This window comes from Daktulosphaira vitifoliae, unplaced genomic scaffold (assembly GCF_025091365.1).
Source record: "Daktulosphaira vitifoliae isolate Bord-2020 unplaced genomic scaffold, ASM2509136v1 Scaffold_5, whole genome shotgun sequence".
In the NCBI taxonomy this organism is placed as follows: Eukaryota; Metazoa; Arthropoda; class Insecta; order Hemiptera; family Phylloxeridae; genus Daktulosphaira; species Daktulosphaira vitifoliae.
Genome location: NW_026099576.1, coordinates 8,907,513 through 9,051,691, shown reverse-complemented (window position 1 = coordinate 9,051,691; position 144,179 = coordinate 8,907,513). Strand labels below are relative to the sequence as shown.

The 144,179-nt window shown below is 30.5% G+C and overlaps 3 protein-coding genes and 1 long non-coding RNA gene across 7 annotated transcripts; 3 read left to right on the top strand and 1 right to left on the bottom strand.

The window, feature by feature from the left end:
* Positions 1 to 4,328: 4,328 nt before the first annotated feature.
* On the top strand, positions 4,329 to 17,641 carry LOC126906796 (uncharacterized). 3 transcript variants are annotated; one of them, XM_050687664.1, is made up of 6 exons: positions 4,329 to 4,485; positions 5,003 to 5,095; positions 5,735 to 5,797; positions 8,958 to 9,008; positions 9,959 to 10,012; positions 16,880 to 17,641. In XM_050687664.1, the coding sequence occupies exons 1-6, from the start codon at positions 4,416 to 4,418 to the stop codon at positions 16,933 to 16,935; spliced, it is 387 nt and encodes a 128-aa protein (XP_050543621.1). In that variant the 5' UTR covers positions 4,329 to 4,415; the 3' UTR covers positions 16,936 to 17,641. The 3 variants fall into 3 exon arrangements, with proteins under 3 accessions (XP_050543621.1, XP_050543619.1, XP_050543620.1); XM_050687662.1 differs by lacking the exon at positions 16,880 to 17,641 and adding an exon at positions 12,243 to 12,704 and having other exon boundaries at positions 5,003 to 5,797; XM_050687663.1 differs by lacking the exons at positions 9,959 to 10,012; positions 16,880 to 17,641 and adding an exon at positions 9,813 to 9,901 and having other exon boundaries at positions 5,003 to 5,797.
* Positions 17,642 to 25,253: 7,612 nt separating this feature from the next.
* Positions 25,254 to 139,939, bottom strand: LOC126906799 (max dimerization protein 1-like). Its single transcript, XM_050687671.1, has 6 exons — positions 139,221 to 139,939; positions 138,921 to 139,017; positions 135,498 to 135,527; positions 47,967 to 48,081; positions 29,490 to 29,706; positions 25,254 to 25,370 (listed from the first exon to the last, which is right to left on the bottom strand). Exons 1-6 carry the CDS (start codon positions 139,273 to 139,275, stop codon positions 25,255 to 25,257), a joined length of 630 nt encoding a protein of 209 aa, XP_050543628.1. The 5' UTR covers positions 139,276 to 139,939; the 3' UTR covers position 25,254.
* On the top strand, positions 93,545 to 95,908 carry LOC126906786 (uncharacterized). The gene is made up of 2 exons (XM_050687632.1): positions 93,545 to 95,055; positions 95,559 to 95,908. The coding sequence occupies exons 1-2, from the start codon at positions 93,582 to 93,584 to the stop codon at positions 95,738 to 95,740; spliced, it is 1,656 nt and encodes a 551-aa protein (XP_050543589.1). The 5' UTR covers positions 93,545 to 93,581; the 3' UTR covers positions 95,741 to 95,908.
* Positions 139,940 to 140,134: 195 nt separating the features above from the next.
* Positions 140,135 to 142,538, top strand: LOC126906800 (uncharacterized). Of its 2 annotated transcripts, none has more exons than XR_007704342.1 (3): positions 140,135 to 140,408; positions 141,827 to 142,014; positions 142,113 to 142,538. It is a non-coding gene; the product is annotated as an uncharacterized LOC126906800 (long non-coding RNA). The 2 variants fall into 2 exon arrangements; XR_007704343.1 differs by having other exon boundaries at positions 141,827 to 142,033.
* Positions 142,539 to 144,179: the final 1,641 nt, after the last annotated feature.

The window sequence follows — 144,179 nt, the reverse complement described above, 5'->3', positions numbered from 1 at the left end:
AGTGTCAGACTTTCCGGAACACTTTCAAAAGTTAAGTTGAAAAAGTTAATTTTTTGTGAAAAAGTTGTCATTTTGTAGGGGGGGACCCTGTAGGCAGGTAAAAAGTCAGATTTATAAAAAAAAATACTAAATGATAGGTAAAGACATCATGCATCTATAAAAAAAAAATTTTATTGATATGATTATTTTTGAAAAAGTTTCGGCAGTTTTTAGTAAAAAAAATTGAAAAAATTTCGAAAATTAGCGATTTTTAAATTTGTAAATTTTCTGGAGGTTTCCCCTATTTACGGGGAACGAGGGAAATTTTTTCAATTTTTGAGGGTAGTGTCTTAGACTAGATACGACTTGTGATCTTTTGACATATCGTTGAAAGAAATCCATTTCGGTGAGAGCTGAAAAAAAGTGGTAACAGACACAAAAAAAAAAAACAAACTCATCATAGTAAAACCAATACCTTCTCAGCTTCGCATCGAAGCTAAAAAATATGTTGAACTATTTAAATGTTTTCATGGTGAAAATTGCTACTGTAGCCATATACTGTATTAAAAAATATGCTATATTTGTGTTAGAATTCATGCTTTTATATTTTATTTTATTTTAAAATGCCTTACAAAGGGAGTAAACTGATTTTCGTAAATATTATATAAATATAATTGACATAGTATAGAAAGTTAAACTTATTTAAAGTTTTTTGCTTCTTTTAAGTCGAGAAAAATAAATTTAAAATTTGAACTAGCTTAAATTGCCATTGCCAAGTCGGTAACACTTGTATATTTAATGCTCGTGGTAAGAAGTTCAAACCCCAACTAGGATTATAGTTTTTTAATTTTTTCTAAATTTTTTGATGAATGTGTTAAATTTAAGCTTTCATGGATTGTCTTATTGCTTGAAGTGCTTGAGGATATCCATGTTTGCAGTGGAGTTTTTTTTTTAAAGTGTAAAACACAAAAAAAATATATGTGTAATTTACAATAAGGAATTAAATTTTATGATCCTTGTGTTCAAGTACTAATAAATAGAAATGAACGTATGCATTACACTATTATGTTGCGGCTGTAATTAACGTACTATCAAAGAATAAATTATTTTAAATTTGATTCTAATTCATTTCATATTTATCAATTAAGTATTGCGTCGCTTGAAGATATATCCATGTTTGCAGTTGAGTTCTGACGTTTCATACTCATTGCAGAGTCTATCTCCAAAGTGATGGTTGCTAGTCAGTGGCTGCAACTATACTGGCGGCTTATCTTGATAACAGTCTACTTTTATAAAATTGATAACATCTGGTTTTTGACTAACGTTGTTTGCCGAATCAGGGCTTTTAACTAACGTTGTTTACCGTATCTGGGTTTTTGACTAATGTTGTTGATAACATTTCGATTTTTGACTAACGTTTTTTACGATATTCTTGACATTTCGGTCTTCTTTTCCTACATCGGCAATTATTTGTTATGTTGATTGTAGCCTCTTCGTATATTGAATTATTTTCGGTGTTGTTAGTTGATTTCCTTTATGTCTGGTGTATGATAGGTAACCAAGTTTTGCTGATTTTCCATCTATCTTCTCTGTTGAAATTTTCCGGACATTTTTGGTTTTCTATTGCTTTCTTGTACATCCGTTTGCCAAAATGAGTTTCATTGTTTAGTATTTTTACTTTATCGAATTGTATGTCATGTCCTCTGTTTTTGGTATTTTCAGCTACTGCAGATTTTTCTGTTCTTTGGTACTCCATGTCTTTTTCATGTTCTTTTATTCTTGTCGCAATAGCTCTTCCTGTTTGTCCAATGTAAGATTTACCACATGAACACGGTATTTCATATACTCCTGGTGTTTGCATCTCTGGCAGTATATCTTTCGAGTTTCGGAGTAGTGATCCTGCAACTGTGTTTGGTTTGAAAACGGTTCTTAATTTGAATTTTTGTGCGATCCTTGATATGCGGTATTGTTTTCAACTGTAAATATTTTAAGTTTGAATAAATAAAAATCATTTGATTTTTGTCTCATTTATATTTAATAATTTTAAAGATTATCAAGGATCCCATCACTGTAGTCCCTCTCGTGAGGTGAAAATTCTTATTCATATTAAAATAATTTTATTATGTGATTTATTTTATGGTTGTCATTTACTTTCTTAGCTTTCACTTGACTAATTTTTTTTAACGATATGTCAAATAGAACTAGTTGTGATCAACTAGTATATAGTTAAACATATTACACTCAAAAATTAAAAAAAACTTACTTTATCAGTCATAAAATTTTATAAATATAACATCTTTAAAACTTAAGTTGAAAAGTTGAGTTTTGTAAAAAAAGTTGTTATCTTGAATCCCCCCTTTGTGGCAAGGCAAAGGGTATATTATCATAAAATTGATTTAAAATAAAAAGAAAATACGTAAGGTGTTTAAATAAAAAAAATTATTTTGGTTAGTTCATCCTTCAATAAGTTATGGCAATTTTTTAAAAAAAAGCGAAAAAAATATCGACATTTACCCATTTTAATAAACGTAATTTTTTAGAAGATTTTAACCATTTATGGGGAACTAGGGAAAATTGTTCAATTTTTGAGGGTAATATCTTCAACTAAATACGATTTGTAATCTTTTAACATATTGTTCATCAAAATCGGTCCAGTGAGAGCTGAGAAAAAGTAATGATAGATACAAAAGAGAAAAATTAAACATATCATGGTAAAATTAATACCTTCTCAGATTCGTATCGAAGCTAAAACTGTTACGAACATCAATATTAATATCTTGCGTCCAGTACGAATATAGTTCAGTATGATATATTCATTGTTTACTCAATTAATTGTTACTAGAATATTTGTTTATTGAACCATGATAATACAATTTTTTTAAATTTGAATAGATGTATAAAAAATTGGTGCATTATTAATGCAGGCCAATCGGGACTGTTTTTAAAGTAAGGGGTGTGGTTGTACACCTTGACTCTCCCCAAATGATGCTCCTGATGAGAGTACAGTGAAAATTGCTGGAGATAAAAATAGCAACAGTCACTCCCTACCTACATTCTTTAAATTAAATTTTTAATAACTTTTGAACTATTAGTCAAAAAGTTGTTATCGGCCATTCTCATCTTCTTAATTAGATTATTTCCTACTTTATAATTAGTTAAACATGTATGATGTTATTTAATAAATACAGTTGACACCCCTATAAGTAATTATTAAAAAAGTAATTAATAGATGATAAATCAAGAATTATGTCACTAAATGACATCAAACATTTTTTTTCCAATATTTTCTTTATTTCATTAATAACAAATGGTGTATGATAAACCGACTATGACACGTCACCCAATTGTTTAGAATATGATACATAGATATTATACTATTCGATGTCTAATAACCACTAGCCTAGAATTAAACTCCCTAAACACAAAAAGTTTCCCATTTTTAACACTTGTTTAAAAACTTTTCGAATCTGTCCAAAATATTGGAATATAAAATGTCTACGTATTGTGTTACTTGATTTTTATTCATAAGTATGGGACTATATTGTATTAATTTGAATGTAATTATGCGATTCGTACATTTAATCAATTACATTATGTATAAGTGTATGTATTTTCTACGTAATAGGCATATTAATGAATTGTTATGTACTATACTAATACATCTATAAAACACGGTCGCCAAGGAATGACAGCTGGTTATAGAAAGTGTACCGGAAATTTATGAAAAAAAAAGAGCGGTACGGGATTAAAACCTATAACCTAAAGCGTCCTAGAACCAAACCTTATGATGCAGATCCTGATAATAGTGTAATATAGTATAGGTTGATAACATGATGCGCAACTGAGAAAAAAACGGTACCGTATCATAAATCTAAGAGATTTGTAGTAAAAAAATTTCTCAAGTAAGAAAGAAGTAACTTAAGTTTGGAGTAAAATTTATGATTTTTATTACTATAAAGAGTAAAATTCTACTTATTATTATACAGTTTTATAAAAAAATAAAGAAATTTTTTACAACAAAATAAAATATGTTAAATAATAAGTGAATAACACATTATAAAAAATGTTAGTTCTGTTAAATATAGTATTATACATTACAAATTGATTTTATTTAAATGACATTTAATTTTATCCATATACAGAGTGATTCGTATATCAATTATACGTAAAATAACAATAATTTTGAGATATTTTTCTCATTTTTTTAAGTTACATAAAATTTTGATTTATCCTATAATTTTTTTATTTTTTTTATAATTTTTATATTTTTTTATTCATTTTTATGCATTATAAAGGTATCAACAGTTTTCTAATGGAGCCATTTATATTTAACTAGTTTATAAAATATAAAGTGATGTAATGTAGAACATTACTTGTCTATAACAACATTTGGTCTAGTATTTCAGCAGTTTATAACATTTGTATATCTAGACAAGATGAGTAATGAAATAACCAATGATAAAAATATCAACATTCACTCTTTATCAAAAGTTATTACATCAAATGGTTAGTAACTTCTGAATTGTTCTGAATAAAAGTTCTTATCAGTCATTTTTTATTAGTTAATAGTTTTAATTAGTTATAGTTTTATTAGCTATAATTTTCTGTTTTAAAAGTTAATTAAATATGTATCTAAAAATTTCCATGTTAAAAAAAAGGTTTTAGCAAAAAAATATATAATCTGTCAGATTAGCATAGAATTTTAAATTATATAATAGAATTCTTGCTAACATAAAAAATTTGATTTAGTTAATTAAGCACATTTTTTCAGATTTATATTTTTTTGAATAACAACTAAATTGTCTTATAACACTATTTTTAATATTCAAAATACCACCTAAATAAATATAAATGTAAAAAGACAATATTGAGGATTTCTTGAACTTTGAAGATTTATCTACAGCACATTTATATAATTTGAATCTTGACTATAGTTTTATACGATTATACTTAAAAATGTTTTCTATTAAATTTCTTGAAATTTGTATTTTATTACTTTATGCAATTGTGTCTATTGAAACAGATACTAGTTCGTTTAGAAAAGCAGCTATAATTAATAGCATTTGCAAATACGATGGATGGAAACATTTAACTGACATAGATATTGTGAAATATGGTAATATAATATACAAATTAGATAATATTAATATAATTGCTAATCGAGATACAAGCAATAAAAAAGTACGTGCCGCTGCTTTAATACTTGGTTGTACATACGCTAATGATTTAAAAAAAATATTCGATATGGTAATTCTTTATTGTAACATATGTCGAGATGCATTTAATGATAAGGATAATATCTATAAGTATACCATATATATATTGAGTATAACTAAGAAAATAACTTTATTGGCAACAGTCATGAAAGAATCATTGATTTTATTGGATTCGTTATATAGTATCCCATTAGATGGCACAACAAATGATTATATATTATATGGTTATTTGTCACTTTTACAAAAAGTGGATATCAGTAGTGTTCCATTAAAAAATAGTCCATCTTCATGCTTAGGAATCTTATCAGAAATTATATGGATTTTTGATATATGCAATAGTAACATTAATAATGAAATGGAGAATAAATTAAAACGTTGTATAATATTTGAAGAAAATAGATCTAATGCAATACTGCAAAAATTGATGATATTTATTAACCTGAACTCACAAAATGATAAAAACACTTTAATGGAATCTTTGAATAAAAAATTAAATAATGAAATTAAAAAGATTATTATAGAAAAATTTTACAATTTAGGTTTCTATTTTAACACAGACATTAAGATGATCGATGTACTAGTACCAGACGAAGTTATAAATAGTAAGATTTTTTAATTATAAATAACATACATACAAATGTAGTAGAAAGCTAAATTTGGAAATTAAGCACGCACATATTATTGTTTTGAAATTAATATTTCCCTTCTAATTTTTTTTTAATTGTTTAAATTAACTTAATTGGTAAATTATATTTTGTAAATTCGATTAGTGTCTAATTGTTTCAAATATTGTGATTTATATGCAATAGATGGATGTAGCTATTTACAATTAAATTTAAGAGAGATTTTCCTCTTTTTTTTAGTTGAGTCAAAACTGAACAAATGAACACTCTTGTTAAATTTTATTATTTATTAGTGGATAAAGTACATTAAATGATATTTTGTATGAGTTTAAATGAAAATTATCTATTCCAAATTTAAATCGTTTGTGTGTATCAATGACAATAAAAAAATTATATTTTGAGGCAATATTAATAGATTCTCTTCTCTTCTCTTCTTCTCTACTAAAGGCCTTGCCTTGTCGTTGCAAACCTGGTTCTCCATTCTTTTCTGTTAAAAGCCAATCTTTTGATGTCTATGTATCGACTACAGTCAGCTTGTCTTATCATTTCTTCTATATATGCTTTCCTCGGTCTACCTCTACCTTTGTGTCCATTTATTCATCCTTCAAATATATTTGTTATAAATGAATTGTGCCTTAATAGGTGACCGAAAATTTTTCCACTTCTTTCTTTTATGGCGTTTAACAGAATTCTTTTTTCCCCTACTTGGTTTAATACATCTACGTTACTTTTCATTTCTGTCCAGCTGACTTTCAGCAACCATCTCCATGTCCACATTTCCATGGCTTCCAACTTCTTCTCGTCTTGTCCATTGATGGTCTATGTTTCACAGCCATATAGTAGTTCGCTCCATACATAGCATTTGACAAAATTTTTTTCATCTTTATTTTAAGTTTTTTGTTTGTAAGTAACTGCAGTTTTTGCATAAATGCTCTCTTTACCATAGCTATTCTTTGTCTAATTTCTATTGAGCATTTACCATCGCTAGTAATCGTACTTCCTAGATACTTAAATTGTTGAACCTGTTTAATTAAGTTATTATCTATTTCCAACCTCACTAATGGAATTTCTTTTGCTTTAGTTACCACCATTGCCTTTGTTTTATTTTCATTTGATACTCCTGCAATATTTTAGTGACGGTAGTTAGAGATTTTTGCATGTCTTTCCGATTCAGACACTAAAGCAATATCATCTGCAAATCGTATACAGTGTATCTTTTCTCCATTTATGCTTATTCCTTTAGAGTTTCTCTTATACTTGTCTATGATTTCTTCTACAAATAAATTGAACAGATAAGGTGATAAGGAACAACCTTGTCTTACCCCTCTTCTAATTTTTGCTGTTGCACTATGTTTTCCTACCTCTATTAAGGTCTCTTGTTTCTTGTATAGTAACATTATTACTCTTTTGTCCCTCCAATCTATTCAAGTTCTTTTCATAGAGTTCATCAATAAAGCCCAGTTAACTGTGTCAAAGGCTTTTTCTAGATCTATAAAAGTTATAAATGTATTTCTAATTACATTTAGCCTCCTTTCGGTGAGTACCCTTAGAGCTAAAATTGCTTCTCTTGTACCAACTCCCTGTCTAAACCCGAATTGGTCTTCATCAAGCTCCTCTTCGGTTTTTGTACTTATCCTATTTTTTATGATGATAAGAAGTATTTTGGACGCATGTGTTAAGAGATTTATTGTTCTGGAATTCTTGCATTCTGTGAAATTCCCTTTTTTAGGGATAAGTACAATTTTGCTTTTGGCAAAGTCCTCAGGAATGTTGCCATTCCTATACATTTTCTCAATCATTTCAAATGGCTTATTCTCGGTATCTTTTCCGACGTTTTTTAATAGTTTTGCCGGGATGTCATCTACTCCTGCCGCTTTACCTTGTTTCAATTCACTTAGTGTTTTAATAAATTCGCTTTTTGATATATTTGGCCCTATGTCTTCTCTGTTTGACTCACTTATATTTTCAATATTTTTGTCGTTTTCTCCTACACAATCTTCATATAAATATTCTATGTACTCTTTCCATCTCGTCGCTATGCCATCTTCATCTAGAATCAGTTGTCCATTCATATCCTTAACAATTTTGCTTCTTGGCTTCGGTAATCTTGACAATCGTTTAATCATTCCATATGCTTTGTCCATTCTATTTGCAGTCATATTTGCTTTAATGTTTTCGCATGTTACATCCCTCCATATCTCCTTTTCATCTCTGCACTTTTGGGTAATACGGTTCTTTATTATTCTATACATCGAATCATCAGTCTTCCTTAATTTGTTGCGGTATTTTATTAAGTCCATTATCTCATTCGTTATCCATGGTTTCCTTGGATTTAGTTTTCTAAATCCAATTGATTTTTCAGCAGATTGCCGAATATTGTTAACCACTTTTTCCCATGGTAGGTTGATACCATCAGCTATCACTCTGTTATGAACCTTGTTTTGGAACTCTTGTATTATTTCTTCATTTTTAGGTTTTTCTATGTCCCATATTTTACATTTGGGTCGCTTTGTAATTTTCTTGTGTATTATTTTGTACTTCATCACTACTAGGTTATGATCGCTATCGATTTCCGCACCAGGAAAACTGTGACTTGTTATTATTTGGTTCTTGAAACGGCTTTTTGCTAACACATAGTCAATTTGGTAACGATTAGTATCCCCTGGTGCTACCCATGTATAGCGTCTTCTTTTTGGTACTTCAAACATTGTGTTAGTAACTAGAAAAGTGTTCTGCTTACAAAAATTGACTAATCTTTCACCTCGGATGTTTCTTGTTCCTAAGCCATGTTTGCCTACTATTTGATTGTCTTGTCCTTCTCCTACTACCGCATTGAAATCGCCCATAATAATTACATTATCGTTATCTCGAGTTATTCCTNGTTATATACTAGTTACATTTTTATTCGGATAATAAATAAGTATAATTTAAGATTAAATCACTCAAAAGAACGATTACCTATCTGAATTTAATTTTTAATGTAATAAGTCTGATGGGGGTGAAATTGGTAGTTTTTTTTTACTACACTATTCATGCCACATAGAAATTTGACTTGGAAACTGTGTAGTTTAATATTTATAGGTGATATATACAAAGGCACTAAATGAATTAATTAATTAAATTCCCTTTTTATATTTAGATAAGCAAATGATACCAAAATATTCAAATTTGCCGTACTATATCAATATAGGTAATTATTTTATACAAATTATTTAATATCTTTTTTTTTTCTAAATATAAATATAAATTAATATCATAATTATGAATTTATACAATGCAAAGAGTAGGAAAGAGGAATTTAAACCTCCCTTAAGAATTGCTTTAAACATAATTAAATAAGTTTTTATAACATAAGTGTTTCGTACGAGGCAGCTAGACCATAAGCCGGCTAGTTGTGAACCGTACTAGAATGCCGTCTTACCTTAAACCTGTCTAAATCGCTTTAATTGAAGCGGGAGAGGGCTCACCTGGGAGGATGACAGTTAACTGCACATCCAATATGTAACGAGAGTAGACAATAATTAAATAACAAATATATTAGAAGTGCTTCAAAGAGAATCTTAAATAAAAAATTTTTTTTTAGTTACAAATATTTTTTGATTTATTTGTTATTAATTACTTTTTAGGATTATCCCTAATAACATATGGAGGTTTCGACTTAATTTTTTTAATTGGTCACATACATATAGAATGAACTTATAAAATAGGAAATTATCTAATATAAAATGACTGTGAATATCAAATTCTGGACTAGTTCTTTCAAAGTAATTCTAAATCTTATACTTAGGCGGGACGAAAAATATGGTCGGTAATTGACAAGTGATAAAAATAGCAAAATTCTCTACTCGCCTCCAACCGTCAAATTACATTTTTATAACTTTTAAAGCATTAGTCAAAAAGCTTTTATCGACCAGTTATTATAATAAATTAAATTATTAAGTTATAAGATATGAATCTAAAATTTTTTTTTCCAATATATTCTTTATTTCTTAAGTAAATGAGTGGTGATGTAATAATTATTCCAAAAAATAAATGTGATCTGAAGTTAGATACGGAATCAGCGTCGAAATTCCTTTTGAATTAATATAAAATTGTAAACAAGAAAATGGCTGCCTTGTAAAATTCTTTATTTTATAATAGAAAAAAACAAAGTTAAAAACGGAAACGCTGAACTAATGAACTTCCTTATACAAGGTAAAATTTTTTATTGAAATTTATTTTTTAATAAGTTTAAAGGTTAACAAATGTATATATAATAAATTGACAGATTTTTTAAGTGTTTATGAATTAATATATCTCTAGTACTTTGTGAGATAATTGAGTATAAAAAAATCTTGATTCCATTGTTAACTAACAAAAAACTGATTTTTCTTTCTTTTCGAGTTTTGTCAAGCATGCGATATTATGTACAATATAAATTTATTTGTGTAATTACACTATGAAATTTGTTCGACTTAATTTGGTGTTATTGCGTCTAATTTCTAAAAATAATTTTTCATTGTAAATTTCCATTAAAAAGTGGATTCATCTGGTTGTTGACACAAGCCCTTCAGTTTATAAAAATATAGTTATGCAACTTTGCCTAACATGCGAAAATATATTCATAATTTGATATATTTTATGATATTACGTTAACTGAATATAAAAGAAGTACTAAATTTTTGTTTTCTCGCAAAAAACTAGCACTAGTAATCAGAAATCCTTTTATTTATCAAAAAAAATCCTTCTTCTTCTTCTTCCTCGCCTTAATTCCAACCCTTATCCTAAACTTCCACGATCTGCCACATCCTCTACGCTCACATCAGATGTCCTCAAATCGCCTTCAATAACATCTCTCCATCTCTCTTTTGGTCTTCCTCTACCTCTTCTTCCTTCAACATTCATTTCTACAACTGTTCTTACGGCTTCCGATTCTTCTCTTCTCATAACATGACCAAACCATCTAAGTCTATTTTCTCTCATCTTATACACGATAATATGCTCATTTCTTATCTTATCTTCTCTAGTCACTTCACTCATACATCTAAGTATTCTCATCTCTGCTACACTCATTCTCTGCTCTACTTTCTTATCAACCATCCAACACTCTGAATCATACATCATAGCTGGTCTCACTACAGTCTTGTAAAATTAACCTTTCAGCCTCATTGGAATTCTTTAATCGCATAAGATACCAGACACTTCTCTCCACTTCAATAACACGCACTTAATCTGTATCTTACATCCTCGTCAATACCACCGCTCTTTTGCACAATTGATCCTAAATACTTAAAACTTTTCACCTCTCCAATCACGTCCTCACACAAAATAATGGCTCCATTGTTGACTTACCAAGCATAAATCCAAACTGGAATTTAGATACCGATGTCTCAATTCTTATTCTCTTATCTATTACCTTTTCTCAAATTTTCATACTATGACTCATTAGCATTATGTCTCTATAATTTCCACACTCCTATATGTCACCTTTACCTTTAAATATCGGCACCACAATACTATTCCTCCATTAATTTGGAATTTTCCCTTCTAATAAGATTTTATTTAAAAGTTCCTTAGATGACCTTATGACAACACCGTCTAATATTTTCCATACTTCTACTGCCACTTCATCTGGTCCCACTAATTCATTCTTTTTCATTGATGCCACAGCCTCCGATACTTCTTTCTCACTAATTGAATCTATCAGTCCCTCATTCTACGAGATATCCTCTAACGTCTCTTTTGGATACTCCTCATTTCAGTAATTTTTCAAAATGCTCTTTCCACCTTTTTTTCACATCATCACTTGAGAGTACCCTATTATTAGCACTTTTTATACACCTTATATAATGATAATCTTGAGACCTTTTCTCTCTTATCTTTGCAAGTCTATAGATTTCTTTCTCGCCTTCCTTTGTTCCTAGCCTATCATACAACTCATCATACCTCTTAAACTTCGCCTTACTTACTGCACAAGCGTTTATACTCCATCCAGTCTTCTCTCCTTTTGCTCTTTACTTTGAATTGCTTTTTCTTACTTTCTATGATTTTTTGAACGTCCTCATCTCACCACCAGGTTTCCTTGTTTCCTGGCATTCTACTCCTACTCTCGCCAACAATCTCCTTTGCAGTATTCTTTACACAACTAGCAAATCTATTCCACACATCATTTATGTCTCCCTCAAAATTCCACACCGTCCTCTCTTTTACCGTCTTTACAAACTCTTTTTCATTTTCCCCTTTCAATTTCCACCGCCGGATCTTCAATTTTTTCCATTTGTTTCTTCTATTTTTGTTTATTCTCTTTCCCGTACACCTAACTCCATTACCATCAATCTATGTTGTGTAGTTACACTCTCACCTGGATTTATCAAAAATAAAAATTATTTTTAAAAATAGTCTGAATTTTGTTCAATTATTTATCTAAATATTTTTACTCGGCCAGTATTAAAGTCACAAATAAATATACAAGATCAGAAATTAATTGACGACAACTAAAGAAAACTTTGAAGGTGAAAACTAATCTGAGTCCCGCAATAAAAAATTGAAGATATAGTAAGAGAGTATTTTTATACAATATATTAAATCAAGTTTCCATCACAAAAAAAAACATGTCTATTGATAATAATTTGCAAGGAAACTTAGAAAAATTTATAATTTTTATTTTTAACTTTTTACAAACACTAATAAAAAATATACATTCAAGACATATAAATCTATTTACTGAAACTTTATTTTTAAGCGTTGAATATAATGATATTTATACTATAGCTATAACAAGAAAACAATATGTAATAATATATTTTTAAATAATGTACTTGTGTTGAATTCCTCTTTTATTGTCATTTATTTCTTAATTTTGTGTGATTGTTTAAGTATTTTAACATTAAATTGGTATAAAAATATACCGATAATATTATTTATAATTTTAAGTACTATTATTGATAAAAACTAAATTATTCTTTAAAAACTTTTCGAATAACACAAAAGTTATGTTAGATGAATATTAAGAAAATTTATATTTATTAAGTTATAATTAAGCAGAAGTTTTTATATATATGAAGTAAATTGTAAAATAAAAATAAAGTGTCTACTGAAATATATATTTTGAATTATTTTAAATTGTAACTTGAATTGAGGTTAGTCAAATATATTTATGACCAATAATTTCTATTGAAAAATACTGTACTTAACTTTAATCCCCAGTTAAGTTCTATCCGCCGACAAGTACGGACGTCTTATCGCACATCGAGCCTTTAACTACACCGTTACTCAGTAGTTTTTTATAATTGGTTATATATCCACAAACACTATAGTTTGACTATTTTATATATTTTACTTTGGTTATGTCTAATCAGGCCCTGATAGGGAGGGTCGTTCTACCCCTCAAAATCGGCCTCAATCGCTCGCGATATATAGACAATTATCATCGTTTGAATATCATTTAGCTCCTGGTCAGAAATGTTCAATTCATAATAAAGCGAAGTCTCCATGTGGTCCTCTAACAAAAAAATCCATTACCTCACCGTTCCTCCACAGGATGACTACATGCTATTGTTGTCTCTAATAAGCTATTGGCCTCAAATCATAACAAATATAACAACGGTATTATTTACTTTCCAGATAACTATACCGGACCTTTATATGTGTTACTTTCTACAGGCGTCAATAACATTATGGGTAATTTACATCCAGTGAAACTTGGTTCCTCATTTCCAGTTCTTTTTTTTCTTTGCATAGCGATGGTCTAATTTTCTCTGTTGTATTACCAAGATATCTTGGAATCTCACCCCTCTTCCTTTTTTTTCATTTTTAACTCTATTATTCGCGCTAAGATTGACTACAGTTCCTTTCTCTTCTCTTCTGCATCCTTATGTCACCGTAATAAGCTTAATTTGGTAATGGCTTCTTACTTACGGTCAATTTTAGGCGCCTTACCTTTTACTTCTGTTCCCAGCCTTGAAATTGAATGCTGTTGTCCTTATCGTGTATCCAATATACTGTTGAAGAATTAAGGTGTATCTAATAGTACGGAGTGAGTACGACACGTGCGGTATAACTTTGTCCCCAGTAAAAACACCAGAAAGAAATGTTTTAATGGTACTTTATTATTATAATAGTAACAACACCAACAGTATATGTATCGATTTATGTATTTATATATATATATATGTGTGTGTGTCAATATATCAATGTAGAAAACTACACTTCGGTAGTCGTTATACCTAAATGGAAAAACACTTTTCGCAAAAGAAACACTAAAACAACACAGAGCGGTAAACCAGCTAAGGTGTTCGTCGGAAACGAAACAGGACGCAATATCCGTAATCCATACTCGGCGGCGGCCTTATCTCGGTGTCGGGGAAACAACTGATTGTCATATTAATAGCTGGACGGCTGATATCGAGAGAGACATGGGTGAGCGCCAGCCTAGAGCGTAGGGCGGTGTCGTGTCATCTTCTTATCGAAAATAGAAGCCGTCGCCTTATGGGCAAATTTCTCCTAAAGTCTATTTCCTGTCCTAAACCCTCAATATTTAATCTTTTTAAAACTGTTCACTAACTTTGCCGTTATGTCCCCAAATCTCTTCCTATCTTTGCTTCTATATGTTCTTCACTTTCTCCTCTCACTAATCATATCCAGAAGTCCTATAGTCGTCTCCCTATTTATAACTGTCCTTATGAGGCCTTAATCATCACCCATTCTGTTCATGTTCTAACTAATTTTATAGGCTTCGCGCCTTATAACCTTTAATCCCTTCCTTTGACCATTATTAATAATTTATTCTCTCACTATATTTCTACAAACTTTTCAAATTCTCGTCTAATTTTTACTGATGGGTCTGCCTCAGTGTCCTTACTTACATACCAAGTCTTGATATCTCCTTTTCTACCAATCTGCATCTCCTTTCTTCCTCCTTACTACCGAATGCATTGCAATTTTCAATACACTACTCTACATTTCTGTTTCTTTAGATACCTCTTTTCTCATGTGCTCAGATACACAGGCTTGTTATCTGGCAATTAATTCTAATCCTTTTAATTCTTAAACTTCCCTTATAATCCTTTCAATTAGAGCAGTCCTCCACAAAATTTTAACCTCTGGTAAAGAAGTTCAGTTCCATTGGGTCACTAGCCATGTTGAGATCCAAGGTAAAGAGTTCGCTGATTCTTGCACATCATCATTCATATGTTATCCTTCCTTTCTTCTTCCTTATTCTGATGCTCTGCATTACTTTAGATCTACCCTGATGATGATCAACCCATTTTTTACATGTGGTAAAATACATGGTATGTCGTTAGCGATACTATTATTTCTGAAAATTTGTACATGTTGTACATTTGTACATTTTGAAGAACAGTCTAAAAGTAAATTTTCTGGCTATTATCCAGAATGGTTAAAATTTCATGATCTATTTACTTCATTATTTCAAAAAAAATTATTGTTCAAATGAAGTACAAAATCTTTGTTATCTAAGTAATGCGCAAACTGGTGAAGCTGTTAAAGTATTTTTATGTTTTCTAACAATGCAGATAATTATAAAATTTGTACTCCATAAACATTAAAAAAAATCGGAGTGGTTATTTTACTACAATAGAAAATAATTAAGATTAATAAAAAAATAGTATATATTACTATTTATTTGTATATTATTTGTACCTATAGATACAAATAAACCTCATAATATAGCAGTAAATATCAATTATTTTACTTCTTGAGTGATGATATAGTTAACTTTGATGAATATACTTTCACTCAAGAAATAAAGTTTACTAGTTCAGTAGGTACTGTTTTGCTACATCTTATTTTTATGACTGATAACGTCTCTCGCACTATCACCACCGGTTGTGTGAGAAACTCATTACGTTGGATGTTAGTGTACATGATTTTTGTGTCTCGCCGAGTTATTATCGGTCCTTGTGTGACATTTTTTGCGTTTTTCGCTGCCATCCTAGCTCGTTTTGTTGTATGGCTCTATGGTGCTTGCGAGCACGTAATTGTTAAAGACGTTTATATATGCGATACGCGCATTGAAAATTAAATTCGTACACCTTGAAGTACTATTCGCGCTAAAGTACGTTCTGCCTGGTACAATTGTCATGCCAACAACTTCATTCGCATTTCATTCACATCAAACCAGTCATCATTAATAGTATCGTATAAGTAGTTTGTAATCATATTGTTTTATCTAATTTTTATTCTTATTATTTGTTTTTATTTTACGCATTGTAACATTAGCATTAATAGTTCCCCCTATCTACATTTATGTATATGGTATTTGATTTAAACTTTTAATACAGATAATTGTTATATATTCCTAAATTCATTTTATTCATTTATAAAGTCCACTCCCTACTTCTTTCTCCTGCATGATATAGATACTCCAGAAACGAATAGTAACTAACCCGCACATCATTACCGGGCGTTCCGTTCAAACAGGTACTGGTGGGTGACAATGGCCAAAATCATATTACTGATAGTTTTGCATTTTGGTGTTATATTTAGGTACATCATATCCAGGCCCGTGCGCAAGATTTGACAATGGGGGGGTTTTTTTTAAAAAAGATTTATATTTAATAGATAAATCAATAACTACCTAATATTATATACTATATATTTATAATATAAATAAATCATGATAAAATTATAAAATTAAAAATTATTTTTTTAATAAATTTAATCTACGATGAGTAGAAAAGAATTTGTTTAATACTTCGTTGATATCCACGTTTATGTCACGATGGATATCCAACGAAGCTAGTCCGTTTAAACGATCTTTACCCATAGATGACCTTAAATAGGTTTTAAGCCGACGTAATGTTGAAAATGACCTTTCATTAGTCACTGTAGTCACCGGCAAAACTGACATTACACATAACATTTTATGAACATTTGGAAACGAATCTGAATTACAAATATCGAGGGCATCGAGGGCGTTTCGAATATTTTTACCAGCTTGTCGTCGTCGCCAAATTTCTATCTCATTTATCCAAATTTCTGGGGAATCGTCGTGTAAAATTGAACAATAAGTTTCAAATAACTTTTTACATGAATCTTTGTCTAAAGATTTTGTTTCAATAGGAAAAAGACATGAGAAGTTTGACAAAATATTACGATGCTTGAGGAAGCGATCTTGAAGATGAGTAATAAATAAATCAAGGTATGGTATGTAAATAATAATTTTGTAATAATCTTTTACAGAGTCGGTTATAATGTTAGAACGGTTAATTTGACGTGAGGCAAGTCTAGGTTTAGTCACAGGTATATTGTACTTATTGCAAATATCTTCTACAGTTATAAAAATTGTGTTGAAGTTATCTGTAGAATATTGTCTTCTTTCCTCAAGTTCGTGTTTTGCTGCATCTGCCAACTTCATGGCCTCGACTAAATCTTGATTTTCCGCTTGTAAAACTCTACTCAATGATAAAGACAATGCATGTACTGAATTTAAAACGTGAATTGAAATTTGAAATTCTAATGTTTTTATTGCTGATAGTAATTGAAAAGGAAACGGAAACCGATAAACACCAAACACGAGAGTAACACAATAATAGTGGTGTGCTATTATGTTATGCATTATTATTTTATAACTAGAGCACAAGACTTCTGTCCCCTAAAAAAACTGATTATGCGTGCACTTATGCACTTAAAAATCCTGAAATAAGCTCTTATAAATACATTTTTTAACGGTTTATTAATAAAATAAATAATTAATTAAAACGTGTAAACCAAAAAGAATATGCAATGCTAACAGTCCTCTGCAATTTTTATAACAAATAAGATAATCAAATATCTAATATAATCAATTAAAAATGAAAAACATGATATATATTTTTTCGTCAATGGGGGGGTTAACCCCCAAACCCCCCCCCCTTGCGACCGGGCCTGCCTTACCCCCATCCTCATAAATCCAATCCTCCATTACCCCTACCATCGTGAGACCACGCTCACTATATGACCTTGACATTACACTATATGATTCATATCAAAATATATATTTCAATACTCATATTTATTATCGAATCGAACACTTAAATCGATACCTATCAATTATAGAAACAAAATATCGAATGACATAGAAACATCTTATTGCGGTATTTAATTACTGGCGTAATTACGGATATATAAGGATTTCATCAATCATGATAATTTATTCTTACAAGGTAAAAATAATGTTTAGAAGAAGATATAATTTTTTTTTTATTTTGTAGAACAAAAAAGTTTTTATTATTATTATTTTCCCAGGTTCTGATCCCTATTATATAAGTTAAAGTTGATAATAGTTTATTTAACTGAATAAGGTACAGACTAAAATAATATAATTAAATATCACAAAATCCATTAGAGTGGGGACGTGGCATAGTTTGTCCAGTATAGATGATATCTGACAGTGATTAAAATCAATATCATAAAAACGCTTCGATGCAAATCTGTAGATAATGTTTAATTTTAAAAAATTAATGGATTATTCTAAAAGCTACATGGTATCCTATTACCTTATTTATATTCGGATTACAAGTTTTATGATTTATAATTGTAATATATTAATAAATATATATATATTTATAAATAAAAATGGTCCGATTAAAAAAAAAAGTATGTTCAATGAATATAAATATTTTTTCTCGTGAAAAAATTGTATTGATCCATATATCTTTCAAAAAGTCATATAAATATAAAGTTCAAAATGTAAAATATAAAATCGATAATTTTCACACAAATTTTCATTCGTGGCCATTTTCACCATGAAGACAAAATAAAGTCCGAATTTTTCTTTCCGTAATTAAGTATATTACATTAGCTTTAATTTAAGATATATATTAAAGTGTCAGTATTTCCGGAAAACTTTCAAAAGTTAAGTAGAAAAAGTTGTCATTTTGAATCCCTCCTTATGGACAGGTAAAGCGTCAAATTTATAAAAAAAATATACAAAATGATTGGTAAGAACCTCACATATCTATATAAAAAAATGTTAGTTGATTTGATCATTTTTAAAAAAGTTATGGCAATTTAAAGTAAAAAAAATATCGAAAATAAGCGATTTGTAAATTTTTAATTGTTTTGGAGATTTCTTTCATTTATGGGGAACGAGGGAAATTTTTTCAATTTTTATGGGTAATGTCTTCGACTAGATACGATTTGTGATCTTTTGACGTATCGTTGAAAGAAATCGGTTCGGTGAGAGCTGAGAAAAAGTGGTAACAGACACAAAAAAAAAAACGCCTAGTAAAATTAATACTTTCTCAACTTTCTCATACTTAATACATTCTGTATGATTTGGTATAGATTTACCAAACCATCTAAGTCTATTTTCTTTCATGTATTCCACGATACACCTATACTCTCCTTTATATGTTCCTTCTTTAGTCACTCCACTCATCCATCTAAGCACTCTCACTACAGCCTTATAGAACTTAGATTTCATTTTTGATGAGGTTCTTACAAAATTAGGGCGCTAAACCCCTTCTGGACTATTTATAGGTAAGAACTGCCCAAATCTCTACTATAATTGAGATCGAAATGAATTTAGTTAAATTGGAATTATATAATCATCATTATTAAAATTAAACCCTAATACACTTCTAGAAATATTTGTTAAAATAATTTGTATAGATAAACTTTAAATTTTCTTACTAAAAAGTTTTTACCGTTAATACGTATAGAACATGATAATTGTTATAAAATAATCTTTCATTTTTTAAATTTATATTCCTATAAATAAATCACTACAAGTCTACGATCGACTGCAAATTAATCAAATTGTGTTCAGAAGTGGTATTTTAATTTAATTTAAAAAGTCTATTCGAGTAAAAGTAAATTAATAAAATTGAAAATGCCATTCGTTATTACTTTTGAGTATATTCTAAAGATTTCTGTGAACTAATTAATCACGGGAAAGAGAGATTAATTCAGTTAAATTGAAATTTGCACACAATGATTTTAATATTAATTTTTTAACACTAGTAAGTACAGCATGAAAACTAAAAAATTCAATTATCTTTGTACACTTGGTGAATGACATTCCTACATCGAGTGAATACGGTTTTTGGCAAAAACTTGGTCGCTGTGAATTCTCTCGTCATTTTTGTTGGATGGCTATATATACATTATTTAATTAACAGATTGTCTCGACTCAGATCTGTAGTTTGTCATTTTAATCACGAAAAAGCGGCCGCTTTCGGACAAGCAGTCCATACAACGCACTCTTTCTTCGAGTGTACAGTCAACACGACCACAGTGAATGAATGACTCGACAAACGAATGATGAGGATCAAAGAGATAAAATTTTCTTTTACTTGCTCTCTTCGGGCAGCACTTGAATAGTACAAGAACGGAAATGGTAATTTTCAATTTATTATTAATACAGTATCAAGTAAATGCAATTTTAGATTGTAAACGCTACCGAGACACAAATTTAGGGATATTGTAACAGCCTACAATATTCTCCATTGATTTTATCAATTCATAGTACACCATTTTATACGATGAGAGAAGACATTGAATTCGAATTAGAGTATTAAATTCAAGTGTGTTCCAAAATAAATGACAAGGAGCAAAGGTGTTCTAAATAAAAAAAAAACAATTATTTTAAATTTATATCTTTTTTTTTATATTTATTATTATATCAATTTTTTTTGTTATATTTTTGTATGATTTTCAATTTTGTAAATTGTACAGCCACATAATATTTTATATTATATAATATTATTATTATTAATCTGTAAAATTGGAAAGTTGACATATCTAAATAAAGAAGTATAACACGTACATATACTAGTATTAAAAATTATTAGATTTATAATATAGGCCTAGGAAACTATACAATAATCATATTATATTATTGGTTTTATCATGCGAAAGACAATAACATATAATTTATAATATTATTATATTTCCAAATGGGTATTGTCTATATCTAATGAAAAAAATTAAAATAAAACACAGAAAAAGATAAAAATATACAGGAGTTTCCGTAAATATGAATTACTAATATTTTATATACGTGTGTGATTTTTTTTTTTGTGTGTAATAATATGTGAATTTTTATTTTTAGGGTGGCATTTTAATATTTTTACGAGACGGAAAATTATAACAATAAAAATTTTCCATCATATTGAAAATAAATAATTTTAACATACACAACATTGAAGTGTGTGTGGATGTAATATAATATTAAACAATATAGCCTTAAATTAATATTATTATTATGCCATAATAAAATGCATTAAAATATTTCAAGGCGTTTGTACATTTCATATTAATGTTAGGTCAACGAAAAAGACAATAAACTGATGGGAACGACAATAATAATAAACAACTTATCATTACAATAAATCACTAAATATTAATTTCACTTCAATTTATTCTTCTTCTCATTAACACGTATTATATATAATTAAATTAAACATTTATATTGTTTTTTTTTTTGTAATTTATTAAATTTGAACAATATAATGGATTTGAAAAAAAAAATTGAAAACCGATAATGGCTACTTGTTCCATACATTTTATACATATAATAAATAGTTATTTAAATACCAATTTGACGTATTGACCCCCCTCCCCTAAGCAATTTATAAATAAAATATTTTATTACACTTGCAACCTTTTTCTTTGTATATATATTTTATCATAACATAATGGTTTATACACATTACATTTTGCCCCGATGGCGAGACAGCCCTACGCAATTAACATAATAAATATTTATACCCTTTTGAAGCTCTGGAAGGTAAATGGAAAAGACCGAAATTTACTAGTATTGCCAAACACTGCTGCCCATGATATTTTCAAGCAGCCAGTCGTTTTTCATATTAAAAAAACAAAAAAGTTTCACCTCATGTATAATATTAATTAGTTAGAATTTTTGGGAGCGTCTAATTAATATTGAGGAATTCCCAGTGCATCTGAAACGACTTTGATCCCACTAAATAATTTTACAGAAAACTCGACTTGACATGCCTTCAAACTCAAAGTACAATGTAAGATTTTTCTTTGGGAAAAAACGATAAATTTGGATTTTTAAAGATGTTTTAATAGTACAATACGTTTCTCTAAGATTTCGGACATATAAGCGCGCACACTTATTTTACATTAATCGCCGGGGAATCAAAAACGATTTGCACCAGGTGAGATCTTGAAGCTCGCGTTTGTCAAAAAGATACATAATTAATATAGTATTTACATTTACCGCGTTTACCTCTTTTTCCGCTTATTCGACCTCATACTCCAAACTCTCATTCTACTATTTTAACAAAGAAAAAAAAAATTAAAATCAATCATAATAGAATAAAATAAATATAATACAAAACAACAAATTAATTTACACGAAAAATAGTATGATAAATAATTATTAATGTAAATATAAACTCTCAGTCGAAGGATTTGTTTGTTATTTTCATTCGTTCAAGTCACAAAAAATACAATAATATAATACAGGATCCGTTAGCCCAATAAAAAATTTAAGCACAAAATTGTTTTCTTCGCTATTGTTCATTCGACAAAATGTATAAAAAATGAAATAATAACAATTTGCATCATTCGGAATTGGAATAGACAGATGAATACAAATAACTATGTATAAATGAGTAGTCATAAACTTGGTTCAATTAAAAATGTAAGAAATTCATGTTTCTCAGGATGAGATCCTTAATAACTTTATAGTAGGTTGTTTTTAAGGATAATAACACGTTTATCATTAAATTCATTTTTCTACAAGCAATCCTAATGGCATTGTAATACTATCACAATATATTAAGAAATAATTCTTCAAGAACATATAAATACATATACAATATGTATGACATATTTATAAATATCATTATTATTATCAGGTACACGAGTCACGCGACACTCCACCGAGGAGTCTTTCATACGATGCATCACAATGATACAACATATGCACATTGTTAACATAACATTTTATGTACATTATTATCAGCATTTTTTTTTATCATAATAACACACACACGAACACGTACATCGCCAAGTGTAATACGATTAATCAAACTCGTCGAACATTGTCATTCGCTTAACCTTAAGTCGTTCAATTGAGCAAACACGCTGTATGCCACACACATTTCATATACACGCGACCACAGTATTACTTTACATGTCATGTATCTGCAACATACATATGCGTGTTAAGTACATCATGAGAACGGAAAAATTTCTGACCCTGTATCTTTTTAAGTTTCCTTATTCAAACCTTTACCTACCCAAGAATCTTATGACGATAACTTTTTTTTTAATACTTAAAAAGCGAGCGGATACATATTACACGATTACATCTACTAATAACAAATTATCAGTAGCCAATCCAAAAAGAAAATATATTCCTATAATATGTATATTAATATGACGGAGTTGCCATTCTTCATTAAAACTGATGCATTGAATATTATTTATCGTATTCTGATTAAAAGTCAATAAGTTATTATATACGTGGAAATTTGTTACCTACAAGTTATATTATTGTTTATTAATAAAAGCTTATCCTGAGTTTAAAAAAATGGTCTGATATTTACACCAAACAATATATTACCCCTCTCTTCCCTTTTTCTAGTAATAAATTATATGCATTCTTTCCTGAGATAAGCATAGTTCTTAACGATACACATTAAATTAATAAAATTGATTAAATGTCAATTTGCCCCCTTCCCCGAAACCTGGAAGCTGAACTCGGTGAAGATTCCATAAAAACGACTTTTATTTTTATCATTATCAATTTAAATTCGTAAAAAATCGTGTGACAGCAAAGGCGATGGACCTTAGGGAAGTTTCATTTTACAGGAAAATGTACGTGAATGTCAAAAAGGGACAATTGAGATCAAAAAACATCGGACAAAGAAAAAAAAAATCAAAGAGCGCGCACTACAAATCAGCGTCCCGTAGGGTTTTCATTGCCTTGGCTATACGTCTTTTGTTTAGAATATATCTTCACACGTCTCGTATATAAATATATTTTGAGTTATGGTCAGGTAATAGAAAATAAATAGAGATCTATCAGAACTTTTTGAGGTCTTCTTCAAACGTATAATACACACGCTCAAATTATTTTACTCTCTTGGCTTCTTTTTCTCAACAGTGTTTCAAAGAAATCAAATTATTAAAGTTTTAAGAATGTTATAATTAATCCGACGTATATTTATTACACAGTTGTGAACACAGTAGGGAACTCATAAATTATATTATGTTTTAATGCCCAACTCTACAATTAATTACTATAGGTATTCTTTATACAATTTTTGTCCCCGTATTATAAAACGGTCTACTCACAAAATGTTCATGTTTAATTTGTACAATTATAATATAATTATACATGTTTTAATATATAATATTTACCGTACATCATTATATAACTCAATAATAATTTATTAACAGAACAAAATAAAAATAGGTCTTGTGATTCATACACATTTAAGTATGTATATAATTATAAATAAAAATTTTAAACTAATAGTCAAAAGAAAATTATGAATAATGAGATACTGATAAATTTTGTGTTAAGATTTAAATATTAATATGTTGGTTTTTTTAATATTAATGTTAAGGTTATTAACTAATATACATAATAATTTAATAGTACTTGTTTGACATTTTTTTTTAAATTTTAATTTTAAAATTCTCCTCCACGAGTATGGCCAATCACCAACGTATATATTTATATAAATAATAATAATAAATTTAAAATATAATATATAATATATTTTATACAATATAATTTATTTTTAAATGTTTTTTTTTTTTATTTGGTGACTAGAGCTGAGTTTTTGGTGGACGTCGCTGGTTCAATTGTTAGTATGCATGAAAAGGATTCTGAAAGAATGGTATATATATTTTGCAGTGTGTGCTTAGCAAGTGTTTGTGTGAGTGTATGTGTGTTTTATGTTCATAATATGATAATGGATAATATATTTCAACCATGCAATTTAACACGGGGAAAGGTAATAGGCATAGGCGCAGCGTAAAATAGAATAGCACTAAAGTGTATAGGGAACGCAGACGTGTCTCCGGGTTTGTAGTAGAAGTATAGACGTGAGCAAACTGTGTCCGATGATCTCTTGATAACGCAGTTTTTGCACATGGCTCTGAAAAGAAGCTTCATTTTTTGATAGTAGTGTTGTAAGCGTGGGCTGTTTTATCACCGTGATGACAGTCGCTTTCATGAACATAATACATAAATATAGATTTATACTGATTTATATAATTTCAAAGTGTTTATGAATAAATAAAAAATAATAATATACAATCGATTTTTTTTTTTTTGTTAAACTGTACTTAAACAAAAAATTATCGTTTTTTTTTTTTTAAATAAATTTATGTTTTTATCGTCTTAGTCGTTTTTTTGCCATCTCTTTTTTGTTTTTTTTTTCGATTCTGAAATACAACGTCAAACGTTAAAATATTTTCATAACAAAATAAGGACGATAATTATTTTCAAAATAATATTTACCTTAAAATACCATTTCGGAAAGAGTGATACGGCAAGTAGAGAGTGCTACACCACTGTCGCTGGATCCGGATTGCACACTGCCCGTGTCACTGACCCATCCAGTTACGTCTACTTCGTCTGGAAAAAAAGAAAAAAAAATGAACACTAAGGAACAAATAGCTGGACAAATAGGAATTTTTAGCCATTGTGTCGTTTTGTGAAAGAAATTAGTCATTTGGCAATCCATTAATCTTTCACCGAAGCAAACACAAAGATGAAGACGCGCGGGCAAGTGGATACAATAATATTGAAGACCAGCAGTGAAAAATAAACCTTGGCGCTGGTGACATTTTCCTAAAGCAATTTATCGGCTCAAACGAAGGAAGCGGTGGTGGTGAAAGACTGCGGCGTTGGCAATTTATTACCGATGCAATGTGTCCTCCCGCTACCTGAATAAATCTTTTTCGTTGGTTAATTGCGTTCGCATTATTTCTACCAACGTCGCCGACACCCCCCTCCCCAACGTAGACGACGACATTTCGTCGTTTACCGTCACAAACAGAGTACACAATTTCTACTCGTATATATATATATATATATATGAAATGATAAGATAATAAAATATTATGACGTCATCACAACGGAGGTGAATTAATGATAACATAGGTATTATAATAACAGGCAGAGTGTTCTCTTAGATTGGAACGTCACCGTTATAAATCACTTACGATGATGTGAAATGATGCTAGATGATAACGTTATAATGAGCAACGTGTTAGTTTTGATTTTTCGCGGAGGGACGAAAAATAACAACAACAATAATGATGACAACGAAATATGTACATCTATATAAAGCGATATGATAACAATGTCACATGCCGTTCGGTATACATTATACATTATGTGTCTACAGCTGTATGGACAGCGGAATTCACGTTTACAGGGAAGGGTTTTCTCGTTTGCTAAATAATGCGCATAGTTTTTATACGCTATAAATTATCCGACCACCAAACGACCGTCATGGATGCAGCAGTGTTGTTAGAGCCCGGTTTGATTTCCGGCGAGTTGCTTCCGTGTCCTTTCAATCCCACTCCTCTCACGTCCAACTCTGTTCTCTGTGTACGCCCTCAAAAAGGTTTTTGATTTATCTCGTTCTGTGTTTTATTTTCACCATTTTCCTTTTTGTCCCCACCATCGTACCATACGACATAACCCGCCTTTCCACACTCGTTATACCGGTGTGACGCATGCTCATTGTGTTGTGTCACACACGAGGTTATACTTTCTTGAAGCATTTTAACATTATATATAACAACCACTGCAAAAAGAAATTCATAGAATTGTCTAAAATGGAAATTGAATGTGAATATTTTTGGTGGTTATTATAATAATTGTTCTAGGGAAATAACATATTTGTGACGTGCATACTTCAATAACGAGATTGCGTAAAGTTATTCATATACGTGAGCTTCTGCAACTGATATTTGTAGTAGTGATATTTTGCCAGGATTTGAGATGGCTTCCGGGTAAACAGTCTAACTGTATCAGCCAAAAATGTCAAAGGCTTATTCAATATAAAAATAACATAAAGAAAAAGTAACAAATTTTGCTGCCGTAGATATTTGGTAAGAATATCGTTTAAAAGTGTCGCACTGCTTAACAGCCACTATTCTCCTACAAACACACTCTTTGAAAAACTTCTATGATCGTACACAAAGGAATCCATACATAAGTTTTCAATTTCGGTAATAGATAACGCTCTGGTAAAAAGTGATACCCACAGCATAAAGAAGGGTAAAGATAGCACACGACCTGAAAATGACGACGGAGGAAGAAACCCGAGACCTTACTAACGATTTTTATACAATTAAAGTTAACACAGAGGAAAAAAATACTAAAATACCAAAGCCTAGACGTACAGACTACAAAACACTTGAAGTTTTCTTTTGTTTTTCTATCCAAAGGGTATTTATACTTTTCTTGTTTGTATTCAGGTAGATATTTTATGTGTGATGTATACGGTTTACGGTTAAAAATGTGTGCCGAATTACTTGGCGGTTATTTTCACCAGCCGCCCAGTATAACGTTTGCCAGTGCCGTATATCTGTCTGCAAAGTCATTCGACCGGTTAATGGAACAGAAAATTGAGCGCTTTTGAAAACGAAAGAGGAAAAACCGCTATCAACTTTCACTATAACGCACAAGGACGAGGATCGAAAACCAGACGTTTCGTTTCAGTCACCACCCGTTTCTCCTGTTTTTATTCTTTTTTTCCTGTGTGTATTTTTTCCTCGTATTTCCTCTGTATTCGCTGACCCCCTATCTCCACAGTCAGTTGGGACCACAGAGCTAATAACACTAAACCACATGTACCTCACCACAGCACTTTTCAAGATACATCATTATCCGTTCAAACAGCTCCCACCAACTTTAACCATACAGTCGTAAAATGTCAAAAACGTTTCTTACAAATTACTTCACTTCTGTCGGTTGGCAGAAATTCAACGAATTTAACCTTTTACAAACGCTTGAAAATATATAATCATCTACTTACAGCATATGCTTCGACTAACACTTGGTTAACACTCCTTGATATGTGCTTTTTAGAAAAATTAAATTAATAAAAACAATTATTTTACTAGATAAACATTAAATAAAGTAAAAAAAAAAAAAAAATGTTTATGAAACATTTTATCATAAAGGTAATAATAAACAATAATTTAATCATTCGAGAGGTAAATATTTGCAAGATTCACAAAGAACTTTTTAACGAATTGTAATAAATTATTTATAATATTCATTGAAAAACATTTTTATATTGAATTATCGTTTCCGAGTTGTTTAAGACTTTAATGAATGACTAATTACGCAAAACTGTTCTTTTTTAGCTTTGTGTGAATATTTTAAAAATCTAAATGATCGACTTTACTCAACCCTCAGCCTCTGACTTTTAACTATGAAAAATTAAAATGACGAAGAAGGAAAACACAATTGGGTACTTTATCAGTGCTCTGGTATTTTAATTTTGTACTCGCCGTTGGCGCCAGCTGCTGCGGTTTCGCCTAAAATCGACGCAGTTGGGTACATTTATGGAACTAACCAGAGTAAATTAAAAACAAAATGACGTGACCCTATTATAGTGGTGATCTTTGAATGCCCCGAAGACTCAAAACAAACTCCCATTGGAAACAATAGTTGAGAAATAAGTTAATTTAAATGAGTTAAAATTGCAAGTCAATGAAAATAAAGGAAAGATAGAAAGAATTACGCGGAAGTTGGTTTTATTAAAGCGCAGGGTCAAGAATTAAATTCTTAGAAGTTAACACTAACGAGGTATAAAAGTATCTCCTTTTGTTTCTTTCAGTTGGGTTTAACTATTAAAAAAATGTATAAACAGATGTATCCGTATTTATAATTTCGCATAAGTATATTCGATAAAATTTTTCCTAAATGAATTTAACAACTTGTCGATGTATATGAATCTTTTAGCAAGTTATTTAAAACTTACGTAAAAATATTACATTTAATCATAATTAAATATACTGAAGGGTCTAATAAATTTAATAGTAATCTAATGTTTCTCTTGGTACCATAGACATTTGGGATTAAACAGAACTACCACTGTTGCACCGAAGGTGTAAATACTAAGAGTAAAACCTCTAATGTGTGTTTTAAATTGAAAATCGTTAGCGCGAAATGTGCAATATAACGCAGCAGCTGCCATACTACATGGTAGCCCATGGGTTTCATTTAATTTCATTTTACATATTGCATCAGTGTATGTTTGTAACTTTTTGGTATTATAACAACAATAAAGTAACTTTTGAATATTAGGTGCTCGTTAGGGAGCAAGCGAGCATTGAGCATATAGTTTTGCGTCACGACCATGAGATGTGACATAATTAGTATAAAGCTGTATTTTAATTACTCGAGACTAATTTGAAAATCAGTTTACCAGCGCCGCTATCGTCATCTATTTCTTCCCATTTGAAAATGACTTTAAAACAATTGAAGAATGTGTATTGTTCAGACACTGGCAGTTTTCACGTTAAAAAAAAATCGATTTCTATGCTGACACACGGTAGTGAAGTAAATACTCAGAATAAAACAAAAAAGCCATGGCGGCGTCTATGATACAAACGATGCAAAATAGTTTTGCTAGAGTAATATTAAAATACGCCATTGATGATATAAATTAAAACGCAATTATTTGTCAACGAAACGACACAATCATTAAATAATAGAAATATAACTTACCTGATTCAGATATGGACGGCGACGAAGACGTGCTGCAAGCAGAAGAGGACGTTGATGCGCCGGAAGCAGTCGTATAGTTGCTGGACTCGGACACGGACCGGCGTTTGTTCACATTCAGCGTGGTAGTCAATTGGTCCAACCTCCGCCTAAGGTATCTGTGTTCTCGGCTTAATGTGTCTTTGTGCAGCATATGTTTTTTCTCTTGCGATTCAAGATTCTAAAAAAAAAAAATTAGGCTTAGTAAAAGAACAAAAATGATTTTATTTAATGACAGAAATAAATAATAATTGTTTGATTGCTCTGTGTTTTTAATAGCTTAATAATTAAATATGAATTTTAATTGTAAATAAATTTCATAATAGGAATAAAATTTTAATATTGTTAACAATTGTAATGGGGTCGCAATATCAGAGAACGGGTTTAGAAAGTGTAAGGGTTAGGGAAATATTTTACGGTCACACGACTTAGTCGATTTTTTTTTCCATTCGTTAATAATTTATCAGATCTACGTGAAAAACAATTGCGAATGATGCATACAAAGTAGTCATTTAAGACCTGGGTAAAAGTCTTCTAATAGTAGTTTGTTGTTTCACTTATACGGTTTTTATTAAGTATATTACATTACACCTTATATTATATAATATTAGGATGTAAATTTATTTTTTTACCGTTTATATCGTGTCACCGATACAGTAAAGCGATAGAAATAATTTTAACTGGAAATATCATAGTTTGACACTGAGGTGTCAAACTATTTATATTTATATTTGTGGAGGTAAAGATATACCAAATAAAGTTTTTCGAAGAGTCTTAAGCGAAGTTTCTAGCACTTGGAAGCCATTCATAATTTATTTTACAAGCTGACAAGAGTTATAAGGGCACCGCGTGAGTTATCATGTATTCTCTGTAGCCTTTCTGTTGTCTGAGTTCTATTCGTACTCTTCTTGTATGAAATTAAACTATTAATAACGAATGTCTTTCGAAAACGCATCTGTTGGATAGACAAGGATAGCAGAATTAATAATTTGACAAGAGCAACTGCCTCAGGTAAAATAACAACAATATACACAGTCTTCAGACTAAAATGCGGCTGTTCCTATCAGGCGTTGTTCAACCCAATCCACAGTACGCCCTCCAGAAAATACACACAAAATACCGAGTGAGTGAAATTAAAGTCTATTGTCTCTCTTAGCTAAAGTGTGACGAGAAAACTGAACTACACACGCCTTAGTTCCATATAATAATTTCCTGACTACTGTAATGGTCCTGAGAAATGTATGCAGTGTTTGAACAAGTGATGCTTTCCCGTATCAATTTTCATGCTATCAGCACAGGTAAGAGTAGCGAAAAACAGAAGCGTGTTCATAAAATTTTAGATTTCGTTTTGAAATATAATTTGGCTAACAAGAACAATATTTAACCACAACAACCAATGTCTACCTTTTTATAAAGAAATTTATGAATTAATTAAAACGTAACTGCGTCTATAATTAATGGAAACAGAGTTATAAATATTAGTAGAAGAAATATATTCATCAAAGTTCATTTGATACTCTTCTTTTTTTTCCTCGCCTTAATCCCAACTACTTGTAGTCGGCCAAAGTTTAAAATGAATGTTTATTTTATACTATGTTAATAAATTAAACATGTTAAAAAACATTTAACAAAAATGATAATTCCATTTTATTTTTAGTATACAAGCATACATGTACTTTCGATGATCACAACTTAATAATAAAACAAGTGTTACGTATAAATATTAGCTCTTTTATAAGTATAAAATCGAGCTTATAGTTTTTGTTACCAAACATAGTATAATTGATATTCGAATTAAAATTAGTCAACCAATAGCTCAAATAACAATAATATTATCATAGTTATAAGAAAAAACCAAAACAAAATGAAGAATGAATATCGATTGCCGAATTTTATACCTCAGCTGGAGTTATTTATTATACGGCGTTCTGAGTAGGCAATATAATGGCTTGACTGTGTTGTGAGTACAGATGTTGTAACGAAATCATAATAACGGTGTACGTTATATGATGAGACTTTATTATTATAATAATATTATGTTAGCAGTAAGACATCAGCGTCGTTCGTGAAATAACATTCCTCAGAGAGAATAGGATTCCATAGAAGACTGCGAAAGTTTATAAGTGACAAGATGACGCTTTGACTTTAATTAATTTATAAGTATATCGAAAGATTGTGATGCAGAATATAACATGAAAGTGATACGTAATTTAAGATGGAAAAAAATCTGTTTAAGAAATTTAAATGGAATAGGCTAAGAAGAGAGTTCGATGCTTAGATAACGAGGAAGTAAAACAGAACAGAAACGGTTGACAGGAATATCGATGGGATAATTTTTTCATAGCAGCCTTTATCGACTTCAAAGGTTTAACGTCAGCGCAATTTTAATAACTTTCATGTCAGATATCGATTGTGTGACCCATAATAACGAAAAAGGAAACATTTTACTAAGCATGCATAGATACATAACATGATGTATGTGAGGGTGAAATATTATTATTGTTTCCACTTAAAAACCATCTCGTAGAAAACTTCGGTTCAGTTCGGATGATAAAGTGGGTTTAAAGAGTACAGGCATGATGGAAACTCCGATATAAATGATGAGCATAGGCTGTTTGAAATTCTATTGGTGGGGAATGGTTGTGGACGGAGGGCGAGCGAGGACCTCCATCCATTGTTAACACTATATTAGATAAAAATTAATAGCCTACAATCACTGTGGCTTTACATGTTTCCTTTGAAAGCAGATAGGTTGATAGCACGACAACCCGTAGATATTTACACTGAACAAGGACCTCGCACACACATTTACAAGCTTACTCTTCTTTTATGTCATACCAACATGTTTTTATGCAGAATAGACAAGTTTCCTTTAAAGAATAAACCTACTACGAAAAAACTCAAATGGAACTACTTTATTAGTAAATAAACATTTTATTTACATGAAAATGCAAGTTTTTTATTTTAAAAACTAATACTTCTTTTTTTTTTGTATTTCTTTGGGGACTAATTTTCTGAGCATCAGATGTTCGTTGGGTTTGCGTATATTATCCACTATTTTTTCGAAGACAGGTAATCGATTAAAGTTATTCTGGTTGATGATATATGATTTTAATATAATAAATGTTATGCAAAAAACAACAAAAATGTTTTTTCATTCGCTGCGAATTTCACTAAATTCTTAGAGAAAATACAAACCCTATTTATTTTTCATAATACTCAAAAGTACATCCATTGTAGAGAGGGCATTCATTTTAATAATAATTTTTCAAATCCGGTAATCGAACTCAAGTTTATTATAAAGAAATTTCAACTCATTCATTCCATTAAACTTTTCTTGCAAATATTTCGACGAATTTTCTTAAACACAATGTCAAAGATTTTTCTATTGTACCTGCCGATTCTATTCAAGCTTTCCCCAAAAAAATAATGTGCATTTGAGTCTGACAATAACCATGCTGGAACATTTATAGTATTATCATAGCACTAAACTTTAATCAAACTTAAATAATGCAATGAATATACACAATACTAAAAGCCATATAAAGCTGCAGATCGAACAATAGATTTATTGTCACCCACACAACCACCACACACACCTAGTGGTTTGATTAGAACCATTGTGCAAATACGTCTTTTACTCAATACACGTATATAATTATAACCAAAACGGATTGTACAGTGTTTTATTCGAGGTGTTTAGTCAAAACAGAATGAGAAATGATAATAATTATTGTACAGAGAAGAACAGAGTAAACTAGAAGCGTTGAACGATGTAATCCTTTGTGTAAGTAGTATACAAACGCAATTTATTAGTATACATACGTCATAGTCATACTATCACTTGTTAATTGCATCGTTCCAATTGGGGAATTGGTGTAATTCAATTAACTGTGAATTAAATAGAGTGAATAAATAACTTTGTCTATTATAATTTTTTTTGCGTATGTTTTAATGTTTAGATTATAATAATAAATGTCATAAATATTATTGTATAACAATAGTTTGAAAAGAGATCTAGATAATTAGCAATTAGAGCGTATACTTTTTGAGAAAATGGCTCAAGGACAAAATGGAAGTTATTGTTCATTATAAGTTATAAGTTCACTGTTCGTTTCATAGTATAGCCAGGGGACAGCTAATATTTGATGTGTTTTAATAGTAGTATACCGGAAGAGCCGCAGTGACATACTCTCTTAATAAAGCTCCTCGACGGTAGTTATTTGAATCAAAGTCGGTTGTTATGATGTCTACGACTAAGCAAAATTGTTAATAAAGAATAATTAAAGCCAAAAGTTGGCTCTCTTCGAAAAATCTGTTCTGTCGATGAACGTTAAAATTATATAAAACAGTAATAAGTGCTATACTTGGTAAGTGCATATTATTAAAACAAATAATAATACATTGTTCAATAGTAAAAATTGAAAACTTGTGGCCAATATTAAAATTTTAAATATAAAAGTATTAATACAAAATTAAAAAATGAATAGTTAATGTTTTAAAAGCAATTTTTAAATATGTGTACAATACTCAGTGAAATTAGTTTACAAGAAAATTATTTTAACATTGAGTTAATTAGTGAAATAATAATATTGATGAATTCATTTACGATTACTATAGAGATATAAAAAAAATCTTTTTGACGTCGAAAATAATATTTATTTGAATTAATTTATACTATATTATTTGTTTTAAACTGAAATAAATTGAACGAAATCGAAATTTACATATGTTTACATTCAATTTTAAATAAATATATTCAATTAGTTTTTTTTTTCATCCCTTAGTAACAGCTGTATGCATATAGAGTTTACGAAGAAAATTACTTCGGAGTTAAACTTTTAAATAATATTAAAAATTATTTAAATCATATTATGACTGAAATTGACGAATACTATAATAAACATACGTCAATATTGGATTGACATCACTAATTCGTCGGCCTAATACCAATCAAGTAATGTTAACCGTTAATATTGTAAATTCCATAAGTCGGTAAATTTCATTGGGTCTCCAATACATATAAATAGGTTACGGATTCCACGGAAAGAGCTGAACGTATTAACGAATCAAAGGGATATATATAACACTAGCATCGCATCACATACAAGTATATAATTTGTCCGGATTCATTAATTTTAAACGGATTACAGCCATGATACCGAGTATCTGTTATTAACCTATAGAAAATGTCTGTTTTAGATAAATACAAAGCATGACGACTTTAGCCAATATCAAGATTTTACCTACATTAAATTTTACTGTAGGATATAATATTATATAAGTATAAACCATAAGTTTGTTTTACAAAAAAAATAAAATAAATAAATAAAATAATAAAGGTAATGGTTAAACATCAGAGAAATGACCCTCGGCAAGGTTTCTTCATAGTCGTCGTACGATCATTACTAAGGACGTGAAAGAAAAGAACATAATCGCCGTGGGCTGGGTTCTTTTGACCGTTATCGGTAGTGACCGTCATTTTCTACAACGTTATCTGTTCACCACAACGACATTTTGTTAGGGTACCGACACTGATAAGTTATTTGAAAGCGCCCGAAAAGAATATAAAGGGACATTTGTAAACCAGCGACAGCAAAATGGAGACTAAAAATAAAATGTCCAGCAAAGAAAAAAAAAATAAGCATAAAATATATATTCGATTGAAGAACAGATATAACATTCAGAAGCGAATTGTGTTTTATTCCATTTCTCTTGTGCTCATTTTGCTTATAAAAAAATTCAACCGCACGCAAAATTACTAACAATAAGACAAAGTTCGTCATTTGTTATTATTTCACCCTTTGCCAACCCGATTTATATTTCCTCAACTATAGTCCATGCATATAAACAAAAGCCTCGAGCCACTAAGCTGTATCATTTTTCTTTCTTTTTCTCCATACACATGTGTGTCAGAAAAGACTTTCTTTCCTTTAAAGCTATAACACTAACAAATAGACTTATTGTTTTTGTGAAAACCCATATTTAATTAAATTGTAATGTATGAAACACAGCAAATAATGTTGATATATAAACGCCAATGTTGTAAGAAATAAATTGTGTACATTTAATAAAAGAAAAACTAGAGAAAACTATTCATATTAAAGTGTTATAACATAAATAATTAGAACGTAATTACACAATGTAAACATGACCCTCGACTAGAGTAAGAATAAAAAACTGACAAATGTTGAATGTTACGAAGCACATAATGTTGACTAGATAGAACATTTTATGAATTTTTTTAATTGAAATAGAACGTCATTCATATTAGATTCAGCTTTGTGGGAGATTTAATTTAAAATACGCGAACTGTAGGCATCATACAATTTTAGTGCTTAGTTGAATACTTTAAAGTTTGTTATTATAATCGATTCCATTTGAAACATTTCTCTTGGTAATTCCCTGCGCATGTTGAACCCTAGTTACGTCCACGATTTCCTAAATAATTAATTCATATAAGCTCACAGACTGCCTACTGGCTACGCTGTCTTTGATTAATAATTAAATTATGATGTAAAAAACTATTTGTATTATACAAAAATTATAACTCAAAATATAATATAAATATGCAAGTATAACATACATGTTGATCTATTGAACTTACAAATGCCTATATGAATAACAAAAAAACAGATTGCATTCAAATATGTAATTACAGTTTAATTAGTTGTGAAAACACAGATCGTCCAAAAGTTGCCTAAATTCAATACATTTACGTTGTAAGTGTGTCACGAAGTGAATGATTTACTTTAAAGAAAAATATCAAACGCGACTAAGGTTTGAAATAATTTACAGTTTATAACTCTATAATACGCCAATCTTTGTATAAGCGGAGATTATATTCACTTAGAGTTTTTCCACTGTCATAAACTGACGACGAAAAAACCGGCAGTTTTTTAATGGAAAACTAAAAAACTTTATGGCATTAAAGCTTTTTATCTACACTGTACAAGTAACACTAGCGGTAGTTAAAAAGGAGCGTGACAAAACGTAGTAAATCGAATTAGTCGTGAAAATAATTCACTAGGGTATTAGTTATACGGCTACTGTTTCCTCCAATGTGGCATCTCTTTTGTCGTGGTTTGAGGAGGGGGCGCACTCGCGCGCAAGGGAAAGTGCGAATAGAGTAAAAATTCAAATGTAATTTCAAGTTTATTATTACGACTTTCTTTTCTGTCCGAGTATAATGATGTCGTTCGCTTTTATACACAGTGTGACGGCATAATAAATAACCAGCGACATTGAGCTTTTATAAATTCTGTAAAACAGAAGGGGATAAAAAAAAAGGATGATAAATTTTCGTTAACTATATATTTTTGGGGTGTCCTAAGCAAAATGAGGAATGCATCTCAAAGCACTTTTGGAACCCGTCCAACGAGTGCTTCGATAAATTATACTTTAGTAAAGTCATAAGCGTTTCAGCGGATTTATAGCCGAATAAACTTGCCTAGTCATTTAGTGTTTTTTTTCCATACGAAAACACAGCGTTTACAAACGTAAGCTAAAGATTTTCCCTGTCATTGTCTCTATACATAAAATAACAATTTTGTTCAACACTTAATTTTACCATGTGGTCGCCGGTTACTCAATTACCGAAAACTGTTTGAAATGTTTGTTATGAATATAACAGTTGCTCTGTTTAATTGCAACCATAGTTTCGGCAACATTGCTGTAGGCGAATAGCATTCGTAATCTTATTGGAATAGTTGCAGTGAATAGATTTTCCTGTTTTCAACGTGGTGGTATTTCCACTTAGTTGCGGTCGACCAAGCATTTAGGATACCCTTTTCATCCTCTTTGGTTTAGTATAATATCGTTTTACGCTGCTATATTTTTGGAAACTTTCTAGGCGTTTCCGGGTGTTTGGTTTTAATCTCGAAGATATTCACCCGTACCGCATAGCGTAACACGAGTTATAGGGATGAAAACAACAAGTACAATAAATGCACAGTGTAACAACATGAAAGAGTTTTAAGGATCAGCATTCATTGTTTAAGATTTTAAGAAAAAAAAAAATACACCGGAATGTCAAGATGCAAAATGAAATTAGAAAACCAAAAGAAAAAAGCCACGAGAAAAAAAATGTATCTAAATTTCAATATAAATGCAAATTACTTTAAATGTCGCAGTTTTTATCCGCAACGTAACAGAGTACTAGGAGGTACGTCTGTTGCGATCGTGTGTTGGTACAATATAGTTTGGACATGCGTTTACGGAAAAAAAAAACAGTAAAAGTAGACTAAAAGTATCAAATCAGTTTGACTAGAAGACCACTACAATGAAAACCGTACTTTAGAAGAAAGGGGTGGCATGAAAAAAGCTACCTAGTAAGTACTTTTCCACGCGATACTTACGACAATACATAACTCAATAATAATTATGGCTACTTGAGAACAACGAAGTTTTCGTTAAAAAGCAATTATAACTTTAACTGGAAAAATAAATTGGTTGCCATGCTTGACACTTTTTGTGTAGCTAACGTAATTTTAGTCTTAAATAGTTTACGTACAGGCCGGAAATTGAGAGAAGCCAAAAAGGAGAACTTTGGCAAAGGAATTACAGCCGTCGCTGCTGTTCACCTAAAGGAAACCGACTTTATTCCACAAGCCTTAGTCCAACGTTACCAATTAAAATCTTAATAAAACATGGCGAGACGAACAAAAGTAACATCGTGTCGTCAGTTGATTTATATGGTAATTTTATTGCACCAAGGTAAAATAATAACTTCTAAGTTTTCTTTTTGGTTTGTATAAAGACTATTTATGTAGATGTTTATGAAGTATGCTTTTTCTTTAAATAGACTAGCAACGGCCACGCTTGTTTTTGTTTTTCTCAATTTCCATTAAAAACCTTTTTTTATTGCTATTAGAGATTAATAATAACTACAGTTAAAATAATCTAGCATATTAAAAACAATTCAAATAAAAATTATATAGTCGAAAAGTTAACTATTTAAAACAAAATCGTCGAAAACTATAACATACAATATAATCACAAAAATATAACTAAAGTTAAATTAAACTAGATATAAGTCAATCATTTATAAAACGAACAAAATAATACTTAACCATCATCATTACTTAAAAAATTCACAAATGGTTTTATTCAATATAAAGAAGTTTCATTGGAGAAATTTTTCAAATCAAAAACTCATTGAATAGAAAATTTAGGGCAGAAACCGATTCATTTCTCTGTCATACCATTTTAAGTATCTCAATGCATTATTAGTATAATATTAACAAATAAAATCAATTATTGTACATCTATTGCATTTAAAAGTGGTTGTGGGCACAAAAAAAAAATGGTTTTGCAGCTTGCTCTCTATATTTTATTTCATTTACGCTAGACTTTATTCGCATCACGCTCGTCTTGGGTAAATCGAAAAAGTATAACTGTGAGTTGAAGGTACAGAAAGATGGCGACACAAGAGCAAGCAGATGAGCTTCAAAAATGAATGTTACAACAGAAATTGTTAGGCAAGATCTTTCAACAAATACGAAAATAAAATAAAACTAATAAAAAAATCCCGTTCGAAAATGTAATTTTTCTGACAGGAGGAGTTATCCTAAAGCAACGGGTCATGATAATACGTGACACGAGCTCTGATGAAGTTCCTTGATTGGTTTTGACATCGTCTGTATGTTTCTTCAAAAACACCTCATGGAAAAGCTTTTCGCTATAAAGCTATGTTGACTATGGTCTAAGAGAACAAAACTTACAAATATATATATATTGAATAAACAAGGATGGGGTAGATAATTAGAATCGGAAGGTGCAGATTGTTTTGCAGGGTAAATGTTCTAGAATTGAAGAATAGGATATAAAGTGTTAAAAAATTGCATTAGCCGAAATAAAAACATAAGAGGATTTTAAAAGACAAAACATCAATTGTCCTAAATGATAGGCACGCATTATCACTAACAGATATAAAAATAAAAACAAAGACGTATAAATACCAACTGGAAAAAAGAGACAATTATTCTTTTGTTATAACAATATTTTTGTTTTTTGATTATTCTTTTTTATTCTTCATACAAAATAATGGTTAAATAAAGAAAAATATTATTAGCTCTATATTGACAATAACATTGTAAATATTAACTACTAAAGTTTTTTTTCAGAAAGTTAAATTATTTCTTGAAAGTATCTCATTAGTACCATTAGGATCAATTAAAGCTAAGGTGTCTTACTAAAAAAATGTTCACAACAGATATTAATAAAATAATGACGCAGCTATACAGTTAGGTAATATTTAGCGAACAGTGTTTAAACTAAAATTATTGATTTTTTATTATCAAAAACAACTTAACAAACACACACAATCAAAAAAATAATAATAATAATTGTGACTGTAAATAACTATAAAATTATTGTGTAATTGTAGTGTCATCAAGGCCACGGTATAAACAATTTTTAAATTGCTCATTGTTATTTTGCTCGCAAATAAGTTATTTAATACGTACAATTTAGTATAAAAATTACATCGGTATATTAACGAATTAACAGGCATAGTTTTTATCACTAAAATGTTTTAACTAATAGACTATAATTATACTATTGTTTACATAAGATCTGTAAACTAAAATAATTTTTAGTTCATTACTCTAAAACATTTACTAATTAATTACCTAATATTTTCAGAGTAATGAAACTAATAAAACAATATACCTATATTATAATAAAATTATTAAAAATAAATTCAATATGCAATATTGAATACTTAAAATAAATCGAAATTACATAATGTATTAATTTACATCATTAAAACTGTATTACTTTTTGTTATTGGGTCCATCTTAAATATTTTTTAATAAATAATTAACGTACTGGACGAGTTTTAAAGAAATGAAATCTAGTAAATCTAGTGAAATCTAGAGTGTTCGAAATACAATTTTATTTTTTGTGGTGCTTGCTATACAGTAGTTGGGGTCACAAGGGACAAAAAACCCCAGGGAAATCGCGACAACAAACGAATAAAACCAGTAATAACGAGTCGCCCAGTGCGTGTTTTGTTCACGTTTGTCTTATCATATATAAATTGCAAGTTCACCGAAAACTTTGGACACTGTCACACTTCTGGGACCGCCTGAAGTCCCCAGCAACTCTTGGCGTAGCCTGAGATTCAGCGAATAGTTAACGCATACTGTTTTCATAGCTAACGTTATGTTCGTAAGGAAATTGCCAACTGAGAAGAATATATTGGTTAGTAAGAAGTTTTTCCTCGTGTTTCTCTAAGGAGATGACGAAACGGAAAAATATTAATTGAAAAAACACGTGAAAATCCACTGTTAAAAATATTAGGCAATGACGGTGGTTATAGCAACAAAATCTGTAAAAGAAACAAAAAGGGGAAAAAAAAGAAACTAAACCAACCAAGGGGAAAATCGTAACTTTTTAAAAGTTCATTTGTCATTTTTAGCATTGGAGCAGAAAAGAAATATTGAATAACGCGTAGACGGTACAATACGCGTGGACAGTGGGGATCTTTTATTATTATTATTATTATTGTTATCCCTCTGCCTTCCAATTGCACTATTTGGAAATTTATTTTGCATTTAAAACACCACTTGGCTTAAGCAAAAAAAAAAAAAATGCTTTACGGATTATTCTTCACTGTTATTGTTGCTCCGTGCTGAATCAGTGTTTATTAAAAAAATCTCTTTTCGATGTAACGGCGTGTTTTTTTTTTTACTTGAACTTTATTAATGAACCTTATACGTCAGGAACGATAGAAGAGTGGAGGTGAACTTTATGAATTTCTTTTTAAGGAAAATATTAACGGTCGACAGTCACGAGGGATGAGGGAGTAGACGCAGAACGAAGAAAAAATAAGTAAAGAAGAGATGAAAAAGTAAAAATCTCGGCGCGCAACGGTTGGATGAACTTTCTGATTTGCAAAACAACAGCCGTCGGGTGCCATTTATTATTTGTCTATTCGCAAGACCGAAATTCTTGGGTTAAAACCATAAATCACTCGGCAATATGGCCGAACGTATAAAAGGTATAGAGGAGAGGAGAACATTCGATCATTTTGTCGAGTTTTCTTTTACAAATTACTGAGAATGATTTAACTTCGTTGAAGTATGACGCGAAAAACGCAACACGGCATTTGGAATATAGTAAAAAGCAAATCACAGCAAGAAGTTGAAATATGGTTTAACTTTACTGTGCACATATGATGCATTAGAACTTGTCAAAATATACTCTAAACTTACCTTACATAGGTTATAGACTAGAGTTGAGGAGATGAGAACAAAAAATCACGTCGCTATTAAACAATATATTCAATTCGTCGCATTTTCTGTTGAGAGTTGTTTTGAAATCGTTATGTGCGGTCAAAGTTTGTTTGCACAAAAGTTTCTCTCTTTAAATCGGTAAGCAATAAATGAAACTAAAAACGAATAGTTAGCATAATATATGAGACAAGAGCAGGGTAATACATATTTTCCATCGCATTCCCTTTGGACCACCTAAAGGGTCAGGAAATTCTATTGCTAGTCACGTATCGAGGACGATAGGATGTATAGAGCACATACAAGCACAAACATACATGATGAATATATATAATAATACAAATTGAACGATAGTACAATACTGAATATGAAAGTCTGAAAGAAAAGCGAGGAAATCAACAAAACAGAAAACCTGAACTCTTGTGTTATTACTTATACATATCAGTTTTTGATCGAAAGTCATTTGGGCCTTTCTAAATGTCTCTTCTAACTACTAATATTAACTAACCTTCAACTATAATCATGCTTTGTTTTTTTTTGCACATTATATCAATCACTATAAAGAAAAAAAACTATTAGAATATACAACAATTAGTAGATAAAAAAAATGTATATGTAAAGTATTATTGTTTATCTACAAGAATATCTCAATTATAATTCTAAGATAAGTAGCTAATAGTTTTTAAAAATTAGAATTGTTACAATATTAATTTTTATTTTCTTTGTTTAAATTTCTTATATACGTTTTCATGTACTTGTCTCATTTATGTCATATTAATTATTTAATATTCAAAACTTTTACTAGAAAAAAAAAATTAAGTAAATGTTTTAATTATATTAGTACTTTCAATTTTTATTTTATTTTTAAATATAAAATGTAAGGCTTTTGAAAAAAAAATATTTAATAGAATGTCTTTTTCATAATTTTTACCATATAATAATATCTAAAGCACTATTAAATCTTCTAAAAAACATTTGAGGTCACTTGGAAATACGTTTTTAAGTCGATGAAATTGAAAGCATAATCAGCAAAATGGGTACGTACAATATTTTTTGGTCAATGCTAATGTTGTACTCTGCGGCAAGGGAATACACAATGCGTAGTATTGAGGCACACATCCGTGAATCAATTTTTACACAACACTGATTTGTACCAGAATAGGTTTCCAAGCCAACCACCACTAGTATCATTTTCTTCGCTTCTAACGGTTCATTCGACAAATATAAAAAAAAAAAAAAATGTTCTCTCTGGTTTATTCTACTCGTGGTAGATCGACAATTTTATTTTATATTTAGAACACGTGTAGTGCGAACCACGTGTGTGACAACAAAAAACTGTATACTGTGTAATATTATTTTGACAGGTTAAATATTCTGCAAAAATATATACTCATGTTTTATATACTTTTTTATAGCTTTCAATACAAAAAGTATTGATATAGCTTAACAATTAGCGATAAGAATTAATAAATAAGTTAAACTAAAGTATAACTCGTTATTTAAGTTAGGAGTAAATATATGATAAAATTTAATAATAAAAAAACATCAGATACGTTTTTGGTGTTACAATAAATATAGTTAAATTAAAAAAACAGCTGAATAAAAAAAGAAATAACAGTTGAAGTATTGAAAAAGTTCAAGGGCCGAAGAGATGGCATAACATTCGGTAGTAAAAGAACAACATTGCGGAAGGAGAATATCTGAGAACTTAATATTAAGACATGAAAGGAAAAAGGAGAAGCCAACGAAATAAGAATAGACTGAACCAAATATAAGATAATATTTAGAGAATTTAGAGAATGTAATCTCATTGAATACATAATTGACAAAATTAATAGAAAAAGATTGTAATTCTGGCTTTGGAGAAAAGATATATTGATAGTTAAAATAAATAGGCAGGGAATAAAGTAGTGTCTGGAATGTATCATATTTTGTTAATTGCTTTTTATTATATATATTTTAATTTATCCCTTACTTTAAAGTTAAGAAATAAACGAAAGTTCAAAATTAGTAATTGTATTATCAACAAATCGTTTTTTCATTTTGATCACTGAAGAATACTCGATTTTACACGTCACCGGGTATTAAATAAAGGGTACATACTGCGTTATACAACTATAACATACGTGTATTATTCAATGAACGCATTTACTAACATAACTGGAAGGATAATTGATCACTCAGAAATATAATAGAACCGCTAATTGGGCACTTGAAAGGAGTAAAGTTAGGGAAATTGAATACTTGTTGTGGATGATTTTAGATTTACGGTTGCCTTGAACATATAAACATAATAATGATACAACAGCAGTAAGCGCTTCCTTTTTTCCACAATATCCAATTTAATAATATTAATATGATTTTATTTAAAATTTGTACATCAAATTATGCTCAGGATTTTAGTTACCATAAAACAAGAATAAAATGTTCAACAAAAACTTATTTAAGAAATGAAATTTCTTATATAATATAATATAAAAAAAAAAGAATTGACCTAATTTATTCAATTAAGCAAATTTTAATAATGTAAAATAAGGTTTAACCAATTAAAATATTGAGCTAATGCTTAGATTGTGCATACATAGACATTAACTATAATCTCGCTTTTAATTTTATTAATACAATCACATTAATATAGTCCATAAAGTTGAAAACAAAAGCTCAGTGCACCAGCATAATGTAAATAAAATTAATTCTGACAGAATTTTTTCCTTTGTTCCCATTTACGAAAACACCGCTAAAAAGTGGGAAAATAGAGAAAAAGTAAGTCCCACACAATAAATAAAAGCTATCGTTTTTTCTTTGTTTGCAAACCAAAAGAAGAGTAAAGGACTAGTGCGAAAATCCTCTTTCTTATACGTTCTTTTTGATATTTAAATAAGGTTTTCATCTATCTCGATCCCTATAGTATTCTGAGTTCTGGATTTCATCACGTCTCATAAGGTTACGATGTTATTACATCTTCAGTTAGAATAACTGTTACATGTTCTTACAACGAGGAGTACAAAGAAGTTGCCCACTTCTGCGTACATCCTATCTAACCTAGACAGCGCTTTGAAATGGCAGTGGAAATATTTATTTATTTCCTATTAAACTTAATGCATTATTTTGCAAGTTTAAAATCCAGCAGTTCTTGTATTGGAAATATTGCTTAAAAAAAATTCCGACTTTATAGTTATAGTTTTCGTCGTCACTGTCTCTTTACAAGATGTTATTAATAAAAAAATCATAGACAAACTCGCTAAAGATAAAAATTTCAGTAAAAAATTTTCAATACGATGAAAAAATATATTTTTAAACTGCAAATAATAAATCAACATCAGGAAATTTTAAATAATTCTAGTTTACACATATTTCATTCCACTTTCATTCAAAGAGTCTACATTTGATTTAATTAATTAATATCTTCTATTATATTTCCATAGAAAAAATCGCGATAATCGCTGGTATGTGTTGTTACTTTGGGAACTCTTGATATGCAAAATAAAAGCTCCATCACTAACACCTTCATGTAAAATAATTAAGCCATGTTCTATGCAGACGCATACACTCGCACTTCCTCGTCGCCAACTAAGTTTTCCTTATACATAATAAAATGCTTTTAACAGGATTAAAAGTCTCAATACTCTTGGGGCGATGGAGAATGGGTGTGGCAAAGCAACTCAACGGTACACTTTTAATTGTAGTCATGTGACACATTCATCTGTAACATTATCAGCGATATTCACAAAATTGTTTAATAATAATGTGACTATAAAAGGTACAAATCCAATTATATTTCGACATACATGAAATTCTAACTTAATTTTCAACTTTTAACTGAATAAATTTTAATTCAAATGAAATTCGATTTAAATTGTTTTATAGATTGTGTATGCAAGACAATCGTTATTTTATAAAATAAAATAGAGTTTTTTTGTAAAAAATTAAAAAATTTTGTATTTAAAAAATTCGATTAAATATTTCGTCAGATTTATAACATACTAGCCGTGTAAACTAACGTTAAATTCTGTATAATTATTGATACTACTAAAAATTCTATAGAAATTTTTAACAATAGAATACAAGATGTTATAACAAGTCCAGTCGCCTGGAGACGGTACAGTAGGGCACGACATAGAGATATCCATTCTAAATTGAAATCTAACAGAGTTTAAAATAACTTTCATAAAACGCTTCAAGGTGATGATAGTGCTGAAAGAAAGATCGATTATTCTAAAAATCATTAGGTCATGATAATTTCAGTGCGAACTGAAATTATAGTTTTTATAAGCTATTAACAGCTAAAACAAATTAAAAGGAAGAGGAAATACCTTTAGTATACTTATTCAATGGACACTAAAATTTGCAAAAAATCACCATAAAAATAATAAGACTTAATATTTATTTAATTTTATATTTTTCTAGGAAATATTTTTTTAAAATTGGGGAGTACTAAACCCTTTTTTATGTCTATACTGTTTGATCTATTATATAGACGCTAAATATGTATAAAAATAATAAATTACAAAAAATAATTATTTTATAAAAAGGTAACATTTTATGTTTAACATTAAGGGCCGTTAACATATAGAAGACAAGTCGTTGAGACATTTTTTTAAATTAGTAGTATATTATATAACCTCGCATTCATTATATATTTAAAGAACGCAGGATTTCCGGTTGAGTTTTCCAACATTTTCAAAATTTAAGTTGAAAAGATTCTACTTTATAAAAAAAATGTCAACATTCTATAATATAAAATAGTCATTTAAAAAAAAATAATTTACCAATGAAAATATCATAAGGTAATAAATAAAATATACATATCTGAAAATTTAAATGATAAAATCGATAATTTTAAGACATGAATAGCATATTTTTTAACTATAACAGTCATGTTCACATAGAAGATAAGGTAGTCGGGACTAATTCATATTTTTTTTAACTGTAATATGTAACATAAAATTTAACATGAAATATTTTTAAATAGTATAGTATTTCCGTAACATTTTAACAAAATAAGTTAACTTTAAAAAGTTCACATTTTATACAAAACTTGCTTTTTAACCACCCTCACCCACAGTTTATAATAAAAGGCTTGGTTTCTTTTTTTTTTAAAAAAAAGGCCTAAAATCTAAGGTGTTTCTATAAAAGTATTTGCTTTGACTTATTAATATTAAAAAAATGATAGCAATTATTAGTAAGAAATAACGTAAAATTTGCTTTCTCTGAAATTTTAATTGTTTTTAGAATTTTCTAAAACTAGACCAAGTAGACTAGAACATAAACTAAAAACAATATCTGATACTTTGACGAATTATCGAGTGAAATTCGTTCAATAAGAGCTGAGAAAAAGTGGCGATAAAAAGCAAACATAGTAAAGCTGTCTTCTAAATTTAACATAGAAGCATATAGTTAATTTTATATGAATAAAATATCTCAATATTTGTAGTAACTATGTTTTATAAATAAACCGTAATATGGGTTCTCTTTACTAGTCTAATTTCTACGGTCTTATGTAAAAGTTTAACCCTTCGTTGTTTCATTAAGGAAAGACGATAATTATGGACCTTTGTTAATTAAAATTCAGTTTGATGTAGTCTCACCGGACAGTTTCTCAAAGACACTTTGTATAATCTTTCATTATATATATTATTTACTGTAAAGTACATGTATTACAGAATAGGGTATATAATGGTGTTTACAGGATAATCAATTTTGGGTCAAGTAGTCATTTTATAAAAATAATTTGAACATTTTTAATTTTTGAAAAGATTAAAATTATAACAACACGTGTTTTCTTATTTCATCTCTTCAGGATTAAAAACATTAAATGAAGTTATTTTGAAGAATAATAACCATTTTTCACTTAATAATTTCCTTAAGATTTAATTGATTAAATCTGATTAAGAAAATCATGTAAATTTTACTTTAAATTCAAATTTGAAAACATTCTTAAATCGCAAACGATTGATCGGATAGTAAAAATTGTTAGAAAATAAATTCTTAACCACATATTAATCTAGAGTTTTTTGAACTAAATAATTCATTTACAAAAATTTAAATAGTTTCTAAAAAAATCATTATTTTTCACAAAATTTATTACTCTGTGTAGTTTTTATATAATTTTCACAAAAATGTTATAAGGCCAATAGAATGGTAAATATTATTTAGTGATAACGGAATATACTATATTTTAATTGAATGTTGTTAATAACGGTACCTTAATAAAGCGCTTAGCTTTAGTAAGAAGTCCCAGGGTTGTATGCCGAGACGACTCGTGGCCCAGCGGAACCATTTCTTTGAGTTTCTCTAAGCAATTTCTTAGATGGGCTCGTCTGTAAAAAGAAAAACAAAGTACATAATTAATAAATGTAGTGCAAAAGATTTAAGTAATACAGAACCAACTTTAAGTGTACGTCTAAATTTCATAACATATAACAAGTCTTTGGCGAGTTCAAGTTTTAATTTACCCCCAAAAAAATAGTAAATAAATATTAAAATAACTGTTCATGGGGTATAGCGTACATAATTTATGTAATGCCAGGAAAAGTAGTAATATTTAATCGGAAAAGCTTTTTGTTTATTTTAGAGAAACGCATAAACTTTTATTATTATATTATTTGTAACCTGAGATAAAATATGAATAGACAATTGTTGGAAAAATTCACATATATACCCTAAAGTGTTTATTCACTTGCGGCATGAAACACTGTTATATAAATAAAATATACATACTTGTAAAAATTACAAGTATTGGTCAGGATAAAAATATAATGGAATTGACTAACCTTTTGAACGAACTAAAGAAAAAATCGTCATTTGGTAAGTGCCTTTTTCAATTTACATAAAATAACTTTTCTTCAGACGTTCCATTTGAATAATATTATAAGGACGGCTATTATTATATTTTTAACCAAATAATACTTTTTTTACAATAGTTTATTTATGTAAAAAAAATTTAAATGGTGTTTATATTTCAGCTATATAATGATACTTTGAATGTTTATGCAACATTATTATCTAATTCTGCATTTTTTTACAAAATACGAGTCTACATTCGCTCAACGAAAAGTTTCACTGCGATAACGACGTTTTTGGAAAATGCGAATGGGCGCCAGGAAACTTAAGAATTGTTTTCGATGGCAAGATAATTTCGATAGACAGAAATCTGAAAGTACCGAGAGAATATTCCCATAAAATTCGAGATCTTGACGGTGGTCGCGAGACCTAAAGTTTCCGCTTCCAGACCAACTCTTCAATTTGCTTTACGTTAATATGTCATAAAACGTTTTAGGCGCATTTCAGCTTGAACAACAAACACTCATGCACGGGAAAAGTTTGGTATTGATTAATCAGCTGAATAAGTAACACACAAACTGTAAAACATAACAACAATAAATTCTTATCATCGCGGTGAACACTCGGTATGCGCTAGAGCATAAAACGAAAACCGATGGCTTATTGCCGCACATAACAAATCAATTGCCGAAATTAAGACGTCAGGGTGGTCCCTCCCTTCTTTATATGTCATTGAAAGTTATTTGTAGCGATATAAGTTTGCTGCTTTTGCGTACGCTATTATTATAACGGTTTTTTTTTTTTATTGTTTGACGTACACCAACTGTCCTTTCAAAATAATTTATGTCCAACAAACAAGTGCTTACAACCGTTACGCAATATAAATTTAATTAATTGAGACGATTCGAGTGAAGTAATAAAATTTTTCAATTTGCTCTCACGGTACGAATAAAATAAATCAATAATTATAATTAATGAATGTAAAAATCTCGGTAAAACTAAAGAAGGGTTTATAATTAATATCATTACTGCGAAGAGGCGAATAATAGAAAGCACCCTTTATTCAATCATTCTATCAGTTTGTAGAAAGGGACTTTTGTTTGACGTCGAATGACGTTTATTGTCTCACATGGGTATTCTTTTTTTTTTTTTGACACGCCATGAATTCTTCTGGAGCGGATGAAAAAGTTTTTTCTTTTGAATCCCATCTGGAATTAAATTAAATACATAAGAAACGAAGGGTTGTACAAACTTAAGAGATTTTACTAACGAACAAGTATAGTCAACGTTTTTCGGATATATACTACGTTTTATTAAGAAATTTATTAGTTACAAAATTTCATTCCGCTGGCTGAACAATCCTACTAGATAATGAGACGGATAGTTATGTCCGCGTCTACAAAGTTCAATTAAGATTAGGCGGAAGAGAAGTAGCAAGCAGTATAACTTTCCGGTTTTAATGGCCGTAGTGTAGATAACGGCTGACAGAATTCGTCAGGAAGTGCTTTAAACTCTAGAAATGTTTGTATTGCTTGTGACAGGTTATTCTCACACATCATCAGACCAGTGAAAGATAAGTGAAGACGAATACTGCCAAAAACAAAATAATTTGTTTTATAACGTCCTTAGAATAGGAGGAAAATACGGGTCAGTTTATTAATGATCCCAAACATTTCCCAAGAAAATTATTCAATTAATCAAGAATTAAATGAGATAATGCACGATAGGGATCTCTAAGTGAAATATATATCACTGATAGAAGAAATGTTTTAAACATGTAAAAGCGTTGAATCACTACACGGTCATCAATTTAAATATTCTTTAATAAACGTTCATCATACTTCGACTGACGAATGTGTTGACTTCATATATAATATATAAAAAAATAATTTATATGAGAACTTTAAAAAATATATTGTTCATCACTATTTGAATAGTATGATTAGTATTAATAGATAGTACCACGCATCGAATCCGTTATGGGGTTTTTGTCGTGATCAAATAATAGAATCTCATTTTATAATTATCGATTTCAGGATACTCGTAATACACTTGACTACTGGCCGGTGGTGTGAGTTTACCGAGGGTACGTTGTATTTGATAGATTGGCTGCGCGAGGTTTAATATACATAAAGCGACTACTTTCTACCCCATCCATTACACAAACGATCCATCAGAAAAACTATTGACAGGAACGCGTACAGCTGGCTAAATAATTATGTGAGACTAAAACACGAGCATTTAGCGCTCAGCATTAAAAAAAATGCATTTAGAGCATCGCGGTGATGTTGTCACAACATATTTTATAAGATTTGGAAATAGAAAGTAGACAGAAATTGAATCGTTGAACGAACATTAGAGGCAGAACTTCTTGGTTTTGTAAAACGATTGGCACTATAAATTTTGTAAATTAAAGACGCACGTCTCGCCCGTCTACACCACGTAATTTCAAAATTGAACAAAAACTGTCATTGGCTTTAAAGGATAAATTGGCGGCGCTTTTACCGTTTGAATGATACTGGCAATACGTCTAAGCGAATTAAAATAAAAAGCTCGTCACAATGTCAACATAATTTAAAGTTAAAACGACGTAAAATATGATTAAATTTGTCGGCTGACAACAAATCTCAATTATCCGTAAATCATATAAGTCAATTTTCTTTCTGTCATTTTTTCTTAAACGCTGTCAAAAATTAGTTAATTGAATTCGTAAGAATCCTGATGACATTAAGGGAACGCGAAACTCGGTTTGTCCGTCACCGGCAATTTGGAGAGCATTGTAATCATCATACCAACGCTATTACAAGGGTTCCTTTCAGAAAAACACACAGCGGTATTTGCAGATGGAAATTAATGATAAAAGTGTCCTCGTTCAACACAGAGAAATGATGGTCTAAATTAATAATTGTATTATCGTGCAATTGTTGTCATTAATTTTAAAGACCAATTCGCGATTAAACATTTAGATCGGCATTATTAATTCGGTATAATTGTAAAATGAAGAATTTGATTAAAGGTAAACGCTCACGATTTTTCTTTTTATATCTCAGGTCATACTGGAAAATTAATTTCATAGAAATTGTATTTTTTTAATATAATAATTAGTCCATAAAACGAAAGTGAAAAAATTCATCATCTTTACGAATACCAGAAAAAAAATATGCAAATAAAATATGCTGCCTGAAGTTGAAAAAGTAAACGAATTTTTAGATGATAAAAATAAAATTAAGTTGTATAGACTTAACGTTAATTATGTTAAGTTATAGTTTCCTATCCAGCGTATTTCTTAAGGCTATTCTTGACAAGTAAAATTATTACATCGTATTCAGACAGCGTATTTTATAATTTCTTACATTAGGAAGGATAAAACGAAACAAAAATCAACATTAATTAACAAACTTCCCAATTATCTTTTTATTCTGCTGACTGCCGACTATTTTTATTATACGAGCTTTTTTATTGTTGGAAAACCGACCCGAAAGAATACAAATTAATAACTTCACTAAAAGAGTCGCGTGTTATGTTGAAATTAAATGTAAGCACAAAAAAGAAGCTCTTTTTCATCCAATTTGGAAATTCGAGTTAAATAACAAGAACTTATACACACGGGATTCATTTTTACACGCTATCTTATTTCTTTATAGAAAAGATTTGTTCAAAAGTAATGCACTCAAACTAAATCACTATACTTTTAATTAATACATCTTAAAAACATTCGATTAAACTTATATTGATACTTATAAAAGTTTTAACTTTAATAAAAATCGCAAGAATAGATCATATATAAACCCATAAAACAAATATTGCATTTATGTAGAAAATAACATATTTTTTAAAGAATATAACAAAAGCATACATTTTTAAGATTCTATGTAAAGCAACGAATACATAATGTTGAGTTCTATTCTTATTGAACGTTTTACGAACATGATGTAATCAACGAATTCTGCGCATAATTAGTACAATCATATTTAGTAAAAAAAAAATAAACGGTACTTTGATGTTATCTAAGTAGTTATTTAAGTAAAAAAAAACTAATTAAGGGTGAAATCAAGGGCTAAAAAAACGTCGCAGAACGCAAAACTAACCAAGAATGTTATTTTTTGAAGTTTTGTATACAATCAGAATTTTTTATTGAAACGATTAATGTTACATAGCAATAGGAAAATATACTTAAATAATATTATTTAAATACTGTCGCAATAAATTAGTCGGATTTTCATATTTTGTTCACTACTATTCTTCTTTTACGCGTGTTACGTGATTTACAGCCGACCCAAACCCTACATTTTTAAGTGACCCAAAGTGCTTTATATTACTAAATTCATCTGGCACGTCAAAGCAAAACCCGCCAATCTTACAGTACCACGGACGGTAACCGCTTTTCAGAGTGACACTCGTATAGAAGCGTATGGAATGACAGAGAAAAAATATAAAGGGAGGGTTTTATAATAGATGGAAGTAGAGGCGGAGAAAAGGGATTTATCTTTATTGCCGTCGGATACAAATTACCAGGGTTCGGACTATAGTCCGAGAGTATTTGGGTGTGCACGACACAAGCTACGGTACTCTCGATTAAAAGAGATTTACTGGTCTGCAGTCGGAAAAAGAGACCGTAATACAACCGGGAAAATGTTTTGTATATAAAACCCCGACGAAATTTTCAGATGCGGGTCAAAACGACGTTGAACAACATCAGGTGCTTAATCAGTAGGGATGATAAACAGCAAAAATTTTGCAAGTCGTAAATTTACAATTTAAAGCACAGCGACATGTAAGCTAAAACTTCGCATTCTAACATTGGGTATTAACGTCCAACACAAGCGCCAATAAAGCTCTTCACAATGAGTTACACATAGTGTGCATAATTCCGGTTTTGTTTTAAATAAATTAATTTGTCAACGTGTCAAACTAATAATCTTAAGTGCGAGTTGAAAACTATAAAAATTCAAATAGAATTTAGAGATTCTTTATACATAAATAATTACACCTTTTTGACTGTTTGCTGTGGACTTGTCAAAACCGTAGAGAGAGAATACTATTTCGTTTTATTGTTGGCACACTATAAAGAAGTAAAATTTTATTTTAAGCAATGGAAAATGCCATTAAATGACATTTTAATCCATTATTGTCGGACAGTTTTCGGTTCTTTAAGCAGTTTACTATGAAACGTACGGATTTTTCTCGAGAAACAGACTGGAACTTAATGTTATTTATGTATTCGTTTGAAATCAGAAGAGCTCTTAAAATCGACATTTTTCAAACCATCAAAGGTTGCTTGAAATATCTCATTACATGCCTTTTGATGGGTAAGATTTTCAAGAGAAAAGCGAAAATTAAATAATACATTTTCAGTTTTAGAACGACCTATCAGAAATTATACTTTATTATGAAACATCTCGAAGCTCATATTACAAGAACCGAGAAAGATTATTTATTTAAGATTTATACTGTTCGAAAAAATTATAGGGATTACTATATTGACGATTCATCCAAATAAAAAATATTTCAGAGTTATAAAGGTAGAAAAATATCGGAATGAATACATATTCCAAAATTAGAGAGAAAAGCATCACACGGTTATCCCAATGTAAATCGAGTTTTCGACAATAACCCAGCAGCAAAGTCAAGTCTTCAGATTACAAATTTTAATTATAAATACTGAAATGGAAGAACGGCTTTCTTCGAAAAGGTAGAAAGGAAAATCCTGGTTGATCCGTACTGATACCATCTACGTATTTCAACGACCGCATGGTAATTCAAGGTATCTTACTATATGGACCGTGTTGCATTAGCGAAGCCATTTTAAGGCAGACCAAGGGGAAGGGAATGGGATTTTTTTTTTACTACAGCTTATAAATGAGACTCGTCGTCGAGGGAAACTTTCAAGCCATCGCGGCTAACAACAGCTTATCAATAGTCATTTGGATCAAGGCGGCGAGTGGCATTCGGGGTAACATAAAATTTCACGAGCCCGACGACGAGAAATAAAAGTGCAGTCTGAATGAAAGCTACAGCACAGTAGAGTACAAGTACGGGATAAGTTCTCTGTTATTTTTTCTGCCTTCCCCAAATATATACACAAACTCGCATACACGGAGTATAACTCATAAATTTTTATAGCCACGATTTCCGGTCCAAAAGATATCTGCCCGATCGAGTAACGATAACGCAAAGCCGACTCTTCATTTAATTTTATGACATGCCAACCCATACTCGCGCCCTTCCAACACTGGCGACTGGCGACACCGACGACGACAACAATTGCAACGACGACGACGTCGTATCCATTATCAATCCCCTGTCTCCCCCTCCCCACAACTCGATTCAGAGTTTGTACAGGGTTCTTATCTGTTGGATAATGCGTGTACATATGACGCCAGAGCTTCTGTCAAATCTCCACCATACTTTTTCCTACCCTATATCTTCTATTATTACGGATTTTCATCTGGCAAAAGCTGTTTCCATAAAAGGTGATTACACCGCGAGTTATAACACTACACGGAATCTCGTCCGGTACATTTATAAAGATATAAAAAAAAAAAGCGGTTTGGTCAAAAAATATTTTCTTGTTCCGATGTCTACTCGTCGTACACGTGAAACAATAATCCTATTGATTAAACAAATATACATTTACAGTACGTATTATGCATGAAAATATACAAAGCCGACGAGAGTGACAAAGGTCGACAAAAAGAAAGGGGAAACGGCAAAAAAATTGTTTTATACACTTTTGTGCACCATTTATTTCACCGTCGGTGACCATAAACCGTGAACTGTGCGTGCCGGTAACGGGGTAATAATTCATTTTTGGCCGGTTTAAAGAAATATTTATGATTTATAGTTACTGTTGTTTTTCGCGCAATGGCAAGTGGAAAAGAGTAAAAGGGGTGGCGTGGGAGAACGAATAACAAAAATGTATATGTACGCTCGCTTTCAGTAATTCATATGACAGCAATAGAGGGAGCGAAAAAAATCAAACCTCGTATATAAATAATAAAAATGTTTAAATCGTTGGCAATCAATAACGGATTTTGGTAGCCGCTTCGTTTTGCCAAATTCCAATTGATTTTTTCGGTTTAATTTTTATCGAGTCGTTTAGTTTAAACTCGGCTCTCGCGATCATATTCCCGAGCGTCAAAGACACCACGGCCTATGTGATAAGTCTTCGGCTTATCTAATTATGTTATTAGCCGTTTCTGGTATCATCTGCATAAAAACAACACATAGGGTGTTCAGCGAGTAAGTAAAAGGTTTTCATACCGAGAACAGGGCGGTATAACAGAAAAACAAGCACGTACGGCAATAATTCTATGGGAAAACAAAAGGACTTTATTTTGTTTATCGTTCACTGTTGATCTTGATTGCCGTATTCACAAGCCGGTCGTAAAACCGCCAATCAAAACGCACAGAGACCATAATTATACCGCGTACAATGTTACAGTGTTATCGACACGTAATCCAGTCCGCACGAGGGACAATATAAACGCGGGAGAACACAATGCCGCCAAAATTTGTCACCAACAGTCGACAGCGCGAAACAGTAAAACTACACCTGGAAAGCGCGTTTATTTTATGGGACTTTTGAATTTTCATTTTTCTCTTAGCCCGAAATGTCATACACGTGCGCATTTGACGTACGCTGCAATGCATGACGACAACGATTGTTAAATGCGCGTAGCGAAATTAGAGTGAAATGTTGACGCTAATGGCGAAGGACGGACACGAGGCAAACGAGGTCGGAAAACACGGAATAATTTAATGCGACGATGGAAGTTCTTGAGGAAGTTACGTGGAAAGCCAAAATTTACGGCTGGAGGTCACGGCAGGTTCGCCAGGATAATTTCACTTTTACCTCTGTTAACTTATATAACCGTTCGCATAATGTACGCTTAACCGCATCATTGTAAGTCATTGGTCATACATTAGTTTTTTTTTTACGCTACATTTTACCGACGCCATCGAAAAGAGCACATTTTCATTTTGTTTGCCTGCGAAAGCATATGCCAAAAGAGCACATTTTACCTGCAATCAAATTAAAGTGAATCATTTGTCTTTTGCAGACCATTCTAGCATATTTTATCATGATCATTCTAATCTTCTGATTAGAAAAAACTATGTAACAAATTGTTGTATATACCATTAAAAACGCGCTTAAGCCAACCTACATCCAAATGTAATCGTTTTTCTATTGATGTGTGCTCTTTTGGTATACGTTCATTTTTACATGTACCAAAAGTATAAACATTTCTTTTAAATTACAAGTTGTCTTAAGGAAAAATCGTACAGTTGTAAATGTATCGCAATGCACACTACATTTCCAACAGTTTTCGGAAAGTGTATTTTAAAACATAAAAAAAACAATCAAAGACTTGACACAACATGATTCCGAGTACGAGCAGTAGACCAAGAGGGGATTATTCCGGCGAAACGACGAGAAAAAGATTTTTAGGGTATAAAATAAATCTATGAATTATGGATGGGAGTTGTCGAGTGTGTATGGGCTCACGTAGCCATACGCCCGTCCTCAGATGTGCAGGTAAACGGGAAAGCTGCAGAGTAGGGTATTTCAATTTTCAAGTGGTTTGTAAGCAACCGGACGCTTCCGGGCATCATTGATCACTCTCGCCCTAAGTGGATATACCTGTGGACAGATAACCATTGACGGGCAGTGAATATGACCATAAAGATCGGTCAATATTACATATAAGCACATTATATAAACGACGTGGACACGTATTTTTTCCCAGCTTTAACTTTTCAATCATATCAGGTATAATAATATTGCACGAGTTTTCTAAACCTAATGCATTTATGATTATATTTAAGCGCAACCATTGTTATGTAAATATGTGCGTTAGAAAATTATTCTAAAATATGTAACAAGTTAATGTAATTGAGCGAGCCGTCTATAAAAACAACTACAAATAATTATCAAACCCGCATTGTAATAATTATAATACCGGAAAATATTAATATTGTTTTAGAAAAATACAAAGATAATGTGATGTAAAATCAAGATAAACTCCATCAGCTGTCGGGCTCAAATGCGCTCCACTGAGTAGAAATTAAAAACAGTCGCTGGTGAACGCCAGAAATTTTGCGTTCAACCGATTTACATATTATTATTGCATCATGATGTATTACAACGACTGACTGGACATTATTTAACGTCACATGATTCTTTATTGCCCTAGCTGGCCGTTAACGGAGAACTTAGCCGCAGGAGTACAAACGCGTCTGAACATTTATTTAGTCGACAAAAAAATATTTAAATAATTAATTATTAATGTGACTTGTAATCATAATTTCCAGCGCAAGCGTGTAGTTAACCATTCTCTTAGCTATTTCGCTCAGATTCGTCGTGCGATTTTCAATCATTGCTCGTTACTGGGATTTAAGTTGTTTTACTAAAGACTTATTTAACTCTTTAAACAAACTCATTTTTACTATAATGATTTTTGGTACTTCCTTCGCGATACACCTAGTTCATCTGATACCATCTCATATTTTCATGCTTATCCCTTTGCTTGCAATATTTCAGAAATGTTTATGTTATCCCAACTGTACTACTACCGCTACATCCCAGTGTTTCTATGGACTGGAAGTCTCGGATGTGGTAAAGTAAACTTCATTGTTTACACGGTATCCGTTTTACTATGTTGTTGGTTTAGGATGAATTATTTATACTTGAACTTCTATACTAGTCTAAAAAAAAAAAGAGACAGAGAGAATAAAACCGTAAAAAAACGCTATGGACTCTCAGTCATGTGTACATAATACAGAGTGATTCCTTCGCTATGCCTCACAAAATATCTCCGAAAATATTAGAGCAAATCGTTATTTAATCTTTTTATCAGTAATAGTTCTTTGTTGAGCCGCTTTACGCGAAAAATTAATTTTATATCTTATATCCTAAACTGTTATCAATTCTCGATATTCAACTGATAAACCTAATTTTTTATAACATCGTATTCGTTTAATTGAAAACAAATAATTGTTTAAAAAATCGTTATAGGTTATTCGATTTTTTCCGATTTCAGCTGTATCAAGTTTATGGACGATCAGATAAAAAGCGCACTAATTTTAAAAAGGCTGCATCTTTATTGAGACGTAAATCGATGCACAATTTATCATATTTCTATGATCCGGTAAGGTTTATCGATGTGATCCACATGATAATATTGCAGACTTTTAAAAATAAGTACGCTTTTTGTCTGATCGTCATTAAGCACTTTAAACGGCGGTAACCTGTGGAAAATCGAATAGTATAAAAATGAATTTTAAACAAAATAATTCTTTTTTTTTTTCAATTGAATACATATGTTATGAACAAATATTTGGTTGTCATTTGAAAATAGAAAATCGATAAGAGTTTTCAGTACAAAGGATGGTAGTAGAAAATTAATATTTTGTGTAAAGCAGTTCAACAAACATTGTTAAAAAAATAACATAATGATTAACTGTGATATTTTTGACGTTATTTAGCGAGACATAATTAAGGAATCACTCTGTACATGACATTTTACATTAAAGGGTAAAATAACACCTCTCACACGTTGTTACCGCTACTGTCACCGGTAAATATAACCTGGGCTTCAATACCTCCCCTCTTTTCGCCCGTTGCCGGCACGCCGACAAAATTAATATATACCTGCAGCCATCAAAAACAAATCTGGAGATTTCAGTAAAAATGTTTACTATAAAAATACAATATATCATAATTATCGAACGAGGTCCCGTGATATTTATTAACTTTAGCACTAAAGCAGTCGTACAAACTTGATTAAATGAAATATTAAAAAACAAAAAATAACAGTTTCGAGAATAGGTATCAAGGGGCAAATTTACAACAACACAGCGATTAAAATCAACGTAGTTTTGGCAACGCAACACCGTTAAATGCAATAAATATTAGTTAAATACTACTGAATTTCCCCTCGAACATCGCATGGCATTCAGTTAACCGCTGCTTTGGCGGTGTATGCACTAAAATAATCATAACTTTGCTCTGGAAACGATACGAGCGTATTTCAAAAACAAAACATTCACTGCCGCCATAATTATTAGTTAATCATATACAGGATGCTCAATAAGTAAGAAAAACAGGTCAATTGTTACAAACAACGAGAACAATAGAAACCCGTTTCATTAGAATTCTCTATATAAGTGAACATTACACTTATACTTGATTACAACAAAGGTGTCATTTTCTGCCAATAAATATGATTACCCACTGCTGCAAATATCTAGTTTTTAGGTTTGTTAAAATACACACCCATAGAATTAATGACAGTCTACGTCATAATGCATTAAGACATAATTAAAAGTATATTTCAAACTGTTTTCCAGAGCACATTATCACAAAATATGCGTTAATCATGTTTAAAAATATTGTAATTTGGTAAAAAATCCAACTGCACCGATCTACCTGTTTAATATTAAAACGGACTATAAACGCAATACGTTTATGTAATACACGATTCGGTAGGAAATTTTAACCACAACATTTAATGTAATAGTTATTTATAGTTATAACTAAATTATAATACTCGCTATTTAAATGACATTTTCCCTCTCCTGTAGCGATAAGTTACCAATAAAAAGCCATAAAATACGGTCAGAAACACGAATGCACACAGTGGCGATAACATTTCCATAAAAACACCTCGTGCGGAATTACAATGCAAATGCTTTTCTCTAAGTCGGTGACATGGAAGCGTCGAACAAAACCTATGGCAGTAATATAACGTCGTCGATACATTCAGGTAATCATCGATCGTCAGCTGTTCTCGTGTGTACTTCGGTAGATATTTCTAGAAAATACATCAGTTTCCGCGGGTGAGATTCAATAAGAGATACTAACGGAGAAATAGAGGCTGCATTACTACCCTTTGAGACACGACGGCAGATATAACCACGAAGGGGTACGGTACAAATGTCTGCACACAAAGTGACAAGATAATGGGGAACGATCAAAGGCATTTCGATCGACCGCTGGGAATGGTAAAAGTACATTGAACATGATATTTGCTCGCCGTTGATATGCTTACCGTTTAGAGGCTTAAACTGATATTCGAGATAACCGCTTGGTAAACGGGTACGCGAATTTTCACGGCGTCGTCACACTCGAGTATGTATCGAAAAACGATGTTCCGTGACGTTATTACTGAAGACAAGTATTTACACAACGGCAACGTATTGTTTTACAACAAGACAAACATGTATAGTGTTTGTGCGAGATAATATAGTTTCCAACCTATGAACTCGGGTGCCGAGGGCTGCGACCCTTTTCCTATGGATAATGTGATCGGTTTTCGCCGCAAGCACACGTCACGCCGTATCAACTATCTATGGTAATACAGCGAACACACGTCTTTTTTCTTTACTTTCGTTTAAGGAATCGAAAAACAGTATTGTAGTTAACCGATAGAAGTTTTCATTAGCGGCACAAATTCGTACGCGCACAAAGCACTCTCGACAAATTAGGTGTCAACATAAGAGAAACCATACAATCGACCGGTACGCGTCGCAGTCGGTCGAGCTATTCTCTTTTGCAACGGAGCCCCCCCCCCACCCCCATTTTGTGATTACATTAAACGTTAAAGGTCCTAGACTGGTGTTTTCGCAGTGCAACCCTACCAACTACAGAGGTGTATAGGCTTGATAATATAAGTGCTCACAATGAGACTTCATTAATTGTCGGATTATAAAAGGCGATGGTAAGTAATGGCGAAAGCGCTAATAAATCTTTATCGGGTACTTGGAGCGTGATAGTGTATTCCTCGTGTATAGATGTACTTGCCGAAATAAACCTTGTTCGCAATCCATTAACATAATATATCACACGTACGATCAAATTATGTAACAGTAATAAATTGCACTCTGCTACGCGAATTACAGTAGCAATGCGAAATGATATTAGGCCCGAGAAAGAAAACGAACTTATGCAACACTAACCGACTAATATCAATGACATATTTGTATAATATCGAAGAAATAAAGATGAACAATGACAGACCCGTTACTTCATTACATCGAAACAAAAGAGTTTGTCGCACGACAACTAGTCAGTAAAATATTTATTTAATTTCGCGGAATTCCATTAACCCAATAACAACGTTTTTGGACACTTTTTCTTGGCATATACATTTGGAGTTCTGAACTTTATGAATGGTAAAAGTTTATGCGAAAAGCTGAAAACAAGACTGTTTTTAAAACTATTACACTTGTTTTTCTCGTTCTATATCGATTTTACTAGTCTCCATAGTTTGAGGCCGTCATTAACTCAGATAAATTACAGACAACTGTACGATTCGGTTGCATAAACCAAGAAGCCTCAGTTAGTTTTATGGCCGTCTCCATATAAAACTTAAAATTAAATTGAGAACAAGGAATGATTTGAACGAAAAATAAAATTGAAGTCGCTTGTAACTATCAGTGGATATTTCAGATAATCAAAAACTACTAAATCTGTTTGGTACACGATTTTGATGGACCTGCAGTATAATTAAATGTTGTCGATTTGATCGTAAAATTTTACATTCAAAGTGGTCGGATGTAAGTCAAGTGAATCGAATTAAAAACTGTTAGCTCGAATATCTTAATAACATGACTGGAAAAAAAATGTAAAACGTAAAAAAAAAATAGTCTCTCTCGAGACATTTGTATCCGACGGAGGAAAAACTAATAATACGTCTGTACGGTAGTTGACGCGCCACGTTAACGTTTTCGTAGCTCTAGAAAATATATTGTAACGGAATGCGGCGCCGAGCAACGAATAAAAAACAAAGGAACCCATCAGCGAGACGGGTACGCGAATAGAAGAAGATGAACGTTCGCGGCGGTCATCGTACGAATCCGAACATGAAAATGAGAACAGGAATTTCGCCGACTTCACAGTTGCCGTCAGTTGAAAAAGCACGACGATTTGATTGATCGGCGGCCACGGCACATTGCACTGGAGATAAATGAAAATAATAATAACCGTAATGCCACCAAGTTGTTTTTGAGCGAACGCCACACACTACAGAGATTCGCGTAAACACGAGTGCCGGTTATTATTAGAGCTGTTACGCGCCTACGTTGCATTCTTAGTGTTTTCATGACTCAACACATCCCGGGCCGTTGGCACGGCGTCAACTCCGAAATTCGTGTCTTCCCGGGAGAGGCCGATAGCGATTTATCGACGACACAATGAAATTATATTGTGCCCCGTTGGAATATTATTAAAAGTCGACCGACGAGAGGCACCACCGGACGAAAACCACAGACGCGCGGCTTGACATCAGAAGCTAACGTAGGTACGGTTTTCGGTGCAGTAGGGCGGTGTCAATGTTACACTTGGCCGCCGCGTCGGACATCGGAGCCAGTACGCGAATAAACGCGGTCCGTGTGCACCACCGACCACGCCGCACGCGTTGGAAAATAACTCTGTCGGTTATAGTGAATATTTTCATATTGGTCGTTGTCACACACACACGCCATGGGAATGAATTTGTAGGGGAAAACATTTTCGTTAATAATACTTCACACGTTACGGCATGACCGACCCTCGTTCGTTAAACAAAAAAAGTTTAATGATTTGAACGCGGAATGAAATACGAGGAAAACGTAACGCCGCCGTTAGCGCGTTTAATAGCGGACTATTGTTGTTCATTAACATAACTGCAAGCCGCATAAATATACTGTATGATACGGGCGAAGATCTGATTAGCGGTTTATTGTTCTAGGGCACGCAATCGGCTGGCGGGTTGGGTAGCGGCGCACGCGGACACCGGTGTCCGTTGGTGAAACGAATCGCACAGCGTTTGCACCGTGACCGGAAGATTTAGCTGTTTTGTCGAGTATTATGAACTCGAAAAGACAATTAAAAAAGGAGAAACGTGTGCGCACTGGGTAAACAAAGGTAAATTTACGGCTTACCTACCGAGACCAGCGTGGCGCGCGCGCGCCAAAGTACCTTCGGAACCGTTCCAAAGACTTCAAACGTACACCGAAACAACGCCATTTGTCAGAGGCGTCCGGTTGGGGCGGCGGACGTAAATAAATTATGTTTGTGTGCGTTTGAGAGTGACGACGACTGCGATGGCGACCGAAAGCAATTTCAGCGACAACAACAACAACATTTTTACAATAAAAATTCAATCCGACGTCGAAGAAGACACTGCGGGGCCACAATAGACGGTCGTGCGCAAAACGGTAATTCTGCAGCCGGTCTCGACGTTGCCGGTGTAATTTATTAATCCATATAATTTCGGCTGTCATGAGACTGCGGTAGGGTCGGCTGGGCCCTGGGGCGGGGATGTGTTTATTACTCTGAGGGGAAATGACAAGGCACGTATAAAATGGCCGAGCGCATACACGCGAGCAAGTTGCCGGAGAACCGGAGGATACGTACAAATAGTGTGTATGTTTATTTTCTCTGAAGCTTATCAGCCGCACATAAACGTGACACGGAGTAGAAGGAACGATTTCAATATCCGCCGAGGATTATATACTACGCCCGGGGCTGGCAATTTATACTGCGCCACACACCCCGTTCGATAATAATTATAATATGTTCATTAAACCAACGGGTTCGTTGGGAGAAACGATTATATCGAATGGCAAACGGCACCACTTTGACCAAAACCGTGCGGTCGTTGTTAAAACGGACGAGGGTTTGCTTTTCCCATCAATTGGCGACCTTTTCGTCGCTGATGATATTTATTTAAGAAGAGACCGTTAACGTAGTGGTGTTTAGGGGACAGCAAAAACAACTGGCCATCCCGTGGCGCGAGCGCAATCTTAATTTGGAGAATTAACGGGTTTTTAATTTGTTTTTACTGGTGTAAAATGTGAAACGTTGTTCGAAACGACCGCCGCACGTTTACGGGCACTAAAGTCTCTCTCTCTCGGCAAATTACAAAGGTTTGTCCGGAAAAAAAAAACCCTCGAGCCAATCAAAATCAACAAACTCGTTACGCCGAAAAAAAAAACAATAGCATTCTATATTCAATTGATTGCACACACGGACGGCGCCATTGCATAAAGAACACGCGAAATTCCGTATTTGTGGAATACAGCTGTGCACTTGTATGAAGCTACTAATTTATCAGTCATACTTCATAGTTTATTTATTTACAACAGAAATAAAAAAAAAAAACAATCATTGATCCGCCAACAACAAAAATTTTAACATAATTATTTTAATTAGTCAGTTGCAGTTTCGTCCGACTACACAACACTCGAGTGCCGCCGCATTCCGGAACAACAAGCCTCTCGACCACGAAATGTTTACGGGGAGCGCAACGTGTTCATATTATTACGCGTTCTTGTATTGTTCGCGTGTATCATTGACGATCTCTGCTCGCTTAATTGTTGCCGGTATTTATTTATTTTTTGTGTTACTAATTCAACATTTTAATTATCGGGGCTCGCGATGGGAAAACGCATCGGTCTACGATTCCGGTCGGTTGGAGCGACGGCGGAATCCTCTGGGGCAACAATGAGCGCCTGACAAAGTTTAACCGCTATATTGTGTTCTTCAAAGTTTGTTCCAAACTACTCAGAGCAGATATACTGCGCACGGCATTGCTTAATGATCCAATTTATTGATGACGCCGGTGCTACTGCCGCCGCCACCGCTGCCATCGTAAACAGCATAAGACACAAAACAAATAACAATATATTATTATTACTTTTGTTGTTGCCGTCGATGCGGAGCTCACGGATTAGACAAGGGTGCGGAAAAATGAGATTTTTTTTTTAAGATAAACGGCAAATTTCGTATTGTACAGGAGCCGGTACTACCGTAATATACGTGTATACACAACCGTATAGTATACATGGCCTGGAGAAGGTTTTACTCTAAACGAACACGGGGGAAGGGGACGCAGGTAGGGAAGAATATGTGATTTTCGGAATGCGTTTTTCCGCTTCAACGGGTCTGCTGCTTTTGGCCAATTTATTTATACTCCTCAAAAGGCCCGAGATGATGCTGCAGCTACTTTTATTTTTATTCCGCACACACTTTGCAGCTCTCGCGATATTCAATTTAGGTTACAAATTTACTCATGCAGTAAAAGAAGACACGGAGATGTCGTCACTCTGTAATAATGTAACACTACAAAGGTATTTCTATGTCGATGGAATACGCCCCCAGCGTCGAAGATGTTGGCCCATTGTGATGATATTAAAAAATTATCTATACAAACAGAAACGATTTCAAATCGAAGTTTGAACCAGCAGATTATTATATAGTCGTTTGATAAAAAAAAAAAAAAAAAAAAAAAANCAAATCGAAGTTTGAACCAGCAGATTATTATATAGTCGTTTGATAAAAAAAAAAAAAAAAAAAGCAATACTGAATAAAATGTCAACAACGTGCGACTTTATGAGAAAGCTGGAAGCAAATGCGGAAATGATATAATACTTTCTCGATATTCGAAATTAATATTTTTAAATATCCGAGAATATGAACTGAAAATGAAAAAGTTGACATCGCATTCAAAAACATATGGGTTAATCTGTTAGTTACATAAACAGTTTGATAGATATTTATCATCATAAAAAATAATCCGGGCAAAAATAAAAATCAGTTTTTATTACTGTAACAATAATCAATTGCCACATGTCCAAACTTTTTTCCAATTATTTCCTTGGACGATAATTTGCCCTGTTTCGTATTTTACTTGTCGACAAAGAAAAAACACGAATCCCTACACCGCCTCTATAAAAGCAAAAAAAAAATTTCGTATACAGCACACACTACGCAGAATTATTATTTTTGTGCTGTAATAATATCGTCGAATCCATCATCGTCGGCCCTGGTGTGACCCTTCGCACACATCTCTTCCTCGCACGCGTCAAATATATATGATATTACAGAAAACACTCCGACAACGCATAATCTCGGCTCCATACCCGAGTGTGAATCATCGCTGTAATGAAATCCGTTCGTCTGCCGCCGCCTATTCGACGTTTTTCTACTTTTGCCAGCTTATTGCAAATTCCAATCGTTCTTTATAACCCAGAACCTTTTTTTTTCCCTCTAGAAAACCTATTTATATTTTTATGCTTACAATATTCATATCGTTTCTTGCAGTCTCTCACAATGTCGTTACCGTCGACTTGGTAACATTATTACAACGTGAAAAAGGTTTTCCAGCATATTTTTTTTTTTTGATTCTTAATAAATAAACGTATAAAGATTTGTAAGGCAAATTCGGCATACGTTTAGACGACGAAAAAATTGCTTTTATTTACCAAGACAAAGAAATATTATCACACGAAGATGAAACGTCTAACTTTTCACTGCGATCGAATTCTAATCTTATAAGTGTACTCTTAGTTTGTTTATTCATTAATTTATTTGCAATTTTATTTATTTACAGTTTTGTGTATAAATCGTGACTTGAAATGTAAATGGCAATTTTTTCCATGCAAGTGTATACAAGTACACGTCTGGCTAAGGCAATTGATTCATGGACCCCAACAACCATCACTAAACCTAAAAGCCTATTTTACGTCCCTATCGTACAACTAAGCAGAACAGTGGACGGAAAGTAGTTTAGCTTCACATCAATGCGAATCCATAAATAAAACCCGGAGGAAATTTCCCTCGCAGATTTTTCGCTCTTTTCTCCGAAACTCCCTTCCTCTAGAGATCATTCGAAGGATAATTTTTGTCATCATCAGTTATCCTTTCTTTTCTCATGTACATACGAGTTTCTTTTTTTATTATTCTTTCAAAGGCCATAAAAACCAAGGGATCTAACATATAGTAATCGCTTTTAATCCGAGCAAACAGTTACACGACAGCGGCAATGAAGAAAAACGTAGTCAGTGCTGGGGTAGCAGTAGAACCATTTGTTTTATTAGGCTATCCTATGGGAACAAATTGGCGGTCACCGACCATACTGGCAGGTATATAATATGCTGAGCTTAGATAAGCTCTCTACCACGTGTACGATCACATAGTTTTTTCAATCGATTCGACTTGCGTTTGCAGAGTACGCGAGTCTGCAAAGTGGGGATTATTTAGGATAACCCATTTAACGATACCACCACATTCGTACATCGGTTGTACAGGATGAACTATTTTGAGTAAGACACTCATTTTTTTCAGAAACTACAATAATAAGTTAATAATAATAAAACAACGGATTTTTTTTTTCATTCCGCCTGTGTTAAAAACTTTAATTTACTAAAATATTAGCGCCTATTTTAAACTTGATAATATAATAGAAAAAAATGTATAACAAATTTAGTTCCGATGATTATAACTACCCTATCAACTTAATATTTGTGCTTTAAAAGTTGGATTTAATGTAATAATTTATCATTAATTTGATTTTCTTAATATTGGAAGAAACAATAATCTGTTTTAATACACCATAAATAAATGTTTATGATCATTAGCCATAAAAAATTTTCACACTGGCGTAATGTAATGTATAACAGTAAACTTGAGACGAATAGTATACGTCTATAATTAGATATTAATTATTTAAGTTGTTTCGGGCAATAAAAATTAATTATGTGGCAAAATGAAAAAATGAAAACTTTTGTTCTTGTTAATAATGAAATATTACTGAAAAATGTATTTCAAATTACTTAACTTTAACGTACTGTAACAATTAAATGATTTTTTGGACAAAAAAAGGTAAGAACAAAATTGTAGGTATTTTTTTTTCTACCATACTACCAAATAAAAATCACGTATCTTTATTTAAAAAAAACAATATTAAGTTATTGTTAAGATTATTGAGATTTATAAATCTGAAGGGGGTAAAAAGAAAATTCTCTAACCATATATTACTGTAGTTTTCTGAATCAAATAATTTTTCTGTTTTCAGAAGTTTTTAATTTTCAATAGTGTCTGTGAAAATAGTTTTTCTAAAATTGGTAACCATGAATTTTTGGGTTATAAAATTTAAATATTTGCAATTCAAATGAGTCTCGTCTCATGCAAATGTCATGTACTGCATGTTGGAGTTTTAAAAAAATGTTATGTACCTACGCTACATAATAAAAATATTAACATTGGAACGTATGAATGCACAGCCATAACGACACCGATTTAAAGTATTAAAAACATATAAAGTGTATTTGAGTGTGTTATAGTTCGTATCAGGAGAACGGTGTTTAATATTAGCAATAAATTTCATCGGTGCAGAAATTAGTAATAACGCAAGTGGAAGGATTAGGGTATATAAAAGAGATATGGCATTTTAAGAGTTTAAAAGCGCCGCCGTTTCGATTTTTATTCCCCGTAACCTAATTTGAGAAATTAAAAAACTTGAACTTTTAACCTATCACAAGTCGATTTTCGGGCGTAAAAGACGACTCTTTGAGGCCTCTAATCGATTAGACAACCGCAAACACGAAATATAAAAATAAAATTAGAGTTAGTGGTGCGAATGAGTCTTTAGTAACTGTACACATATATTGAGTTTCAAGCTGTTTCTAGAACCCAATTAAATTGACTATTATAAAATCAAATGACGTCGAAATTATTTTATTGCTGAAAGCTTCAGATTTCCTTAATTATAAAAAGCATCACTGTATTGGAGTTGTGATTACTTTAATAGTTAATCACAGAGATAAAAGTAATCATACGCAACAAAACCATTTTAATTACGACTGAAATCTTTTGATAACTTTTATAAAATAAATTTAAACCAAGTACCCCAATCAGACTTTCAATTACTCATCGTGTTTGGAATCATTTCTTCCTACTCTTATCATCTTAAACTAACACGGAGTTTTGCACTGTTGAAAAACACAATTTTGTCGTGACTAGGGTGAAGTAAAAATCCACAAATGCAACTTTTCCCCGGAGCGTTGTTCGATTCTTATGTCACAAAGCTATTGACGAGGAGAATATTGGATCATGCCATTGTATAGATATAAAAAGGTTTAATGTAATGGCGACTGCTGTGCGGGCTTTGTACTCAACCCACGTGCAGGCAATCGGATAGGACTTCAGTAGCCGTGAAAAACATTTTCTTTATAGCCAGAGACATTTAAATCCTGTTACCCGTAGGAAAGAAAATCATTCTTACAACTGCAGCAAGGAGACTGAATTCTAAACGGTCCTCTTTTTTTTTTCCTAGCCTGACAACGACGGCAGATGTAACCGATGTTTAACGGCTAAGTGGTCTGGCGCGAGTATAAAACCGGATGTATTACAATGTACACACATACAAATGGTGTTTACTCTAGAATGTCATCACTTTTTTCTTATTACAAGGCACGAAAAGATGAATAAAAAAGAAAGAGGTAGCTCGAAAGAAAAACTGGCGTTTTCCGAGAGTTTAACGAATTTATATAATAAAAATGGCACATTGAACACAATCTTCACACATACGCCGATGGAATATGTGTGATACGAAGTTCGGGTTGGATTATAATAAATAGCTGTTGGTACATTATAGTATAACTGCAGCGATAAAATAAAAAGAATTTGTTTTTTTTAACAGTTTGTAACCCAATAGATTTATGCAAGGGGCGTTTATCATACATCAGTCGTAAATAAAGATTATTTAGCTGATGGCAGAACAAAATTCTATAGTAGTACATACGAACAGGAAAATTTAATAAGTGTGTTGCAAAAATAATGCTTAAACTTTTGTTGTTATACGATAAATTTTGGGCTAGTAGAAAATAAAATACCGGTTACTTTATAAGATTTGACCCGGCAGCGCAAGTACAATTTCAGACCGGTCTAAAAGCTACTGTAGGCGGACATTATAGAGATTCTCTATAAGCCCCTTGTTTATTGGCTTATTTTGGTCGGTCGGTTTTTATTATTATTACAATCCTCCGAGGGTTGTGGCGATTTTCGTAGACGCAATGCCGTAGCGTAGAGCAAGCAACGTGTCGGATTCACAAAGGGAGAGACAAAGGAAATAGATACTTAACCAAGCGATTTGTATCAATTATGGTAATGGCGGTCTAGAAAAGGCCTCGTGATAGACGACCAACTTCCAAAACATTAAACTTATATTCTCTAATTTGCAAATTGCTTTTCTCAATACATTAGCCTAATAATAAAAAGAAAATTCAGCTTGACAAATAGTTTTCCAATATAAAAGCAGTACATTTCGTTACCATTTTGTGCCTAAAAATGAATCGATAAACGCGATATATTAGGATATGATATGCTAGAAAAATAACATTTTAGTGATAAAAAAAATATTTCAGTTTTTCGGAATCGCTTATTTAAAAATTTCATAGGCATTCCATTTTTATTATAAAACTTACATAAGGAATATGTATATCTAAGCAAATAAATAATATTAAAAAAAAAAAAAAGAAATGTTCAATAACTAAATAGATATAAATGGAAGATATAGGATAAAAAAACCAATTTCTTACTTTTCAAAAGAACAAAATTAAATATTCATTTTTCATTTAAGCTAATGAAAAATTGTTATTTCTTCTAAAAAATAATATGCCTTCCAAAATAATTAACAGTGTTCCATTTGTTCATAAAAAAAAAATGTATACATTAGTTATTTTAAATATAGACTAATAATAAAATATTCCTAATTTTTAATTGGTACGTTTCTTTTTAATTCTAGAGTGTCGAAAACATAAATAGTTCTTCAATCACATTTGAACATTTTTTATTAAATAAATTTCGAGATTATTTACTCATAACTATCTAATACATAATTTTTCTTATTTTTCGATTATATTTTTAAAAATTTTGTCAGAGAAATCTAATTATAAAGAAGTGTTTAAATTATTTTTATTAGTCTTTTTCGACCGCTCTTAAGTTTTTAATTTTATCCGTAGGCATTTCGTAACGGATTAATTTGGACTCCAATTTTAATTCATTTTCTTTGTTTAAAACTATATCACTCTAAACACATAACACGCATTTACAAAGACAAACTAAACAGCTAGAAATTCTATTGTTCTTCGCATGACTCTGATAACGTTTTATCGAACGTCTTTAGTACGTTTAGCTCTGTGAGTATTAACTTGCGGTTCACATTCAAAAACAATTGAATTTATCACCATACAATCGCGTGATTAATTAAGTTTGTAACTTCAATTTTTTTTATTAACTACTTAAATATCCCGTCCGTCATAAATTCGTGTTTATTTTAAAACTTTCGCCAAATTAATTAGATATGTTTAATGCATGAAAACCATATATTTGACATGATATTCATTAGTTATTTTTGCAATTTATTATTATTGAAAATCTTAAACAATTATTTAACATGCACTATAAATTAAAGATAAAATGCACTCATATAAATATATAAAAAGTTTTAGACAGTAATTTTTTCTATGATTGGATAGACAAATGACTTTTATTAATCAAGTTATCAGAATTATGGTCAAAATTGTAGCAAATGAAAATTTATTATTTCTATAATGATGGGTTTTTTTTAATTACGTTACTTATTAAATAGTACCTGGCGTTAAGGCCAAACAAAAAGAAAATTTCAATTACCGGTATATATAGTGTTCAGAAATTAAGGAAACGCAATTTATTGTTCTCTTTGTTTGTAACAACTGACTTCTTTACTTACTTACTGAACACCCTGTATGTAATCCCTTGGTTAAGAAGGACAAACTGTTACGATGTCATAAAAATAGTAATATATTGTATTTGAAGATGACAGGGATATAGAGGAAATGACTGTAGTACAGCGACAAGGGACTGTCAATCAGAATAAACGAGCTACCGCATGATAATAATTTTATATTCCATTGCGATGCATTGATGTATGTTTGTGTATCTCTAAAAGGTATAATTTATTTTTTAACAAAACGTAGCTTTTCCCGAAACTGACATATCTATAATTGCATGAATCAACAGTTTTCAAATCCTTTGCTAATAACCAAACGAAAATAAGCGTTTATAGAGTGTTATTTATGAAGTAAACTAACTCTATTTTTTGTTAAATAATGATTTTTTTTATAATAATAATAAGTTCCCAATTAACTTAAAAAAGTGTCCCTACAATGTACCCTTAGGGATAGTTATTTCTTATAATAAACTTGAAATGTCCAATGATTCATAAAACGAAATTAAATTTAAATCTATATATTTTTATGAAAAATCATTATTTAACGAAAAATTGTGGTAATAAATTTCACTATGTAAAAATGAACGACAATGATAAAATTTTATTAAGTCATTTTTAATACGATTTATATTGTTTTAACGAATCATATTTTTCATTACTCTAGGAAAAACTAAGAAAAATACTGAAGTTTATTATCTGATACTAAATAAAATTTGTTAAGACTCTGGTTGAGTAGCCTTGAAATGATAAAATTATTTTTTCCTACATACATTGCTATTTGAATTTCGGTGTAGCGTTACTATCAAATTTTTACAATAAAAAATAAACGTTATTCCAATAAAATGAAAAGTTGTCTGATAAATAATAATAAATTCCATAAGACGATTTGAATACATTTAATCATTGTAATGTACCTACTTGTATAATTTTACCATGGGCGTTGGTTCATTATTTATCATATTTATGAAGGATATTATTTTTTTTATTTATTAGAAATAACACAAATTTATTATTAAATATCCGAATTGAAAAATTCAAAAATAGTCACTGCAACCAAATCTAAAGGTTACCGTAATTCAGGGTGTGGTACGACGATTGTGTAAAAGTAATTTCGTGTTGCACACCACTCCTTTGAGTTGTTACGGCGGCGGGTGGGCGGCAATAGACAAATTACAAAAAGTACGGTCGTACGAAAACAATTGTTAATTAGATTAAAAATTAAAAAATGGTAAATTACAGACAACCCACGTCGATGAAGGTGAACACTGGAAGATAAAAATTACTCGATATTGGCTCTTAATAGATACACAAAAATAATATTAAAGTCAATGTAATTCTTTCTCGAAAATGGACAAAAACATAAATATCTCTTGGGATTTACATTATTTCCTGGCCATCATCATATGTGTTCCTTCGCCGAGAAATTCCTTGAGTGCCCAACTTTTTTTTATTCGTTTATTCAAATGATTTAACATCAATATAAAGTCTACGCATTTCAAACTACTTAATAATAAACGACAAAATCGTGTAATTGGGTCGGGACATTTGAAAGGAACTCCTAAGAGAATATACGAGGGTAGCTATTGCGGTGTCCTCTTAAACCTCCTGAGATCGACGAAGGCACCGGCAAACGGAGATGAAAAATTAATTCCAAAGGTTCAACTCCTCAATAGCAAGCAGTCATATTTCGATATATATTCGATAGTTTCGGCGATTACATTTATCATCGGGCATAATGTATTCGGCAATGTCATTGCCGTCAAAGTGTTAGCAGTTTTCCTCGATGACAAAATACACCTAGTCGATTAGGGCGATCATAAAAATAATAGGATGCTATATAGTTTCCATCGTTTTTAACGTCGAAGGAGTAACGGTGAAATAACCTTTACGGATATCAGCGTATACGACAAGAATATAATGTAGTAGTACTCACGTGCTGAGAACACAACCCCATAAATAATTCCCCCGAGTACTTAAGCCGATTAAACTGCCATTTTACCTGAAAAAAAAAACATTTAAATCATTAAATAAATACTACAGATAACCACATTTTTTTTCAATAGTATGACCCAAATTTTTTATCATTACCATAGGGATAATATAAATAATAAAAGTGTATAAAACATAATTAGTACATAATGAATTTGATAAAGATGTTTTTTTTCCAATATTTTTAAAATATATAAATAATAAATTAACAAACTTTTTCTCATAATAATTGTTTTGGCAAACCAACACGCTTAAGAGTATTTAAATAGGTAAGTGTAATGTATTGTCAAATGGAGTAGTGAATGAATAAGTAAATTAGACGTCGAAAACTCTTCTATACAAATGATAAAAAGATATTACCCATTGTCATTTACGTTTTTTACGTAATGCGGTTTAAATCGTAAAATTAAGTACTAGGAAAAATATGTCTTTGTGCTTTCAACACTTGAAACTATATTTAAAAAAGTACAAGGAAATAGTATAGTTTTTTAATTTTACGGTAACTTGGAAATGCATTGTTTTTTTTTTTACATTAACGTTTTCTTATAATTGAATATCATCGCATAGTACAAAAATATATGAAACTTTTTTGATTATTCACTTTTTTGTATATATATATATATATATATATATATATATATATATAAAAATTGAATAGAAATCTAAGTTGTAAAATAATATCATATGTACACTTTAAAAGAATAGAATGTGGAATTACAAACAAACTACAATGGAGCACGGGTCTAATGCTTCTCAAACTCGACGTTAGAACAACTGCAGTAGTAGTAGTATAAAAAATAAAATAAATTTGAAAAAGTTTAAAAGTTTTTGTCATCTTGTATGTCAACTGGAAGATCGAGGACTTGGGCCGATTATTTGCTGTTTGTCTCGTTTTTCTCTCATTTCATTTAAAGCAAAAATACAAACAAAAAAATTTAAAAAGGATTTTTTTGTCACAGAAAAACGCTTACGGTAAGCGTACACAAAAAAATCAGACTGTCTACAGCAGACGGTGTTGGGAAAATGTGACTTAACCCAAAACGTGACCTCGAGCGCAAATGGTGACTGTATACTATAAATGTTGAAGAAAAAAACAGAAAAAAAAAAACAAAAAAATAGTACAGAAACCTTCTGTGCTTTTAGGTAGCGACGATGAAACGCTAACGTGACGGACAAACAATGCTATAAACATAATACAGAATGGTCAAGAACATAAACTACAAAGACAAACAATATATATTTGATGGAACTAGAACCGTCGGAATAATGTAATTTATCGAAGAAAATAATAGATGAACGAATAGTACAACATTACAAGGGTCTGGTGTAGTTTACTGAAGTAACGCAATTGTAGACTACTGTCAGTGTACATGTGTATTGAATATAAAATTTCAGATTTTTAATCTCGAAAGTCATTAAAATTAATGAGGTCTGAATATTTGAAAATGTCTTTATTTTACTTTATTTAACTGCTATACATAATCTCCACGTTAAAATATACACAAAGAATACATAATCCTTTAAAAGCTTTTTCTTTTAATATTATGAGAGATGAAAATACATGCTTAATATTTAATGGAAATGATTTTTGAAAAAAATCTGCGTATAAAAGTCTTACTGCAATAAATTCATATTATGGGAAGCTATTAATTGACGTTGTAGACTAATTGTCCATTAGTCGAAACGAAACCATTTAATTGATAGCTGTTTTATTATTTATTAAAAAAATTTACCTACATTTTAACATTTCGTAAAAGTTTCCAATCATTTTTTTTTTCTATTGTCATTGAAAAATTAGTTATCTCGTCATCTCACTTTATTACTCAGAATCCACTTTAAAAAACGTTTCAACAATTTAACACACCGTCATTTGGAATTAAAGTAATGATAACTTATGAATCATTGAAAACATCTGTCATTTTGCAGAAAAACGTTTTTTTTTTTTATCACCAATGGCAATAAAATATACGCGTGTATATTCAGTACAATTTGTTGGCACTTTTAATTGTTCTACTCCCAAGAGACTTTAATTGTGCCAGATTCACTGGGACATTTATACCGGAAGGATAATCGTAAAAAAAAATAATTGCTTTACCAAATATTTAAAAATCTCTCTTGTCTAGAGAATTTTATAAGTGTAAGTGACTATTAGTTTAATTAGTAAGATTTCCGGTAAAAACAACAGTGCATAGTGCATAACAAACCAAACTTTTCCAATTCAAATAGATGCATTTCGCAAAAAATTGTAAAATATGAAATGCCTTGTATTGTAACATTAATGTTTGTAATATAAAGTAAAAAACAAAAAATGGCTAAGTAATTTTCTAGCAGTCGTCTACTTTATTTAGAAAAAAAAAACAATAAATATGTATAGTTATTAAACCTATAAATATACAGGGTGTTCAGTAAGTCAGGAAACGGGTTTCTATTGTTCTCATTGTTACAAACAATTAGAACAATAGAAACCCGTTTCCTGACTTACTGAACACCCTGTATATTTATAGGTTTAATAACTATACATATTTATTGTTTTTTTTTTNCAATTAGAACAATAGAAACCCGTTTCCTGACTTACTGAACACCCTGTATATCAATAAAAATATGTTGACCATTAAGGTCAACATATTTTTATTGAAACCCAATTACACCTTATTCCAAACAATCCTCCATATCAACGTTGGCGCCTATAATTATCGAGAGCACTTACAGATATCAATAAACGATTATATAAGCTACGAAATTCGTGTAATAAATGGGTTAAGAATGTTTATAGTACAATACCCTTATGTCATTAACCTATTGCAGAACAATGTCACACGTAGAAGATATTATCAAACATTACGGAATCGTAAAATTATTCTAAGAGAAGAATTTCTAATGAATTCAAAAGTCTATATATGTTAATTAGGCAGCAATGAAATACTCAGAAATCGCATAGTAATCTTAACAGTATAGTGGAGTTTAACTATAATTGAACACGTTTACAATCTGCAAATGGCACACACTATCCTCGTATAGTAAATGAGCAAATTTGTTGTTGAATAAGCTTACTAAGATAGGCCGTTTAATGATGGCAAACACGCTCACCAAAACGAAGAGAACGATAGTTATTTATGAGTCATAAATTATGAAATTCAGACAAACGTGTAATAAATACAATTGCGTTTTAATCATATAAACTGAGTTCAGTCGGTGAAATATGTTTACTAGCTGATAAATTATTCGTGCCGTGTGTTTGATCACTTGGGGTAATCGTTAATTTTCCGAGCTTTGGATTCAGTCGATTAGGTACAGTGCACGTTAACACATCTATCAGCAGCTAGTGAATGCAACGAAATTATAATTTTATCGCCAAAAGAGAAATCACCCGACATTTTCGATAAGCCAACCCCTTTTAAGGTCAAACCGTTGTCTATTGACTAACGTTCGAATTTATCAGTATATTAGCACAATGACGGACGGCAACGTGAACATTTCGTTTAATTTAATAACTTCGAAAATACTGCACGTATTCTTCCATTTAATTCATTATAATTCGAATAATTAGTATTCAAAAGTAGATTTTTCCCTAATGCTTCACGACGAGTAATGATCGGGAAGCTCTAAAAGTCTATATTTTCCGGCAACTCTGTTATCAAATGTACAACGCAAATTGGGCTATAATTTTTTGGATCATTCAGTAGTAAATGAAAAATAACGGCATCGTATATAATGCAATCGGGAGAACTTTTATTTTTTCTTTCCTCAGAAAGTTTCTAATGATGTCGGTGGTAGTTTTGTACTTTCTGCGCTTCCTGTTTTTCTTGTTGTCGAATATTGTTTGATATCAAAGCGATGGCTAACTAATCGATCAATCTTTTGCCGGTTACCGATCGTTATTGTATTTATTTTCATTCTTTTCACTTTTATAATATATCAGAAACTAGTGTTATGTCCAAGGACGGACCGGAAGCCATTTGTAACTGCAATATATTATTATTTTACCGATCGTGACCGGATTTCTGGACCCAAATCTATATACTTTTTATTTAAACCGTTCAATTTACTTCTCTTCCTGTTTTTTCTTGTATAGAGTGTTCAATATATGAATTTCCTTTTTATTTTTTATAAAGATACAAAACATATGAATGGATAAAAGTCATAAAAGTTGGAATACTAGGTAATCGAAGCACGGAGTTTTCTTTATGAGCTAAGCAATTTGTTTTGATATCAGATCTTGAGCATTCAGTGTTGCTTTGAGTATAAATAAAAGTATTTTTAAAACGGTCATAAACATACGACGTTGCCAGCGATTAACAACGATGGAATAAAATACAATGATATATCCTAACAAATTTTAATGGTAACAATCGAGAGAGCTTCTTTTAAAGGATGCACTTAAAATCAAATTTAACGAAAGAAAAGTCTCTGTAAGACATTTAAGTTTAAGAACGAAATTAAATAGAAGTATCTAATAATTATGAATATTCTACAAACACAGTCCAATGGAAAAGGAGTTGTTAATTATTATTGTTGAGAATTCAATTTGTTATGAACCACAAATTCCTGTCGAAACTTAGGATAGAATGTTTCGGATTTATACTAACTAACCGCGTCAAGAGCTAAGACAATGAATTTATTTTTTTCACTCCAGAGAAATACAACTATTATTATAATGTTAGTTAAAACTAATTTTTTTTATAGAATTATAAATATTATTTAAAAAAAATATTTTTCAAATTGAATTAACAATACAATAAACAAAATAAAATGAAAAATCGTATCGTATTTCATGAAAATAAGGTCTATTTGAAATTTTATAAAATTACACAAAAATCATCTATAAAAAAGTTGAACGGCGAGGATGAACTTTAATTTTATTAATTCCCTCCCTTTAATACTTGTTATATATAATTATTATAATTACTTTAAGTTTATCATTCTTAAAGACGAATTATTAATTTAAAAAAAACAATATTTTCATCTAAAATTTAATATTTCATTTTGTCAAATATGAAAAACTGTTTTAGAAATGGTATGACGAGCAAAATGTATTTTATAAAAAGCTAGCCAACGAAGCTTCATGAACTGACACCGTTACGTTTGCTGTGCACATACTAATTTGCGGTTAAGGACATTGAAACTGAACGCGTTCAGAATGGCCAAACATTGGCTGCCCATTACAATTCTCAAAACAAGGGTTTTTATCGTCACTCTGGGTTTCTCTGCTTTAATAAAACGACAGATGCGGACGTCCCAAAACTGTCGCCCAAACCAGCTTTTATGGACGAATAAAACCTCATCGAAACCGTAAGCCATAACATAAAGTACACAACGGTGCCTTTAAGATGGTAGTGTAAAGGAACTCGTTTGAGTGGACGGGTACGAGTTTAATTCGGCAAATGGTACAATTTATGTTTTATAAATCTTCAAAAGGAGTCCGAAACGTTCCCATTCGTGTTAGCGTAAGTCCGCCACTACTGTTGTACAACAAGCGTCTATCGAGTCCTACTCAGGGCATTACCAGCCATTGAGGGTCGATCGAAATTGTATTAAACGACTACAACGACGAAGGTTAAGCGGATAAACTTTACACAGACGACAATATAGTAATACCTTTGTTACGAAAACGTCACAGTTTTCCATTATCCTCAGCGACATCGGTTTTGGAGAATCACCTGACGGCGGTGGCGGCGGTGTAAGCTTTAATCAATGCGACTCCGGAATAAAGCGCGTATACACAAGGAACGTTGAGTTCAGCCAGAGGACAGGAGAAAAGGGGATTAGAATATTCTTATTGCAACCCCCCGCCGTCTAAGGCGCATAGACTGTTCAGTCGCATCTCACTGTTGTATAGTTTATACATATATCACATATAGATACACCGCCGGTCGCCAGCTTGTCGTTGCTTCCGAATATTTCAAAGCTTATACATTAAACCATTTAGTCGGTAACAGATAACAAATTATTCAAAGCGCAAGGGGAAGTCAAAAAGCCGACCGAACTTTATCTACCATGAGACTACATTCGAGCGAATGCCACCAAATAGGGAAATTAATACGGATTAACCGGGCCATTACAGCGGACGGGGAACACCATTCGTGTATAAAATTAAGGAACGTTTCCGGAGCAGGCGTGCATACGGGCCGTGTATACACGTCGTATATCAGAACCGAAAACAATTCGGTCAGATTATGTTAAAGACATCAGGTATATAATGTCGTCGATTTAGTGGGAATACGATGTTTTTCTTTCCGTTGAGGGTTGAGACCAGCGGCTGTAAGGGTGTGGTGTTCGAATGCGTCTTCCGGAAACGGCGACTTGGCACCAGCCTAACAGATATCCTGGTAACCTTTTAATACCGTTATCGGTGTTTTTCGGGGTTGGCTTTGGAGTTGAGCCAAAGCATATATACCCAATAAATCCAAAAGCCGGACGATTATAGCCACAACGGCCATTAATGAGGGCGACGCAAATTTCTAAATAATTTTATTTTTCCTCGCAAACAAATCCAATAAATACGTTATATATTCTTATAGAGCACAGATATTTGTTTACTATGCACTTAGAAGCGCATCGCGTTTAATAAAAAATTACTCTTTAAACTAATATTTTTCTCTACCTAGTTCACATATTATATAGCAAATATTTATCCGACTCTATTTAATATGCCCTTTCATTCTCTATTTGTTTAAAGCTCGCATTAAAATTGTACGTTCACAACAACAAAACAATTTTTTTAAATCTTTAAAGTTAATAGTAGAAGAATTTTTTTCGACCATCATTGCCAATAGGGCATATCACAATACAGAAATGACTTGTTTCGTCGAAAATCTAGTAGAAAGTAAAATAAAGTGTAGCATTAAACAAAGGAATTTTCGTTTCCATAGTATATAAATTATGTAAGCAATGTCATAAGTAGTTCGTATTTAGCGGCGTCTTACACCATACGACGAATATAAGAAGACATCGAGAGCTATTATTCTTTATACTAGTCGACAGCCAAAGCGTAGACACTTTTGCTCAACCACGTACACTATGTGTGAGCTCCCCTGATGTTTATTGCTTTTCTAACCCTCCCTCTACCATGGCAACAACCGTCCACTCCAGGACGACCAGCACTAGTTTCTTTACGCTTCTCTAACTATCACAACCATCACTACACTTTACTATTTTGCACTTTTATCCTCTCCAACTGTATGTAACTTAGTATGTATGTGTATACGGATCACGACAACGCACAAAACGATCCAAGTACATTTTCAGAGTAAAATATTATTTATGAAGGGCGGTCGGTTCCCGAGGGAATTTATGTCGCCGTATCTATCCAGGATATAAGTACGCATAAACCACCTCCCGCTAAGTTACATATATATATATTTACAAATGCTCATATTTACTATTACTGTGCTACCACCATAGCTTCCAAAACGAGGCAAAAACAATTTTGACAAGCCCTAAACGAAAAGTTTCCTCATATAAATACGACACCGTCATTTTTGTTATTAAGCCCCCAGGCAAAACATGTACAACTCGAACTGGCATATAATTTGAGGTTATTCGGCTCTAAGAAGTAAATTTCAGGAAACCCACAAAAATGTTTTAGAAGTTACAAAATGAATTTGATAACTTTCAATCCCAAACGTCAAAAACACTTCAGAGTATTTTAATAATGAAATTATTGGGAATATAAAATATACCTGCATTAACCATCAAGTGCGTATACCGCGGACGATACTACACTACTTAGTATTTAGTTATAACACCACAGTATAGTGCTAAACCTTGTTGTTTTCATTTACAATAACGGATACACGTATCTAAGTATACATCTAATGTTGTGACATGTACAACGAAAGAACATGGATTTTATTCTAGGTTCAGCGAATTCATTGTTTTCTTTTTATACGAATAAGAACTCCTACAATTAATTTCAAAAACATTAATTTATCAAGTCTACTTATTTCCAGACGCGGTCAGATTAATGATAGTCGATCGGATGTGAGTTTGTGTTATTATATACGCAAGGAGAGCCTTAAAACGAGATACCCGACTATTTTTCTTCTGACGGTTGTACTCACAAGTCAGTAGTTAGTTGCTATGTGACAGCTATTTGCCAGTAGACATGTAAAAATGTCAGTGTATTTGTTCGTATGTGTAAACAAACTTAAGTAGAGAAACTGCGGTAATCACAAAGGGTATTTCACCCTGTACGATTTGTCTTTGTCCGCTGCCACCATAATAATTGCGGTATTTCACCTGTTATTGTTTCCAGCCATCCGGTACCCGTTAATGTTATATCCACTCACGTGTGCCATTTCCTCCCAAGCCCAGTATAAAATTATATACATCATTTTTAATGTCTTTTCCCCGTTTCAATTTAATTAAAAATAGTCATCATTGAAGAATTCTAAGTATACGAATTTTCGTGTGTAAGAGTGAAATTCTATGCTTAAATTTTTCCAGAACAAAGTCACTTCTAAAGCGGCAATTTATCTCTAGTATTTAATTTATTTAAAACAAAGTAAATGGAAATAGTTAGAAAAAGTAATTACACACCTAATTTAACTTAATAATTTATTAATACAAATCAAGGATTCATCATTCATCTAAATACAATATTTGTAAATGAGAAATAAATTAAAAAATAGTAATATTGTTAAAATTGTGACAAAAACAAATTACGGGCCATCCAAGCAGGATGAACGTCAAAGGCGTTCCGTGCATTGATGGAACAAAAGATTAATGTAATACATTACATTAATTAATACAGTCATTAACTAGTATATAATTAACAATCATTTGTTACGGTCCAGTGACGTATAGAAAACCAATGGAAGGATATGAGACACGTTTCCTTTTGTCAAACATAATTATAGGGAAGTGTAGATTTTGAGTATTTCCTAGCGGACAAAAACTGTGACTTTATTAAATATATCCATCAGTTTTTTTTTCGGACCAGTTCTCCAAACAATAAACACAAACAAGCCTTTTGTTGAGATATATAAGATAATATTGATAACAATGGTTTCACTGATTTGGACAAAGATAGATGGAAAAATAAACCCAAAAACGTTATGTTATTTTTATTAGGCTTTAATACAGACAAAGTACGAAAATAGTATAGTAGTCAAAAACAAAATTATAATAATAATAAGATAAATTTAGAAAATGACGTTTTACTAAGGGTTATAAACTAAAGTATTATAATTTATCCAAATATTTCATACGCGAATAAGTCAATTAAATGAACAAAAAAAAAAATTAATAATTTATGAATAAATGTAGTAACGCCAAAATTACAAAATGGTTAAGTAATAATTAGATGAATCGGGTATACGGGTGTTTGATATGCAACACGTGTAACAATACATTTACAGGCGAAAGTGTAATTGAAGAGATGATTATTCATATAGATAATTTTGTCATATTAAACTTTGTATGGCAAACTTGAGCAATAGTACACAAAATAAGTATTTTAATAGAAAAGGCAACTTTTGTTGAAGTAAACAAAAGAAACTACTACATAAGAACGACAACATTAAAAGCGATATGCCGAGGGCGAGTATCGTAGAATCTTTTTACATAGGACGAAGAAACAATGTTGGAATAAAGTTAAAAGTACTTTATCGAATAATATGTGGTAGCGAAAGATCTTGTGTTTAGATTTATTTGAAACACACAAAGTTTTGTGATAAAATCGTTGAATTGTTACTGACAGACGAATAGTAAATAAGTTGTGTACATGGACACATTTCAATACTTCTACTTCTAAGTATACACGTATTTAAATAATATTTAATATGCAGTCAATTTTGATTGGTCGTTTATTGATAAGAGCGTGGAAGTTTTAACAATCAAACATTAGGCAGAAAAAATGCTATTCGCTATAAAAGGCAATTGATTTAAAGGAAAAATGCTAACTTCACGTTATTAATCAATTTTAAAATTATGGGTTAAAAATCGAATCCGGAGCAGCTAAAGTTCGCTTTTAAGAAGATTACGCCTATACACGGTTCGTTTAATCCCAATGGAATTTTTCTAACTAAAGTCGAGTTTCCGAAGTCAAAAGATTTCCTTTATTCACGTTAAATGTTATCTTAAATCTTAATATATAAATAAATGTGTGTTGGTAAAAATAAAAAAAAAACAGTTTCTTTGATTCAAATGTATACAGTTTAATTTAACAATACCTATCTTTTAATTTGTAAATTTGTTTTATAGGCCACGTGGGAAAGTCGATTAAAATTATTCTGGAACTCAGCCACCATAAATGAAAGCAGAAAAAACAGTTATTTACTTTTCACCAGGCTTTTTATTACCAGGGCTCAACTAAAGGGTGAAAGTAAAATGCTAAGCTAAAGAAACGTATAAAACAATTTACGTAAATCGATATAAAATCGCTTTGGCGATTAACGTTTTTTTTTTCCTGTGTGTGTGTTTTTAACTAAAAAACGAATTTATTTTTATTATTATAATTTCTCTTCGGTACGATAACGATTCTTATCGAATTAATGCCGGTGCGAATAGTTTTTAATGATGGTGCATCTCATCGACCGTTCCGGGCTCTCGGCTTCCTTAATAACAGCTACTACAAAATCGGTCAGACAACAAAGATAACCATAAAGTTATTTAAGCGCATTTGAATAAACACGGCGCGCGTACAGCGACTAAAAACGGAAACTATAAAACCATGAAACAAATGAATTCTAATTTATTTTACTTAAACGAGTATTGTTGCATTCTTATTGTTACTGTTGTTATTATTACTATTATTATTATTATTATTATTATTATTACGACTTTTAAGTTTTATTGTGAACAACAATTGAAGGAAAGCCTATAAAATATGTAAACAAAAACAAAAAAAAGAAAACAGGAGTTTAACGAAACTATACATTAGGTTGCTAGGTAGTGTTGAATTCAACGATTTTTGCTAATATTAGCCGTAATTTTTTTATATATATATACGATATTGAAGATTCCATAGAAAGATACAAGATCCCTTAGGCTATTAACGGAAATATATATATATATTGTTAATAACTTTGTTGTGTCGAAAATATCTAAAAAATATTACAAAAATGTTGAGAAAGTAAATGTAATAAACAGTTCAGCACCGCCGTAAAAAGTTTATTACAGGCTCTGATTGGCGTAGCACCGACGATGGCGCGTCCAACGCGAATAAACATTATTGAATTCAACTATTGTTTTCTTTGAAGTGAAATACTTTTTTGTAAACAACTCTCTCTATACATCCAGTTGTTTTTTTAAATATTTTACCCCCGCCTGAAACATCGGTATAACGTAGGAATATATACTCAGGACAGTAAAACGACTTGTTTGAAATGATTCCAGTGCTTTAGAATTCGCATATTCAAATGGTAACAGAAATTGAAATAATAAATAAAAATCTCTTGTCGCTGCCCAATGGAGACAGTCGTTATGATGTAAAACAAAGTCACGTGTATACAATATAACTTGTCGTGTTTGGCGACCGTCAATTCGGTAAGTCACGCAAGATACCACCAAATTCTCATTGACTAAAATAATACATACAGCGGTGAATACATTATAATAGTTGAAATATAAAAAAATACATTGCTTCGATGTATATATTGTGAACAAAATAAAAATGACGGTAAGGATAACCTGAACTGACATAGTATTAGCCGATTTTTACTTTAGTGTTGTACATAACACACCAATTACACGAGTTAAAATACACCGACTAAAAATTATTATACAGTTCAGAACCGCGCAGGCGGTGATTTTTTTATTGCTGCATACAATAGAGAAAATTCACATAATTTACTTGAACTCGTTCCATGCGTTTTTCGTTTTATTTTTAAACGTACGATCATATAATTTTGTAATGTGTTTAGATAATCGATTTTATCTCCGCGTTGGCGGCACAAACGAAGACTAGATGTTTGCCAACTCATAAAGCACAAACGAAACACGAGGTTGGTCGTAAACACGCATTCGAAGAAGATAATAAGGAAATAGTGAGCTGCTACTAATAGACTTGGAAATTATGCACGCGAAGCTCTACAGGACAATTTATTATAAGCATAGAGTAATGTCTACTGCCCTATTCAAACGATCGTCCAAATTAAAATTTCACGAATGCTTTGTCAACTTCAACAAGCATATTTAAATCAGTTAAGGAGAAAAAAAAACAGAACTTACCGAATTATTGCTAATTTTTTTCGTAGTTAAAGTAATACAGATAATGTTATTTATTTAACTCGCCTTTTATTTAAGTTATCTTTGGCGTCTTTTTTAACCGATTTAGAAGTAAATTCACACGACCGACATCCTTCTGAAGCAGAGGAAGTTACAAAAACATGTAAACGTCGTATTTCAATTTAATTTTGCGAACAAACGTTTTGTTTTTAGAATGCCACGTCTAACGTCGTTTACACCGATCGTTCTTTTCTTGAACATTCAACAATACACTGGCAACTCGAACAGTTTTAGCAATTACCGATGGCAATCCAACAGCACGCACGGTATTCCCAAAACATTTTTTTGACACAATTCAGCAAAAAGGAAAATCATGTTTAGACGTTTCGTCCGGCCTAATGTATTCTTATTTTTTATAAATAACTTGGGTACACTTAAAATGAGTGCAGCTATATATTTGAAAACAACTTCTGTTGTTTCTATACAATATAATAATAGCTCAAATAAGAACTGAAGATAACTTCCCAGAAAATAATCAAGAAGAGTAGTAAATTTCATCAACAGAAGAAATTTGATAGCATTTGATAGTTTAAGACCCATTTGGTCTATTGCAAAATGTACATGATTATCCACGAAGAAAGAAATTACTTTGCTATTATGAAACATCAATGTATAAATAAACTATCTACTTATAGTTCACGGGAAGCCAATCAATCAAAATCAAAACGATAACGATAAATCAAGTGCACACAACAATATTTTAACCACATAAATGCGATTATACTTGTTTTAAATTGCGTTCAATATAAAAAATGAACGGATGTTTATGCTTTCACAATGATACTCGAATGCCACCTCCAATTTATTAATTCAACTGTAATAGGTTATCATTTAGAAAAACTTTTCAACAAGTATAGACTTTCGATATTTTATACCACTCTGTTAGTATTCATGACAAAGTGTTAAAGAAAAACAGTTATTATTATAAAAATACACAAATTATTTTTGAATAGAAAATTTCTTTTTAGCTATCGGACCTCTTAACAAACAAATATTGCATTTCCTGGAGGGTTTTGGCAGTAAAGAGATGTACTAATAAACTCCCTCCAGGGATAACAATGCCGTACAAGTAGTATTCGGTCACGTGATGCATGTCATTTTCGATAGTTCCAACGCTTATTGGGTGAACATACACACAAACGCACATAACGTCTAGGAATTGAATTGGTCGAGTGACGCCAGTGTAAATCCCTTAGAAGTATCATATCAAAAGAATATATATATATATATAGGACTTGGTTGATAATAGTAAAAAAAGAATAATAAAAATGTAATCTAAAAAAATATAGAAATAAAAACCAGTAAAAAAGAATTTTACAGAGATATGATAGGGTATATATTCCAATAACAATGGCTAGCTAACTTATAGGTAGAATTGTATTATACAAAATAATACTATAAAGAAATCATTCTTTTACTCATATATTTTTTTATAAAAAACTCAACAAAAATGCATGTGCACCTTCTTACTATTGTTGCATACAATTTTTATCAGATTGATTTCCTTAAAAAATCTTTGAAATGGGATAAATCACTTGAAGTAAATTAATACTATATTAAATACGAAAATATCAATACGCATTTTATGAAATTTAATTATTCTGGAAAATCAGTTGGGTTTGGATACTTAAACAATGTATAGCTATTTTGCATTGGACTACAATAATAGTACAAATATATCGCACTGCAACTTGCAATGGTAAGATAATAAAGATTTTTTGTTGCCATTCATTAGTCAATTCCTATCTATTGTATAAATAAATATAACTATAACATGTTTACCCCGAACATAGGATTAGTTAATAAACCACATCATTTTCGGTCGCACGTGTTTTTAGTGTAAAACTAACGCAATTTCAAGATCTTCCGGGAACATTTTTTGATTGTCTCTTTCTCGTTAACTCGCTTAACTGCAATTAAATTTAAACAATGTTTTCTCAGATGACTAAGAAAATGATAAAATTCTGTATCCATGTAAAATCTTAATCACTATTTGCGTCATCTAATCTGTGAAAAAGACTACAAACCTACCAAGTAGGGGTGGACGGTTAAGTACTTTTAATGACTAACACAAGGTCGATGAGACGGCCCATTGAAAACCAAGCGTGTGCTGAATCACTAAAAACAAGGTAGTTTCTCGTTAAAGGTTTAGGGAGTTGTCGTAATGGCAGTGGAAACGGCGACGACGCTCTTTAAAAATGTCAACGAGTCTGCACACAGGCGCCATTTTCAATTCGCATTCTTTTCCTTTTTTCTGTTCTGACGTAATAACGACATTTGGCCATGACAGTTTTTTATACCCTTCCGTACCCTCCGACGATGCGGTGGTTTTGTATAGTAGTTTTGTGTAATAATTTCCTGGCGCCTCGAATTAATGTCGAAAACACAAGACAAAAGATCCTCAGTTACATAACAACAGCGAAGTGGAAAGAGGTATGTATTTTATGTTCCTCTCGTAATTAGTTCAAGTTTTCCCATTACAATATCGCACTTGTATTGGTTTAGACGACGTTAATTTTATTCATTTAGCTATTTTTTGCTCTTAAATTCTCTAGTTAGCGATGGAATGAAATGAAACGACTTTGGTGTTTTTCTTCATTATTACTTTAGTATGCATTATGTCATTAAGTTTTGATTTAATAAACGTCACGTTTTTAGAACGCTACAAAGTTTTTATTGGTACTAAATTGCTCATACTTTGGTATGAAAAAAAAATAAATATTACTTTTTAAAGGTCTTCAGTCTATAATATATTGCACGATATAGGTGGAATACTGCGTGAGACATCGTAACAAAAAAACAACTAACAAAAATTAATAATAAAATCGAGATTTGGGATTAAAATTTTTTTTTTTTTTTTTGGTGTGCACGTTTTAATAGTCTCCCACTAAATTAACACTACTGTATAGCTTAGAATTAAGTGCGAGTAGTGAATATATGCTGTAAAAACGTCACATTAGAGCAAGTTCTGATGTACACAATGACAAAAATGCGGAAAGTTTAACCATTATTGTAAGAATAATTTTTACTCGTTACGCATTATTTTCCAAAATTTCGACTATAAGTATTAGAAAAGATATAACATCGAATGAAAAACTCTATTGTTTGTTCAAATACACATATTATGCACACAGAAAATACCCTGTTTGAGAGTTGGCGTGACTTTTTGCTATCGTGCCAAAGGCTCAGAGGAATGTAATAAAACACTGAGGCAATAACAAATGGTTAGGCTAGGAGATGGTGGGCATAAAGTACGCCTGAAGGGAACAGAGGGTCAACCCCAAATTTAATGACAACTCCTGTGTCCGTGCGCTCTATCTATACACACTTGTGTAAACGTGTATTTGTGTGTGTGTGTGCATTGGACGGCTGGCGTTGGGTCAATACGAATATTGTCCTCTAACCGACACTCGTCACGTAATACAATAAATAGAATTAAAGAAGGAGAAACAATAGCGTTAAGGGGTATAAAGAAACTGTCCAAAGATGACGAAAGAAAACTCTTTTATTAAACAACGCCTAGATCACACTCGACAGCAATAGTTTTTTTTTTGTTGTACACATTGTAAAACTAAAATGGTCGACCTACATGTCAGTTTTACTATTCATACATTAAAAATAATAATAATACTAAGTGTGCCCCTAATATTTGTTGTATCACACTATTGCGCTATTAAACTCGGATTATAAACTTCTTCTATGATAATATTACGAATTAAGGTTAATATTTTGGCGAAATCTCTGAATAATTAAGTATTTCACGTTTAATAATAACTATCAGTTGAAAATCTGTTTACATCCTTTTGATGTCCATATTGAATTTTACGTTCCACTTGCTGGGGCCCTTCGAAAGTTTCTAGACTATTGGTGAAAACTAAGAGGAAAACAAATGCTCATTCTTTGCTTTGTCTACGCTAATGTATCAGTTATCTAACTGTTGGCGCTGTGGTTTGAATGTATGCGTTTAACAAAACGACCCAACCGCTTCCCCGAGATAATTTTGATACCACGAATACACCGGCAACTAGTACTAACTGGTATCCGGGTGGTTAACGACCAAAGTTCACTTAAAGTATCTACTACATTCAAAAGCAGTTGAAAGCTTTTAACATTTTGTATTAGCTAAATTTAAATTAACCACACACAGCATGGACGTCTATATTTAATTGCAATTTGATATTTCTTTCGAAAGTCCATCACGCGGACGTTTGAATAGGTATAATACTTTTTTATTAGTAATTGAAACATTGAATTTATTAGATTCATAGTAAATACTATTAATTAGTCATAAGGATTATAATGTTTTTTTTCTCACGACGAATTTGAACTTGTACTTCAATTTTTAATTCTGAATTTAAAAAAAAATACAATTAAATTAGAATCAATTTTTATGATTTCAGATTAAATTTATGCCTGTTTTACAAGTAATTTTTAAATAATCTTTTCTTTTTCTTTAATGAATTTAAATTTCACAAAAATTACCTGCTGTCTTATTTTTTCTCAATTTTATATGTATAGACAGTACATTTTGGCTTTTTAATGCTTACCTAAAAAAAATATAAATACACAAAATTAGTATGATGACATAATTAAATAAAGGTTAAAACATAGAACTTGATTACGTCACACCCAGTTTAACCAAAATAAATATTTTATCATGTGCAGTAAATATTTAAGAATATTATATTATATGCCTAGTACAATGTGTACATACTAACTACGCACTCGAATTAAAGAAACGACGTCTTCGCTGTTATATTAGGACGGAGAAGTTTCAAAGCATAATCGCAGATATAAACATCCACTTTCGGTTAATTGTGGTAATTTAATATTCCCCAATAAAACCAAACCATTTCAAAAAATAAATCTACTTACATGCATCACCATACCCCAAAAGGATAAGGGTAAAATGATAAATCTTTTTAGAATACATTTATACAGGTGTAAACGGGCGGAGCATTATGGTAACTTAAAAATTACGAATGAAATTATCTGTTTTGTATCCTTTTATTTCCCAAACTGAACATACTACAGAGGGTGGTGGGCCCTCATTCACGAGTTAGACGGTCAAAGATGGTTAAATAATAACTTTGATATTTTTGGTAAATAAATATAAGCCGTTATTTTTCTTTGTGTAGAATATAAATTTTTACGTACAAATGACAACTTTTTGCATATGATTTGAATTTTTTGATGTTAAATATTTCTTAAGTGGCCAATTAAATTGAATCAATGGAAAACAGCACGAGTGAGAGCAACTAAGAAAATGAAAGTGTAATTCGAGAGAGTGTAATGAACATTTTTTGTGCCTTTAATATGAAATTTTGGTCATAATTCACATGCAAATAGAATCATCAACGCTATTATTAATTATTGATTATTACAGATCCATTTATATAACAACTACAGTTTATTAATATAAGTATTTTTCAGATTCCATAACTAATAGTTAATGAGTGGTATACAATATATAGGGATAGATATATAAAATATTTAATTATTAAATATTTGAATTATCAAATATTGCGAAATGAATACTACTTAAATAATAAAAAAAATTCCCAAAATGATTATTTACTTATAGCTTATAGATATAACTTTACTTGAACTTCATTTTAAGTTAAAAATTAAATTTACATGTAAAAATAGTTCTTAATTTTTATTTATAAATTTATATAAATTCCATAATATTCCTTATATTCTACATTTATCTACTCAATATAATTTATAAACTATATTATTTAATAAAAAATATTCGAGAACAAATGAATAATTTTTAGTTTTTTATTACAAATTGAATGTTACGTTACCATTATTGTAAAAAAATATATTGCAATAAAACACAGACAACGCATCTTCTACTAGCGCCTGATGGATTGACAATTAAAAATAATTATTGCAAAATTAACAAACAACCTAAATCTATTTAAACCCAAAGGACCCAGCTGCTATCGTCGTCAGTCGGCTCCAGAACGTAAAGCCTTATGCTTTGTGTCATTCATCAGCCTCAGTACTCGGTTGTCGCTCTCCGGATTACAGTATAAAGTCAAGTCTTTGTTCATTCCTTTTGACGCCCTCTATTATACTTATCTATTTTTGTCCTTTACATTTCCAGACTAGTCGTGTCTGTACCTCGTACTGTTATCTTTCTTATCAGGTACGCTTAGTATTATTGTCTTGCACGTGGTCTGCACCTCATATCTAGGAGTTTTATCATTAATCCCTTCCAATAACAACGGCCTTTCGACACCACAGCCAATTCGGAATGTCAGACGAACACGGCAACTGCTGTATGGACAACTGATTCTTACTTTCCTTAGTAGTTTTGGTAATACAACCAATACCAACCATTACAACAATATTTTGGTTTATTGAAATATATTTAATTTATCTATATCAAGTTATAATTTAGAGTGCATTAGAAAAGCTTTTTCAGTATTAGTAAGATAAATTTTGGGTTTCTGAAAATTAGAGGGCTGCAGACCCATCAGCACCTCTCGATATGACACTGAAATAAAAAATTCTTAGAACTTAATTACTAATTCTATTGAACATTCTACAGTATGAAGTTTTAAAGACCATTTTTAGTTTTAGTTCTCTAATTTTATGTTAGTTTTATATATTTTTATAAACAAAAAATATTTTATTATTTTAAATAAAAATCATGCTCTGATAATTTATTGTCGTATTTTTCAGAAAAAGAGCGCTAGTTTATTGTTTATAAAAAAATATAATTATTAATAAAATCGAAAATTCTTCGATCAGGCACTAGTATTTTATGTTTTATAAACTGTATAAATTTTATTTAAATCCATCGAGTGGAAATATAATTACAGTATTACCGACTAACTTGGTATAAAATAATTTTTTTTTTTAATATTTGTCAAATACGTAAAATGTAATAAAATAACTTTGTATTTATTGTAGAAATATAAATAAAACTACCGTCGAAGAAAAAATTATGCCACTTCAACTACTCCTAACTTCTTATGTTTAAAAATAATTAGATATTTGAAGACAAAAAATATCATAAGATAAACTGTTCTATTTCTAAATATACAAAATATTATTTTTAATACCTTAATTAAATAATATCATATTTGAATAAAATTTTAATGTAGTTTAAATAAATTGAACTTATGTTTACACCTAAGCAAATAAATGTTCATTAAAAATAGTTACACTAAAAATAAGTGCATAAAACTATAGAATACTTCATCAATATTATTACTTAACTAATGTTCGTCGAATACATTATATTTTTTAGTTAGTAAAATTCAAAAATGATTTTTAAATATATTATTATATTAACACAACTCAATTATACCCTAGGAATATGTTTTTATGATTTACAATGCAATTTTACCAAGTACATGTTAAATTATTTTAATCATAATCACCGATATTTAACCGAAATTAATATCAACAAGAAAAAATACAACGAAATAGATTTAAAGATGTACGGTGTTTCAATTCAAAGTCATGGTGAAATAGTTCTAATAATGTTAGATGCATTACGAAAAATTAATGATTATAACACGAGGAAATATTCAAAAGAGTTGATGGCAATTAATTTATACTTTAATAATGTTTCGGGATACTTAGATATGCTTGCTACAAATAAAGAAAACGAAATAGATGTTTCAGATCTAAAACCAAATGTCCTTCAAGGCTACATGATAATCCATAAATTAATTACATCCCAGTTAGAAAAAACTTTAGAGAATATTTGCAAAACTTATTCATACGACAAAGAATTTGTTAAGTGTCCTAATTACAATACTTCAGGAGTTTACAATATAGAAAACTTAAGATATACTACTGATAAACTTAAAAACAGATTACTCAAAAATAATAAAGAACAAAACATTACTGATGTCCACTTTGAGAACTTAAATAAAAGTATAATATTTATATTTTTCAGATTGTCATATTTTAAGCATGATTATTGGGATTTTCTTCCGAAAAACATATTATTATATGACTTAATGACAAACAGACAACAAATGTCTGAAAGAAATTTACTGTTAGGTTCTCAAGCTCGACAACATGGAATTGTAGAAAATGAACGCCCAAAAAATGTATTAGATATTCTGCGATTTACACCATTAACATTAAATTGTATTGATGGAAGTCAAGTTACACTTTATGATATTTTCAAGTACGTTAAGTATTTATTTTATAGAATCGACATACAGTTCTTCCATACGCTCGTATTGACTGCAACATTTCGTCCCATTTCTTTACTCATACAATATTACATGAAAATTCTTGGTTGTTCAACTTTTATCTATAATTTGGATAAACCTAACGCCACAGAAAGTAAATTCGTAAACAATATGAACATTATTGGCTCTAAAATACTTTATTACTTTCAGTACTATATTAATTTAGAAATTTTTGGAAGTTTACCATCTGAATTTTTCAAATGTTTTTTAATTAAAACCAAAGAATGTATTGATAATTTCAATGTAAACAATAAAAACGTTTTCATTAATTTGGTTTCTGAGTTGATTGAATCTCTGGAGAGTTTTATGTTGGGTAACAAAATTGACTATAAAATTTCCCCTGATGTTATTACGACTGAAAACATTGATTTTTTTTATAAAGAATTGGAGATAAATATGAATCAAGTTCAAGACTATATTACGGAATTAGAAAATAATTTAGAATCTTTCTTCTTTATTAGAAAGACTTTTAATGTAGAATACTTGTTCAAACTATCACCCACGCACGTATTACGTCCATTTATAATAAGTAAGTACGAGATATTATAAACGAGTATTACTATAATACTAATTTAAGGGCTTAAAAAGTAAAAAACTAAATACTTAACACAAATTTATAATTTTTAACTGGTTACTGGAAGAGATTTAAAATTACTACTACAACATGAAAAGGTAATATTTTCAACTTGACTTCTGAAAATGTTCCGAAAATTTTTGAAGCTTAAGTTATTTATAATAAGATGACTTATAATACAATAAGTAAATGACAACAAAATCTTTTTTTGTATTATTTAGTTTCATATATTTCTTGACTTATCAACTATCAAGTCCACCTATAGTCACTCATAGTCAAATTTCTTTTTTTAAATAGCAACATAATATTTAATTAAAAATGAAATAAAAAATTATTGAATTAAGAAAATTTAATTTCAAAGTATTTTTATACAATATAAACTTTATTATGTTAAAATGTTTAATTTGAGTTTTAAAATGTTTACTATTTTGAAATTCTTCTCGTTTGTATTTTTACAGATCAAATGTGCCAATCTGATGTTTACTCTTTTTTGACAAATATTTTTAAGGGCGAAAAAAATGTTCATATGACAATAGATCAAAATAATCAAAGAGAATTTTATTCAGTTAAAAAGTATACCCCTTTTACAGAATCTGTTTGTTATTTAGATGATTATGTTCTCTATTTCGAAATAAAATAGTGAACAATTATTTTTAATTAAATATGATCATATTTTTAGGTCGTCTAAATAATTGTGTTGTCGTGTTTAGTGTAATAAGTAAAACATAAATATATGAGATATTTGATAAACATTTATTGAATTATAATTATATTACTATTATTTTAAGAATTTATAACACAAATTTATAATAATACATACAAATTAATGTATTGTAGAACTCATGTAATTAAAAGTTTTACATCTACTTTGTTTTCGAGTATAATGTTTTACTTCATCATACTTTACCTATTAATATAATTATAGCGTTTTAATTTTAATATCACAAATAATATTATATATTATAAAATATCTATTGTTTTTTCAAAGAATAAACTAATTTTGCAATTAAAATATTAATCCAACCCAACCTGAACAATAGTTGTGTTTATACTTAGATTAAATGAAAATTTTCTTTAGTTTGTATTGTGACACTTTGTATACTCCTCTAGTACAAATAAAAATAAAAAAAATGAAAAATAATGCATATTAATACTAGGCTACACCTAACTGGAGACTTACGGGCCTCGCGGCATTACCAGTATAATAAGAATATGGTAAACATTTAATTATTAAAATTAGTAGAATTTAATAAGTATACGGTTGGCTTTTGGTGTCGAGGTCGTTACAATAATAAAATACTATTACAATATAATATAATAATAATATTTCAATTTTAACACTGTCTTTGGTATCAACAATATTAATAAAATTGTGTTATGAAGTTAACTCTATGTGTTGCTATGATATAGAATTTCAAACATTCACAACCATCTAATAGTTATTATATGCTAATGAAAATTGAAAAAATAACATTGTCATATTTGAAATAATTGCTAATAGTTGATATTGGATCCAAAAGTTCATATTATCACATATTTTCGTCGAAACATCCTCTCTAAAGAAATAACTCAAACAGTTTTGTAATCCCAGCCGTCATTCAGTGAATGCAAACTTCACCATCATCAATATTTTGACAGAATATAAAAAACTTTGTCGATCACTTACAGCGCAGAATCCATGATTTAAAAATTTACAAAAATCAATTAAACATCTCAGACCTCCCATGAACTCTCGTGCACCACATCACATGTATAAGTGGCCTCCTCTAAAAATGAATATATCAAGTTTTTATGAATGGAAATGGATACATAATGAAATTGAAACTTATGTATACTTCTTATTTTTGTATAAAATAAGAAATATACATTACGAACGATAAAAAGATATCGTAGAAGCGACCTAAATGACAAATGTGAACTCATCATGAAGATTCACTATATAAGAGAAAATACTCCCCGATATTCGCTTGCTGATTGATATAAATGAGAGCGTTCCGGTCGTTGTAAGCCATTTCTCATGGAAAACCCAAGAGGCAAGGTACTGAAAATATATCTGTGTAAATAGATGAAAAATATAATAAACCTCTTGTTCTACCACATAAGTGTAGACCCCAAGGTCATGACTTATTCATATACATTAGTCATCTAACATATAACACTCATCAAAACCATTTACGAAAATTACTCTGCAGACTTTCGGATCTTAGCTATATAATTCATTTATATTGTTTTTTGGTAACCCATACGTTAGTAAGAATATAATACTATTACTAAAAAATATCACCGAATTATTTTTTATGCTGTGTATTTTTTCAGGAAGAAATATTAAAAATACCTACGTATGCGATATAAATTATTATTATTAAAGATACAAAAAGAAATATATTAAGTAATCTCTGACAAACCTTTATCTTAGAAATAGATAGAGTAATATATATTTTTTTAATAAAACAAACATTTACAATCTAAACGACATTCAAAGTCATTTATTGGCGCGTTAACCCATTGAATCTTTAACTTGTATAGCACGTGGTTATTGTTAATATTTAAAAATAATAAGAACATAAAAAAAAAACATAAGATATAGTGAGTAGTAAAATAGTGAGCTTATTGAAGCCATTTATTGTTATTTTTAAAGTAATGGTATAAACGCAACCTGTAATACATACAGATTTTATGTTCATAAATACAGGTTATTGTGACTTAATGACCACGGGGATAGAAGGATTTTCGGCGTGAGAATTAATGGTTACATCCATACGTTCATTTTCGTGTGTCATGAGACATTTTCCGTTAAAAAGAATTGAAAACAACAATGCGCCGAAGAACACAATGCAGCGGACAATAATTGGATTCTCTGAATAGGTCAGACAAAGTCGTGAACAAATAATCACACCAAAAGGGATTGCTGCCAAATAAAGTGCCATCAAACAAAGTGTGTATAACAGTGTTTCTTATGAAAGGCACTCATAACACCATGAACTTTTACTTCTTTCATCAATTATTTCGAAAAAGTACCGACTTGGAACACTCAAGAATACTTAAAACGTATTAACACGAGGAAGCAACAAATTTCTATGATTTTTTTTTTAAAAAGCTGGTAGATCGAATTCAACCTATTACTGACGCCATGTCTATCTAGTTTAAAACAAAAGGTTTTGTAACGCGTAACACATGCGACATCACTCTAATAACATCTTTATTATGAGGTTCGAAGAAAATCGACTACAAAAAAAAAAATTGAACGAAAAAGGGGGAAACGTTCATGTCGGTAGACCTCGCATGTAGTTACCATTCACTTTCATCCGGTCTGGCTTCGGAGAGACAAGAATACAGGAAAATAGAGGCTATTGTCAATAGACTTCAAAAAGCTGCGAGAGTTAAGTAAGGCTGCACACCGGCCGTTTGAAAATTTATCGCAAACCATTACACTCGAAAAGATAAGAAAAACACTGCATAACAAAAGCAAAGGCATAATAGTGACGTCGAAGGAATTTTTCGCAGTTAACGTCATCCCTTCAAACATACGGTGATTACAGAATCACAATGAATTCCCCCCCATAAACTACATCAAAGGAATACCGATAAAGCTAAAATGAGTTTCACTTTATTTAAAAAAAAAAAAAACGAAATTTTACTTTAAATAGAATTATTTTGGAAAAATAATATACCGAATGTTGTTAATTAATATAGCGAGCAAATGAACGCTGAATTAATTTAGTTGTATGTATACTGGTAATAGATACTTCGGATAGTTCATTTGTTGGCTACATTTTGTTGACACGACTAGTAGCAAAAACCTCTACAAAAGTGTGTAGTATAAAAACCGTTTAAGTTAAACTCACACTCATGACTGGAATAACAAGACAAGAGTTAGCAATTTAGCTAAGTCGTAGCGTGTCAAACTAACTTATGGCATAGTTTTTGTTTAACTATAAATACATAAACACGAGGAAATCGTTAAAAAACGTCTGCGGTACAGGTCTAGAGAGAGTTATCCACAGACGTGCACAGAGTACAAAAAAAAAGTTAATTTAGTTTGTTGGTCATAGACGTATCAGAATATACTGAAAATTTACCGATTCGAGTGATAATTCGCATTACACACACATTCATTGTAAATGTAAAATTTACCGATTATAGTTTCCATTTAAAAAACAGTAAATAAATATTTCTCTTCGAAAAAACTTTATCGGTGTATTATTTTTATTTTTATTTTTTTACCAATAATTTGTGAATATTATCAAAACGATATACTAATATCATCATGCACACGCATTCTAAAATTGAAGAGGGTCCTCGACTTTAAATAATAATGACTTACCGTACTTATACCAAAATGCGATTTTGTGCAACGATATTGCGTGTCTTTATCAATATTATTCCAATACTAAAGAGAAATTGAATTTTTATGTCTACAGTAAATTGAAAATCTCCTTTGCGTTATTTTTGATGATAATAACGAGTCCAAATATTGTTAAAGTTGAAAAAGGAAAACAACTAAAAAAAAATCATTCCCATACAAAATCAGATTCAAAATTTACATTAACTTCAGTACCTGACCACTTTTCATATTTCCTTCAACGCCAAAATTGTTCATAGCTATATAGATATCCGGTTTTCTCTCATCCTTAAACATGTCCATTTGAAATGTATTTTTTCAACTCGTACCGTACACAAACAGTAAAGTGGTGCAGTTACAATAAGTTGAGATTTTCATTTGTAACTCTATGCCATTATCCCAAACTCATCAACACTACATGTCAGTTTTGAAGTATTCATTTAGGATCAATCTTATATTGAACTTAGCTCGGCGACTGGTAGCGCTTACGCTTTTGATTGATAGCTGACATACGGTAGAAAAACACTATAGCTAAAGTTAATAGTATTGCGCGACCAATATGAAAGTACGCTTTCTATAATAACTATCGCTGTGTTATCAATACTACGGCGCTTACGAGTTGTACGCTGAGTGACATGTGACACAACGTAATTTAGATATTAAAGCGATAACTAACAACATCTTACTACATACAATCGGAGACAGACTCGAAGAAGTTAATAGAACAAATTTAGTGACATAATACCATCAAACTCTTTCATTAGTAGTATGAAGTGTATTATTTATTTTTAAAGCGCAATGACTTACATCAACATTTCTATTACTTCACCCAAAACAAATATCTGTTAGAGCTGAGAAAACTTTTTTACGGCAAAATCGTTCTGTCCAAATTTTAGTATGCGACACCACGCTTAGTAACCTGTTGTTAAAGATAAGATAAAACGGGCAACAGAGAGCATTAAAAATGTTTATAACGAATTCTTTTATACTTTATATAATTATACACACGCAAGCGTTCAAAACCCTATTAAATTTGCATTTAACACAATACAGAATTCAGTTATTTTTATCACTCGGTTAACATAACAAAAACCAAGAAACAGAAGTGTTTGACGTACTGAACATTATTAAGCACACTCCAGTTGTTTCATCGTTTAAGTATATGCCAACACTAACTGATCATTGCTGACACGTATTTCTGAATAATAATCGAGAATACTTAATTATATTGCCATCATAGAAAAAACAACCACAGTCAATATAAACTGTATTTAAAATCAATATAGCACTGTCCAATAGAATATATTACTTAGCATATTTAAGTTTATTTATGTTCTTAATTTAATGTCAGCAGTAACTAAATCAGAGGAAATAAAATGCGTGCATAACTCGAGGTACTCGAACTTTTTATTTAATTCAAAGAACTTGTTTCGAAAACTTTTTACCTAGATCGTGCATTAATAAAAACTAGGATTTTTCAATTTAGTACATCATGTAGAATGTTATAAATAGTATGTTATCGAAAAAAGCAGAATTAAACTATGTTTCATCTTGACATAAAATATAAATTAACATTGAAAATACAACAGTCAAACGTGTTTAATTTGGAATTATTTCTTATCATTAAAATAGTTTTAAGTAATGAGTACACGAGACTAAAATTCAAGACACGTCCATGGCAGGTCAATATAATGATGAACGGTTGAAATGATAAAACGAACACAATAAAGAAAAATGTGCGTCAGCTGTACCATTACTCACGTCTTCATACAAGTATTTTACAGGTACATAAGGTACCTGTAACATACTTGTTACTTGTTGTATGCGTTTTTTGTCGGGAGATTCGGTCCCACGCATTTAAACGGTACATATTATTATTTATAATAAATAAACATACGTATACATGTAGGTACTTAAGAACCAAGACGAACAAAAATAAAAAGAACTAGTTTGTTACGATGGCAAGAGAACCGGTCAATCTGATGACGAGCACAAGGTATCTTATACAATTTTAGCTTGTTATAAACACTTTACTTTTATCCCTTTCTCTAAAAAACGAAAGTAAATAAAAATAGTATGCTGAAATATTTAAGCGAAACCCTATTCAGATATGAATTTCTTTTTTTAATGAAAAATATTAAAACTTGTGCCAACTCTACACTTAGAAGGATTATGATGTACACATCAATTCTAGATTCATCTACAAAAAATTAGACGGCAGATGAAAATGTTTAAGACTTTTACAGTAAAAATAACATAGCTTTGGTAAAATTATAAGTACTATTATACTTTATAATAATTACATGATGACGGGAAAAGTGTCTACTCATTTTTCAAAAACTAGTTTACAGAGTCATCTTTAAGGCAGCCGCGCGTAACGCGGTAGACGACTATATGAGAGTTCTTGTTAGTAATCAAATTCATTTATGTACCATTACCATTTACATAATGTGGTATAATAGACAATACACACACACACACACACGCACATCCCGATTTCTGTACTTGGTGCGAAGATAATACAAACACGTATACACAGTACGCTTTACTNAGTAATCAAATTCATTTATGTACCATTACCATTTACATAATGTGGTATAATAGACAATACACACACACACACACACACGCACATCCCGATTTCTGTACTTGGTGCGAAGATAATACAAACACGTATACACAGTACGCTTTACTATTATAATCCGTTTTTATTTTACGCAGTCACAAATTGAACTATCACTCATACATTTCTATTGTTGTCTTCAGCATGTGATGTGTACTCGTAGAACTAACACAAATATACAGTTTGTGTAAAAGAGGACTCATCGTCCAAGTGTCAATCCAAATACGGCAGCGTCGCAGTACAAAATTTTTATAATAACTACAGATAGCGATTACAAAAATCAATTCCCAACTGACAAGATAACATTTTATTAAAACAATTGTTTCGTTTAATCTTTAATTAAACAGTGTAATAATAACTGTACATCTGGCACACATTATACGTGCTTTTACAAATATTTACTTTTCAACGCTACTCGTTGTTCTAATGAGAATAAGATTTATTTGCAATGCGATTAGCTAAGGTCGACTCAATATTGCTCAAGCGTCAAACATTAAATACATTATTTTTTGTGGTATGTAAACGGTCCAAGAAGAAGCTATAAATACAACACATACCTTCTAAAAAACTTAATAAACACGAAATTTTAATTGTAAAACAAATAAATCCACGATATGATATAATTAGACAGTTTACACTGGCTTGAACAGTTAGTTATTATTATACAGAATGATTTTATTAGCATTGGTGGTTTAATTAATCGACAAAAAAATAAAATACACAACATTTTACTTTGATATCTTTTAGTTTTCTCAATTTATTAATCACAAAGTATTTGTCATGTTCATCCTTAATACATATCAGAGGTGTCAATTTACATTTTTCAAATGGCAACATGTACATTTAATTAGCTTATTTTTTAGAAAATGATCCAATTTTCTTAGTTAGATCAATGACTGTTCGATAACGACTTTTCCACCAGCATTTCGGAAACTATAAATAATTTTAAGTAATGGCATGGGATATCGACCAGTTATTTTCTTAATTAGATCATTTTCTATTTAATATCCTAGTTAAATAAGTATGCTGCTGTTTAAAAAATGTAAGTTGACACCCTTATTATGTAAACACTTCATGATTAATATATTAGAAAAGTATACAAAAAAATAAAATAAAAAATCAATATTATTTTTATTTTTCGATCAATTAAATGGTTAATAATAAAATAATCAACTTGTTTTAATCAGTTACATCAACTCTAGAATATGCATTATAAAATAACACGATAGGAAAATATTAAACGCAACCAATAATATTCGCTATCGATTAACTATTATAATAGTCATGTAAGAAATTTAATTTATTTACATTTATAATTTAAATTTCAACTAATTAGTTGAATACACATATTTAGTTTCTATAAAAATTGAAACTGCTACACTCTAGTTTAAAAATTATTTATAGAGCTAACAACATAGTTAACTTTGACTAAAACAGGAATATTACAAAAACATAGTGAAATATCTTGCCGCGAAGCAAATATAGTAAATTTTTAAAAATATATTGTTTATAAATATATGATCAATGTCTTAAATATAGTAAAAAAAATGTCAACTCACATTTATTTTTTCGTACAACTACTTCGGCAGAAAAATAAAAGAATACGTGCCAATTATATTTTTCTCTCAATAATTACTCACCTATCAAATTATTCCCAAGGACAAGATCATCGGATTAATACAAACAACATTTGAATAGACAAGTAATATTGTATATTTATAATAATGCATTTATAAAATTGAAAACATTTTTCAAATTTACTTAAACCTCAACTTGCAAAAACATGGCAACCTTTTATTAATAATAAATATTCTGTTATAACAATGGTCGGGATGGTGCACTACAAAGGGTTGTTTGACTAGTCTTATTCGAGCTAATACGAATTATTCATTGAAGATATACAACTGTTTGCCCTGGCATGTCTGTAAGTTATGGGAGGAGATCAGTATGTAATCTCACAGCTAAAAGAATTTTATTTTCAAATCCAAAACGTACGTATGCAGCAATGTAGGAACACATTACATAGAGTTTCATTATTATTATAATTCGACAGTCATAAGGCAACACGTGACTCGTAAATTCCTTGAGCTCCGAATTAATTAACTAATTACAAACTTGTAATTACTGTATAAATATAGAAAACACACCAAGATTTTTTTACGGTGACAAATAATTATTCGCCGATATATATATACATACTCAGATACAATAGTTGTAGATAAATAATAATAATAATAACACTCTTCTCTGTTGCTCTTGATTTCACGGCCAAATAAACAAAATAAAGACGTGAAGGCGATTCACAACGTGACTGGGGTGACTAGTCTCTTAACCGGTTTTAAAGAGGCCAATATAATGTTCAGCGAATGTATTTGATATACTCACAGTGATTTATCAATTTTTACATTTCTTTTCGCTGATACACTTAACTGTTGCATATACAAATCAAAAAAAAAAAGCCAAAGGCTTGACGCTCCACTTGACGAGGCCGACCACAACACAACAAGTTAATACTTACAGTCGATTGGTACAAATCTGTCCAAGGAGACCGTCACGCGATACACACTCTTCTCGATAAAAAAAAAAAAATAACGATATTGCAGAAATTTCACGACTTACACGCAAGGTTTCGTTCGATTATTTTAAACGACCCCGTATTGTTGCACTATGCGGATTTTAAATAAAGTTTCCCAACACTACACTCGGCAATAAAATAAAAAATAATAATAACATACCCAACAAACGTATCATTATGAATAACGTAAGGCTTACGCATATACAGACGATAATTCCCAGTCTACACTGTCGTTCGGTATTGCATTATTCGTGTGAATAAATAATAGCCGTCCAAAATAATATTGTAATAATCCCACGTGGTTAACGAGTTAAACGTCAAAGATGATTTTTATCACGTTCTCTTTACGTACACCTGTATTATAATATGCGTTCCAAACTACGCTCTACTGTGTTGATATTAATTTTTTATACCCTCCATTCAGCCACCCCTACATTGAAACTCCCATACATTTTCATATTTAATTGCATCATAGGTATTATGTTTATCAATATCATTTTCAGTTGATTTTATGTTTATGTTACACAGTCAGAATACATGTAAAATATATTTTTACGTTCCACTGTAACAAAATCCATAAAACACACATCGAAGACTCATTATCCATTTTTTTTTTTTTTTGAAGTTATAATGTATTCTGCTATTATTAATAAATGTGTGTATTGTAGAGGACATCAATGTAGGAATGTTAAGGCTATGGGTCAAACGTATCCATACAACAAATTCATTTATTTTGCAAACGAAATGATATAGCAGGCGCAATGTGTACCTAAATAACGCGGGCGCGTACATATTGCGTGCTACGGTGAAACTTAGACCAGTGTAGTAGCCGTCAAACAATATTTTTCACAACTTGTCTTATAAATAATATAACATGCATACATGAACTTTGACAGGTCATTATCAAATTGTAAAAAAACTACACTAAACAAAATGTTATAATTGAAACAACACCGCGCGAATAACATAAAATCATATAATTTAATACATCAAAAAAAAAAAAAAAAAAAAAAAAAAACCGTAATCGTTAAGTAAAACAAACTCATAATTTCATCTAGCAAAAATTCCTTATTAAGTTTAACTATTGATAAAATTTCAGTGTATTTTTATCTTAAACTCTAAAAATATCTGTATACAAGACTTTGTTGATTAATCTAAAATATATTATGTTTTGCATAATATTTCAAGATCNGAAACAATTAGGTTAGTAGATAATAATAAAAGAATTTTCAATATATAGATTATAAAAATTATAATTCAATAATTTCAAAAACTACTACTTGATTTCTATATTTTTGATGATGAAAATTAAACTATAAGGTTATAGAGATTTCATACCAAGTTAATAATTTTCTCTACTTAACGTCTTCTTTTTTCTTTCCCCACTAGAAGTCTTGAAATAGAAGAGCATTCAGGTTCCAAAAAATTGAAAATAATAAAAGTGTTAGTGAAGATGAGCGCGGATATTTGCTAGGTTTACGCATAAAAAAACCACAATAAAAACCCGATAAAGCAGTAGTATAATAAAATACACATTATGAATTGCGCAACTTTAAGACGACCATTAAATATGATAAGTATATTTTTAAAATTACGGTTGATATTTGTTAGCTGTTGGCCCTATTAAATAGCTTTTTAAGCGTTTCTATAACAGTAGTACACGGCGCAGTCGTAAAGAATATCGACAATAAGCTAAAATTGTCATCACCAACCCCTCTAGGCAAATTTGTGTGTCCAAGTCGTTCCGAAATTCAAATTAACTTTTAGTTGGTCTTTGGGCACTAATACTAATGTTAATTATATTTAAATGCTTATATAACAAATATAATATTACCGAGTTAAGAATATTTTTTTCTAGTACTATTTCTCTCAGACTTTCAGTTAGTGATTACTATTTTGAACACGATGTACTAGTAGCACACTTTTACTTATACTCACTTTTACATTGTCATAACTAACATGCGCAGTAAATTTTCAAAGCATTTATAATCGCTAACCATAACCGCAATTATTTATATCCCATACAATTATCGTATTTTATTAAAACAAATTTAAAAATTATCGTTGTTATATTATAACATACACATACTATAAGTATATAGGTAATAAAAAATGAATAATTGCAATAATCATATGTGAACTTAAACTCTTCCTTTAAAGAAAATTTGAACTCCTGAAGATTTAATGCGAAAATACACAACAACAAAAAAAACTCCATTTAATAGTGTGGGAACGCGAAAGAAACAATTTGCATGCTCCATAGAGTGTCATTAAAGATTTAAACAATGATACACTAACGTTTCGTGTGATACAGCAGCATGCATGCATTGCATCAAGTGCGCTCAACGCCATTATAGAATCCATTTCTAACAAGCTAATGACAGTTTTCAATGATGACAATAAAAACAGAATAATAACGAGAAAAATAACAGTCAGAAGAAAACAACTTTGTTTCATCATTTTCGGAAACGTCTTCAAAAATGACAGCCATTTATCGAACAAAAAAAAAACGATTCATCATTGTTCTTAACTATTTTAAATAAGAGCATTTAATTGCTCTGTGTACCAACCCGCCGTATAATACACACGAATGCCAATATAACGAACGAATCCATAGCTAAATAATAATTGTTTTAAAAAACAGATACGAATCGAGAAAAGTTCCTAAAGAAATAAAAAATAATGGCAAAAACGTTTTACTTAAATGCTCACTCGAAATACTTTCAAGTTTTAAACAGTTACTGAAAATACATTATACATTTGTTACCACGACTTGTTTCTACTACCGATGACAAGTCAACTTATCATGATGGTGAGTTTAACCGATTTTACTTGTCACCGCGTAGGACAACTTGATGAATGATCCTTCTATTTCCTTACTACAGATTTGTTTCAGTCCAGAAGTCAAGATTATCTCCAAAAACATCGTCACAGTAAAAACATAAAGCTAATCAAAGAAAACACCATTTGAGCACATAAACGTGTTAACACGAACTAAAAGTTATTATATAATTTTATGAAACGCTCTTGGTCTTGCTTTATGCAATTTTATATAAGGCTCATGCTAAGGTATACTTATTTTTTAAGAAGCAATATACCTCGAAACCATAAATTATCTTAAGTATTAAAACGGTATCGCCATTTCCTTTATGCTGAGCTTGTCTTAAAAGCTCCAATAAATTACCACACTGGGAGGGAATGAGTGATGAAGTTTAAACACAAAAAGGCGATGTGAAATAGAGGGCCACTTAAAGAGATGGGCGGACCGTTTAATGGTGAATTGTGCTTTTGGGTCTCGATAGTTCACAAACACCACTGGTATCATACCAAAATCGGTCATATTAATAATTACTCTGTTTTATGTAAGCGCAACCCACACCCGATCCATATATACAAATATAATAATGTATAAAAGCTGAATATAATTTTTATATACGACCAAAAAGTCGAAACTGCGTCGTAAATAATAATTTATAGGTTGGCCGTTCGGCGATAAAAGCATCGACCGAGGTTAAGTTCTTGTGACCGCTGCCCTCCTTACCAACTGAAAGCGGAGTAGAGGTTATTCGGAAAATGAAAAATCTTTTAAAAGGTTGTATTTTGTAGCTCGTTCCTACAGAAAGACCTTTAATATATTATAGACCTTTATACTTCTCTCTTATATCACTAAACCACCACCTTCCATTTTCAGAAATTCCAAAATCAATTTTAGAAAGACTTAAGAGTACGTACATTTTACACTTAAATAATTAAGGGAAGAAAACTGCCTGTTGAATCATTAAAAAATCTCGATTTAATTTTTTAGGTCGTATAAATGACTGCTTACGACAGGGGTTATAGGACAAACGTTTGCAAATCGAAAGTAAAAGGAAGAGATTTTAAAAGTACAACACGTTTACCAGGATTTAGAACCGGTTTTCAATTCAAGCATAACAAAAACTATTTAAATACAATATGTTAAACGTCAATATTTTGCTTTAGTCGGTAGTGGAAAAAAATTACACGATTTTATAATAACGCTATACGATAACACGGAACGACTCATCATTCTCAGTGTAATCATTGAATATCATATTATACGTTTGGTAAATTATAAAACGCTAAAATTTTATTCGACGTTACAACAGTAACGGCTTCGACAATTATAATTTTATTTTTATTTTAAACATACATAGTTTACATCAGTTCTGAGAAAAATTTACACTTGATAAAATTATAATTAACCCAAGGAAAATGTGTTTTTGTGGTGGTAATTCTAGAATTTAGACTGGTTATATATTGACTACCGATAAACAAAGTTATAATTACCGGGGTGTAGTTTACATTTTCAGATTACATGCAGTGATTGTACAAGTTATAAAAAAAAAATAAAAATACATTTTAGTCATATTGTTTATTGTCATTTAAACACATCAATAATGTAAACGATTAATTTCTTATTTTATTCAGTTTTTTAAACGTAGATTCTAGACAGTTGTGATGTCAATTTTAACCGACAACGAATCTATAGACAATCATACTTATTTTCACTTAACGCTTGCTAGTTTTTTTTTTGTAAATAATAATAAAAAAAAAAAAAAAAGGTTTTTTTAATGCCCAGGAGTTGCTCAGAGACAACACAACCAAATGTTCAAAACAAATACTAATACATCCAATTGGTCATCGTTACATGTGCGAATACCACTCACAAACTGCCCAGTTGTATAGATACATAATAATGACAAATACATACACAAAACACTGTGAACAACGACTATACTAGTTCTGACGCAAAATCAGAAGATCACGCGCGAAGAACGAACATTGAACTCCGACAGCATGGCCGCTTGCTGTGGCAAGTGTGTTTTTCGCATCGTTTGCTATGGACTGTGAATCAGAGCCATCATTAAAGATTCATATAATCATAGTGCATCCATTATATGATAATAGTACCTACATCAATTATAATGAATTATGTGAAAGACTTAACAATCAATCAGACAAATGGATACATTAAAATGTAATTATGGTACATTTCCCAAACAACAAAGTTCAAAATAATAAAAAAAAAATGTTAGTTAGACCATGTTGGTCTCTCTGTGGATTTTTCTTTACTATAATATTTTGATTCACATAGAATAATTATTTTAACTCAATAATTAACATCAAATCTGCAATCAATGTTATAAATCTGTACGTATTGTATAAAGTTTAGGCACAATTAATTTTTATAAAAAATAATTTATTTATTTACTTTTTATTATTGTACTTTTAAACATTTAAAAAAATCTAATATTAACATGAACGCTCAATTAGTCATCAGCTCACCATTAAAAATCATTGATTTCTAAAAACGGTACTATACTTAATATTGTTTACTACCACGAGATGAAACGAATATTGTATCTAAACCGGTTTTACACGTTTTTTTTTCCAATAGAATCGTGTACAAGATGTACAAATTTGTGCAATTTTTTTAACGATGGCATTAAAGCCTGTCGATTTTCATTGTGCTTTTTTTACTACCTACTTCTCTTAGATATTTGTGATTATTATACACACCTGACGAGATTTTTATGTTTACGATAACACAATACAATGTTATTTATAATAGCATTTCTCCTTTTTCTAAACCCCTCTCGCATTAAAACCAGTATGGTGGTGTTCTTAGGCTGACCTTGGCCTTCGCCGCACCAAGAGGTCGTCAAGAACCTATTATAATATATGGCTTGCTACCGGACTTAACAACGTACAACAAAATCGTGCGGCAAACGTGTGATACCTTAATGCGCGTACAGCTCCAATCAGTTTTTTAATTAATTCTTACTCCATACAATAATTTTCAATTGAGATCTTATACTAGTAAGCTTACTTTATTGGGCTGCTACTCACGTGTAGCGTGACAGATTTATTACCCTTTAGCGTAACATTTCGAGTTCTTACCTGTAACATAAAACAAACAATATTAATAAATCACCAATATTTAAGTAATATAGCGGCTTATATAATAATGTTATTATTAATAGTAGTATAATATATAAACATATGCATTTCTAAAATTTGTGTATACCATTTCTGATATACTTAAAAAAAGTTATCATTAGTGTATACAGTAACACATATTTAGTGTTCATAGGAAGAGTGATCTCCCTACATCCCTCAAAATCCCTAAATTTCTAATAAATATAAAAAAATTAAGATAGTTAAGCAAAACTAACATAATTATCTATTTATCATTGACGTACTCCAGATGACTAAAATAAAATTTTTAATGCATTGATTTCTTAAGCTCTGGGCATAAATATAGAGTAGGGGTAATGTTGATATTTTTAATAAAAATTAATCATCATTCTAAGGTTAATTATAAGGATTGAGCGTTAACTGCCTAACCAGGAGAAAAAAATGTGGTTTAAAAATATTTTACAGAACGAAATTAACTTTTTTATTTTATTATTATTAGTTTGTAGACAAAATACTGATATGGTTTCAGTTAAATTTTAAGGCCAAGTTCTATAATTCAGCTATGATGACTTTTTAGAAACATACACTGACCAATTGAACCAGTTATTTTCAAACTGATGATAATTTGTAATCTAAGTGTATTGTTGTGCGCTATAAAATAGTAAAATGAATCCGTGACTGGTCATCCACGTCGGTCGTGACGGCCGCCATTTTCGAGGCGTAAAACACATTGCTTGCAGTACTGGTTGTACGTGAAGTATAACTGCACCGAGAAAAATAACACAAAATGTTTTGGAGGGCATATACACACACACAGACACAACATTATCTCAATTTATTCATCTCTGGTTTTGCGGTTATTAGATCCGTGCACGATTGAACTTCGGTCCCATTGTTTCAAAAGTAATGCGCCAATGGTTCAGCATATCTAAATGCTTGCAATAAGAAAAATTATACTTGTTCGCCAAGTAGTTTTACAACACTGAAAGGTTAAGAAGTAGATATGGAAAACTAAATATAAAACTGCATTTAATCTTCAACAATTTCTTTCATTAGATTAGAAGAGAAAGAGAATAAGCAAAACACAGTTTCTTACGGCGGTAAATGACTTTTAAAGAGGAGGCGAAATGTCAAATAACAATCATTGGATTATGAAGTTGGGGAACCCATTACCAACCCGTACATACACATTAGAAAATAAAAGGGAATTCTAAATACCCTCAATATCATAAAATAACATCCCTTTGTTTTTTGTTTATTTTTTTACTCATTTTTCGATTAAATGTTATTAAAATATAAATTATAATCATCGACAAAAATGTTTGCAGCCTCAACACTTAAAAATAATGTAGACATTTAAAATAGAATACATTTCTTTATTATAAAAGTTATAGTTATAGAATATTATAAAATAACTATTTTAGAACAAAATATGTTTTCATTACTTCGCCAGTAGATTTTCTGCAAGTTAAAATAAAATATATTTCATAATAAATATATTATATAAATAATATAATATATTATATTAATAATATGTTATATAAATAACAAATTCAAATAGTTTTTCTCGTATGAAATTTTTATTGCGCATTATTTATTCTTACTGTCGAGTATCTTAGAGCTGACCTTGAACTTTCAAAGCAACAATACAAATGCGGCAACAACGTTAGGTTCTAAATTAAGTTTTTAAGAAATTATAATTTCTAACTGTTTTTTACGATTAGGTGCACCAAAACATCTTTGTGGAAACAGCAAAATAAATTATATACAATAGCATGCAAAGTTGTTTTTAAAATTAGTAAAAATATTTTATCTATTGAAAGAAATAAGATATAAAATAATAACATTTCACATTTGTCATTAGTTTAATCACATTTAGGCCTAATCTAAAAAATACAACATAATCACTAATAAAACAATACTCGAAACATACAATTCAAGATAACAAAACACCATGAAAAATTGTTATTTGAGAATTGCTTCGATTAAAAACGATTGAGTAAATTTCATTAAAACAATACTCGCATATTATCACAATCAAATGAGAATATAAACAAGATGGATTTTAATCTTCTTAGAAATTATTTTTAACATTTTGTCAGCACTTATGTATTTTATAGAAACATTTTTATGTTAATGGTTCGTATTGTAAAAGTATATCAATCATTTTAAAGTATAGTACATTGTTAACAATTCAATGATTATATTGTTTCAAAATATAAATACAGAATACGAAAAGAAACATTCAGTTAATATAAAATATTTTTTGAAAATAAAAATTATGCAATACTTGCATGAATATTACAGATTTTCTACGGTACATTTTGCAGTCATTATCTAAATGAGATTTTTTATCCCTAGCACGACTATTACGAAACATACATTTGATGCAAATGTGCATAAAGAATAAATATTAATGAAACACGCAAACGGTAACGGAGTGAAGTTTAAAAGGTCTTTTGTATTAAGACAACGGCCTGTATACTGATTAAATATTCAGTTGATGCACTTATTCTGCGATTTTCAAACGAGCGACGCCCAGAGAATTTCAACTCCACCAACTTGCCAATTATATCATTTATTCCTCTATTTTATGTTTGTAATGTTTTTTTTTACAAGGAAATTGTTTTTGTTGGCCGTAATTATTATTTAGCCATTTTATTACTAATGAACGCTGCTAATGCAATGAGCACATGTAATTGTAACTGTACATACACATACATATTGATAAGTATTATTACAGAACACATTCAAATAAAACCAAATACATAATAACGCATGCAAAATATATTGAAGCGTAATATAATCACCATCCTATATATATATATACACCTATTTATGTAAAAATGATTTTTAAGGACACATTACTGGTCGATGCTATTGTTGTCGTGCATAAAAATGATATAATACAATGATACAGGCCATTATACGTTTCATGGATGATAGTGCGTAAAAAGTATCTTTAATTTGTATGTTTTTTATGTTCAGACACCGCCCCATTTCAGCCAGAGACCAGCGAAAAGACGGATGAAGAGAAATAGACGTTACAGAGGATCGTGTATGCTCCTCGCCGGTCGTCGTACACAATATCAAATAAATCATCCACACCCGTCTTGTATTAGTATAATATGTTACTATGTATATACATAGTACACATTTTACTATGCCTTTACAGTAGTTTTTGAGTTTTAAACATTTTGGTGCTCCCGTATCGCTTCCTTTTTGCCCACATGACCGTATTTCACATTCACGTATACGCACATAAGGCAAGTAGTATTTCTGCGTTGATATAGGGGCCCCAAAAAAAAAAAAAAAAAAACACTGTGGGCGGGTTACTATAGTGTAATCATAGGTGCCCGTTTCCTGGACATAGTTAACTATTTTGTCGGCTCTGTATTGTTGTTGTACGGTGTTTATGTATGTATACATACTTTAATACATTTTTAAACAAAATAGCTAAGTAATTTTTTTTGTACGCCTCTGTAATTGATGCGAATTTGGAGCACGCGGACGAACAATGAATATTAACTAGAATAATACTCGTTGAACGAGGATACCGCCTTTTCGATGTTTTTCAAAAAATACCACATATTGTCCGTATAGAAATTACGTTTTATTCTAGAACGTGGTTATCTGCGAAATGCAAGTCGAATCGGCATAGAGGAACGAACACAAGTCACGGGTATAATACTCACTATCTGGAACGACTAAGTAATGATGATGATAAGTTATGCGAAATTTTACAATAGGTTTGCATAAAAATACAATTCCTGTTTTCCCTTATAAATTGCACACGATAATCAATATGTATGAGTTTTCTTGACAAACGCTTTTTCTTTCTATTTAATTAATGTTTAAATAATAATAACCATTTTTGATATCTGTGGAAAGTTTTGAAAGCTACCCGAATTCAAAGATATTTTCAATAGTTATTAATTATTTAAAATATTCTAAGGTTAAAAAAAATTCAGAAGAAAATTGCAAAAACTCATGTCTACTATAAATATATATATATATATATATATGTTACGTTTAGCTATCAACTTATTATAATCATATCACGCTAAAAAAATTAATTTATCCATATTTTGTTTTCTTTTAGAGAATCGCAAAACGTAACATTACAGAGAAAAATGGCGAGAACATAATATATGAAAAATAATTGGATACAAAAAATATGTCATTAGCACACTAGAGCTTGATATTTTTACATCTGTTCCTCCGCATAAATGCTCGCCAAATTCACTGACCCATGAGTTTTCTTTAAGATTTAAATAGACGAATTTTATTTTATTACTATGTGTAATACTTAATTTATAGTGTCAAATTTGAGCGTACGGATTACTTAATGTTTATTTTTATTTCTCCTCCTCACCTGAAAGATACAACCTACAACTTTATGTTCTGCTAACACTAATAAAATTTGACGTCGGAAAGATGCCAAACCTCGAAGAAGTAAGAACAGGTGATCTCATTTGCCGTCTTATTAAAAACCACCGAGGCTACCAAAATAAAATATAAATACTCGAAAAAATCACTATACACAATTAATCGTGTTCATAGATTTTTCAGGATAGCATATGAAACTACAAGAAAATGTTATTATAATCACAGTTGCGTAAATGTTTTGTACATTTAATCTATTTTTATATAATATTTCGAAATTTAAAAGTAATAAAGTAATAATACAAATTATTTCTAGGTAAAAGTTAGTTCTAAGGACACTATTTCAATAAATTTTTAAACTATAAACGAAATAATGTTAAATTATTTATTATAAAGTTTAAAATAGTTATCGAAAAAAGAATAGCTTTGTCATCATTGTAAACATTAATAATACTAGTAGTGGAGAAGCAATAGACATTCACAAAGGTTTTTCTCTAATTAATGCCAAAATAAAGGTAAACACGGTAAGGTAAACACAAACTAAAATTAAAAACGTTATTATGAAAAAAAACCATGTACAATGAGCTGATAAAAATTAAGATCTATTATGGTTTTGAACGCGAAAAAAATTAAAATATTAAAGAGAAGAAAGAAAGTATAAAATAAAAGTTTAACAGCAATATTTAATGGTAAATTTCCATAGAGCCAATAAAAAACTTATATCGTGCAAAATTAAATAAATTATTGACTATTATTATATTTATGTAAATGCATCTTATTTTTTAGCTTTAAATTTCTTAATAGAATAATGAGATCAAAATAATAATTTGGAAAACACTTTATGAAATGAAATGATAATATAATACTGGTACAAAATTCTTTTAACGAACCTGTATGCAACCTCCTATTACATGCTCTTTCTAAGATAAAAATGAAACCGAGCAGAAAAATAAATGATGCGTTTGAAGCAAAAAATACTTTTCAATAAATTCGGTGAACAGATAATATCACAATAACGTTATAAACGACACGACGATAACGGGTTCCCAAGCTGCTCGTTACGATATTCTTCTCTTGCGGAGGTTCCGGTACCGGACTTCCGTTTTTGACGCCATTTTTTGCACAAAACTAAAGAAGACGGACAGTAACAGCAAAAGCAAACCGAACAAACGCTTGTGCCTTTATCAACACAAACACACTATATATGTCAACTCATTTCTCCGTTTCCGACCTTTGTGAAGGGTTTCCATCTGACCAGTTATTCGTCTAAGAAGATAAGAAAGTAGAAACATACTATTTAATAACTTATTTCTAGTTACGTAGATTGATTTTTAAAATACGTGGACAAATATTCGAAAACGTATCAATAATAAATTTCATAAAAATCCAACTAACATCACTTATTTATATTAGCCAGCGGGACTATGGCCCATAGTCTGAGAGCTCTGATTATTTTTATGTCTATGATACACTAATGAATATTTTGTGACGCCGTTTCAAAAAATAAAAAAATATGTTTTAATAAACAGCTAAATCGAAGTACTTGATATGAGTCACTTAAAAAGCTAAATGATAAACAACTAAATGTTATATTGGAAGTGAAATATTTACACCAGAGCCATAAACGACGACCAGATGGCGCGATAGGAAAGCAACAAATTAAATTGATAAATTAAAATTGCAATATAATAATTTTGTTAAAATGACGATAGCATACTATAATACTTTAATATAGACACCTATTTTTATAATATATTGCGGCAGTAATTAAACGCGGTCAGAAAACAATCATAAACTAATTAACACTACAGAAACATGTCAAACTAGTTGTTTTTCATATTAATAAGACCCCCCCCCCTCGCAATATGATGTATATACAAATACTATGAACACGATCATTATAATTTGGCACACAAATGACTCTATCATCTGGAGCAAGTCTTAACTTATAATTAGTAATAACATAATCATATAGTGCTTGTCCACACAAATAATTAAAATAATACTCTCAATAATTATAAATAGTGTAGAAATCTAAAATATTATTCAGTTATATTCTGGTAGTGGTAAAAAAAAAATTTTTTTATAAAAATGTCATTGAAAAATTGAATTACCAAATACTAAAATAATATGATAGAGAATTTTTTTATGACCATGAAGTAAGCTTAAATAATAATGATAATAATTACACAATAATAACAATAATTTTCACTCCATTGTTCGTGGCTACAATTTTTCTTGAAAACAACAATGAACCACTTATAATTTTTTTTCATTTAATATGAATCACAAAAACAAATGTACATTGTACACATATTAATAATTCAATTGAGACAATTTGTTTGGTTTGGCTCGAAAAATTAAAAACATAAACACCGATTGTTGAAGTTTGGAGTCTCCAAACATAGCGTTATCGTGACTTATTTTCTTGCGCGTCATTATAAAATACGCAGGTATTTTATAAGTCAGTGATGGTATAGAACAAAAGGAGGGAAATAGGCGATGGACACCCATACACTATACACCGAGTGTTGTCGGATTTAGGCTCATAATGAACTTCTTCCTCGCCCCTGGCCCTCGCACACTCTTCTACCACAATTCAAGAGACTACAAATTGTTCACAGACCCAAAACAGCGATGCATTACACACATAACAAACGCACACGGCAAGCGATTTGTCAATGTGCATGTGAACCTTCTCGACGAACTTGTACGTCAAAGAAATCTATACCTATGGGCTAAAACACTTTAAAGGTGTTAAGTCACGTTTACATTGACGCAGTATTTAAAATATATATATATATATATAAATACCATTTTTTAGACACAATTCCACATCACGTATTGCGTCATAAATAAATTAAGGTCACATGGTGAGCGTGGAACGGCCGTCGTACGAGAAAAACCAGGAGCACATTTACCGGGCGGCTTTTGTGTTGTATACTTATGTATTTCATTATGTTGCACACACACACACACACACACACATCAGCTGCGGAACAATAAGCTATACTCGCAGGGCGTCCCTGGATTGGTCGACTGGCTGTAAATGTCGTCATAATTTGCGAACACTTTCACATACATAGTCGCGCACGCCCGTACGGACCCGGTGTGTGTGTACGTTATAGGCCTTTGTGACGACCGGCAAGGAGTCGTGCCGCTCTTCTTCCTGCCTGTTGTACACACATACCACGTACATTTACGGAGGGGTTGTAACGCACACACGCCAAAATCCTTTGTTTCTCTTTCCCTCTCCCCCTTACATTCCCCTGAACCACACAGGGTGCAACTCGCCGATACACGGAAATTTCCCTACGGGGGAAACTACGGTGGCGAGTATTATCCAAACATTTCTTTCCCTTTTTTATTATTTTTTACCCCAACCATTTATGTACGATTTGATCGTTTATTTGCCCCCCTCCCATTCAAATTTTAAATATTTTAAAAACCACGCAACGACACATTCTGTAGAAGTGTGTGTGGTCGTACATACATTAAATTAGTACAGATGAATTGTCTCTACATTAGTCGTCGTCCATCTAAAAATAATGTTATTATTGTCATCGTACAATAACAAGAACAAAAGAAAGTCGAGATGGACAAACAGGCGCGGAATGCATAACGGGTTAACTCGTGAGGAAATAATCGCCAGTATACTTCAAGTTTGTTAATGATAATAATATCATAATAATACTGAGAGCTCGGGTATAACAGAGTAATGTTATATTTTTAAAAGAAAAGATACAACTCGACAGTGACCGGACAATGATAGTGGTAATTTTAATGGGTTATCGTGACTGGATGATTTCAATATAGAAACCAAAAATTAACTCTAACAAATCAAAATATTTTAAATGTAACCAATAAATCATTTTCATAGAAAACATAATATTTTATAGAGCTTAATAAATGTCAACATAATAAAATTCTTTGCTATTTAATGAATTTGTGAACATTTATCTAACAGTTGCTATCATTTATTTAAATAAAAGTAAAATTTTCTTTTATTTTAATTTTATTTTATAAAATTTTTACAAAATATTTTATAAATATACTTATTTGAAATAAAAACCAATTTTGTGGAAAAAAGTATTATTGTTCTTATTTTTGTAATATTATCGGCACGTTAGTTAATATGTGTTAAAGACACTAACATAACCAAGAATCAATTGTTAACCAATCAATGCAGTATCTTTTTTTTTTTTTTTTTACTAGAAAAAGACTATAAGAATTTAATAAACTGCGTTTTTTTAAACCGACATAATTATAGCATTGAAACTCAAAAACATGGAGCACTCATAATAGAAAACAAACGAGTGCCAAAAATTTAGTAGTCCAAGATTAGAGCTAACACTATTTTTAATAATAATAAAAAAAAAACAAATGTCAGTTCTGTAACTTTTAATATTCTTAGTCCAATTCAAAATCATATATAAATTTCCATTAAAATAACGTTAACATTATTAACGAAACAAAATTTACAAACAATGAATTCATTAGAACAAAAATGAAAATTCTAGTTCTGTTCAATCGTGCATGAATACACTTAAAAGAGGTTTGTAGATTGGTGAATGTTCACTTCTTAAATTATGTGTACTGACTGATTTTAGTAATATTTCTAATAAAACTGAGAAATCTGAACTTCGATGTGGTAATTGTCTAACTGTGATGGCCGAATTCCATATATCTAACCAAGTAAAATATACTATTATTTTAAGAGAATACCAAGGAAATTATTTTTTTTTACCTTGTAGAGCATGTCAAAGACCTCTCCGGTAACAGCGGAAATGATGATCATATCGTTCACACCTTCAACCGAATAAAGTAAGTATATATAAAATCGAATTTCGATCACTGTGCTGCACTGGATCGACAAGAACATGAACGATAGAATAACAGAACGGGTTATAATAGGGGTAAAGACAAAAAGGGTATCGGTGTGAAACGAGCATAATTATATTGATTGGCATTTGCAATGAAAGTGCTATGATACCCGTTAAAAGCAATATTGTGCTTACATCAGTAAAGAAATAAAACAATTGGACCAATAAGACAATAAGGATAAACATATTTTACTTAAGTGGAATTTAATAATTTATTGTTATCAATGAAGTTTTATTTTACATAATTTATTGGTTATTCGATTTCAGTGCCCCTAAATATGTGTTATTAAAATTTATTTCAAAAGTTTTGTGCAAATATAGACGATAAAATATATTAATTTTATATACAAAGTGTTTTAAATCTAACTGACAGTACATACAAACATTTATACGATTATTATTCTGTTAATTTTTTTTTTTTTTTAATAACTACTGTTTCTTAGACTACGTTTAGATCATATTTTTATTATATATCATTAATTAAAAAAGTTATGCCATTTTTTTTTTTTTATAATTTCGAATAGCTTTATTTTAATATATATATTTATGTGTGTATGTATGTATGCATATTAATAAAAGAATGCAGATTTTTGTGAGATACTTTTTTGTGTAACACAGAATGTAAATGGTTTAATATATTATATTCAAACCACAAATTAATTTAAATAACATTAGTGATACCAAAATATTGGCAATGTTATATCATAAAACTGATGGCATTAAAGAGTAATTTGAGAGTATATATTATTATGCAAGTAATGTAATGAAGACGATCGAGTTGTTGTTGTTATATTACACAAGATACCGTAGAGATTGGCCACCACCACACGGTGCACCGGCAACGTCGCTCGATGAGCTGCCGCCTCAGTTGCGGCTGCTGATGGGCGCGCGGTCGTGATTTCCCCCCGACCGTCGGCCGGTGTGCCCATCCAGCACAACACGCGGCAAAAGAACAAGCACGCGCTCAGGTCCATCTAGTCAATGTAAAAACGTGGATAGCAGCGACCGAAGATTCGACAACGTTGAGGCACATCCCCACGCCGCACTATCTCAATGTATCATGTTTTGCTTCATTGCGCGAATGCTTTAAGATGCAGTGGCGGTGATTTTTCCATTTCGGTTAGGGAAAAAACAGTTAGAGCAAGATGGTCTCGAATTCCCCAAACAATTAATTACAGTATTGAACTTAACCTGAACAGCGGTCACTTTAGTTAAGAAATACTCATCGAATGAAATGGAAAACAAAAAACTTCCAACATTCCAAGTAAAATAAAAACCAAAATAGTCAAATATCGATTTCTACTATTCGATATAATAATTATATGTAGCAACGAGAATCAATATATGCAATTATTAAAAAGATAGGTATAGACGGGATTTAGGATAGTAAAGTTGAGGCATTTTTTTAGAGTGGTATTATTAGATATCTAAAAGCGATTAAAACTACTGTCATAAAACGATTTGATGCGTAATTCAAACAGTTAAAAAAATCTATCATATTTACAAAAAAACTGCATAATCTTTTAATTAAGAAGATAACTACTCGTAAAAGATAAGTCTTAGTAGAATTTGTTTTTAATCATATATAACATTGAACAAGTTTTAAATTGAAATAATTTAGAATGAAGAAGGTACTCCGTTACTATGCAAAAAATTACAAAATCGACAATTTTATCAATATCACACGATTTTCGGTTTCAATGTCCAATAACATCTAGAATTTGAGATCCGGATAATTTTTCTTTAAATTATTAGCTTTAATTTAATGTAGGTATAAAAATAAGTCACGTTTTTTGGAACATTACCAAAAATTGAAAAACTTTGATACGATTTTTAAGTCCCCACTATACCTTGGTGAATGTTTTTAAAAAAAACATGTCGTTGGCAAGACAAATGTTTGAAGTATCATCAATAAAAACTTCACAATAATCCGTCCAGATTTCAAAGTTATTACAATATAAAGTGAAAACTAAAAAAGTCGACATTGACTGTTTTATAATTGTAATTTTTTAGGGCATATCCTCCCTTTAATACGACATTTAAGTAACTTTTTCAAAATTATAGCGGTAATAGCTTCAAATAGATATGATCTGTGATCTTTTGACGACGTATCGTTAAGAAAAATTGGTCCACTAGAAATGGACTAATCGTGTATAGTGACAAATATAACTTGACAGAATAAAACCAATATCTTCTTAGTTACGCAACGAAACTAAAATGTATTTTCTTAACTATCAAATATCTTCTATTCCATAAAATTTATGTAAATTTAAATTTAAGTTTAAATTTTAAGTATTTGCGGTAAAGTTTTAAACAGTTAATTTTTCGAATGGGTTGTGTGATGTATAATTGATTTTCAAGGAGCACATCAAGTTGCGAACCCCTGATCATCAAAAACTAGTACTGACAGCAACAGCGTTTTGATTAATTAAATTCGCTTAGGTTCCAAAGTCTATAGAACAACTACACTACACTACTGCCTGCCATGGTATGACCCAACTTTCGGCTGCAATATTAATAATATTATTTCTTCTGTATCGGACACTCCGGTTGTACGGTGTTCACAATGTTATTTATTGTACTCTGGTGTTATACCAAAGTTCACTTCACACCCGTTTTCCAGAAACGTATGAGAAAATCATCACAAACACACCACCGTGATCATACATGTGTACATAAAACGTACACATAATTCTCACATTAAAATGGACTCGTGTACTGTACAAAAAACAATAAAGCAGCGGTTTCTCTCACGATGAACCACACACAAAAAAAAAAAACAAATGTGGCTTCTCAAAATTGTTGGTCGGCGGTGGTCGTGGTAGCTGTATACAAGAGCGTCCTACACGTTCGACACCCCTAGGTAAGACCGGAGACGAGAAATTCTTGTGGTTATTACTTTTATCACTATATATACCTCCTGAATCCCACCGTGTATTTATTAGTATTTTTAGTATGGATGTGTGTAACACGCATTCAACATAATATTCTTTGACGCATGACCTTGCATAGTAAATCCCTCTCGGACGCTATTTGAACACACGATTATTTTTTTACTTCTTCGTTCCATATTATCCCGTCGGCGAGATGTGTTGTGTCCAGTCTGTATTGTGTTGCTTCGATTATACACTCGATATTTATTCAAATCCGACTATTAATAGTAACATCACGGGCGAGTGTGTAGCGATTCATACAATCAGAGCGTGTTGGATGAAATGGAATTGATAAATTAATAACTCGTTGAATAGAGTAAAAAAAAAAAAGGTGGCATTTGAAAATTTGAATTACAAAAGCAAAATCGCTTTTTAATAACTGTGGTCAGTGAGGTTGATAAAATTATGTGAGTACTGAGTATGATATAATTTGGAGAGAAGTTTCCTACGTTGGTTTCGACGCGACATAACAGAGCTCTTGTTAATGATCTTAAATATATATATATATATATACCTAATACCTGTGCAGGGACACACAATAACGTGTAACAAGGGACTAGAGAGAAAATGGAATTCACATTAATTGTCATACCAAAGTATGTTTTAAAACGTGTATTCTCCACGCGCCATTGTATAAGTCTCTTTAAAACTTTGTAAGGTTTTAATAGCTAACAAGTTTTATAACACACACACACGCGTAATTTGTCAAATTTATGACTTGTTTCAACCAACTATTTACAACTATAATTTTTCATAGATATACGTTCTTATAAACAATTCTGACCTAAAATAATTCAATATGATTTTTTTAATTAATGCGATACTTACTGAAAAAAAAACAAAATAGTTGTATACACTTTCTAAACTTACAAATCATTAAAATTATACCTAGAGTAAAAAAAAATCATGTATCTCAAGATATTCTGTGAGCATTAATAATAATAATAAGACAAATATTTTTAAGATAAACGCAAATTCAGTTGTATATTTGTAAATGTTTATAATTACAATTGTTGTTCGATAGGTATAATAACAAAAAAGAAATGCGCAATCTTACACATTGTAATAAAGAGAATGGAAATAATTTAATATTTATACAGATATAAACACTAAGTAATCCTGGACCGTGTGCGATGATGTTTCTTTGGTTATCGTTATTTATTTTTAATTTGTACTTAATGTACTCACAGAATATCCCTAAATAATCATACATGTCACCACATCAAACGCTTTTAGTCGTAACTAATGAACTGGCTCTAGAAATGATAAACGTGTAATGATATTACAATGTTAGACTGGATTAATTTGATGCTTTATAGGCGAAGATAAACTCATAGAATATTTTATTATACAGGGATCGTATACAAATGTATACATAAATAGTATTGTCAATACGACACTGGTGAAATGTAATTGAGTTTATTATGTAAATGTATATATATATATATATCAAATGCTAAACATGAATGTGTTAAAGCTTTCATGAATTTTTTGTATTACTTAGAATATTTACAGAATATAGATTATATCCATTTCTTCAGTTTTCTAACTGTAAGTAAAACGATAGTTTTGAGTCAGAGGTTTAATAATATATGATAGTATAGTTACAACATCAAACCCGTTACTATCGCTCTGAAGATGAATTCTGCCACGAGTTCGAAGAAATGGATATATCTATAGATATATTCATCTAATTTTTATAAAAAACATTAAAAAAAAATTATTTTATTTTTACACTTATAGAAGTAAAAATAATTACTTAAAATTTACGTGAAATTACTCTGAGTAGACGATTAAATGAAATTGACTTTAAAGGTTTCATCAACCAAATAATCTTAAATTAAACACATGGATATGGTAATTTAATATACTGTACGAGTTCAGTAATTACTCATAACAGAAAAAGTTACATTAAGTAATCCTTCATTATTTAATCGTACCGTTTTCAGTGTATGAAAAAAAAATAAAACGCGGAAGTTCAAACAATAAAAAATGTTAAAAATAGTCGTGTATAAAACAATTGAGACTGATTTCAGAGAGAACATAAGTATTAAGTATGAAGGATGTACATTGTACAATTATACAAAAAATTATACTATTTACATTACAAATATAAATTATTATAATTTTAAGATCTCGACTACGTTTATACTTAATTAGAAAGGTTTCACTATTTTTTACCGATTAATATTCCAAGATGATATCATAGAAGCCCTCGATCTTATTAACAATAACAATGTATCATAACACGGATATACTGAACTTTACCCTTCTCATACTTAGTTCAAGTGCTTTATTGTTAATAAATCCTAAATATCTCTGATTAAACATTACTTTATTGAATAATTTACTTCCTAAACACATTCATTCTTTAATTATTACTATACACATATTTATGGAAAATACAACTGAAAACTTAATAAAAATTTGATTTTAAATCCATTTAATAAATTGTTGAGCAGTTCATAAAATACTAGAGGTTAAACCTTTTCTGTAGAAACTATTAATTATTCTTGATTTTTTTCCTTTGAACTAACTTGCCAATCATTATTAAACTACCCACCACCACCCCTAAAACCAGAGTTACTAGTTATTGAATATTCATATGCTAACGGATTCTATTAATATGTAAATACACCTTTGGGTGAGCTCTGTGTAAATATTCGAGGACGGTCGCCTAAAGTCGTCCTCCTACTTAGTAAAACTGAAAAAAAAAATACAGGATCCAAAATAATATGCAAAATGCAAATATATATATATATATATATTAAACAAAAGTAACAATAGAAAAACAAAATTCTCAATGCAAAAAATTTTTTTTAATTTTTAATGTTTTTTTTTTTTTAAGAATAAATGATTGTTGTAATAAATAATTTAATTTTTTAGCCTAATATGACTGAAAACCTAATATAAAAATACAATAGTGAAGTAAACATATAAATAAATAATTTGCCATATAAAGTATGCAGAAAAGTTAAACGAAAAAAATCAAATAATTTATTTTTAGATATAATATTAAATAAATTTATTAAATGATTTTCAAAAATAAAACAATATTTTTAACACATCTCTCTATTTATGAAGATATTTACTCAAATTTCGAAGTGACAGGAAAAATACTTACTTTTTTATGTAAATCTAATATTAAAATTGATAATTGATACAACTAACACAATAAGATTGTGTAATATACATTCTTTGTTAACACACGTAAAACAAGTTATAAGAACAATTCTTATTACTTGTCAGCTACTGACCTTGATAAAAATAAAATTCAGTTTTTAATTCGCATATAAATATTAAGTATTTTATCCTATCTATCCTACCTATACGTGTAATTCTATATTTCACTATTAAAAAAAATTAAATAACATATTACTGATATAACGAGCAATCAAATAATTTATATTGCATAAATATTTTTAGTTTACTTCAAGAACTTCAAGTTACTTATTAACTACAATCATTAAATAACTTCATCCGACTCTCAGTGTCAGTCAACACTCAATTAAACTAGTTAATAATACGTGTATGTTTTATATTATAGAACACATATAGGAAATTTGTTCAAGTGTTAGTAGCACTAAGTGACCACTCCGAGCGACCAACTAGACTTATAGACGTGTATTACAATCAACTGTGTTATTATTGTAATGATAAATAAGATTTAGGAGATATCAATAAAAGTTGCAATTAAGTCAGACACTATATATCAATGTATAAAATAAGATATATGCATGAAATTATTTATACTGATTTTTATTTCTAGAAATCAGGAAAGTATAAAAGTTCAGCTCAAAAAAGTTATTAAAATACATTCTAGAAAAATACATATCTAGTTTAAAATATGTGAATAAATATAAGACAAAATAAAATTAACATGATTTAAAACAATGCAATGTATTTTGTATGTATTATTCTATATTGACATTTTTAAGCAATCATGAACATATTGATTCAAAAAATAGTTTTGTATAAGAAATTAAATTAAACTATAAATCAAAAAAAAAATTATGTAAATTTTCTACGTATAATCAATTCTATGAATGTTATGAATACTAGACTAGACGTTTATTAACTAAAACGCAGTACGCATTTTTATTAGTTATATTTAGTAAAAAGCCTAATAGGATATCTATAAAACATATTGGTTTGCACATGCGCCTTTTATTTTTTACAACACAAAAATTACACTGTAATAGTTAATTTTTAAGTAATAAAAGGTAAGGGAACAAACAAAAATTAGCAAAAAAACAAATACGATCAATAATCGTACACGCAATTTGTTTTTTACCTTCAACTTCATTAATAGGGTATTCAATAATGAATTATTATGATTGCTACCTCCTTTCATTGTAGCCACATTTTATTTCTCAACACTCCCACTGTATTTTAATGAAATTACAACATTAATCCATCACAGTAATTGTCTTAATATGATATAATTATAAAAACAATAACACACGTTTCATTGAATGTGATAAAGCAAATATTAATATACATCTAATAATGTTTTATTAGAAAAAAAAAAAAATTACAAAGCTATTTTATTTGAAAATATACAGAGTGTTAATATACATTCTGGAAAATTAACAATTTTATGAGATTTCAATAATAATAAGTGTGCGAATTGTAATTAGTACAATGAAAGCGATGTTTTTTTTGTACATCAACATACACGAGGAAACTTGTAACCCATATTCGATTATACAAACAAAATTAATTTGTTTATCTAGTTAGCAGCCAAGTGTACGTAAAATTGATTGTCAAAACATAACTTTTTTTTTTTATTTAGAATCCTAAATTATTTAATAAATATATTAATGCTTAATTTCTTATGACATTTTAATGTTTGAATACGTGGGTAAAAATAACAATTTTGTTGAAATTGACTTTGTTATATTATTCATATAACTTGTTTTTTTTTTTGCATTTATAATGCATTACATAATTATTAAAATTAACACATTTTAAAACTCACTATAAAATATTTACGTGTTAATTCTCTCTCGTCTTTTAAAAGCGATCAAATTATGAAATTTCAAATATTATTTGGGTATAAACGGAGAAGATATATTTTGGTTTATATTATTCAATAACATTATGTGAAAACAGACAGTTGTGATCAATTCTCGAAATTCTCTTACCATGAAAGATCGAAAAATTTACAATTATTTCATCCTAAAAAACTCAAAAAAAGAAACTATTACTAACTGTACAATGAAAATCTCCTTAATACATATTATTTAATTTTAACGCATCTTTGGGTTATAATTAGTTAATTAAAATGATACACGCAAATATACAGCATGGATAATTAGTTATTTGATTTTACATGACTAAGTTACAATAATTCATAAAATTAAAAGGCAATATTTCTTTAAGCCATTTTCACAAACTTTGAATTAACTTGTTTATTAATAAATTACACTTAATGGGTATGAGATCAAGAATAAAGGTGAAATCTCACAAAAACCAAGGTAAGAAACAAAACGCCTACACAAAATCATATAGCTTTAAAGGACTTCATTTATATTTCCTATGCTCGTTATATTAGTATCAACTAAACATATATAAAGTGCAAACATGGTTCAACTGACTGATTTTAAAATATATTAATAAAGAACTAATATGTAAAAATCAGATACACCATAATTATAGTTTCGATCCACTGAATATTTTTAAAGCAAACTATTAACGCTTCCTTTTTTTTTATGAAACGCGAAATGACACTTATAAATATTTATAACATTATCTTTTATACGCATAAAAGATGACTGTCAACACATTTTTATCTTCATGCTTCATAGCAAACATTAATAATGGAAAAAGTTTAAAAACTAAATGTTTCAAAGTGATATAAAACCTTAAATTATATTCTAGTCTAGAAACACTATCTATTAAATATCAAATGCAAAATTTTAACAATTTGAAAATCACATAATAAAAATAAAAATTGATTATTTGTGACTAATATTATTTAAAATTCAAAAAGCCACAACAAAATCACAGATACGTATTTCGAGAACAATGTTGCCATTATCACGTACTTAAAAATCATGTTTATGGAAACGTCTCATTTTGGAAATTTAAACTTTTAACAGATAAAATACTTAGTACAACCGAACTAAATTATTAAATTAATTATTTATAAAAAATAAAACAAATTCAAAACTGATCATATAATAATTTGATCAAATAGTAATTAAAATTACAATTTAAATTATGAAACAATCTTATTAAGATATCAGTCATTAAACCTATGACCTTGTCCATTGAAAGCTGAATATGATGCACTGCAGTTACACTTATATTGCCAAAGATAACAACAATCAAGACGATTCTCAATCGTTTTATTAAATTAAAAGAAATTGTGTTTTCGATGAAATGCAAAACATAATGTTTTGCAATTCATTAATTAAAAATGCTTAAAATCTTTATTAAAGCCGTTTTAACAAATTTATTTGAAATTTAACAATCAATTTATAAACTTAAAATAACGTTAATAATTCAAAGACGCTTTACTTACAATTAAGTAAGAATTTAAAATCAGTTTTGATTCACTAGTAACCTAAAATAATATAATTATTCTTACAACATTGTTGTACCTGTATAAGTGACAAGTACATTCAATGCGTCAATGTAATACTGTATAAAATATTCAAAAACATTATCAGTGTACCAACGTTATATGTATACACATAATATCGCATAATGAATGCAGCAAGCGGACACACAAAATCTATAATGTACCGTGTACGCGGTTTTTAGTATTGTATGCACGACAATTTCCCCTTGTAAAATAAACACAACTTTGTCGTTTTATTTATTTATTTTTTATTTTTTTCGAAAGGGAAAACTACTTTATTTTTCGACTATTATATTTATACAACAATAAAGACTGCGATTTATTCACGTTACGCTGACTTTGGTCGTTTGGAAAAGAATACAGCAGTAGCATTAATGGAACACAACTTCTGTGGGATTTTTTTTTTTTTTACCTCCCTTTAATTTGGTCGCTTTCTACCCGACACCACTGGGTCACGCATCGGCCGGTAAAAAACAAAACAAGTAAAACCCACAACGTTGACTTTGCATACATATACATCTACAAAGCACCTTCCACAAACGTGCCCAGAATGGTCAGTCACCTTTGAGTTCACGAAATTGAAACTATAACTCAGGGTGACTTAATGACATAATCTATGTAAAATGACGGTATTTTTTAAACAAAATATATAAATATATATATATATACGATTTCGAGAAAGTAGAACTTCTGTTCAATTCAACGACCGAAAGTTGTTTCAACTTAGTTTGACTTTATAATGTAACTATTGTAATATTTGTACTTAACGGTAAATTTACATACATTTAAAATTCGAAGTAACTAAGTTTAAAATTAAACTAATTAAATACTTATGCGAGACTATTAATCGAATGAATTAGGTAAGAAGTTACTTAATACTTTTTAAATGCATTACTAAGCAAATATAATAAACAATGTTTCGAGTACAATTCAAATGGATTGTATTTCCGCCTCTAAGCTTTACATGAAGATTAAAAAGTTACTTTCATTAGCTGTTACACAAAGAGAATACAGAGGGAGTACTGAAAACTTAATTACATTGGAGTAAACGACTTTTACAGTTTTATACACTAGCACATCATTACATATCGGTAGTTAGAAATCGCACATCGGTCATAAAAAAAAATTTCTTAGCGAATCGCATAGTATTTCAGCAAATACATAAAAGCAATAGAAAAGTATATAAAAACGGTTGAAAAACCTCATGAATTCGTCCGCTAAAGGTATTCAATATTTGCTCTCCACTTATAATGCGCTTGTAAAAAGCATTTAAAATATGAATGTAAATATAGCAACTAGGGAACCAAGGAGAAAACAACAGCTTTTTAAGCATAGGAACTCCCCATGACAAATTAAAAATAAATACTTCATAGGGAATGAAATAATTTCACCTCCAGCGAGGAAACCAAGCACAATACTTGATGTCTGTTTGAATGGGGGAACATCCAACCTGTAACCAACTAATTGTTGGTGTATAGTACATACGATTATCACGTCAAGTTAATGAGACTGAAATGGCACGCGATAATTGCACGCAGACCTAATAATAAATAACGTATCATGAAACAAAAACCCTGGAAAGAATACAACAACAATGGTGAATTGAGATTCATAACTTACAATTCGTGTGGACGAGTGCCAAACCCGAATGTTTTGCTGACGATTTATGACGAGGCGGCAGGCCACCAGAGCCAAGGCACGCGCCAGTTACGAATGAGTCCACAGCCCATCGTACACATATATTTCAAAGACGACCACCGATTGCTTTAAATTGTAATTGTTATTACATGTGGGTCAGCACAAAAACAGTAAACCTACTATATATATATATATATAAACACAAAGACTATTGGAGGACGGGCCAACACACAATACATACAATTATAATGTTGTAAACGTGAACAAGTCAAATTTAAGAACTCCAAAACGTATTTATATAATAAAAATAAAGCATTTCAACAATTAGATATCGTGTTAGGATTGCCGAGTGCACGATTGACCCACACCGATGACGTGTTGCGCGCGCACACGTTAACATTCAATACGGTAGTGTCAATGTAAAATTGGCCAACGACAGCCACTACCAAGCCGAGGGCATGTCATAACGGCAATAGCTAATATAAAATACCATAAAAAAAAAAAAAAAAACAACAACAATCGTCGACGATAACGAAAGGCGGCAGCGCAGACTGCAACGCAGCGATGCACGATTATTGCGAAACTAAAATTGTTACTCTGATGTAGGTCATGTTTTCACGAATCTTTCATATAAGGCGATAAGCCAATGCATATAAGTACAGCCACTCCATCGTTTGTACATCAATGCCAAATAATACTCACTATCACTGTGTCTACTGGCTATTGAGAACGAATTGCATGCACACACGCATACACAAAAACGATCAATACTTTTAGTAGTAGTGTATAATTTATAAACGCGTGCAAAAAGGAAGTTCAAGGTCTGCGCTGTTACACTGCTGTATGGATATATACAAACCGTCAGTGGTGTTGGTGAATATTTTTTTATTTATTCAAATTGGCCTCCCTCTTTTGGACGAAAGGCATAATAATAAGTTAAACGTGTAGATAAAAAGATGTTCTATTCCATTTATTATACAAACACAATCGACACTTTCACAAAAAAAATATATGCCATGGAAGAATTTGGGGAGAACTGATTATGACACGATGGTGTAGCAGCTGGACTAAGAAACAGCTGTTTAGGCAAGGGGAAACTGGTTTGGTCTACAGCCGAATTGAGAGGGATACATCCATTTATAATAAATGCGTATTAAAATGGATGTGTAGGCGCAACTGAAAACCTAACATTGGTAAAATATATATATATACACCTTGTTATGTAATGTAAAGGGTAAACTAAAGAAAAACGATAGGATCAGTCCATAGAAGACTATTAATATAATACATTTCTATGTTTCATAATTTTGAACTATTATATATTATTTAATATATGAATTATGAGACATGATCAGTTTTGACATACGCATAGTATATAATAATAGAGCAAAAGAAAGGCAGGTGTTATTACTAAATGATTGCAGAATGCCCAGAAAATAAACCGATATTTTGTTTTTTATTATAAACTATTATTTAACAGCCAATTTATCTGTTTATTTACATTAGAATACCGATTAACATAATTATCAATAACGACATAGATTCCCAATTTGGAATCCATAACATAACCCAAGGCCATTTACCGGATATAATATTTTCAATTCTATTTATAGACAAGTCTAAAAAGCTATGCATGGGGGGGTATTTCGGTATATTATTCAGAATAAAATGAACTTTGGGAGCATGTTGTAAAAAACCTTCGACGCCAATCAATCTAATTCGAGGGTAAGTAATTGAAGACAAAGATATATTGTACTATATCTAAGATGAATGCGCATTACTCAAGACGAATAAGCCACTTTGATATCTAAATGGATACTCGTCCACCTTGTATTCTTTTATATAAAATAAGTGTGACACTGTAAACATTAACTATTTAAACATTTTTATTAAATTTTCATTAAACAATATTACCCTTCTAGAATCGATATAAAAGTTCACTGACATCTAGAATTATATATTGCAATAAATATTGTTTCTCCAAACATCAATATTGTAATCTAAGTATTCATTTTCTTAAATGGTCGACAAAAATACTATAAAAGTTTAATTTAATTCCATTTCATATTTGAAGGGAATGAAATATTTTTTTAAAAACGGAACAAAAGAAAGAATGTCTTAGGTTAAACTAATTATAGTTAAGTAAGTTGGAAAGAAGTAATTACCTACAGACATGAACTGTTAAGTTAATCGAGCGGCATTAAAAATTGAGCAAAACTTTAAATTTGTTTAAATTGCGCTGAAACGAATTAGTTTCCTAATTATTCAATGTCAGATATAATTATTTATTTTTAAACTTAAAAAAGACTATTAAAGCAAATCGGTTTTTAAGCTACCTTGTAGCCAGTGATAATCTAAATCAATGCCAATATAATTGCATAAAATTGTTGATGCAAGTATAAAAAATAAAAATATTTTCTTGAGTTTGACAATATATAAGTGAAAATTAAAGACATAAAATATCGAACTACCCATGAGGTATGTGTTCACCATAAAAAGAATAAAACTATAAATAAAAATTTCGGAAAATCGGTAAAAATAAAAACGTTTGCATAAACCAATAAAACAATTGTCCTACCTAAGTTTTAATTAACACAGTTATAGACAGCAGTACGTCACAAAAATATTTTAACTCTATAAGTTCAGCATTTAAACACACGGTGAAATTTAACAGAATTATGATAAATAAAAAATGATTAGTCGTCTAAAATTATTTATAAATTATTATCTCTTATTTAATTTTTCCTATATGCGGTGCCAAGTTTAAAAATATTATATCTTAACAAAGTATACATTTTCTTTTTTCTATATAAATTACTTAAGCATCTAATAAAAAATGATCGCAACAAGATATAATAGCGTTAAACCCCCCACACTTCTTGACATTGTTAGAAACTGCCAATCGTTACTATGGAATAAAATTTTTTATGCAATGCTCAAACTACAATTTAATAACAAGTGTCGTTCACGTGTTAGTTGCATTACGAGAAGAAAGTGCTAGTGTGTAAAGGGAAACAAACTCCGACCGTACTACTAAAAAAATATACACAGAAGAAAGGTGTGGCCATACGGACACGTTCGAAAATAAACTGTCCATCTCGTGTGGGATATTCTTACGTGTGTGTGGTGTTTGGACTAGCGTTAAAAAGATATGTCTCCAATCCATGTCATAAGCTGCATAATTCAGTGAACGCGTCAGTAAACATTTCGAGTGTAGACTAAAATAATTTACAATTCTGTGCAAGAAAAATAAATGATTTTTTTTTTTCAAACTATTCTACTATCTATTTGGCATTATCCGTTTAATTACTAACCGCCCAATCGAAACCCTCGCTAAACAAACAAGTTAAAATAATAATAGTAATTTATCATCGGCACGCTATATTGTCACGTTCGTCGTCTGCATTATAAACAATATTATTAGAAGACTAAAAATCACATTCCGGAGACAAAGTGGAAATGAAAAACGATTCTTTTTCGACAGCCATAAATCACCTCGGCGAGCACTATTGTTTCAACTGGCTAAAAGAACTACAGAGATCTAATGTCTTACTTTTTCTTATTTAATTGGGTCTTTAAAATTCACAGCTTGGCCCGTTCAGAACAATTTAAAAATAGAAAACGCGTATCCAACTCTAGAATTATTTTAATTATTCATAAACGTCTTTAGATTTGTACAATAATAATATTGTGTTATCAAACTACGTTTCCAACGTCACGCTTAATTTAAGAAACTTACACCTATATACACGGCGACAGCGTACATTTCTTTATTACTCGTCTAATAGGACACATAAAAAATCCCCGATGTTCACCGCGGGGACTTCTATCCGCGTTCAACGAAGACGATGACCCCGTTCGATTACACTCCCTCTTCCTTGCCCAACACAGTACAGTTGATCGACATGACACGTTGTATTATAATTATTATTTTTTTACAGCCTTCCAATATAAAGGCGAAATCGAACACAGCAAAACGCTTTAACGGGCTACATAGGAACGACAAAGTACAAAACCCACGCTGTTTCACCTGACACTATCTATTGTCGTTTTACCGGATTGGAATTCTTACGAGACAAATAAATTCATATAAAAATAACATAATGAACAACGTGGGATGTTGTAGTAATATCAATTTCTATTTTATGCACTATAGTGCCGGTCAACGCTCGGAAAACGAGTAGCGCAATATTTTAACGTGTTGTTTCCGAGATTGTGTATTTTTGATGATTTTCTATTTGTACTAATCTCGAAGCCAAGAATAATAGGCTACGATGAATAAGTGCGTGCAAACTAGAGAAAAAACGAAGAAATGTATAATAAAAGATCACAACAAGCGAAAATTTGGCCCTTTGCCCCTAGAAACATAAGCAGTAAATAGTACACGGGGCTGCCATAGAGTCCAATTTAAATTCATTCGACCTTAATACATTTTATGTGCCCGCCCTCGGGTGTTACGCGATAATGAAAATTACCGGATTCTCTTACCTGTTTTTCTCCAACTCATTATGTGTCGTCCTGTAAAAGAAAAAAAACTTGTTAATATAATTGATAATTATAAACACTTTAATGTTTTACAAAACAAATTATTATGCAATGATCCACCCCTCACTTTGTATTTCCTGAATACATATGCGAAAACCCCGGTTGTTTTGGATTCGTGCCAAATTCATCAAAAGAACAATCTCAATAACGGTTTCACTATAATAGCACAACACAAAAGTCTTTGCGTTTTGGATGTGCTAACCGAGTTTTTATGGCGGAAAAATGTCAATTAAATAATTACATTTGTTTAAATTCTGTAACTAGGTAATATTAATAATGACTATACAAAGCGAATATTTTATCGCAAGCCCCCCAATTTCTCTTAAAATAATAATTTTTTTGTGACTTTGATTTGGATTTTATTAGTTACATATGTATCTCTATCCATTAATCTGTCAATTTAAGAATGTCAACTTAATTTTTTTAAATGACACCATACATATTTAACTAGCTTATAAAATAGAAAGTGACCTAACTGACTGGTCAATAACAACTTTTAGACCAGTATTTCAGAAGTTCTGAACAAATTATAGTATTGACTGGTGGTGAAGCGCTGGTGGCTTTGATATTTTTATCACTAAACATATTTCTCCTCATCCCACCTTATTTTACAACAGCCAAAGAAAATGAGTGACTAGTGTTAAATGAATCACTCTGTATAACACTACACTAGAGTATTTATAATTTATTTGCATAATTAGGACGTTAGCTGAAATGATAAAATCCAAATTTATCCAGAAATAAAAATAAACACATCGACACCTTTCGGTAAATAGTTAGACATTAATCGTAAGACACAGTATTTTACAACAGTACTAAAAAAGCTATAAACTTTTTCTAATTTATTTTACAAATATTTTGAAAACGCATACTGCATTCGCAATTAGTTTTATTATAAAAGGCCGTACAATCGACATTACAGGTTTATAGTAAAAATATTTTTTAACTTATTAGAGGTTCATAGTAATTGTATTGGTCAACCATTTCTCGCTGCGGTATTATTTAATCTATAATTAATAAATTTGTATTCTTCAAATCAAACAACAATATAAAATGTTTAGACCATTAGTATTTTTTTCATTTATCTGTATGAATAACAGGTATTGAAAAATTTGTTGACTTATTAACAATAACAATAATTTTTTTCTTTATGAGCAATGCTTGTCTAACAAGTCTACAACACAAGTCTACTGTTAGTATTAAGTTTCACAAATGACAAAATAACGTTATTTGTTCACAATAATTGTATAGTTAGGTAACACCTAACGGATTCTCGTCTTCATTTTTTTCCGCTTAGCGACACTAACCAACACTAATCTTATATTATCACTGAATGGCAGCACAGGGTTCTCATTCAATAGACCAAACATCATCCGGAAATAGGATTGCCGTATGACAACTACACAATGAGATGCTGCAGAATATACGCTAATGACAATCGTTTTATTTGTAGGATAAAAGGCTAACCAAGTCATTTTTTAAATAAAGACAACGAAGAAGCCTTACGTCGATTTCATTCTTTTATTTTTTTTTACTCTCTTCGTGAAATAAATTGTTCTTGTTTGTTTCATGGAATAAACCGATGTAGCGTACAAAAGAAAAAAAAAAGATAAAAAAAACTAACAGCGGACACGAAGAGAGAAGAGTCAAATGATTAAACTGGTCTGCTTTGTCATCGCTGTAGGCCGCATAAAAAAATAAGTAAAAAGTTTGTAGTGAAAAACTTCAATTATTTTAATAGCCTAAAAAACTTCCTAGCAGTTGTAATTAAAAATAAAAATAAAACACATAATATCTAACGTTTGGCGTACACTCGAAGGAAAAAAGCTATTATGCGATAGGAGTATTTCTTAGACTAATGCAACGTTCACTCATTGTGTTTAAATTTCAAAAGATAAATTATTACGTCCCTAGCACTATTGCGGCCACGGGGTCTGCAAAAATCTACCCTTTACAAACATATCGGTAATGTGTAAACTCTTTATAGGGTTGTGTGTGATAGAAATTCCCTCCTTGAAACCTTTGTTCGTACACCGACATTTGTACATTCTATACGATGGGCAACGGATAGGCGAAGGACTGCTATAGTACGAACGACGTTAGAAATGGGTAAAAGAAATAAGCCTTAGTAATTACAAAGAATACTTTACTGACAAAAGTTGGAAAGAGGAAAAATAAAAACAAACGTTAGTTTCGACGAAAAATGATATAGCCCGACGTTCAGCAGCATTTTCAACCGCGACCTTTTCCTAATCACCGATGGCCTTCCGCATGCCCTGCTGGCCGGGCGTCACAAAATCGAAATTAGTTTCAACCATTAATATAATTAAACGGCCAAATTAACTAAATGGACCGGAAATTAAAAAAAAACTTTACGCCCGGTGACGATATTTTTAAGTCATTCCTTTGTACTCTTCTAAAAATAATAAATCGATAAGATTCCATTGAGGGATGTACGCGACAACACGGTTGTAAATAACAAAGTAAAATCCCACAAACGTTTCATAGCCGTTGATTCTCTAGCCTTCTTTCCACGTTGCGCTTATATATTATTATTATATATACGTGTGAAGATTGTAATAGAACGTCACGTGTACACCATTTTCAAAAACCATCTGGCCGGTCCAAAAACAATTATTACCAAGTTGGATTCACTACATTGTACTGTGCAGCGTATGTGCCCATTATAAAATGTCTAATAACACTATTATCTCGACAATAAATACATATAAGTCTATACAGGGTGTCCATTTGGTTGTCAGACACCCAATGTTTTAACTAAACATTAACATCACTAGATTTAAAGGAAAAATATAAATCAATACAGAATTGTATAGCTATACTAATCAGTATTTAATGGGATAAATCTAATAGACAAGTTATTGAGAAATCGAATAATTAAAATCAACGTTTTTGTTACAAATGAATAGAAAACTGTTACAAAAAAAAACAAAAAACAGTGACCGATACGATGGATAAAAAAAAACTAAAATAAACAAGCGGGAGTCGTTACGTGACATGACTAGAACGCTAAGTAGGTATAAGTAATTTACACGGTTTGCGCGCGCTTTGTCACACTGTCGCAGTAGCGGTAACTTAATGTATTTTATTCACCTTGACATTCTGAGAAAAAAAGAAATTAAAAAGAAAAGCGCTAAAGGTCAAACAGAATACGATTAATTGCATTTATCGTTTACGGATTAGGTAAAAATGGCGCACGCGCGTATAAACTTGCAACGAATGTGTTTTGCTTTAAATGTTTACCTTATCCCTTCCACACAAAAACCAGAGGTCAAGGTCGTAAAAATGCATGCTTTTAAATTATAAAAATATTTAACCGGAGAAAATATAGTTCAACACACTCACCGACTTCCCTGCGACTTCTTTGTCTTGGGCCTCTTCGCAGTAGCCCCTTTGAGATCGATAGTGATTGGCATCGGTGAAGCGTACCCATGTTCCGCTTCTATAACAAATAAATAATAACATGTTTATATCATTATTTGTTACCATTATTGCTACCGTCAACGGCAATAATGCACATAAACAATATTATCGTTATTTTTATACAGCGTATTTGGCGGTAACGGTAGCATATTATGGCCGCGACAAAGCAACATGCCGCCGGCAACGGCCATGGTGGGAGAAGAAGACACGCGACTGACTTACCTCTTTCGCGCCTTTCCAGGTACTCGGCGGCTTGTAATAAAGCAGCAATACTCATATTCGCTTTTATTGAGATATAAATTATCAGCCAACGTCCGGAGAAAGTGATAAGGTTTAGGTCGAAAACTGAACGACACCAAAGTCGTCGACTTTTGACGTGTACAAATAATTATTTATCACTAATTAAAATTGTAAATACGACTAGAAACAGATGAGACTTATCGCTGTGATTTGGATGGTGATGTCGCGTAAATAGTTGTTTATGTTCGCCGAAAACTTTGAAAAAAACCAGAAAAAAAATAGAAACAAACTGTGTAAATATTATATATTATGTATACTAATTTGATTTTCGTCAAACAGAAAGAGCGGCGCACACACACACAAACACCAAACGGACACTTAATTGGAACGACGGCGACGATGTCGGCGGCCGCACTAGTGAACTGCCGTACACACGCGATTAACACTCACACTCGCACACAGTCGCACAACAATGACGTGTTTGCAATGTATAAAAAATATATTCTATCTATTTAAGCATATGTGTATATATGTATACTTCAACAAAACAAAAAATTTTATTTTACAAAACAAAAACCAAGAATATATAATTTAAATCTATTGCAAATATTTACTAGAGATATTTTGATAGTAAACGGCGCGAAGCGGCGGCGACACTGCGTCGTGACCGGGACTGTTAACGCGACTGCGACCGATGGGTTATTGACGTGTATCGTGAACGGCCGTTGTGCGCGCCCCCGACCGTAACCGAACGCTACCGAACGGATGGATCAACGGGACCAACGGGGGATCACGTGAAACGCACGCCGATTACGCGCCAACAGCTGACGTGCAACGTGTACTTCACTACAGCCGTGACTCTTCGGTGCCGCTATCTATCAGTGCTTTGACAAACCTACGGAACACAATCGACAACATGATGTTTAGGTACATTCCGAGAACACAATTGTGATTACACAGCGGTTATACGTTGGTTGGTTTTATCTTTAACAAATAGATTACGTGATTCATCGTGCAGAGTGCACTCAAGACGTGTGTAGTATGATATAAATTTCAATCTCAATATTCTAATCTAAATGATAAACAAAATATATGTACAAATTAATGAACATCAACTAGATGTCAAGTAATTTTTAACTAATATTTGTCGGACTTGTGTCAAGTACTGATGTAAGTGAAATTAATGATTTTCTTAAGTGTTCTTGATATCTGTCGTACGATTTAATTGAATAGATATTGGGGTATTATTGCGTGCTTAACAATCACTCGTAATTAAATAATTAATTATGTTAATTTTTATTGAGTAATAAGTTTCAATTATACTCGATTAATTAATGGAATAAAATGCTGGAGTATTGAATATATTAATAAGAAAAATTTAATAAGTCATTGTGATATAGTCGAAAAAAATTTTTGATGTAAATTAAGAGCTCCAAAAATGCTTCCCATATTTACCCAAGTGCTACTGAAAAATAAATTATTGTAAATTTGAAAAAATCATCAAAATTATTGTATTCTGAAACAATCAAATCAATGTAATCTGAAAGTGTATAAGACTTAAAATATTTTACAGCTATTTGGAAAATCATAATTGAAGATCTTCAATTTAATTCAATCAATTACTTAAGTAAAAATCAAGAGGAATGTATTCCCCTTAGACATTTCTGAATGATCGCTACAATTCTTCAATTTTCTAACCATTAGAAACGTTATCTTGCTATATGGTTTGTCACTAGAAAATACTAGTGTATTTCAAAGGTAACTTGAAATAGTCAATGGAACTACCGAGAAAAGTCTCAGATTTAGACGACTCGAAACTAAAAATTTAAAGAATTTTCTCTATTTCCGCAATTTTTTGAATATGAATTTTTTTTTGCTCATCTTTTATAGTATGAAACCCTAATACTCAAGATCCAGGTGCCAGTTGTCTTCTCAACTTTTTTAATTCAATCATAAGGATGATATTTAAAATGAATCACATGCACTTTAGTTTCCTAAACTTCTCACTATCTCTACATGCGACCATACTAAAAAGTTGAAAAATAATAAATAAAAAATGATACGATTTTTAAAAAAACAAATTAATTAATTCCCTGTTAATAGAAAAATTTAGGTTTCTTATTAATATGAACAGATTCTAATACATACTGATATTTTAATTTTCGCACATGGTATTTTAACCTATTTAGTCATCGACCTTTAATAATACTTATTTTTGTTTTATTAAAAAATTGAAATATATTAAATACATAACTACTATGTAATTAAAGTTTGAAGTGTTTAATTTTCATGAATCACGCAAACTCGTCTTTTCAGTGTATCTAATGAGGGCACTTTTAACCCAATTCATTTTATAAATGAAATTGTGTTTAACTCGTAGGTATTAAATTTTAATAAACTGCATTTATGCCATTGTTTTAGAGTTCAATGTCCTTAAGAATCACTACAAACAATCATATTTATTAGGAAATATATTAATTTAGGTCAATATATTTTAAGCGATTGTTAATAATTTGAAATGTGTTATGCACATTTGTATTTAAGAATCTACATACAAACTTACAATGACGTTTCACCAATATTTTTAGAACTAAATAAACAATTCAAAATTAAGCAAATGCAAAATATCCATCTGTTCGGACAAAAAAAATGTAATATTTCAATAACACCGAAACAGTAAGTATCTCATTATTAATTTTATACTTTAAACGTTACATAAGATCGATGCAACTGAATACCATGAAAAATATTTTGTATTCTACACATATCATCACAGGTTAGATAAATTAATACAGGTAAAATTTTGGCTATTTTATGTTTGTACGGTGTAGTAACAATATTAAAATTTTTTATATACCTTTTTTTTTTAATTAGATTTATTGCTGATACAAATTGACAAATGATACAAAAACTTGACTTTCTTGTCTGTACTATATCTTACTAAATTTTCATTTGAATCATTATTTTAAAAAATAAAAAAAATATTTTTTTATTATAATAGTGTAATTTTAAGATATTTTTCAATATTTCTTAAAATAAAGGGTTTTTCAAATCGATATAATGAGAGCTGAGAATGGATGAACATAAAACACACACCATCAAAAACCAATACCCGCTTAGCTTCACATCGTAGCTAAAACATTTTAAAATGAAAAGTTGATAACCATGAATGACTAATCTGATAATTAATTGGATTCTAGACATAAGAACTATATTTTTTAATTTCTAAAGATAGCTTTTAAAAAAACTAAATTAAAAAAAATAATTTTTAATTTTAAAGTATGTATAAAAATAAAGAAAAATCTTTGCTATTATTATATTTAATCAATTCTATTGAATATTTTTTTTTTGTTTTGTAATTCTATTATCTAAAATAAATAGTATAATTTTTTATTAATAATATGATATTCTATTACTAGTACTACTATTGCACTGTATTTTTTTATATAAAAGATCAATAACGAAGAAATATTATTTTTCTGATATACAATATCAATAATGTTATTAGCGATGAAGAGCATATGCTCCCTTTTTCATTTTTAATCTCATGGGTAACACGATATCCTTATAACACTGTTCAAATTACACAATATTTGTTTTCAGATTAGCATGCCTATGTTATTTTTTAATTGTACACAAACAAATAATCTAGACAAAAATTAATCTACATTAAATTTAACACATATAGACTTTAAACATATAATCGTGATTTAACTCATTGCAGGGTAATGGAATTTATTAATAATTTTGCAATATAATAGAATTGATTCACAATTATATCCATCTATATTAAATTTAAAAAAAAATGTGATTTATAAATAATAAGTATAAAATATCATTTTCCACGCATAATTGTTCAATGGAAATCTCTAATATTGTTTTTTAAATATTAAGTATACAATTTTATAGCCCTGTAGACACATTATTATAACTTCATGAATTACTTTGGTGTATAAAAAAATACACAATCTATAAAATTATTCGATAGTGATTATTTAAATGTGTACTTAGACATTTTACTTAAACTTTGACATTTCACTTAAATATACTTTTCTTTGTATAAATAAGTTTATTAGTACATATAGCATAAAATGACTCAATTTAAATTTGATAACGAATAAAATTTCGAAAACATATGTTAAAATATACGTATATGTATTTTTAATTTATTTATTTTTTTAGTATTCTAAAAAAAAACAATTATAATATGATTTATTTTTAAAATTACATTACATACAAGTTTTTACAAACGATAAATCTTATTGTTTGTCTAATTCATGAAACGTTCAACAAGGAAAGTTTTAACAATGTAAAATAATTATTTGCAGACTATTTTAAATTATATTAATTGACTTTTAAAATGTTTAAAATGTTATAAGGAAATTACCAAAAAAAACACTCTAAAAAAATTATTTTATTTTATTTTACTTAAATTATAAAATTAACGAATCATTTTCTAAATCCAAATAAGAATTTGAGTAATTTAATATAGAAAATTTGCTTCTTATACTAAATTTTATGCGGGTTATATTCAAGATTAAATATACAATGTTTTCTCAAAAATAAAGTATTTTTAGGAAGACAATAATTAAGTTAATTCGGAAATTACACATCTGCTTAAACCCTCATGGCATACCTTTAGTACAACCCTGATTGTTAAATTAACAAACTCAGTTGAACGTTTTTAATCAAGATAGCTATTTAAACAGCAATTATTTTTAAACTAATATTAGGTATCTCACATTTCCTCTTGATTTTTAATATTATCTATCTATAACCAATTAACATTATTTTAATATATTAAGTAATAATAGAGTTTGTAAAAAATTCTGTTAAGAAATTGTTAATTTGTTCACCTGATTGTTAAATTATTTTTGTCACCCGAGTTTCTCTCATACAATATTTTAATATAAGTTAATAATTTAGAATCGTTATAACCCA

Coding starts and splice junctions, on each gene's coding strand:
- LOC126906796 (XM_050687662.1), top strand. CDS start 4,416: ATGAGTAATGAAATAACCAATGATAAAAATATCAACATTCACTCTTTA. Junction 9,009..9,958: donor GCCGTACTATATCAATATAG/GTAATTATTTTA, acceptor ATTTTATAATAG/AAAAAAACAAAGTTAAAAAC. Junction 10,013..12,242: donor AATGAACTTCCTTATACAAG/GTAAAATTTTTT, acceptor TTACTCGGCCAG/TATTAAAGTCACAAATAAAT.
- LOC126906786 (XM_050687632.1), top strand. CDS start 93,582: ATGATTTTTAAATATATTATTATATTAACACAACTCAATTATACCCTA. Junction 95,056..95,558: donor ATTACGTCCATTTATAATAA/GTAAGTACGAGA, acceptor GTATTTTTACAG/ATCAAATGTGCCAATCTGAT.
- LOC126906799 (XM_050687671.1), bottom strand. CDS start 139,275: ATGAGTATTGCTGCTTTATTACAAGCCGCCGAGTACCTGGAAAGGCGC. Junction 139,018..139,220: donor CCTGGAAAGGCGCGAAAGAG/GTAAGTCAGTCG, acceptor TATTTGTTATAG/AAGCGGAACATGGGTACGCT. Junction 48,082..135,497: donor AATGAGTTGGAGAAAAACAG/GTAAGAGAATCC, acceptor TTCTTTTTACAG/ACGAGCCCATCTAAGAAATT.